The 141,092-nt window shown below is 35.7% G+C and overlaps 9 protein-coding genes across 14 annotated transcripts in view; 2 read left to right on the top strand and 7 right to left on the bottom strand.

Moving 5' to 3' along the window:
* The window catches only part of LOC128680778 (uncharacterized), a 7,979-nt gene extending 2,791 nt beyond the window's left edge, over positions 1–5,188 (bottom strand). Inside the window, exon 1 of the mRNA XM_053764183.2 lies at positions 4,754–5,188. Coding sequence (XP_053620158.1) covers positions 4,754–4,785 — 32 coding nt within the window. The 5' untranslated portion in view covers positions 4,786–5,188. The remainder of the gene's footprint in view (positions 1–4,753) is intronic.
* LOC128680779 (uncharacterized) lies at positions 3,587–4,636 on the bottom strand. The gene has a single exon (XM_053764184.2). It carries the CDS (start codon positions 4,604–4,606, stop codon positions 3,587–3,589), a length of 1,020 nt encoding a protein of 339 aa, XP_053620159.1. The 5' UTR covers positions 4,607–4,636.
* A 6,103-nt stretch (positions 5,189–11,291) lies between the features above and the next one.
* LOC128680906 (clotting factor B-like) lies at positions 11,292–28,171 on the bottom strand. 2 transcript variants are annotated; one of them, XM_053764387.2, is made up of 6 exons: positions 27,597–28,171; positions 17,153–17,279; positions 14,196–14,305; positions 13,349–13,504; positions 12,137–12,254; positions 11,292–11,498 (listed from the first exon to the last, which is right to left on the bottom strand). In XM_053764387.2, exons 1-6 carry the CDS (start codon positions 28,092–28,094, stop codon positions 11,323–11,325), a joined length of 1,185 nt encoding a protein of 394 aa, XP_053620362.1. In that variant the 5' UTR covers positions 28,095–28,171; the 3' UTR covers positions 11,292–11,322. The 2 variants fall into 2 exon arrangements, with proteins under 2 accessions (XP_053620362.1, XP_053620360.1); XM_053764385.1 differs by lacking the exon at positions 27,597–28,171 and adding an exon at positions 25,664–26,546.
* A 4,611-nt stretch (positions 28,172–32,782) lies between these two features.
* LOC128680870 (uncharacterized) lies at positions 32,783–41,036 on the top strand. Its single transcript, XM_053764337.1, has 3 exons — positions 32,783–32,929; positions 38,504–38,638; positions 40,046–41,036. Exons 1-3 carry the CDS (start codon positions 32,909–32,911, stop codon positions 40,571–40,573), a joined length of 684 nt encoding a protein of 227 aa, XP_053620312.1. The 5' UTR covers positions 32,783–32,908; the 3' UTR covers positions 40,574–41,036.
* On the bottom strand, positions 41,029–50,933 carry LOC128680869 (nose resistant to fluoxetine protein 6-like). The gene is made up of 14 exons (XM_053764336.2): positions 50,684–50,933; positions 49,203–49,379; positions 47,862–48,088; positions 46,971–47,176; positions 46,385–46,467; positions 45,938–46,119; positions 45,284–45,429; positions 44,813–44,978; positions 44,068–44,261; positions 43,196–43,349; positions 42,393–42,573; positions 41,929–42,071; positions 41,585–41,694; positions 41,029–41,178 (listed from the first exon to the last, which is right to left on the bottom strand). Exons 1-14 carry the CDS (start codon positions 50,718–50,720, stop codon positions 41,115–41,117), a joined length of 2,070 nt encoding a protein of 689 aa, XP_053620311.1. The 5' UTR covers positions 50,721–50,933; the 3' UTR covers positions 41,029–41,114.
* Positions 50,934–52,790: 1,857 nt separating this feature from the next.
* On the bottom strand, positions 52,791–73,983 carry Cpsf160 (Cleavage and polyadenylation specificity factor 160). Its single transcript, XM_053764034.2, has 29 exons — positions 73,609–73,983; positions 72,720–72,940; positions 72,153–72,323; positions 71,721–71,884; positions 71,074–71,213; positions 70,423–70,533; positions 69,822–70,003; positions 69,275–69,422; positions 68,498–68,697; positions 68,147–68,345; positions 65,577–65,692; positions 65,266–65,404; positions 64,740–64,882; positions 64,107–64,223; positions 63,585–63,728; positions 63,004–63,195; positions 62,373–62,558; positions 61,018–61,171; positions 60,372–60,550; positions 59,677–59,891; positions 58,941–59,087; positions 58,453–58,525; positions 58,103–58,255; positions 57,343–57,537; positions 56,836–56,950; positions 55,408–55,512; positions 54,528–54,657; positions 53,816–53,924; positions 52,791–52,906 (listed from the first exon to the last, which is right to left on the bottom strand). The coding sequence occupies exons 1-29, from the start codon at positions 73,769–73,771 to the stop codon at positions 52,826–52,828; spliced, it is 4,392 nt and encodes a 1,463-aa protein (XP_053620009.1). The 5' UTR covers positions 73,772–73,983; the 3' UTR covers positions 52,791–52,825.
* Positions 73,984–74,426: 443 nt separating this feature from the next.
* On the bottom strand, positions 74,427–78,631 carry galla-1. 2 transcript variants are annotated; one of them, XM_053764036.2, is made up of 3 exons: positions 78,370–78,631; positions 78,027–78,290; positions 74,427–76,723 (listed from the first exon to the last, which is right to left on the bottom strand). In XM_053764036.2, the coding sequence occupies exons 1-3, from the start codon at positions 78,512–78,514 to the stop codon at positions 76,626–76,628; spliced, it is 507 nt and encodes a 168-aa protein (XP_053620011.1). In that variant the 5' UTR covers positions 78,515–78,631; the 3' UTR covers positions 74,427–76,625. The 2 variants fall into 2 exon arrangements, with proteins under 2 accessions (XP_053620011.1, XP_053620010.1); XM_053764035.1 differs by lacking the exon at positions 78,370–78,631 and having other exon boundaries at positions 78,027–78,167.
* Positions 78,632–79,650: 1,019 nt separating this feature from the next.
* Positions 79,651–82,281, bottom strand: RpS11 (Ribosomal protein S11). Of its 3 annotated transcripts, none has more exons than XM_053764321.1 (4): positions 82,128–82,281; positions 81,249–81,365; positions 80,100–80,305; positions 79,651–79,798 (listed from the first exon to the last, which is right to left on the bottom strand). In XM_053764321.1, the coding sequence occupies exons 1-4, from the start codon at positions 82,137–82,139 to the stop codon at positions 79,675–79,677; spliced, it is 459 nt and encodes a 152-aa protein (XP_053620296.1). In that variant the 5' UTR covers positions 82,140–82,281; the 3' UTR covers positions 79,651–79,674. The 3 variants fall into 3 exon arrangements, with proteins under 3 accessions (XP_053620296.1, XP_053620295.1, XP_053620294.1); XM_053764320.1 differs by lacking the exon at positions 81,249–81,365 and adding an exon at positions 81,412–81,540 and having other exon boundaries at positions 82,128–82,272; XM_053764319.1 differs by lacking the exons at positions 81,249–81,365; positions 82,128–82,281 and adding exons at positions 81,412–81,540; positions 81,948–81,989.
* An 855-nt stretch (positions 82,282–83,136) lies between these two features.
* ssp3 (short spindle 3) lies at positions 83,137–135,592 on the top strand. 2 transcript variants are annotated; one of them, XM_053764093.2, is made up of 22 exons: positions 83,137–83,459; positions 85,589–85,743; positions 85,955–88,684; positions 89,536–89,631; positions 89,980–90,064; positions 90,351–90,529; positions 91,502–91,591; positions 91,962–92,120; positions 92,490–92,660; positions 93,126–93,281; positions 93,823–93,971; positions 94,496–94,847; positions 95,752–95,850; positions 96,659–96,768; positions 97,634–97,754; positions 103,006–103,181; positions 119,461–119,578; positions 119,861–120,052; positions 126,531–126,639; positions 127,423–127,523; positions 130,240–130,401; positions 132,482–135,592. In XM_053764093.2, the coding sequence occupies exons 1-22, from the start codon at positions 83,375–83,377 to the stop codon at positions 132,575–132,577; spliced, it is 5,691 nt and encodes a 1,896-aa protein (XP_053620068.1). In that variant the 5' UTR covers positions 83,137–83,374; the 3' UTR covers positions 132,578–135,592. The 2 variants fall into 2 exon arrangements, with proteins under 2 accessions (XP_053620068.1, XP_053620067.1); XM_053764092.2 differs by having other exon boundaries at positions 95,752–95,862.
* The last annotated feature ends 5,500 nt before the right edge of the window (positions 135,593–141,092 follow it).

Below are 141,092 nucleotides of genomic sequence, written 5' to 3'. Positions count from 1 at the left end.
GTGAAGTTGGTGCCTTGGTCAGTGAGTATATGTTTAGGAATTCCGAATAATGAAATGAAATGGAGCAGGCATTCGCAGGATTCTTCTGCAGTAGTACTACGAAGAGGATATGCTAGCGAGAATTTCGTAAGATCGTCTTGCATAGTTAGAATGAATTTAAGTTTGGCTGTTCCGGATTCAGGTAAAGGACCTACAATATCAATGGACAATCTTTCGAATGGTGACGTAGAAGTGGAAGTTATTATCATGGGAGCTCTGTTTGTTTTGCGTAAGGCTTTGTTTATTTGACAGGATGTACAGTTTTTTACGTAGTTTTCTATGTCACTTCGCATGTTTTTCCAATAATATCTATCATTTATACGGTTTAGCATTCTAGAAGATCCTAAGTGTCCGGCGATAGGGATGTCATGGTTCTCTTTTAAAATTTTAGGAATTTCATTTAAAGAAGGATATATGATATCATTATGATATATATGGATTTTAATATTGGTTCCGTCAAAAAGATAGCTGAGAATATTATAGATTTTTACGAAGGAGTGTCTATCGAAGGGATTCCTAAAATCTGCTATGCTAACTTCGTTTATAGTAGGGTATGTCATTATAATCTCGTCCCGCACATATTTTATGGATTTAAATATATCCGGGTAGGACAAGTCGTCAAAATGGTGAACTTTTGTGAATGAGAAAAGGTAAGTCTTATTTCTAATAGTGAGAGGTAGAGAGGTAAATAATGACCTTTCATGTTTTAAGAAATTACTCCGATCGGGTTCTGAACAACTATTAATGATTTCCTGAATGTAAGGCATAGACTCATCCAAGTCTATGGAGGTAGGTATAATAATGAGGTTTTGTGTGGTTTTAAGTAGATTTTCATTATGTTCTATAATAAGAGTGTCGTGTACATTTTTGGATGCTTTTAGGAAAGTATTATAGGTTTCATCTGATCCGAACTGTATAGATGAAGTTTCAGGTGTAGTCTGGTTAGAAGAAGGTGAATCTTCGGGTATTAAAGGTGGAGTTTCAGGTGCAGTTCGATCAGAAAGTAAGTTTTCAGGTACTAGAGGAGGACTTTCAGGTGCAGACTGGACAGAAGAAGGTAAGATTTCGAGGTTTTCTTGATTTGATGAAAGTTGTGGTTCTGGTTGTTTTCCAGGAGATTCATTGTCTAACATATCATTCAAATAATCTAGTAATTCGTTATTTATTTCAGGATCAGCTAGATCGGCTTCTAGGCTGGAAGGAGATATTAGAAGGTTTTGTAGGTCATCGTCAGGAATTTCATCATTATTAGGGTTCAGGTTGGTATGATTTTTTGGATAGATAGGATTGACAGGATATCGAGAGAGGGCATCAGCAGCTGAATTTAGTTTACCTTTGCGATATATTATGTCGTAGTCATATTCCTCTAATTTTAATCTCCATCTTTGGAGTTTACTACTTGGATCTTTATGATTAAATAGCCATTTCAAGGGTCTGTGGTCTGTGACGATGATAAATTTATACCCATATATATAAGGGCGGAATGTCTTACATCCATATATTATGGCTAACAGCTCTTTTTCGGTTGTGCTGTAGTTGGATTCACTCTTATTGAGTGTGCGTGAGGCAAAAGCTATAGGTTGGTCCTTTCCCACAGGTCCTTGAGAGAGTACAGCGCCGACGGCATGATTAGATGCGTCACAGGTAAGAATAAAAGGTTTGGTAAAATCTGGGTATATCAGGAGAGGTGCAGAGGTAAGTTCTTCCTTGAGTGTGTCAAAAGCAAGTTGTTGCTGATTTTCCCACTTAAAGGGTACATCCTTCTTTAAAAGATTAGTAAGAGCTTTTGCCTTTTTAGAGAAATCGGGGATGAAACGACGATAGTAGGAAACTAGGCCAAGAAACGATTTCACGTCCTTGGGATTATTTGGAATTGGAAAAGAAGTTACGGCTTTATGGACTTCGGGGAATCTGTAGGATTTTGTGTGTATGGGATTGTCGGTAGTTGTTTTGATTTCGTGCTTGAGAGCGTTGGTATGAGTTAGGATCTCTCCTGGGAGATGAAATATATCAGAAAAGTCGGAACATAATTGTAGAAGATTGTCCTTTTCTTCTTTATTAAGATGAAAAGTGCGGACTTGTTTTAACACTTCTTGTGTTCTTTTGAAACTATTAGTAGTAAGATTTATACGATTTATGCATTCATTTGAATGTCCTGACAGGACTTTGGGATTAAAGGGATCGAGTTTTAAGTTTAGGTTGGATTCGACAGTTACGGGTTCTTCGGATGTATTAGCAATGGATATATTTATTCTATTATTTTCTTTTACATGGACTATACAATTAGCTACTAGTAAAGTTTCAGAAAGTTTCTGATCGAGGACTAATCCTTCTTTTACCTCAGGATTTGATACAGAGCATTCGATAATAGTTTCCGTTCTAGGAGGTATTATATAGGCAGGCTCATGAAAGTGTAGTCTAATGGATGTGTTTCTAATGTAAAGGATATTGTTATTATAATTTATGTTACAATTGTGTGCATTAAGGAAATCTGAGCCCATTATTCCATCGTAGGGTAAGTCAGGTATATCAGTTACATGGAATTTATGGGATATGTCGAATTTAGGAAGTTGCAGTTTTAGCAAAAAGTGACCTTGAGTGCAGACAGGGTTATCAGTTGGGTCTATACCCTTTAACTGAATTATGTCTTTTGTGAGTTTGGGATGTTTCATAATGCAAGAATGTTTCAATAGACTTACAGATGATCCTGAGTCTACTAGCAGAGATAATGGGATATCAGAGACAGAGGACTTTATTAGAACATGAGGTAATAAGGTTTTAGATGGAATATTTGAAATATTATAAACTTTGGGTTTTGAAGGATCTAGAGAACTAGTAGTTTTAAGTTGTACGGATGCAGCGGATTCAGAGGATTTAGTAGATTTGGATAAGTCAACTTTGGATTGTTGCATGGATGCGGTGGATACAGAGGATCTAGTAGGCTTGGGCAAATCAACCTTGAGTTGTTGCATGGATACAGTGGATACAGAGGATCTAGTAGATTTAGGCAGATCAACCTTGGGTTGTTGCATGGATACAGTGGATACAGAGGATCTAGTAGGCTTGGTCAAATCAACCTTGAGTTGTTGCATGAATACAGTGGATACAGAGGATTTAGTAGATTTAAGCATATCAACCTTGGGTTGTTGCATGGATACAGTGGATACAGAGGATCTAGTAGGCTTGGGCAAATCAACCTTGAGTTGTTGCATGGATACAGTGGATACAGAGGATCTAGTAGATTTAGGCAGATCAACCTTGGGTTGTTGCATGGATACAGTGGATACAGAGGATTTAGTAGATTTAAGCAGATCAACCTTGGGTTGCTGCATAGATACAGTGGATACAGAGGATTTAGTAGATTTAAGCAGATCAACCTTGGGTTGCTGCATAGATACAGTGGATACAGAGGATTTAGTAGATTTGGGCAGATCAACCTTGGGTTGCTGCATAGATACAGTGGATACAGAGGATTTAGTAGATGAATTATAATTGATAGTGCCGGTTTTAAAATTATATAATCCCGCACGACACTGGGACGAGATGTCTACTCGTTTTTTTGATTAGAGTCTACGGTGTCATAACCGCCCTCAGGATTGGTAAGAAAATCATCGTTAGTTTCCGAAGTTTCATCGGAGATGAAATGAACACGGGGTTGCCTTGTATAGTTTTGATCAGGATTTTTGAAGCGATTATTATTAAATTCCCTTTTTCGGCATTGTTCTATAGTATGACCTGGATTTTTGCAATATCGGCAGACAAGGATGGAATTATTATTATTAGGACGAGGAGTAATAGGATTGTTTTTGAATGAAGATGGATTTTGGTTACGACGTATAAACTGACGAGATTGTTGATTGCTAGACGGGGCTGAGTGTTTAGATAAAGATTGTTGGATTCTTTCTTCAGAAATTGCAATATTAATTGCTTCGTTTAAAGTTTTAACGGATTTACTCCTAACAAAATTAGATATTCGAGGCGTTAGCCCCATTTGGAAATGATGGAGGGCTAATTCCTCCATCGCGGCACTACGTCCAATCATTTCTCTACTTTTATGGCCGTGTGAGATGGAAATTTCGGTAAGTAAATGAGATAAGCAAGTCTCTATTCTTAAAGCATACTGACTGACAGTTTCAGTGACTTGTTGTTTGCATTCCTGTAATTCGGTGAGGAGATGAGCGTAATGTTTCCTCTCGCTGAACTGCGTTTTGAGGAACTCTTTAAGCTGATGCCAATTAGTAAATTCTTTAATGGAACAGGCGGTCTCTGCTTTGCCTTGTAACTGACAGAGTATGTATTTAAAGAGAATATCTTTTTGTGTGTCCGAGGCTATTTCATAAGCATTATTACAATTTACTAAAAATGAATTTAACTTTTCTCTACAACCATCAAATGGCTTTATAAATTTAAGCAAAGTGGATAATTCAATTTCGGATTTGGGAATTACAGCCGCTTTCTTTTTACTAGATCTAGTGGAGGGGCCTGGATGTAATTGGCCCTGGGTATCTTCCTCTGTGTCTGTGACAGAGATTTCGGGTTTCGGGCTGGTTGAACGACCTTCGGCCATTTTAAATGAGTAACAAAATGTGAATATAAAAGAATAATAATAATAATAAAATTATACAATTATGACAAGAATTCGTTTGTTAAAAAAAAAACACGAGTACAGAGTAGCAATGACCAATAGAATAAGTATGAATAAAAGGTCACTCACAGGAATGCAGGAAACGTGATAAGGGCGAGCATGTCGCTGGTCGCGTAGACACAACAAAATACAGGCACGGCGTGACGTCGTCGATACGGTGAAATCTCGATGTCGATAGGAGGTGCGCTTAGATCTGGATACAGTGATGAGGATACCGTGTATGTGATAATGAATCACTAGTTGTCGCTTCAATGGTATACCGGTCACAGCGTCAATATCGCGTGACAGTGGGTAACCTGGCAGGTGGTTTGAGGCCGGTTGGAGCACGTTGAATATCGGCGATGCCCAACAATGGGCCCCAGGTGGACTGCTTTCTTGAAGACGACGACTATGAGGGCCGAAGCAGAACTCGAAGTTGAACACAAACACATACACGCGTGAATTTATATACTTGAATTTTACGTGAAAGAGGCGAACCGGGGATTTTATTTTTCTAAATCCCTTTACCGTTGCCACCAAATGTTATACGGTGTTGAGGAAATAGGTTTTTAAAAAAAAGAATTAATTGATTTGAGGCAACCGTCTAGCATGGAAAGGAGCTCGATTTCGACTGACTGAAAGGAATGGACTAGCGACTAACGTCGCAACCGAATCTGCTGATGCAGCAGTCTGTGAGTGATGTAAGCACTAAAGGGTGCATATGTATAGTATAACAGTCCGCTATATTTTACTGGAGATATTCATCTAGCCAACGCCTTGCATATTAATACGGTTCTCAATGTGTATACAGTTTTGTAACACTGGATGTGACTTCAAACTTCTAGAACATGTTGAAGAAAATCATTTTTGCCACATGCATTATTGTTGTCAGATAGATCTTGTTGCATGCGGTGACAAAAAAATCATGTCCGTTGAGTTCCCTCTTTGGGAGTCGATACTAGACACATCATCAATCTTATGAAAACCGGCGATATAGAAAAAAAATCAACTTTTTAGGACAAGCGGTTTAACTTGCAAGATAAACATCAGGACAGGTGAAACTGAATAAAAAAAAACTTATAAAACAAAGCGGAAATTTATATGTTCATTGTTTGTACAAGTGCCAGATAGACTAACTGGCATACCTACTAAGTAAATTTCAAGCAATTTGGTTTACTGCATATATGCATCTACCTAGATAGGTAGATGCATATCAGTAACCGATATACAACTGAGAAAACCGCATCAAATTCTGTCCAGTATTTTTTATGTTTTGCTCGAACAAACATTAACGCGAACTTACAGTTTTGTTTGTATGTACCTATAGAGTATAGATATACTCTTATATAGAGATATAGAGTATAGACTTTCTCAGTTGTATATCGGTTGGTCTAACTTAAAATCGCGATATATTTATTATTTAGAACCCGAGATATCGACAATAATAAGTTATGCGCGCACGCAACAATAATATTACTTGTACACTAAGCAAATATAGGCACAGTGCAATATTATATTTGAAGTTTCCAAAAAGTTGGCATGGTACTATCGACTGATGATTGAAGAGAAACAAGTGCGATAATAGGCATCGTGCCACAAAATCATATGAAAGACGGATAAATAACTATATGATGCCCGGGGCTTTGCTCCCCTGGGAGCATTTTCCCATCATCCCGTAAGAATTTTGAGATAAAATATAGCCTATAACAATCTTGGACAATGTCCCTTTTCAATTGTGAAAGAATTTTTGAAATCGGTTCGGTAGTTTCGTAGATTACCTGCCTCAAACATACAAACTCACAAACGCTTACCTCTTTATAATAATAGTATAGATAGTATAGATTAGAGGCTTCTTTGTAATAGTTTCTTGCCATTTCCATTCTCTCTACATCAACACTCAGGATATTGGTTGTGAGATAATTTATTGCAGGCTTCCAGTATTTTCGCTTTTCCTTCACTCTTCATGATTGGTTTATGAAAAATACCGGTTAAAGTATTGTTGAATACGATATATGCAATTTTCTATTTGGCGAAATATTTTCAACAGTCTGCTTTACCCGGAGCGTTCTAGGTGACCGACAAAAGTGATTATGCGGCGCGACGCAGCGCAGCAATCATTTTGTGTGTTAGGTTAGAGGTTGTCATTCATACTTTCATATCCATGCTGCCATAAATTGACAAGCAAATTATCGATAAATAATTAAATTATCCAAAAATACTGGCTTGATGTCGCTTCTCGACAGTGGAAAAGAAAAACAGAAAATCGGAGCCTAGGCTCCGACATTTTATCATGGATTTAATAAGTACTTTGTACAGAGTACCTACTAATTCCATGCATTTTATAGCTTAAAAAACCGAGAAATTAGTTCCGACGTAAAACGTCAATTTCATAATGGACCGTGTCTAACTATAAAACCAGTAGTACTACCTATGTTATCGGCCGTTACTAATATACAACTCACATAATATACCGAAGATAATATTCTGCTGTAGAACGACCTTCACATAGAATTCTCGATTTTTACATAACTGCCAAGAAAGGATTATGTGTTTTGCATGTCTTGTATGTATGTAATATTCTTTATTAACTTACTGGCGGCCCGTCCCGGCTTCACTCGCATAAAAACATTATATACTTTCTTACCTTACCTGTTACCTGTTCTTACCTTACCTGTTTTACCTTCCTTATAAATAACACTACGTATTGGTGAAAACCGCATGAAAATCCGTGACAGACGCGGCAGAAAATTACGAAAAACCCTTTTCAGTCGACACTGATACGGAGATTTAGTTTTTTATATATATAATTTTTTGTTCTCAATGAATGATTAGACATTTAAACTTATTCCAGTGCGTTTTAAAAGCTTTGTACTCTGTTTACACATTTCCGTTCCGTCTCCATACTTTGTACTAAACTATGTACTTTTTTTTTGCATATTATATACTTTATGCATAATTCAAGACCCTCTTTACTCGAAGTCGGTTAATAAGAACATCAGGTCAGACCAATTAGTAAACAGACAAAATAAACAATTTGAACAAACTGTATTAATATTCAACACAAGAATTTGCACAATAAATAATCCTTACTTCAGACAATATTGACTTAAGAAATGGTTGAGTTCGATACAAGTGTTTGCGCGCATTTGTTAGTTAGGTAATGTTATACTCGTAGGACCTTGAGGTTCCCTCTATTTGGTTGAGCTTCGCCATTGCTGACGTCAACTCGTGAACGTGTAGTGCCCGGGGGAACTGGTCTGCTTGATTCTTTATTTTATTTGGTGTTTATGTCAAGTTATATCGCGTTTTATATCAAGAACAAACATAAACAAATTTTTTAAAAATATTGTTTTGGCTTTTATAAGTACAGTCAATATCAACCTACCAAAATTCATTGCAAACTCGCCGTTATTACCGCGCCATAGAAGTTAATGCAGGGTAAATTAATGTTGACTATACATACCATCCCATAATTGTTTTACTTTAATATCTCCTATATACAGTTACAGCCCACTTAGTTTTTTCGATTTTATTATCTGTATAGATAAGTAGATATGTATTTTCTGACTAGAATCCAAAAGTGAACATAAACAAATGACAGACTTACTTCCAAAGTTGCAGGAAGATGCAGTATATTCCACTTAATCACCATATAACTTAACTGCAACATGTCCCTTGATGTTCATTAAAGATTCACAGCGCACTGTTAATTAGCAAGCTGTTGCTTTAAGAGGCTATTAATCAGGATTTGCAATTAAACGTAAAGTATTTTGTTAGAAAACAATAGAATTTGTAATAATTAATGTGTGTTAGCATGAGAATAAGATAATAAAAGGCTTTTTGGTAAGAAGGATGGGATATGAACCATCCGTCGGTTCCGTAAAAACTAACTACCCGTGTACCAAATCCCACGGCTATAAAAGCCTATTTTTCTGTCTATCACACTTTCATGGCTAAACTACTGGGCCGATTTTGATGATTGATAAATTTCATCTAAATTAATCGATTCATTAACTAATTATCCGAGGTCAAACTGGTTACCACGTGTGGAGCAATATATTACTTCGCCCATATACATATATCATCTTTTCTGTGGAGCCACTTATAAAACATTATAATTACGTCGACGTGTTTCCGATGGTACCGAAATTTTGGAGCGCTGGGAATTTGCCCCTATTTCGGGAGATTTTGTGTTGAAATTAATTTATTCACAAACTGATCAATGTTGGACTAAGCCGCACAAGAATTTAATCTAAACTTTGTATCCATCCAACACATTCCAAGACTTAGTGCTTAATTGCATGTTAGCTGCTAATCACAAAGTAAATTGATGCTATACGAGAGAGTCCCGGATCTGGGTGTCACAACTTCACACGACGGCAGATTAGTGAACATCAGCACATAAACGCAAAAATATCTCGAAAAGTACTAGGCCAATTAAGACAAAATTTGGCAGGAAGGTAGATTGTGACTAAGAGACGTCCGGTACGAAAAGATTTTTGAAAATTCCATCCCCAAGTGGTTAAACTCGGCAAGAGCGAAGGTAAGAGTGAATAAACATATTTTGAACTTGCGCGTAACACCCTAGTTCTAGCATCTTTACTTAATTTAATCAGGTTAGATTTGTAGACAAACGCAGTCAAATTTTTAATTTTAAAAAATCTATTCAATTTAATCTGTCACTGTAGGCTTATCTATTTATTTAAACTTTATTGCACAAAATACAGTTTTTTAAAGTACAATACGTGTACTTAATACTAAAAGTATTATCTAACATGAGTTCCTACTTATCCTACTATATTATTAACTGCAGGGACACAGCCCTTCCTTATGGATGGATAAGTAGTATGGGTCATGACCCACCACGTGCCCAATGCGGATTGGCTGCAAATACAACCGGTACCAACGGCTTAACGGCAACGGCCTTCCAAAGCTCGGAGGAGCTCAAGTTATTTTTTGGTCACCCATCCAATAACCGACCATTGTGAGAGTGACTTAACCACGCCATTGAGCTTCGCGGCTAGTGGCGGCTAGTAAGTAGGCACTATAATTTATTTGTCTTATCAAGCGTTGTCCCAGCCACTGCCGCCATATATCTAGCCTATTACAAAGATCATAGCTATTAGCCTGTTGTAATAATATGTGATATATTTCCCTATATATTCTTCTTTATTACTTGTCATTATTAATAGTTGACTTACTCGATCGATGTCTCTCATACATTTTGATAAAAATTGTAATAGAATTGGTATGTGTCTCCTTTATATATATTGTTTATTTATTAAAGTCAGATGTTAATTCTTACAATGTGTGCCACTACGAGACCTAAATATAAACCTGAAGTAGTTTTTTTACAAAGTCTCTAATTATATCGTACCGTTATTTTTAAGGTAAAGGTATACATACTGCAAAGTTCCAACAAACAAGTAATCTATCAACACGAAGCCCAAACTGCTATAACTCCAGAAAACTGCAATTTGGGACACGCGGTTATGGTTATATTATTCATAAGGTAGGTATTTGTTATCAACATATTTTTGTATTTGAGACGTATGGTTCCGCCCTAAAATAGGATCATATCCCTTTTTTCTACTACCAACAGGCATGTGGCCCGACTGATGGTAAGTGGTCACCGCAGACTATGGATCAAGCCTGCAACACCAGGGGTGTCACGCGCGTTGACGACTTTGTGACCTAGAGTATTTTGCCACAGTATTCAAACTAGTAGCGGTGGTGGTGTAATGGTTAAGACGCCCGCCTGTGGAGCGAACGCACCAGGTTCGAATCCTACTCGTGTCACTTGGGTTTGTATACTAATCTGGCTCATGTATAGTAGTTTTAATCGACCACCACTTGCTTCCGGTGAAGGAAAACATCGTGAGGAAACCTGCACACTGGTTGATTCTAATAAACTTGTGTGTGACATGAAGAAGGCAATGGCAAACCACTCCATTAATAATGCCAAGAAAGTTCATTCCACGACCATACTCACGACCCTCAACCATGAGGAATACGACTATGAAGAGAGATTCAATACTTTATTGCATCCACAAATTTGATAGTCAAAAGATTTTAAAAAATTCACAAATTAAAACATTATTTTAAGATGGCCAGGTGCAAATATCTTATTCCGCAAATTACTAAAATCCAAAACAAGGGACAACACTAGTGTGCATTAGAATGTGCTGCAACTCAGGGTGAGTTGCACCAGTCAACTTTGACGTTGACTTCAAATAAATTTAATTAATATCGCACCAACATTTTCCTTATAGCCTTATGGCTCCAATCTGTGACTCCGATGTTCTTCAGGCAAATCGAGTAGGCAATCGATAACGCAAAGTGGAGCGAATTAATTGGACTCGATTCATTATTTTATTCGCTCAAAACTCCTTTATTTGCTGAGCATTTAATTTTCAAATAAAATTCGGTTTTAGCAAAAATTTTACGTCTACAATGTATGACTAATCGATATAAGTATACTTAGTCTTTTTTAACTTTCTTATTGAGTGTGTTATTGCTAATATTGGTGTTAGATTTGCATACGCACTAGTGAACTAAACTATCCACCAGTGTGCAGGTTTCCTCACAATGTCTTCCTTTACCGAAAGCAAAGAATGAAAAAACACAATTAATTAACAAAGTCTTAAAATTTTTATTTTTTAAGATGTAATACTAACAATCCAATCCTTATATTTCAACAAATCAGTGTAAGTAACGTCGCGGTTCAAACATATGCCTCGTTGTTCGGGGTCGCCGGTTCGAATTCCGCGCAGGTACCATCTGTCTGCCTGTCTGACCACGTGCAGACCTCCGTAACTTGGACATAGTGCTACATCTGTCAAGAATTAAGAAAACGTTATTTAAGCTTACGTTATTTACTTCATAAATGAGTACCTATAATATTTTTAACGGTGTGGGAACATTTTTACTAGCTGTTGCGCGCTCCTCCGCCCACCTATGTTTGACCTTAGGTCATCCACTATATCTATTCCTAATTTCATCAAGTTAAGACTAACGGTATGGCCGTATATGTACGAAAGCGGCTCCGACGCTCAACGGCCATGGAAGTTACCTGGACAAGGCTCAGATGAGAGATAGGATAGAAATATGAACTAGGTGTAAGTAGGTGAGAATTAACAATTCCACTACCTTATGGCTGATTAAGTATTTCAGTGACCTACGAGAATAAACCGTAGAAAAAGATAGCATTTTTTACTTCTAAAGGTGGGTTGCACCGTCAACTTTGACGTTTACTTTAACCTGCACCGAAAAACGTAAAGTACGCCACTTTGTCTAAATATCAGCGGCGCGCACGATAAAATCAACGTAAAAGTTGACGGTGCCACTAACGCTAATTTTTTGGAGAAAGTCGTAAAATATTGTGTGTATGTTATAATATTGCAAGCTAATAATTATAATATTATTATTATAAAAATAATTCCAGAAAGAATATTGAAAAATAAATGCCATTACCATTGCTGTAGGTAGCGCAGAAAGTATTTTCAGAACTCGAATTAATGGTACACTTTCTGCTTGCTTCTTTATCGAAAACAATTTGAGTCAATTCTCCCGTGAAACCCCAAGCTGTTGTCTGAAAAAAATATGAAAAAAATCACACAACACACTAAGAATATAATTATACTAACACAAATAACAAAGAACACTATTTACCATAAAATTACATTGTATTAAACTGAAAACTATCTATATTAAAATAAACTTTTATTTAGTTTACTGTCCTTGTTAGAAATATTGCTATTTCACAAATATACACGTATATACGGTCAGTGTTCGATATATTCGAGTAACAGTTTATTTCGAAAGCGCCTTAGAAAAAGAACTGAGCAACATTTCTTTGAACTAAATGAACATTTCTTATTTGTTGCCTTTGAAGTTCGAACATACGATCCGAATACCAATATTATTTTCTGATAATAATAGGTATACTTATATAAAAATAAGTGTAATGAAAATATAAATCTTGAGGATAAGTTTCCAGCTTTTAATAAACATTTTATATAATATATTATAATAATCGTTATTCCTTAATGAGGATTGTTTTTTCACAATAGTAAGGTTGTAATATTAATTTAATGTTTTCGAAGTCAGTCGTAAAACCACAGACTTTGAATGAAGATTGGACTCCTTTACGCAGGGACAGGACGAGAGGAAGAGACAAAGGAGGACCAGTTGTGAAATCATAGCCAAGTCTTTAAAATTAAAAGGATATTTTTTACGCGAACCCTGGACTTTGGGGCATCACAGCTCCAAATGTAGCAGGGCACACACAAATGTGAGAAAGAGACTATCCAGTTTCTTCTCGTGTAGTTCTCACACCCATTATTTGTAGTACCTATGCGCGAAACGACAGGTATGACGAAGTCTACTACAATTTTCTTTGTTTACAACAAGCTGTTGCCCGCGGCTTCGCCCTCGTTAATTTCCCACGGGAACAGTTATTTTTCCGGTATGAAAGGTACCCTATGTCATTCTCCATACTTCCAGCTGGAAGTATGGAGAATGACATAGGGTACCTGAAATTTACATATAGCTATATGTAAATTTCAAGAACATTGTAAAGTAGATAGAGCGTGAAGAGGTAACAAACAAATTTACTTTCGCATTTCTAATTTTAGTTAGGAAGTTTGAATTAGGATTAGAATTAGGATAAGTACAGACACTTACGGCTTCGTTTTCTACGTCAGAAATATCTCCAATAATATCAGCTGGTTGAATAGCTCCGTTGAAGCTGGTGGCTCCATCCAACTCCAATGCTGTCAAGTCGTTCTTGGCCCCCTCGTCGCGAATTGTGAAATTTTCATGGGTTTTTATGCTCTTCACCTGAAAATATATTTCAAAGTTGGTCATTACTAAAATCATTATGAATTATACTATACACCTCAACCTTCTTCAGGAATCACTAATAGGTGAAAACCAAAACAAATACGCTAGTTATTGAGTTGATTACGTTGATACAGACAGACTCTTTTTATAAAGGACAAGGATTCAGATATTGTGTGTGTGGTTCCGCCCTAGAATAAGACTGCTTCGTATCCTCCGTGGATGTCGTACGAAGCAACTAAGGGCAACATAGCCAAAACAGTTGATAATCAATTATAGCATTCCCAAGGAGGGTTGACGTCAGGTTGGCAGCCGGTTGTAAAATCACAGCTGAATCTTCAAAATTTCACGGTTATATATATACAATGGCGTAATTTACGCGTGATGTGTGCTCTTATCGCGATATGAGCACACATAAAATTTGTTTTATTTAGTTGAAAAGCAATGTTGTGTTAAAAGTGATAGTATGTAGGTACCAATACTTAGATGAACTAAATCGACAAAATGCGTAAGCGACATTTCCACGCTTCAAAAAATACATAATATTTTCACCGAATCCCGTGGAAGAAATTGGATTTCGGAGTACCATAATATTTGGTAAAATACGTGAATACGTCATATAATTATATTGTATCAACATAACCATCATATCATATGATTTGCAAATAAAAGGTTGGTATGGTCATAGAACCTTGTGCACTTTCTCGTCTTCTCCCACGGCGTGAAGAGACTTCTTTCCGAGTACAATCAGAATATTGTCCGGGTTTACTGTTACATTATTTATTTTGATGCACCGTCCAGCTGAAAAAAACATAAGCATAGTTAAAATATATAGATATAATGTGTAACAAGATTTTATTTAGCAAGATTTTATTTTTATTTTACCACGGTTCAGTCCGCAGATAAAATGTCTTGTGTGTTTTTCATACAAACATTCAACAACTAACATACATACAAGTCAAATTAAATAAAAGCTTTAAAAATAAAATTAGGCGGTAAAGCCTAACGGACAAGGTAGGTATGGATTTTGTTGCTCTGGACGCTCTCTCTCCCTCATCTGAGCGTTTTCCCGATTTCTTTCCAGCCGTTGAGCGTCGGAGCCCTGGTTATCTAGAATATTTAACTTAATTTCATTTTAATAACTTTATTTTAGGGCATTATTTAGCGAGTTTTACATGAACAATTTACAATTTACAAATGTACGTACCCTCCCGAACAAAGGTCATACAAAATTAACATAATCAGGTAACAAAAGCATTTATATTCCATTGGCCAATATCGGATGTATATAAAAATCGAAAAACTTTTTTTAAATTTGATTCGGCAATTACATAAAAACAGCTTTTTTTCTCTTAAAATTGAAATTATTTGAACCCCCGATCCCAAAGAAAATAGATCTAGGTTTAGATTTATGTAATTTAATTATTCGACTGTTATTTTGCCTACCTGATTAAGAAATATTACATTTTAATTTTATGAATTAAATTAGCTCCTAATTACCCGCCATGGCCTGTCCTAACTTACCTAAACTTCAGAGTGACTTACTAGTTTCACCACTTGTATGTATCCCCACATTGTCGAACCTACCGTTAATTACCAACTTATCTGAAACTTCGTTATTTGTTTTCGACAAACAAGAAGTTGATTGTTCCAACGTGTTCCAACTTGTCAAAAGTGCAACAATTTCGAACTAAGTAAGTACGTAGCTTGAGATGTAATTAATTTGATTGTGTTCGTTGGTAATTGGTGTTATGGATATCTGTAACACTAATAGCCAACTGCGAACGAATTACTAGACGTAGGGAGTCTAACTACCTACATGGTCAAATCAATGACTGCTACTATTATTACTTATATTGGAGCTACAGCTAGAGGATAAAAGAAATCAAAAGTGCCACTAGCCTAGGTATTAGTTTTTAAACAAACGGGATAGGTACATACGTTTAATAGAAAAACTATATTATTTTTAAGCAAGAATACAACACAAACTAATATAATAAGATTGTACTGATTTGAATATAATGAGATTTTGAATATAATGAGATTGTAAGATTGTACTGTATTATTCTCTAACGTATTTAAATTATAATAATTTTAAGGGTTCATTTAATCCGGAAAGTTAAATAAGTATTAAATTTGGATAAAACCGTAAATTCAGCAAAAATATCGGCTAACAACAAAATTAGCCGCTCGCTGCAAGAAACGTCGCGTCGGGAAAATAAAATGAAAATAAATCACGAAGTTCGCGCCTTTTGACGACATTTTACTTTTTAAAGCACCTCCTTGGATCCCAGCTTCTGTTCCGTACGTTTTCTTTTTCTTGTTTGTGGCGGAAATTCTTTCAGCCATAATTTTTTGGATTTATTATCTTAAACCACACTTTTTTTTTTACTTCGAATTCACAAACAAAATTATAAATACCTATTTAATAAAAATAGCGGGAATATTAATGACAAATTCCATTTTGAAACTCATACCGGAAAGATGATCAGAAATTGAAAATATCTAATTTATATTACGTTAATTTAGTACTATTTACTCTTTTATAAAGTAAACACTACATAATATATTTGAATTTAATTTTCTAGTAAATGATTTATACTATGGTTTGGCAATTAAATTAAAGTTGTCAGTATATTATCTACTACGATTCATACATCTGGAACTTACAACCTACACTTACTCTAACTCATAACTTGATTCATAATTTACACAAAAATAAGAATTTTTCACCGCTAAAAAGAGGGAACTAATATAAACTTTAGAGATTTTCATACACTCGGCTTTAAGATTAAGAAACTCAGCTCCACATTTTGCAGTAGTTTTTTTTAAGTTTTCTTATTCAGGATGTTATGAAAGTGAAAAATAACGCAAAGTTATATTTACTATTGTTTTTCCCCAAGCTTCTGTAAAATCATCTTTTTTTTACCTTTTTATAAAAAAAATTGCGATCGATACTCGATCGCGTTGGAACGAGAGTGGTTGAAGTAGAAAGGGGAGGCCTTTGCCCTGCAGTGGGACACAAAAAAATCCAGTTTCCACATATAAATATGTTTGTAAATTTTGCTTCAATACTTATCGTAAGATAAATATAAATTTTAATTTTCAAATGAAAATATAAATCTTATAAGTACTTATCTACTTTTATTTTAATATAAATGAGTAGATTATGCGGTAAAATTGTAAACATTTTAAAGGTATAATTTCCAAACAAATAATTGTCTTTGAACATACGTTCTTCGGGCAAAGTTGTTCGATTTTACGGACATTTTCAGATCAGCCTGTATGTTCCGTTACACACAAAGGTCTTTTGTTGGAGTTTTGACTCTCATACTAAATGTGTGGGGGTTATTAAAAAAGTTTCACGGCTATGGATGTGAGGGATTAATAGCCTACTGTCGAGATCAGCTACAGTTACTTGAATATACCTAATTTCCATTGTACCTACAGGTAGGATGTGACACAAGCTAGTGCATAGGTACTTATATACTATTATTGGCTACTTATTGATATTATTTTATATATTCAAAATTGTATTTATATTCTGTTTGTATTATAAACAAGATTTTCCTTGGCAATTTGCCGTCATAGCCAAATTTTGAAAATACAGTCAAAATAAGAAAGAGAGAAGAAAAAGAAGACACTTACCAGTAAGGACGAATCGATTGTTCAACAAGGCTCCATCGCAATAATATTCGAACTGATTATCTCTCGTTTCGTTTTTTATAAAAATCGTCGCGATCCACGGGAACACGGCCGTTGATATCCCATATTCCTGAAACAAATAAAAAGTATTTAATATCCAGTTGTGCTTTTGAATAAAAACACAACAATAAAGTGCCTTCCCCTTAACAGAGACATTAATAAAGGTGCTGATTGACACATTCTTATTAATTTACAAAACTAGGTAAAATTAAAAGAATGTTACCCATTAGCTTGTAAATGGTCTATTTGTACAATTTATTTGAATAAAAAACAAAACACTTAACAAAAGTTGTTCTTTGCCAGCGACCATACAGAGTAAACCGAATCATCAAAATTTTATGGTTGTTTTTTATATTAAATCTTATATTATTAGTAGGTATCCAGTTGTTCTTTACAAACCTATTTGTGTGATTTGTAAAAAAAAAACGATTGAAAAAAGGTTAATGTTTAGTTTTTTAATTACCTTTGGTTCGTTATACATATTATTGTTGACTAAATACCATACAACATTCTTGCGAAAACGGCTTGCATTTGAAATTCGAATTTGTTGATTGCCATTATGTTAAATGCTGATAAAGTATCAGAGAGCCTTTATGTAACATATCAATACGAACAACACAATAGCGTCGAACAGATAACGTGAAAATTGTTTTCACAAGTGTTAGATACGGCTGATGTGATTGGCCAGTTGGCCAATCACTTCAGGCAGATTTATCTAGCAGTCAGTTTTATCTGTCGGATTACAATATCATATTTTTTATCAGAATGTGGTGAAACAGGCCTTTAATATAGAATTCTGGCGCCTATGATTGAAAATTAACTTAAAAACTCGTCCTAAAACAATGTCCTAAACGAATTTTTCCAAAATTTTAATAAAGGCGAAAAATCACAAGTATGAAGGGCCCGAAATTACGCGAATACCTTTTATCACATTACCCCATTGTGGTGCTCATACAAAACGTATTTTTTAAGGATTCCCTCCATTTTTCACGCGCGCAGCGTTGAATTAAGAAATTAAAATCTCGGCGACAATTTTCTGTCATCTATGACAGAAAATTGTTCCTAAAGAGAATTATATGAAGCATCACGGTGAAGATACATACTAAAAATTTATAAGTTTCATTCGTTATTATTGAGAATTTCCGAGGGATTCTCCCGGATTCGGTCCCTGGTTAGGTCAATATGGAAAATCAGATTTTTTACATTGACCTGAGTCTTGGATGTTTATCTATAGGTACTTATATGTTACAAAATAAATTAGCATTAGTATCCCATAATACAAGTCTCGAACTTACTTTGTGGCTAACTCAATCTGTAATGTTGTACCCACTCACAAAAGTAGCATGTGTCTGTTTTTGCTAAAAAAAATATCTATACTTGTTTTACTAAAAATTTCAATATTTTGATGTACAATATGATTACAAACCATTACAAACCATTATTTTATAGTTTGTAAAATTTCAGTAAAAACAATTAAAAAATATGTATACATTTGAGTCTATATTTTCAGGATAATAGCTGCGTAATGATTTAAGTGATTTAATGATAGTCCTCCGTTGGGATTTTATACCTTACACAGTCATTCAAACTGAAAACCCTTTAAAGGGCACTTGAAGCTTGCGTTACCCGGTGTCAATACTTTATTTTTAACTAGCGGCCCGTCCCGGCTTCGCTTGGTAAAAACCATAATTTATACACATAAACCTTCCTAACGAATCACACTATATATTGGTGAAAACCGTACAAAAATCCAACCGGTAGTTTTGAGTTTATCGCGTTTATACAGACAGACGTGGCAGGACTTCTTTTATACGCAATTCAAAAACATTTGTTTGTCTGTCTACACATTTGATTGTAGTTCGTATGTAACGAAAATAAAAGCGTACTCTATCGTAGAAAAACACGTTTTTTTCTCATAATTACCGAGCCTTGAATAAGATCGTGAGTACGTCATTATCACAGTCACGAAGCAACATGTTGTCCTCGGATATGGCATCTGTCAAGAGTATTAAATTGATTGATGTAACTGATACCTGGGATTAACACATAGAATACTTTTTATCCCGAAAATGCGCGATTCCCGTAGGATTTGGTCAAGAAGTCTGATAGTCAATGGCGCTTATAAAGTAGATGGCGCAACTGTGCTTCAAGACGTAAGTTTTTTTTATAATTACGCAAGTAACACCGCGATGTACAGCTAGTTTACGATATAAATCAATTTAGCCGCGTTTGTACAGAGCGTCGTGAATAATAATAATCGGAGCCTTAATTGGGGCCACATTTAGAATTCAAATCGCATAGTTCATAGAATACAAGATTTCCTTCTCTGCTTCGGTCGTATTTTCCTTCCCTTGAGCATTTATACCCGACCCAACCTATTTAATTCGAAATAATATAGTAAATAGAAGAGCTGTAGCGATCTACATAGTATAAAACATAGTCGCTTCCCGCTGTCTGTGTGTCCCTATGATATACTTATAACCTACAAAATACGGCACAGATTAAAAAAACTTGTTAATTGAGAATAAACTCTTGAAAAACATAAGAACAGTTTTGTTCTTTAATTACATTTAACAAAAAAAAATTATATAATATAGGTACTGATGTATAAAGTGCCACATCAATTGAATGTCTTGATCATGATTTGTGCTCCTAGTACAGTGGTGTCTTTGTGTGAGTGATGGATATCTTGCGTGCAGCCCATGAGCCGGACGCAAGAAAAACGTGCTCTTTATCTACAACACAATACCATTTTTTGGAATCTATCGTTTTTGAAAATTTATTTTTCTCTTTTCGAGTGAGTCATTACTAACACTGGTGTCAGATTTTATTTAGGTCACCTAAAGGCACCTGACATGACTTTTACGACTATGTACGGACATTTAATGGCAACCGCAATGACTGCGGCAACTCTTCATTATTTTAGCTCAGCTCTGGATTCTGCTAGACCTATGTAAACTGTTCGGTTGTTGAAATTAATTGGGAGACGTATACCTCCCCCTATGAGACCATTTCTGCTCCATTCAGCATAGATTTACAAAGTACACATGCGCGCTTCTGTTTACTGCAGCATAAATTTACAAAGTATGTTCGCATAAGTTCAAGTAAGTAAGTAAGCGCGCTTCTGTTTACTGCAATTACTTGCATAAGTAAATTTACCAAAAATAATGAGACGAAAATATTTTGGAATTGACCGGGAATTGACACACTCCTGTCTCTGTCAAACGGACTGTCGATACCATGCTAGTAGGGCCGAATTAATGCATCTCTTACATAGGGCCGAATTATTGCATGTTTCACCTTAACATACAGTATTTTTAACCCCCGACGCAAAATAGGTCTTAACCATACTTTCAACATAACTCATTGTTACAAGCAAGAATTTATGTTTTTTGCAAATTATTACATAACACACGTGAGAATAATTATCATTATTATAATTGTACCGAAACATCAATTATAATTATAAATATCAGTTACCCCAATACCAAATGTCACAAAATATGGCCCAGCCGTTTGAGCGTAAAGAAGTAACAAACATACTCACAAACTTTCGCCTTTTGAGGAAACGAACATTGAGATTATTATAATAAAAAATTGAAAAGCTTTGAGATTCAGTGGTGAAGTTGTAAACGAAAACACGCGTGTAAAAAATTGCCATGTTCCGCCCTCATTCGTCATGGTCCAATGGAAAATTGTTTTTGGAGCACTTCTGAATCGCTTTTCCCGTATTTTCTACGGGAATGATTGATTTGAATTCTCAGCGGCTGCCCACGCCACGCTTTACACACAGCGGCAAAGTTCGGTCAATAGAATTGAGCCAATGTACCTAAGAGTCGAACATTAAAGGTATTTCATTTAAAATCGAAGTGCACGCGTTTTAAATTCCCGGATTGCGACTGCGCTTCGAAACTGATTCGCTTTGAGGAATACCTCGCACAAATTACTTGGTAATATAAATAAATACAAAGAACACACTACTCCTTTACATTTATATCTGTATGAAGAAGGAAGTATATATGTAAAAAAAGTAATTAGTAAATGTGTAACTATTTTGATTTACCTTTATTTAATTGACTTGTTATTAAAAAATAATAATATAGGTACATTAAGGACAATAATTAATATATTTAGTTCAAAACCCAAGTTCAAATATAGATAACTTTTAAAAAATGTTCAGCAACCAGAAATGGTGTGTGAAAGTTTGTATGAAAAACGCACCCGATACAATATGCTGGGCGAAGCTGGGGAAAAGCGAGTTTCAGGTAATTTTATGTGTCGACCGTCGTACAGGTCTACCGTGTGTCACTGATCAGAATACATATAATAGAAACCTATTGTATTTGGCGAGGCTACCGGGCATGCCATTCATATTTAAACACCGAACCCGTTGCATTACTCTCTTCCTTTTTACTTTTATTTTGTTGTGTTTAAGAATTTTGTAATAGAATAGAAAAGAATTTATTGCATACACACCCAAGAAACATTTTTCAAACTGAAATTTTTAACATAAGAGCACTGGAGTGTGCGCGCAATAGGTAAAGGCTCAGTGTTACGATGAATGAAATGCCCAGGCTTTATCAGCTTCAGCCCTCATCTTCTGTGACGACATGTATATATCTATGTATAATGTTTACAACATATTTGCTCATAAAGGGTATTTTACCAATTTCAATATCATATTGTATCTCATTACGGCACTTGTGCGTTATTGTGATGTAAAAAGTACAAGTTTTTTTTAAATAAAGTAAAACGTAGTTTTACCCAAATGTCCAGCTAAGCTGACTGGTATGTCCGGCTATTGTTAGGTTTGACCTGGCAACCCAAGTCTGTGGTAAGCACAGTTTCATAATCATCGTTAGAAAAGTTTTAACTAAACTCACAGCGTTATGAGGTCAATTACCTTTTGAAATTCCCGACTTGACAAAAGCTTGGAAGTACTATAGCATTTTGTAAGCTCAGATTATGTAAAGTCTGATCTTAGACCCGCGCATAGAATTTGGAGATTTTAAGTTACATAGAAGCTCCATTGTCATGCCTAGTCGGTCTATGTCACTGAAATGTGTCTAAGTTAAACACCATTTAATGTAAAATGCAACATTGATGATTTCCACTGCAATGAAATTACGACATAAGTTTATTTTTGTTTGTATATCAATCATGCAACATCACTAATCTTTATTAATCTTGCATACTAAATGTGTTTAATGGTGATTTCAACTGGAATCTGCTCACTCTCTACACAATTTCCTCCATACAATTTCTCTAAACCTGTGTAAAATTTGAATTAGGAACATATAGTTTGTTTTTTTAATATTATTTTGATTTTCGAACACTATTTTTTTATTTGTTTTATTAGTTTAACTTCTATTCGAACTGGTGGCGACCGGTACTGAAAGAGTGATACCATTTCTATATGGTTTTTCAAATTTCTGTGCACCCGCCCTTAGAATCTGGGGTTAATTATTTGTTTTAGAAGTTTGAGAGAATGTTAACTTCATATTAGACCTCCGCGATTATCCCGCCCTATTGCATAGACATTGGTTTGTTTAGATCGAATGACTTTGCATGAGTCAGATTGGTATACAAACTGATAAGCATGAGTAGGATTCGAACGTGGGACCTTTCATTTTTATGGTACGTATACTTTGTATGCATCTTTTAAATGTGTTGAATAATGCTCTAAACAAATACTATCGGCGGGAACCTGTAATGGGTTATTGTAATCCAGTGTTTTTGTCTAGTATTAAAGCATATATAATGCTGTCGGTTCTCCTTGAAAATATATAAATAAAAAATAATAACACTTGCGTGGCAAACCTACAATATACCAGAAACTATTGAAACACTTCCTCCAATCCAACTTCAGACTGTCACAATCACAACTCAATTGCCATTGTTTTAACTAATTAGATGATGCTAATTATAAAAAAAATGACGACACTTATTGAAATATAATGTTATAATTATAGTGAAACCATAAGATGTGTCTCCTCGACCTGCCTACATTGCCTACATAGTATTTGTATGTTTGCAACCTAATGTGAGTTATTTTAAAAAGTTTTTTTTTTAATTTTTACCATTATTTATATTTGTATAAGTGTATATTTACAATATACACATATATATCACACGCTGTTACGAAAATAGAAAAATATAAGACCGCCGATTCTCGTGAACTCCGATTCTCCAAACGTGTCCTTCGATATTTGCGCCTCATGGCTCTGTCTATCCCGCAATGTATATAGAGTCCGCCGAACTTTGCCAGACTCTTTATACATTGCTGGTTTTTCATTGCGGTAAATAAAAGCCATTCATTCACATCGACATCCGTGCGAATTGTGATTGTGTGTATTCGGCATAATAACAAGTTAATAATTCTTTTTAAAAATATCACCGTTATCGCGATCACATTAAAAATCATGACTTTTGAATGCCATCATCATATGGCAATAAAAATATTTAACCACATTCCAAATGATATAAAAAATATAAAAAACCACACATATTAAATAATCATTTCAAAATTTTTCCTTTGGACAAATGCTATTACAGTATCGCAGAGTTCTTTGAAGATCAAATCGACCGGTGATAACTTCAGACTCTCCTTCATCTTATTAATTTTAATCATTTTAACCATTTTAATTATTTTATTAATCTAATTATTTTAATCATTTAATGCATGACAATTAACAAACAATTTTAAATATTTAAGTAAATGGCATCTAGCTGCCCCAATGTTTGCTGCGCCCTTGCATTATTATCTAAGTAACATCTAACATTTCCACTTGTGACATTGCAATAAATGAATCTGAATCATTTTAATATCATCTACATTCAATATCTCCTTATATAATTATGTATGTGTTATGTTAATTTTCACATTTCTACTTTTGATTTACTTCATAGAATTTATCTAGATATGTATATTCACAACAATAACAAAATATGCATATTATATTTTGAATATCAATTTACATGAAAACCAAAATTTCTAGTAGATAGCATCTAATCACTCATCAAAGTATGTAATATGGAAATTTTGACAAAAATATGTTGATAACTCATAACTCATACGAAAAGTAATATAGCACATGTATAGTAGTTGTTATTGTATGTATAGTAGTTGTTATAGATCATCTATATGCGATTAGTCCGCCTTCAATTATTTAATTTTTTTGTGTATTTCTCCCTTGTGTTAATCTATACTATTATTATAAATAGGTAAGCGTTTGGGAGTTTGTATGTTTGAGGCGAGTAATCTCCGAATTTACCAAACCGATTTCAAAAATAATTTCACCATTAGAAAGGTACATTATCCAAGATTGCTATAGGCTATAATTTATTTCAAAATTCCCATGGGAGCGAAGCCGCAATATCTAGTAAATAATATTTGTATAGTACTGTATCCAAACTTGTCGGACGCCGTAGCATTGCAGCTAGAAACTGCAATTAAAACAAATAAATACAATTGAAATCGCACGCGGGAGAAAAGATAACATTATAATTACACAAACCACCATTATCTTGTTTATAATTTGACATGGGAGCCTCCGTGAATGCGGAAATAATTATATTGCAGTTATTATATACTAGATTTTTGTTTAAATACTAACTTTCATTTTTAGGAATGTGTGAAAGTTGAAAAAAAGCACATACTTCTTTCTTTTCGAGTGTGATATTGCTGACATTGGTATCAGTTTTTGAAGTATTAATATTATACAGATATTCAAGTCACCTAAAGGCATCTGACATGACTTTTACTACTACCTACCGATGTCTAATGGCAAGTGGTCGTGGCACTAGTAAACCTAAGTTTTCAACCGGTGTGCAGGTTTCCTCGCCTTGTTTACCTTCACCAGAAGCATGAGATGGTCTATGAAAACTACTACGTATACATGGGTTAGATCGGTATATAAACTCCTGTGCTGCGATTAGGATTCGAACCTTCTTTCAACCACTGGACCACCACCGCTTCAATAACATATTTATGTGCCCAGATTCATTGTAAAGTCAAAGATATTCCCACTACAGAAAAGGTTTCTTCGTTCACTCAGGGACTACGACTTATTTAAACTATAATTCTATTCAAGCCAGGCTAGCTATTAAACTGATAGTCCTTATTGATTCTACCCCGAAATCGAAAAAGACGTGATATATTGACCACCCCACCAATCCGGTCTGAATCAAGAATCTGAAAAGTAATCTCGACAGATTACATTGATCACACCAATAAAGAACAATGTAAAGTTCTTATATCTGTGATTAATCACGATTTATTTTTATAATCCTTTCCGAAGCTTACAAAATGTAGACGCTATCCATAATCGTAAATCCAATTACATTTTGCCAGTCTTTGGTAGTCAATTACCTATGAATAATGCACCTATTTCTTGAAGTGAAATCAGAGAACTATCATAAATTAAAATTGATGTAATAAAAAAAATTACTTACGTCTTGACTTAAAATATTTGACAATTTCTCTCCTGTGGCAGGAAAATCAATGAGGTTATTTTCAATATCTTTTTCAGCATTTAAATTTTCTATATCAACTATTGATGGTTGCGTCGGCACAAAGTCCACACTTTCTACCGTAACATCTTTATATAAATCAATATAATCTATATTAGGATAATCTGTGTTATTATCCCCAATATCTACATAAATATCAGGCAATATCAAATTATCTTCGAAATTGTCAAATTTGACAGCCATATTATTAACCTGGTATATCAGATCTGTGGTCAAAAGGGTATCTTTTATATTTTCTGTACTTGTGAATAGGTCAATATTTTCGGTGTTTAAATCAGGAATATCAGTGGAAGTTGGCAGCGTAGCAAAAATCATTTGTTGTTCTGTAATTAATGTATTTTTAGTTTCTTGTGAATTGAAAGTTTTTGGTCCCTCTGTTGTATTTGGCTTTTCTGTTTTACCTGATTCAACGGGTTTATCAAAATCAAAAACTTTTATTAATACTTTAGTCTTGCCGTTCATGAATTCAGCGATTTTAGATCTTGATTCAAGAATATCACCCGTAACATTATCTTTAACTATACTCGATACTTGATTAAGAATTTTATCTAAATGCTTGTCACTAAAATCTTTGATTTCGTACAAATCTGTTTCATCTTTTTGACTGAAATCTTCATTAATCGTTGAGTTTCTGTATTTAGTCCCGAAGAATCCATGAATTAACTCACTCAAACACGTCAAATAATCACCACACTCTGTTTTAACTTCAACAAAAAACACTGCACAAATCAAAACAAACTTTAAATTCATTTTCATAATAAAACGTGAGGTCTAGTCTGCAAATCGTAAACAAATGCATGTTTATATTCTTTACAAGATACTAGGTAAGTTAATTAACGACATGTTTGAACCTTAACCTCCTGAAATACAGTTTAATTTCCTATACATACACTACCACAAAGCTTAAAAAGAATCTCTCAATCTGCCAAATCCTGTAATTCATTTCTATATGCTTTATTTGCATTATGCCAAGGTACAAATTGCTTTGCCATCTTTTATCTTTAAAGTTGTTATCCCATTCACCTTGACGCACCGACTTTGATGTATGAGCGATACTAATTTGCGTGAATAATAGACAATTTGATGAAAGCTTTGAGTTTTTGCAACACTTTTTAAAGCTTTTTTTAAAAGCATTGTATAAGCTAAGTTACAAGGTTGATTACAAATTATTTTAATGATTCGTTTTGAAATCGGTTATTAAAGTATAATTTTCAAAAGTAATTTTCAAGCGCTTTTTTTTTAACTTTTTAACTCTCGATTTTCATTCTATACTTCGGCATTAGTATTTTAAGATATAAACACTACGAATTATGTGGGTTAACAACTTGTCTTCAAATATCGTAAGAAGTCAGGTAAATGGATAAGATGTTTGCAAATAAATGAATTATGAAATTACTAGCTGCGTCCCGGGGCTTCGCTTGTGTGGGAATTTCGGTATAAAAAGTGTGTTGTACCCTATGTGTTATTCCAAGTTATATTCTACCCATGAACATGAACAAATATCATAACAATCGGTCCAGCAGATTTTGCGTGAAAGAGTAAGATCTCTACACACATATATATGTACATCCTCACAAACTTTCGCATTAATAATATTAGTAGGATTAGTAGGATAATGTGACCAGACATAGAGTATAAGTTTTTATAACCAACAACATTTTTACTTTTTTTTCTATTAGATACCTTAATGTTACTAAGTTTGTTGATAGACACATGTATATTTGGCTTATTTTTTGAAGGAAATTCATAATCTTGCCACATGGCCAAATTATGAATTTATATATTACGATAAAGTTAAGATTAAACGATAAAATTAAATATGTTCCGAAAAAATTAAAAAAAAAAATAAACTCACTTCGTTTAATCTCCCGTCTAAAATTTCAACATCTTTGAGATATTTAAAGGTCAGCTTGCTTTCGTCGATCAAATCTTTGATTAGCTTCGTTGGTTCTTCTACAAAGAAATAATCTACCAAAACACTTTTACTTGGCACTTCCATGTAATCGTTATTATCAATTTTAACACCCCTTTTCTCTTTTGTCGTTGGAAAATCAAACTCATCGAACAAAAATATCGAGTCTTCAGTATTCGTATCGAAGTCATCTATTGTAGTTCCATCTAAATCTGTCGTAGGATATATTTCCGTATAATCCACTTCAATGACTGTAAAATTTAGTTCCGAAAGCGTTGGTATCCTTTTTATAGTTATATTTGCATGCACGTAATTATATACATCAGGCCAGTATTTGGAACTATACAATAAACATGATAATATAAACAGCACAACGAAGAGTATCATCAAAATGAGTATTCTTATTATCAACTTCGCTAAATCAAGATTCAAACCCTTCATTTTGAACAACAGAGCTTGAAATTTAATAAGTTATTAGCAATATTGTCTGCAAGTTGTATTGATTTAAGCACCGACTCGATACTGAATTCTGATATCCTATGCCATGGGATTTGTATGGGACCATTTAGGATGCCAAACAAGGATCCAGATGGAGATCGATAAACAGTATACAATAGTGATGTTCGCCGTTTTTGTGTACGTGACGACAACAGGGTATTTGCAATCATAACATGCAAGTACATACTCGAATGTGTGATTGATTTATATACTCGTATTTATGACGATTTACGACTTTCTAGATAGAAAATCGAAGCTACAATGAATAATAATTTTAAAAACTTCCTCATTATTGCTAAAAAAATATATATTCCCAACCATTTCACAACGAAACGTGTCGTACAGAGACTAAACCTCTTTCCAGTCTTGTATAATAAATACTAGTTAAACCATTTGTATTTCTACTTTTCAATTCAACATATTATTTCCATTGTTCTCCAGCACATTTTAAAAGAATTCAGTCGTTCTTGATCATTTTAGCCATAGTATGTCGCCAAGACAATAAAGTAACATTTGTTGTAAGCTAATTTTTGTCTCAATAACAGATTGAATAAGCCCCAAGTAAGTTCGAGGATTGTGTGATACTTACTCAACGATAGATACCTATACATAATATATATATAATTATAAAATCAAAGTACATAAATATTAATAATAACAACTTACCTATAGGTGTATTATTTTTATATGAAAAAAAAACTACGAATAACGAAAAGTCGTAGAATAAAAGTTGCTTGTTTAGATGTATCCAAGTAGTCTTTAGGAGGTTTTGCGTTAGATACCAGTGACCCTATATAAGGAATTAGACAAAACTTTTTGACACCATATATAGTGTGATGTAGATATATTATAGCGCCTTCTTTATACTTAGTGCAACTTTGCTCAACAAACTCGTCAGTGACGCAGAGAGATGGTCAGAGAATTGTTAAAAATATGTATAAAGTAGATAACATTTTCTAAATCTATATGGATAAAATATATATATTTATGATTATTTATAGACTGCAACAGTGCAGGACATATAGATAAGCATATAAGTAAAAATAAATCCAATCATCATAAAAACTAAAATTTAGTAGGTAATATTTAAGGCAGCCGTCGAACGAAAATAGCCTTTTTACCAACAAATTACCTAGTTTTGACAACACTTCGATGTGTTATTTACCTACTATATAGCGTTTGAACGAGTCCAAAAACGTGTGATTTTATTTTTATCATATCTTTGAAAGCATTGTCATTATCATATTATTTTTTTCACTGCTGTGAATGGGCCTTCCAAATAGTCATCGAAACCAAAAACTTATCATCTAATCCTATTGGTTACCTCATTACTGGTTCACAAAAATTAGAAAATCATTATAGAAATGGCATTTGCAACCATTTGATGCTGGCTATCAACTACCAGCTAACAATTGAAAAAACACCATTCTTTTGTAGTTGCCACGTTCTTTCCTTACGCTAGAAAAACCTACAAGAAATTACGCTATTTACGCATTCGCGTCGATATACTTCACACAAAAATCCATGCTATCCTACTTTGATACTTCTATAATACTTACCTACTTCTTTTTATCGCGAACAGCGTGCGTAGTGCGACTTTGCTATTTACATCACACCATCGAGTCAATTCGCAATGAGACGCAGCTAACTTAACACAGCGCGCCATTGTGACGCAATGACAACCATAGCGGCATGTGATTGGTTCGCTGCGACTCACTTCGAGTCGACTCGATGGTGAGAAGTGAAGTGCGAACCCGCACTTCGTCCTCAATTCACCGAACTTTGCGAATTCGACATAGGTACTTGCTGGTTTTTCAATGTGGTAAACAGAAAGTCTCAAACTATGCAATATGCATGCATTCGGGTCGGCATCTGTCCCAGTTCTGCGATAGTGTGTTGTCGTCATTATACACACGGTTATATATAGGTACTGCAATCAACTTTTACGGAACGATTCCAATGCTAGTTCAATATAGGAACCCAAAATGAATCGCATTTATACTAAACATTCGAGTTAATTTTTAGGGTTTTGGTACGAATTTGCGATGCAGATCAGTTTAGCTCGCAAAGTATACGCCTTGCGAGTTACTATCATCCGATGGTAAGGGCATGGAAGGGCACGTCTCCCATTTTTGAACAGTCGAGTCCTGCATTTTCATCTTAGTTTCAAGTTATATATTATTTCATTAATGTTTAAGTATTTTAAATAGTCATTTTTGTAGTTATATAAAAATATTATTAATCGAATTGTGAATAAACAAAATTTTTAAATAATTCGTCTTTTTATGTTCTTGTCCTTTTTTTACTTGGGCAAGAAAGTTGACGAATTTACTGTCAAGTGTGTTATTCCATGATATTACTTCAGTAACCATAAACAATGCCACTTCCGCCGACTTGTCACATTGTTTATATACTTCCGTTCTATTATTATAAATTTAACTAGTTTATATATCGCACCATCCCATCTACTTGTACCTATATACATATTTGTAAATCATAAAAAGATAAAACGTACTTTAAGCTAAAGTACGTTTTGCTTCGTTCTGCGATTGGAATTTTAAATGAATTTTGAAAAGTGCGATAGAGATAATCATACCTTAAAGTATACTTTATCCTTTTAATGAATAACTTAGTTACTTGTCAGAGTCAAAACATAAACGGACAATACCCAATGACCCGGGGTGTCTACTATTCACAGTAACACACCTCTCTGAATACTTTTTTGAGTTAAAATAATCGGTAAATGTTCTGCATGACATAATTAGGTCAGGTTAGGTAAGAACATGTCAACAAACTTTAAGTATCTTGAGATATAAAAAAAAATCGGCGAAACGTGTTTTCGGTGAACAGTGTTTCTGATTGAGGTATCACACACCAATGGCCCACTCTAATCGTGGGTCCGGTGAAAACAAACACAGAAACTAGCATAACACACCCAAAACCGTAGATAAAGGATCACAAGCACAAATATTTGCCCGCGCTGAGAATCGAACCTAGGACCTCCATATAGCGGTCGGGCTGTCTCGTCGGTTTAAGGCAGAATCTGGATTGGATAGATTCGGCGCTAACAATCGTTTAGCCTCATACTCTATATTTTTAGATATAAATTGACACAGATACCATTATAAAATAGAATGCGAAACAATCACTAACCATGGTTCGTTACGTGATCTAACCAGACGGTAACAATTATAATGATCAAAGAAACAGATCTGTTGATTTATCAGTTAGTTCCGCTGAGAATTTCGAGTTAATAAGACTACTCCGGCTTATAATCCCGTGTATCGGAAATTTTGTCGAAATACAAAACTTAAACTTTTGGATAAAACCATAATAAATGTATAAACATAACACTCAAACCTTCAGGAACCACACTATCGATTGGTGAAAACAATACAAAAATCCCTCCGATAGTTTTTTAGTTTATGAACATACAGACAGATTAACGCGATAGAGTCCCCTCACTTTTTAAAGTAACGAAATTTGTTCCTCTGTAGTTTGTTTTTTAATTTAGGCCAACTCTCTTTCTAATATTATGAGCTTCCGGAAAGAAACCACAATTAGGTATTAGGTAAACCTATATTATCAACACGGTCACATGCATATTACTGATTTGTACGGTCAGTATAAAAAGAGATCTTAGTTACATAATAACGGAATGTGTGGTTACTTATTGCAGTAATTTAGATTTTGTGTTACACATTCTACTCATTAAGTACTTGCTAAGACAGGAAATGCAAAGACCTTTTTGTTTATAAGTACCTAGTACCAACAAAGGTTCTCTAAGTTGGCAGATTGTAAAGGTAACTTTACCTCATAGGTGTAAACGTGCCTACACAAAAAACCTATAATATAAATTACATTATAATGTTCTGTTCAGATTATCATCCTCTGAAAAATTTATTGACGTCAAAATGGCGGGACCAATTAATGATTTTTTCATAAATACCAACAAGTTTTGGTAGACGTTAGACAACAGGCACAATCATTATTGTGAGCCACCGCTATTTAAAAAACAAAAGAAGTCTTTGAATGCCATTCTATTTTCAAATGGAACAATATGAAGTATTTTTTCCAAACTGCATGTAAGAAGAAAGTAGCAATGATTATATAAAATATTATCACAGACAATCTTTTATTTTATTTTATCTGTTCGTAATAAGATTTTACCGATAATAATTCAAGACTCCACATGTTTTTTTCTTCTTCTTAGCTTGTCGGTCTACTCGGCTATATGTATTTGTGAGGACCAATACAATGCCACCGAAACAGCACTTTCTGTGGCGTTCTACAGGTCCTATACAATAGTGAAGCATGAGACGATTCAATCTAAACTGGTTTTGTATTTTCAATACATAAGTTCATTCAATTACGTTACATTGAAAAAAAAAGTTTTAAAATACCGGAACCAATCTCAAATGTATCAGATTATGAAATAACATACACTGCTGTGTCAAATGACTCTATACTAGATTGTGACGTAAAAAAGACGGTAATGTATCAGGTACATTAAAAAGTAAATCTACCTTTACTTTTCAAATAGATAGCGAATCTGTGATATAACATTACCAGTTTAAACTAAACTACAATAAAGAAGTACTTTAGGTTACTGAAGTGTCACCTTACAGTGGTGGTTTATATGGAGCAAAAATAAAAAATGGCGCCCGTAAAGATTTTGTTTTGCCTGTCACTTTAGTATAAAATGGCGGTGAGAATTATGACATCACGACTTGTGCAAACGTACGGGACCCAGCAACATGTGCTCAGTCAAATCATATGTGAGTTTTTGTGTTATTTATTTTGTTTAGTGTTTTGTGCAGTGGCCGACCAACATCTACTTATCAATTAGGAAAAGTTAAGTTATTTGTGACAAGAAAATTCGAGATTTTCGGTAAACAGTGTTCATTGGAAATAACATTTCTCAAATGTATAAATTATACATTATCGCTTCTATTCCTTTTTCGCCGCCCGCCAAGGATTGCGCTGTACAAATGTAGTTTAACTCATTATATAAAAATGAAACATACTTAAGTACCTATATATACGTAAATGGACTCATTTTTTTTAATGTGAAAATTAAACAATACAATTGTCTATTTGACTGAGTTAAAAATAATACGCATAAAGGTCTTTAAATAAATCAAACACGATGTAATTGAATGTCACTTTAATTCATAGCGATTTGATATTTTTTACTGATTAAAGTACTTATACATATTATTATACTTTTTAACTCCAAAACATATTATGGAGCTTATATGATATTAACGTTGATTTTATAGCTAAAAAATATCCTATTATAATTGAATCAAAACAAAAAAAAAAGTAAATGACGTTTAATTAATAAAACTGACCATTTAAAGTGACATTAAAATTTTAGTTATTGAAGTACCTGTACGCAATTTATTTTTTCCACTCAGTCAAACAGGTAGCCAATTTCATAATTAGTATTAGATAGTAATTAATTAGTTACAAGTACCTTACCTATAACTAATTAATTACTATCGATGTTACATGTCTCATTTACCCCACCATTTAAGCCACCTAGTTTGAAGTATGATCATCATATGATCATCTTTCCCGTAAATTAAATTTGCCAATAAATATTACTCTTTTGAAAAAAAAAACGTCATTGTTCTAAAAATTATTGCCTATGTTTTGCCAAGTGTTTCTAACCGCATAATTTTCACGGCAGAGCTCATAATAAAATAACAATTTAGCGGACTATTTCGCAATAAATAAACTTAACGAGACAATGCATCAAGGATATCCTGGAGACACAAGCTGTACAGAGCTTTATGACGCTGAAAACATACGAACTATGAATTCATGCTGGCGAATCGGCACAATTTAATTAATTCCTCTAAAATTGAAATATTGTCAGTTCCGTTTTACAATAGAATATTATGTGAAATCTAATAGAAATGCTTGTCATAAATCTAATTCAATTTATAGACTGATCATATAAGTCAAGTTTACACTTATTACCTAGCATGTGAAGGTGCATTTGCACCATAGCAAATGCCTTTTCTATTCTACTGTACTGAAGAAAAGTCTCAAGAAAATTGACGGATTGTAATGACAGCGCGACCGCAGCGGTCGAAACGCTCTGCGAACCAACCCTGGAGGCGGAAAGAAGCGCAACCCACGCGTTCAAAATTTTGTCCTGTGTGTTACACATAGTGTAGTGCAGTGGGTTGCAGCTAAAATGCACAGGGTAAACTCTTCGCTTTTATTTATTGATGCAATTATGGCCTCCCCATGAATCAGGGTTAAATCTTTTGTAGCAGAAAACTGCTATTTATTACATTTCTGAATATATTTGAAATAAATAAGGCGTAGGTATTTATGATATTTGTGGCAACTTTTTAATGAGACAATTCTAAATGGCTTGTCTTTGAGGTAGGAGAAAGAAACAATTTTTGTAGAAGTGAATTTAAAAAAACACAGAAGTTTTTTTACGTTTAAATATAGCTAACCCGCGGCAGGGTAGCAATGTAAATCGGCGTTTGACCTCAATAAATCAGTCTATTTCTGAGTCAAAAGATCGTAGATTGGATTTTATAGAAAATAAGTTCTTACTTAGGTACTTGCAAACGAAGCTCTAAAAATAATATTCCACTTTCATAATAACATCAATTTATTGCCTTGCCTGCAGTTTCTCATACTATACTTAATATTAACATATTTTCATATTAGAATTTCGTTCTTTAACCTTGAAAGAGAAATGGATTCCACGTGACGAAAAAAAAGATCTCATACTGTCACCTCACGGCAGTGATGTAACGCACCGCTCACATTTTTTTAATAAAACGCTCCACCGATTCTTCCGGTCTATTTAAAAAGACTTCTATGCCTGTTATTTTTAACAAATAAACATTTTGCATACCTAAGTATTTACAACGACTGGTTTTGCATAACTGTAATTACAAAAAATAGGCCTAAACTCCTACCGAGACTTCTTTTAAATATCTCATGTCCGAGTCTATTTAATAAATAACTATCGTTTCCTAAAGTTACCATTGGTTTAATAACCTAAAAAATTCTTTTTTTTTTCATAAAAATCTGACTTTTCGGACTAAAATTTCTTTTTCGTTTGCTATTTTCCTTGTACAACATTTATCTATTTTTAAAAAAGATACAGTATGGTTCGCGCCAATATTTTTTGTGCCATGCGGTGACCGGTAACCATAATATTAGCGTCAAATGAGAAGCGCTTCGTGCAAGTTACTGATAGCGGGTTATATTACGGGGTAACCAGAGTTTCAGGGGGATATTTCGAAGATTTTTGAGTATTTTTTTTGTGAATTTTGTTGGAAGTTTTTTCTTTCTTTCTTTATAAAGAAAGGGTGTTTCTTTATAAGAAGAAATAGGTAGGTAACCCTGTAAAACACAGTAACGTTGATTTGCATGTTTTTTATGGACATTCGTCGTTCGTTCGTTTACTTTTCCATGCAGTGGGACCACGAGTCACTAATCACATTTTTAATTATTTCTAAAAACCAAATAAGTTTACTTATGATACAATATTATGAAAAACAATATAACACGAAGATCCCTAAATACATAAGAAAAAAAAATCTAACTTGTTGGAAACTAGGTAGGGTAATTAAATAGCTAAAAATTAATAAAATTAAAAAGATAAAAATTCACACGATGTTTATGTATTTAAATAGGCTTGTTCTATAAACACCATAAGTGATCATAAAAATATATTTCTTCATAGTGAAATAACATTAATTATCTCCGTTTTGAACGTTCTCCCGATTCCTTTCTTCCCGGATTCGCAGATCATCATAATAGTACCCTATTTATTTGTTTACTAGCTGGCCGCGTACTTTAGAAATAAAATTACCCTATGTGTTAATCCAAGGTATCAGCTACCTCAATATCAAATTTTATTAAAATTTAACAAATAGACTCACAAACTTTCGCCTTTATAATATTAGTGGGCTTAAACTTTATTAATCCAAGTAAAAACATACTTATAAACACTTAATGCTAAAAACATTATCTCTTAGTTAACCATTAGGACATTATTTAATGCTAATATTTTTTTTTATTATAAATGATCGTCCAAAAGTAGTATTTAATATTTTCCCGTTAAATACCGACATACGACTTGTAGAATATTGTAATTGACTCGCCCACAGTACCACCGTAACGGTTTGGAGCGACGCCAAACCTGTGATATCGGCTCCCGGTCCTGTAATAAAACGTGGCCATTCCGGTAGTCTATATTTGGGGTCACCGTTAACACGGCAACCTATGTAATATTTCAAAAAACAGTAATGCTTTAATATTGAAGTATAAATAATATAATATTTAAAATCGAATAATAAGTAAGTAAATCGGCAAAAGTATTTTTTTTAATTTTTGAGTCGATAAACGATAAACATTAATCGAGTCGAGTCAATAAACATTAATGTACTACCTAAGCTACTCTCTCTCATTTGATTGATTTTCCCATTTAAAACGTAAAACGAAAACAAATCTCCAGTTATCAAGTACTTATGAAAATGTCCCATTTTAATTTCAACTCATAGTCACCCTGAAACAAGTAGCGTACATTTCCCGAGATACGGTGTAAAATAATATAATGATGAATAGCCGGTGTCCACGCGAGCAGAAATGTGTCAAGCGTGATCGTCGCTGTGCTTTATCTGAACCTAGGGCGCCCGAGATCCATTTTTCTTAACACAATCTACTGTCACTCGATATAAGATAATGTCGAGTTTTCAGAGTGAGGTCATTATGAAACAAAATGCGTTAAAATAGTGATAAAATAATTCCCTAGAGTTTAAGATGTTTTTGTTGCGGTTAAAAACTCAACTCTACTAGATGGATTTCGGTAAAATTTGGTACACGTTTAGAGTAATATCTTAAGAGCACACGGTAATAATATGTGGCGTTGGATAAAGTAACCTCATGGACGGTTTTTTTTGTACATGTGTTTTTATTTTCGATAGAAATATGCGTACTTAATTAAAAATCGGTTAAAGAACTTCACATACTCAGACCATTTAGATATTTATATTAGTCAAGTGGTTAAGCTTAGACTGTGATCTAAAGGTCCCAGATTCGAATCCTACTCGTGTCACATGAGTTTAAATACCAATCTGACTACTTATCTGATATGTATCTCAGTATTAGTATAAACCACCACCTGCTTCCGGTAAAAGAAAACATCGTGTGGAATCTTGCACACTGGTTGAGTTTAAGTTCACTAATGTGTATGCGATACTTGCCACGTTTACCTACATCAGGTGGTCGTAAAAGTAATGTCAGATGCCTCTGCGAGAATACGATCTGACACCAGTGTTAGTAATCTTCTTCATAGTTGTATTCTTCATGACTGAGGGTCGTGGTCATTACATGGAATGAAACACACGTAACAACTTTCTTGGCATTATTAATGGAGTGGTTTGCCATTGCCTTCTCCATTTCACACACAAGTTAATAATCAACAAGTGTGCAGGTTTCCTCACGATGTTTTTCCTTCACCGGAAGCAAGTGGTGGTCGATGAAAACTTACTATACATGAGTCAGATTGGTATACAAACTCATGTGGCACGAGTAGGATTCGAACCTGGGACCTTTCGATCCACAGGCGGGGGTCTTAACCATTACACCACCCCCGCTTCTTCATTTTCGGGTGTGTTAGTAATAACACACAAGATAAAGATTTCCATAGAGCCCAAAATCTCTTAGAATTACGATATAAGTAGCATATACAATATTTTACGAAAATTCAGAAAAGATCTAAGATACATATGAGGTGGTAGACATAGCTAATAATCACATGGATTATTTTGCTGAATACCTAGTAGAAAGTGTCAGGACAACGAAACTACATTTAGAATTCAGTTTTGGCAAATATCTATCATTTTCAGCGTTTGAAACTATGTCGAAGTAAAGTTAAACTCGTATATATCAAGTAATGGAAGTTACACTTTGAATTTTGAACTTGCTATCTTGGGAATCCAACAAGAGTACCTAGCAAGAGTTGTCTTCGGTGGTTTTGGTTTTCACTTGTAGCTTTATCTTTGCTGATTATATTGAAATTTTAACTGACTTTCGAATAAAGAAGTGCAATGTTTTCAGTTGAAAAACTTGAAATCAAAATATCGAGGTGATTCCGATTGTATCCTACCATAGATCATCAAAAAAAACATATTGGGATATCGACTGTGACGTAGGATTTTGACTCGTACGTACAACCATTTTTTCACCCACGCATTTAACAACACATTTTTATATGAAGCACCAAGATCAAAAGAAAAGTTGAGGAAGAAATTGTAGGAAGCCTACGTCACACAAAAGAGCTCATCTATCTATCAATTTGTTAACAGATCCTGAGTCTCCTCTTGGCCTCTGTGGCCGTAGCCAACCCAGTGAACCAACACCAGTGGTACATGATGCATTACAATCTGCAACCTGAACAATTGGCACAATCACAACAAAGTGACGGGCAACAAGATCAGCAGGTATTATATCTTTAATGTTAATAGTAGTTTAGGAAAACGCTAGCACAACCGTGAGAAAGAGACCGTTTGGATATAGCTAACTAATATACAAGTATAAGAACTAGCTTACGATAAGCCAACTAAGTAGTTGAACGTTGCAATCAACGATGCTAGTTCAATAATAATAGGCCTAGGCTTTCATGAACGGGCTAGCCTTCAGATTAAATGGCTGATTTAACCAAATGATTGCTACATAAATATACTCTTAAATAAACGAAATCTAGTTAAAAAGCCAACAAAATATTCGCGGCGAATTTGATTCTATATTTTTTTTTCTCACAGCTACGCTTATTTTACCACTCAACGACAATTGAATTACCGCCAAGCTGTTGAGGTGAAAAAAGTAAAAAGACAAAATGGCGCCGGCGCGCAACGCCCGTTGCGGTCTGATAGTTTTTATTTTTATTAGCTTTCGTTACAATATTGCAAGTTATTCAATGAGTTATGTAAAAGCGAAGTTTAGAAGTATGTGTCAGTGAGGCAATAGTAATTGTGTTTATCTCTCTTTCTCATCTTCGCGTGTTCCGGTTGCATTAGGGGCTATACGGCCCAAAGTCCGAAGCTTAAAAATTTTACCTCAAAATTTTAAAGATTTGGTTGCGACTTCACAAAGGGCCATCTAACTGGCGTAAACCCTCCTCGGGAATGCTATTGTGGCCTATCAGCTGGCAATTCTGTTTAGTATTAGTACTTTTTTCACATTATAAATTGGACCGCCTACTGAAACTTTACAAAGACTTATTATTCCACCACCCCTCTGATAATAAACAATGTACCGAACAGAAGTTACGGCCCGACACCTGGATTCACTCGCAATAAAATGAATTTCCGTCGCTGGCAACAACGTCGACGTTTTACGAGGCCTTGTATTTTCTGTTCGAGAAACTTCACGGTTTTATAAAATACTGTACTCATTTTGTTTTATTGTTTTTTCTAAATACATGCGATATCTTATGGGTGAACATAGTCGTGTCTGTACCCGCTATCCTATAATTAAACAAGCAACATATTTGAAGTCCCGTACTGGCCATCAAAATTACGTAATTGTCCAAAAGAACCAAATATCTCTGCAGGTTTAAGCGATTATACCACTGCAGTTTTTATTACTCGGTCGAATCGTTCCAGTACCTGAGTGAGCGACCGAGCTCCGCTAGAAAATAAGAACAACGGATTTTCCCAGCCATCGGGACTAGCTAGTTCGATGTTTGCCCACATAAGCACCTATTTCAAATATACTATGTAACATTTCTGTACACGTGCGAGTACATCTATTTAAAATATTGATAAAAGTATTAAGTCATTTCGTATACATCTAGTATAAACAACAATATTCAAAAATACATCATTGCAAAATGTTTGTTTTTTCAGTTGCAAGCAAGTGACTACTCAGGCCAGGACTATAGCAACGATCAGAGCGGGTTGTCAGGCCACGATTTCTCAGGACACGACTTCGGAGGCCACGACATCGGAGGCCACGACTTCGGAGGCCACAACTACGGAGGCCACGACTTCAAAGCCCAAGTGTACCCAGTCCATCAACACGTCCACGAGGAAACACCTGAACCAATTAAGCATTACAAAGAGGTTGTAGTCCCTCTGCCCAAGAATGTAGAGTTCAAAATCAACCAACCTGTTATCATACCTGTTCCGCATCCTGTTCCAATCCAAGTACCTGTTCCTAAGGCTGTCGTTATCCCTATTATCAAAGAAGTATCAATTCCTGTTGAGAAGTCTGTGCCGTATCCTGTGCATAAGACCGTCCATGTCCCAAAGATAAAAGAGGTTCCTTTTGAGGTGGTCAAACACGTAATAGTCCCAGTAGAAAAACCTATTCCATTCAAAGTACCCGTTTACGAAACTATCATTCACACAAAAAAAGGATCCCACAAAATCTAATCTAATTTGTAAATAAAGAGCGTCATAAAAATGCAACGTACCTGTATTATCAACATAAATTTTAATGACGTAAGGTCTGTCTAATGCTGGTTGTCCTTGGTCCAACTGTCATTTGAGTTGTCAAATTCAAATGACAATTGGACTTGAAGTTCCACTAGCGCAATCTAGTGAGGGAAAATACAGATAACCCTCATTGCAATAATATTATGCAATTTGTAAGCGTAATAACAGTTTTAGAAGATTGAAAAAAGGAAACAAGATCTTCCATAAACAATATACTCATACTTCCTCAATGTATTTAAGCTATTTTATTGTTACTTACTGGTGTTTGTTACCGTGTTGTTGTATATTTGTTATTTTATTTTTGTTACCTGTTGTGTGAATGTTGTGTGATGTTTAACTGTTGCTAATTTTATTTTAGGTTAAGTTGTAAATATGGCAATTAAAAAAACAACTTTCTTGATCAATTAGTTTTATTCATATTTCATTTTACAACAATATGGCAAACTCAACAAATTATTTCGTTTAGGTAGTTTTAGATTTACGACAATTTCTTCTGTCCATTGCAACTCACTCCATTAGACTTTATACTTTTAACACTCCATCTGGACAAAAATATATAAAAAAAAACATTATATACTTTTTGTTATTTAAAATAAGTACATTCATTTTGCCGTTTCATTCCGTTTTTGGCATGAATTTAATAAGTACTTCGTACAAAGTACCTACTAATTCCATGGTTTTTCAAAAATCAATCAATTTTTTCAAAGACCCTCCTTGTCTCTTGCCTGTACGGTAATTTAGTAAGGAGTGTCATTATGCATGTGACAAGTTGTTACACAAACTTGGAAGCCGATCCTGAGTGCACCATCAAGCATATCAGAGCAAATAAAATAAAAGCTGAATGAATTCATTGACTATAAAATAATCTTTGCTAGTAAAAAAAACTTTAGTAAGATCACATTCCATAAACTAAAATAATAAAAAGTTTGTAAAACGAATAATACTTACGTGTGATCCAGCAGCATATTGTTGATGTTGATGAGCGGAGCCTCCATTAGCAGCCACAAGGCGAGGCTCGCCGTCAAGCAGAACACCATGAGTCCTGCCCATGCCACGCTCTATGATAAAAAAAATAAAGGCATTTGAAATATGATGATGGAAACTTGTTAAAAATAAGTATGTTCTAAATAAAATAGATATATTTAAGATCATTATAATAATGATCTTAGTTATAATTCATAGACAGTAACAATGCAGCAGGATCATTATACGAACAATTAAAATTGGTTGAAAATTCCATGTAAAAAAAAAAAAAATTATAAAAATAAACTCAATCAGTCTTTGAAACTAACCATTGTAAACATATTCGGAGTGAGTGTAGTTCGTGTTGTGAAGTGGATGTAACGCAACATGGGTACGTGTGTGAGGTAGACCCCGTAGGTCAGTCTGCTGAGGGGCGCCAGGGGGCGCCACGAGAACAAGCGGGTCAGTAAAGCTGGAATACACATAGGTACAATAATTCATTAAATTCGCCATTATTACTGCAGGATAGAGGTCCACACAGTCAGAGATACAGATGTAGTATAGACCATACAACGAAAGAAGGTTCGTGGCAATATGAGGAACGATAGTTCCTCGTTTTATCAATTGAATAGATTTTTAGAAAACAATTTAATAGAGTCTATACTTTTGGTAGTAGATATTTCGTCTCTAATTATTAATGAAACTTGAATTGGAAAGTCGTATTACGGCCTTGCAAAGCCGAAACATGGTCCTTCGACCTGGATAATTCCTATTAAAACCTGTATAAACTAACGTAGTTCTCCGTACTCCGCAACGCCAATGACGAGACACACAGCGACGCCCCAGACGGCCCTATGGACTCCAGCGTAGATGGCGCCACCGACCGGCTCGTACTCCGAGTAGTAGTGGAAGCCGCACGCGCAGACCGCAAATGAGAGAATCGCGCTTAATATCAGTGCCAAATACGATGGTAACTAAAAGGTGAGAAAAAAAACACAACACTGAGGTTCCTTTTAAAATACCTTTTTATAAACTTAATATATATATATATATATATATATATATATATATATATATATATATATATATATATATATATATATATATATATAGCTTTTTGGACAACAACACTTTCTTTATAACGCGGTTTAAACTTTTCTCGCATATTATTCAATCTAAAGATAAATTACACTTTTTCACAGAATCGATTTTTTTAATTAGTTTTACACCAGTACAAAAGCGAGCGATCGAAGAGAGCGAGCGTTCCAAAAAAATACACGGCAAGTGAAATAAAATCTTTCGAATTTCATGCTTAAATACTATTATGGTTAAAAAATCATGCATAAGCTGTCACGCGTAATGGTTATCATTAGAATAAACACAAATATTCAATTTTAACGCCCTGCAAATGGATATGAATCTATGATAACTACATAAGGATATGAATGGGATCTATATTTTTATCACAAGCTTTTATTTAATTTCACATGCCAACAGCTTGTATCCGTCTGTCCTGCAAGGTGGGGCTGGCATCTCTACCCCGAACACAACCGTGGTTGGGACGATGAGAGAGAGTAGGCAAGTAATGTAACTCACCCTTCCTATAACCCTCCGATGATCTTTAGGCTTGTAAGTGTGTATGGTATAACCCATCGCCATGCCCACGACGAAGGGCCCGGCCCTGCAGTAGCTCGGTATGTACGTGTCCCACCACACAACGCCGTTGCGTTCGAGTAAACGCATCACTGACCTAAAACAATAAATAAAAGCATACTAAATATTCCAGTCATATTATACTGATGTGATAGTGTGATTTAGTACTAAATCAGTAGCTGCTGAGACACCACTTAGACTGTGTAAGCAAAACAGTTTGTACCACCTAAGCTGCCTTTTTATTGGTGCAGCACACACCTGCACTGTATAATATTTTATATATTTTATTAGGTATAAAATACATAAATTTTATACCTAATATTTTTCTTTTTTTATGTTTGTTAATTCTTTTTTTATGTTGTGCATGTGTGTGATTGTGGCAAAAATAAATGCATTATCTATCAATCTATGTAACACCATGTTTAAACTTAGATATGACTGTACGTAATTGAAGTCGAACAAAAAGGCGGGTGAAATTCTCGTGGGAAAAAAATACATTATAACCCGGTGGAAATAAATGTGTACTTCGATGGATGCAAATATCATTTAGTTAGACTCATTTTGATGAAATATTATCAAAAAACATAGAACAAACCCTGTCATATAATCATGCGAGGTTACTGGTGTTTGTTTGTTGTTGGCCTTTGTCTAGTAATATACCTAACTATAGCTTTAAATGTATTTATTATTAATTCTGTTAAGGCATGTCTAGAATATATATCATGTACACATTTCGACACAATGTATATTGTTTGGAAATAAACTAATTAACTGTTTCACAACCCCTGAACACCAAATTAATGAACAATACTCACTCAATTCCAGAAAACGGAATAGCTGGAAACTCATTGATGTATGTGATTAGCGCAGGAATAATCATGGACAATGCAAGAGACACAGCAAAAGCGATTTTCCCAGCAGTTTTATTTTTCTTGTACACGACATAAAGTATCGTAGCGAACACACACAGTTGGTAGTCGCATGGCACGTACCATGTTGAAAGGTTACACTGAAAATAAGTTATTTATTTAAAACTGTATTGCATAAAATTAACGCCTAATGGAGTCAATCATATTTATTATGATTTAACTGGTATAAGTTATTTTTAAAACTAGTTAATTGCATATATTTGGCCAAGGCCGCGGCCTGATTGTTCCGTCGAGCTCTGTTGCGACGATGTAACCCGTTGCCGCTCCGTTTTTTTACATAGATTTTGACATTGGACAGGTGGACGCACCGTACCAATTCTGGGTTCACATCACATCAACACACATCAACGCAATGGATGACGACGGAGCAATGGGCCAAGCCCACATTGGCCAGGTCCACATTGGCCAGGTCCACATTGGCCAGGTCCACATTGGCCAGGTCCACATTGGCCAGGTCCACATTGGCCAGGTCCACATTGGCCAGGTCCACATTGGCCAGGTCCACATTGGCCAGGTCCACATTGGCCAGGCCCTTCAAAACATACTCTGTTTTTACTTTGTATGACGAAATAAAATAAAATAAAAATTAAACCTATTTTTTTATATCGACGTAGGTATTAAAAAATCTTACCAATTTATCTATATTAGTGATATTTACAAACATAAAGAGGTTGATCCACCAGCTGTTGGCACACAGATTCTGTTCAATCTTTTCATAATGCCACAGTGGACCATTTCCGATCCGCCCCGACGTGGTCGCCATGTAGAACAAAATGGCGGCTAGAGGAGCTGCCAACCTGAAAATTATAAATATATGTCTGGGCCAAATCACAAAAGTTAGAGTCTTGCATGCCTAGGTTAAAATTGAGATGTGTATTTACGATTTAGATAAAGAAAAACTGTTTATAATGCAAAATAAATTATCATTCATTCACACACATATTCGTATGTAAAATAGCGTTTCTTATCTAATAATTATGTTATTGTTAACACTACTGGGTGCTACTTGCCACAAGATGCCTTTAGGCGACTTGGACTTCTCTGGTTTGTCTTTCTTAGTAATCGTGTTATGGGCATAATTACATATACTGCATGTATTCACCTTATATATCTTTTCCAGACAAACTTAATAGGATTCTGCCACTTATCACTCAAGATTCCCTTCGTGAATAGCACACCTGAGAGGGTCAGGAATACGTCCACCACCAGGTCCCCATGTGTGGAAGTATATCCTCCTTCATCCAGCATCTATAAAAAAATATCTATACAAGATAGGAGGCCATTGGATTTCCGTGCGTGAGATATAATTTTCGGGAAAAAGTTATTCTATGTTTTAAAAATTGTATTCAATTACAATCATGTGAAATAAACACCTTTTCGCCCTAGGTCTTATAGACAGCCCACTATGCAGAGCATGCATGGAGGCTGAGGAAACTGCAAGCCACCTCCTATTGGAGTGTTATGGCCTCGCATCAACAAGAGTTCCTGGGAAATCCAGGGACCATGAGCGAAGCCTGCCGTACACAATCGGTGGTGCTCCGCTTTCTGAAGGAGCTGGGCTGGCTTGAATGATCAGCAGCTCAGACTCCGCTCGCAGAAAGGTCCCAGACAAGAGGCCTAACTGCGGAAAACAGTCCTCGAGGGAAGTAAGGAATTACTTCCTTACTTCCCTCGAAGACTGTAACCGCGAGACAGCTCGTCACAGCCCCGAATGAAACTGGTAGCACGCAAATATGAGAGAGACCTTTATACTTACACGTTCCATCTCTGTTCCTTCGGTGGGGAAAACGATGAAAGTGAACATAGCATAATGTATATAGACTACCACGAAGCAAGCCACCAGTCTATAGAAGTTCATAGAGGTCACTTCGTCTTCACGGACCACAGTGAGACTCTCCATGTTTCGACTCAAGCAGAAGGAGCGAGCTAACTCGCTCACTAAAAAAAAACTATATTTAAAATACTTTAAAATATTTATTTATTTACCCACATATTCATAAAAAAAGTTAAAGCATACTTTGAACTTTCGAGTTACAATTTGTTTTGTCAGTATCGCACTTTACAATAATTGACGTTGACAGAACGAGATAAACGCGTCAACGCGCGTAAAACTTGAATAGAGATGTAAATTATATATTTTTCAAAATTTAAAGAATTATGATTGTTCTTTAATAATTATTATTACAAATAAAATGTTTCTTACCAAAAGTTCTATTCGTCACTTCACTATTTTTAACGTAATACGTACAAAATAACGTCGTCAGCAAGAGAAGCAGAATAAAATTGCTGAAAAAATATTTAAATAAATAAATAGGTACATAAGCAACCAGGGCTTCATGTCTCAATAGTATTTTTTTTTTGTATTACTATCTAAGTATGTGTATTGTATCGTCGTTAGCAGAATCAACTACGTTACTATTTTTCACGCTTTTACTATGAAGCCCTCCAGCTAACGTGGTCTTTGGTTTCTCTATCTGGTTCTGACTACCCCGTAAAGAATAGAGACGTCATAATACATGATAAGGTGCATTTACACCTAGCGAATAAGTACTCATTTTATGTTCACTCAGGCTTTCCACGGCTTTAATGGACCGCCTCGATCACGAAATATATCTATTAGGAAAATAGAGTATGATTAGAAGATGTCCGGTAAGAAAAGACTGTTGGAAAAGTTTCCAGCCTAAGGTACCAAATAGGGGTCATAAGTTTTACTTCAATATTTTACTTCGATCCATCCATCGCAAATTAACGCGTGCGAAGCCGCGGCCAAAAGTAAAAGATAAACTTACAAAAACAACATTGGCATTTCGAACGTCAATTCGTCAGCTCTGTGGCATTGTGATACGTTGAAAGTGGCAGAATCGCTCAGGGCTCCAAGATGGCTCGTCTGCAGCACGGACCTGGCGATCTTGGCCGTGGACGCAGGTCCGCAGACCTCTGGCACGCATACGCCCCACACCATCTTTGACAATAGCCGGCCATGTTTTGTTGGTTTCTGAAAAAATGCATTTATTTATGTATCGTAATTTTACGTAAGTAATGATGATACAAAATTCTAACCGCTTGAATTAGATTATGCTTTCTGTAATGGTTAAGTTTGGTATGTAAAGTAATACAGGTTGACTTAATGATACGAGAATCATATCTAAGATCAACCTTTGTAAAGATATATATATAATATACAGGATGAATGAATAATTTCAGATACTTAATTATGATTAACACATGATATTTTAAGTAAATTGTCTATCTCTCTTCCTTCATCTGAGCGTTTTCACGGTTACTTCCATCAGCCATAGAGTGTTAGACCCCACGATCCGCTTTCCTACTTATTCTTCTCCACTTCGGATGGTCTTCAACATTCTATCAAGTTAAGAATGGTGATAATTATGTTTATTCTCGGTGCCAAGTAAACACCGTGGCATTTTAGTAAATTCATATTTTGATGGTTGAGAAAGGTCTTCTTTGCGTATCGAGGCAAATCTGCAAACGGTCTACTGGATACTAATATTTTCTTGCCAGTTACTTACTTTGATGGATTAATCAAAAGCTGCCATCAAATCAGCCCGAGCACCTATAGGTGTTTGAATGGGCACTCAGACAGGCTAGCACATGAGCCTTCGATTGCGGGAAAAGCCAAGATTGAGTGTTTTAAGGGACTATTAATAAAAAGGTCTTACCTTGAGATAAACCTCAGTAGTAACGTCATGACCCAGCCTCATATAACCATATGGGCTCACGCTTGCTTCCGTTTCCGTCAAGGTCACGTGCATCAAGCAGTATTGGGTTTGGGGTACATCATGGTGGATCTCGAACCCACTGCTGGGATTCAAACATTCGTCGTAGTTGCCCAAATGAAACATCTGACCGTTTAGATGCCCCGCTGGTCGTGTGAAAGAGTCCAGAACTGAAAATAAGTTTTTGTTACACTAAAAGCTGAGAGGAGCTGCCTCCTGGCCACGACCAGCCCTGGCCTATATGGAAGTCGCTTAACAGATTGCGCAATCAGGTGGGCCGGTGCAAAGATAGTCTGTCCAGGTGGGTTGTGCTTAATAACTTCGAAAACACATGCAACTGCGGTGTCTCCCCGCAAACAATGACTCATCTGCAAGCCTACCATCAACTTTTACGATACGATTCTAATGCAACTCAGTTCAATTTAGGAACAAAATTAATCGTATTCATACAAAAAATTAAGTCGATGGTACGTGGGATACAGATCAGTTTAAAGCAAAGTGGATCGCGTTAAGAAATGATGGTAAGGCCCCTGTTCGTTTGTTCTGAGTGCCCAAATATCTACAGTGAGCCACCAATTAAACCATTAAAGTAGCTCATTCTCGGATGGCGTTATTTGGCCTGTTCTCGATGTCAAATGCCATCGACGCGCAAAGAAGAACACACTTGATCACACTAACAGCTAACCACACCTATTTGATTTATACAGTTGGTTATCGAACATCCCCTATGGTTATGTGGTATATAAGGAAGTATTAAGATAATATTTTTGAAAAAAAAACCTTTACACGAGCACAACTCGTGTACGTGTGTTAGTCGCGAGGTCTCATCTACTGTTCATAACACATTATTTCGATTTATATAATTATTTTCACTTAAATCTGATAATAGAATCTTGACGTGGTAGTGATCAAAAGGTCCCAAGAGGTAACAGGTGCTCGTGCCTATTATTATGTAATTACTGTGATTTACATGTAAAGTACATGTACACAAGATTATTAATGTGGTCGCTCCAAAACCCGATATGTATTGTAGCTTTTAAAAAATGCATTACAATTTAAAATTAGACGAAAAAAATAAATAAAGTCCCTGTCATTCTGTCAACAAACGCGATAAACGTAAAAATACTGATGGATGGATTTTTCTACGGTTTTCACCAATAGATAGTGAATATTCCTGATGAAGGTTTAGATGTACAATATACCCGAACGGATCCAGGCCGGGCCGCTAATTTAAAAGACATATTTTGTCTAACAGAATACAAAAATTAATAAAATCAATCTTACTCCAAACAGCCCACAGAGTGAAGTTGTCTGCATGGTCCATAATCTTCAGCATCGTATCCAGACATGGTCCTTCGTGTCCATCCCACTGTTGGGCTTTCAGTGCATCCGAAAGTACTTTAGTGTAAGTAATTTTGTAAGGGCGACTTTTGACGATTTCGGCCTTCACATCTCCTGCAACTAATGTTTTTGTATAGTAAATATTCCACTTATCTTTATTTGATAGATCAAATCAAATTAATTCAAGGTTGCCAGATCAGTTTTGATGTCTAATTTGTAACCGTTGTTTGTTATGGCCGTTATGCAATTTTTTTTTACTGTCTTAAACAGTTCTACATATATGTGTAGTTTGTTGATATTGCGCTAAGTATTTTAGGCATTCTTTGGCTATTGAAAAAAACTATGATTTCACAAAAGCTTGTATTTTTTAATTCCTGGACACCAAAGTGAAATCACTGGACACGGAACAAGACGCAAAAGTTCCCAAACAATCCCGAATTTGCTGACCATCTGGCAACCCTATTTGTGTTGCAGAATAGATAAAGCGTGAAGAGGTAACAAATAAACTTAAATATTACATAATATTTAGGATTAGAGGAATGCGGCGCGATTTTATTAATATAATATGCATATCAGAATACGCAACGGCGGATATGTCTGGCCATGGCCGTGCAGGCTGACGACGGTGACGAGGTCAGTTTCCTACACCTTTTTTTTTTAGCCCAAGCCTATTTCGACCCAAGGAGAATAGAGATGGAGCACGATATTATTTTTTACATATTTCGTCGAGTCTGCCTGTCTGTCTGTATGAACGCAATAAACTCAAATAGTAACGGACGGAATTTTATACATTTGTCACCAATGAATACTTGAATAGTGTGATTCTTAAGCAAGGTTTAGGTATTTTTATTATGGTTTTACCCGAGCAAGACCGGGGCGGGCTGCTACTTTATAATAAATTAAGAGAAGTAATTTTTTGGTGTGCATTTTAAAGTTTGGTAAGCAAAATATCTTCCTATCCTATTCCTTCCTAATCATTTGGCCAGCAAAATATTTGGTTGCCAATAATAAAATTCTTGTTCCGCATTCAATCATGATAATGGTCAACAATTTAAATATAAGCAGATCAGCAAAATAATTATTTGGTCAGCATAGTCCGACGGCAGCTCTGTGTGGTCGGGTTAGCCCCACGCAGTAAAAAAAACTAAATATAACAGACCCTTGTGCTGATTAGGTTAGGGAAAGCTTGTGACCTTCAACTTGTGTCAATAAAAACTGAGGAGTTCTCTTGTTGGGTGCCGATCCTGGGTTGATCCATATATTACGCAACAGGGTGTCTGTTGCGTGGAAAAGGAGCTACTGGTGGACTATGCTAACCAAATAATTATTTTGCTGTTAAAAATTATGTAAAATACAGACCAATTTAGATTATATTAACAATAATTATCAAAAACAAATACGATTACACAATACACTATACTCACCTAGGGTAAAAATCAATAAAACCCACATCACTTCCATTTTAATATTTAAATTAAATAATGTTTATTTTTAAATAAAACAATATTTGTTTTTTGTGAGAGAGGACAAGGTCCGCTGTATATTTATTCACTTTCAAGAATGAAGTAACCTTCTAATTAAATAAGTAATTTAATTTTCTATTAACCTCCAGTCTGATAGAGTCGTGGAACCATTAATGTTGTTCTCACAGCCACGATAGAAAATATCTTGGGGAAATACAATTGTCGTGGGGTACCGTTATAATATTTATAAAAATCATTACTAGCTGCACCCCGCGGTCTTACCCGCGTAATTATTTAAAAACTAGCTACGCCCCGGGACTTCGCTCCCGTGGGAATTTCGGGATAAAACGTACCCTATTTGTTATACCGAGCTATTCTATACGTGTACCCAATTTTAAAACAATCGGGGCAGTAAATTTTGAAAGAATAACAAACATACATATACACATGACATCCTTGAACTTTTGTATATATAATATTATGAAACAGGTTTATAATATTATAAAAAATATATTATAAAGTAGAATCTATATTGTAAAACATGTATTTCGTGATTTTTCTCAAAAATATTTTATTATCGTGTCACAGTTTTACTTATTTATTGCTTTACTAGTGACCCGCCCCGGTTTCGCACACGGGCGCAATATTATGCATGTTATATACATAGGTTTAAACCATAGGTATAAACTATAGGTATAAACCATAGGTATAAACTATAGGTATAAACCATAGGTATAAACTATAAGTATAAACCATAGGTATAAACTATAGGTATAAACCATAGGTATATACCACAGGTATATACCAACCTCTTAATTCATCTATTTTTAAAAACCCACATCAAAATCTGTTGTAGTTTTGAAGATCTAAGTATACATAATTACAGACTTTGTTTTTTTTGTAGTTTATATTTGACTACGGAACCGCACAAACTACGGAATTCACAGATAAAAAATCCCTTTACGCCCAGGACATTTAATTCACGGCTATTAAAAGGTGAAGTGAGTACATAATTACGTTTTTGTAATATATATAATGAGTGTTGCTGGACAATGGTTAGTCTTCTGCGACATAATTTCAACAAGAACAAGTAATTACTTAACAATTTATTTGAAAACAATAGACTATTAATCTCTATAGCCTTTAACATACATAATATTTAATAATAAAAAAACCTACTTATTCAATGAAAAAATTGAACCGGTGGTGGTCAAGTGGTAAGTCATGTCAGATGCCTTTAATAAAATCGGACACCAGTGTTAACAAACTCGAAAAGAAGAAAAAAAAGGCTGTGTGGCATTTTTCGTTATGTTTCTTTTTAAGCGAACTTATGTAAAATGTACAAATTATGTTAAAGTAGATTTTATTAGAAAAAGTATTGTTGTATTCTATTGGAGACATTTCCAAATGGTGGCCGGCAGAATCCTTGTGGTAAATTATGTCTATTTTCTATATATATATAAACCTCTTGCGTTACTGAGTGACTGACTGACTGACAGACAACTCACAGTCGAAAGTACTGGGCGTAGAAAGCTGAAATTTGGTGTGTAGGTTCCTAGGACGGTGTAGGGGAGCACTAAGAAGGCATTTCCTGAAATTCTAATTCTAATAATTTTTACTCATACGAAGTTGTGGGCAAAAGCTAGTATATTATATAATGCTTTATCTAGTGTAGCATAATCAACGTGATTTTTTTAGGTTAAGTTATAAATTAAAAGAAATCGATGAAAGTTTTATATAATTTTATATAATGCTAATGAGCCGTGATCACCATCTTCAAACTTAATTTAATGACAAAGTAAAAAGTCCTTCACACTCAAAATTAAAAAAAAACACTGGTGTGGATGCTCTGTGTGAGGGTAAGTCGTGATTTTTATTTATTTTCGAATGATTTTGTGATCAATTTCATCTATTCAGCTGTAGCTATTATTAGGCTTTTTAAAACCATTTTCGAATAGTTTATCAAATGTATGGAGTTATGCATAAAGCAATGAATTCACAGATTGTAATCTAATATTTCGTGTTGGTTTGTTGTACATTAAAAATTAATAAATAAAAAATCTTGACAAAATAGGTAATACTTTATTACTATATGTACAAACACTAAAAATGAGCCGTCAGTCTGTCTATCTCGTAGAGATCTGCTGTTATCTCTTCAACCTTGGTTCCGATCTTTTTGGCAATCTGAAAGAAAAAACATGTGTTTCAATTTAGCTCATTAAATTAGATACCTAATCAAAATATCCGAAAAATTTATCCTTACATATTATAAAACAAAGTCCTTTACCGCGTCTGTCTGTTCGCGATAAACTCAAAAACTACTGCACGGGTTTTCATGCGGTGTTCACCGATAGATAGAATGATTCCCATGTAAGATTCAGAGGTATAATTTATTATGTTTTTATCCGAGCGCAGCAGGGCCACTCGCGACTTCATTCATAACAAAAGTTGGTCCACATTAAATTCATATAGTGTGTGTATACTATCCGGTGAAGGAAAACATCGTGAGGAAACCTGCACACTAGTTGATTATTAACTTGTGTGTGAAATGGAGAAGGCAATGGCAAACCACTCCATTACTAATGCCAAGAAAGTAGTTGTGTGTGTTTAATTCCACGTAGTGATCACGACCCTCTGCCATGAGGAATACGACTCTGAAGAAGTGTATACTGTGTATATCCATACTAATATTAGAAAGAAAAAAAAGTGTTATTTATACGCATGTGCCAAATAAATATTATTTCTTTCTTAGAAGTGTATAAAGTACATATATTTTTGGTATGTTTGCAACGAGTAAAATACAAACCAAACACACAAATGCTAAAAATAAATAAATAAAGAATAATAAATAGGACAAATCACACAAATTGAGCTATCCCGAAAGTAAGTTCGAGGCTTGTGTTACGAGATACTAACTCAACGATACAATATTTTATAACATATACATATATAGATAAACTTCCAAGACCCGGGCCAATCGGAATAAGATCATTTTCCTTTATGACCTGACCCCGGGGATCGAACCCGGGACCTCTCGGTTCCGAGGTAGTCAAAAAGAAGAATATAAAACAAAACAGCAGAAAACAAACTGACGTCCAGCTTCTCGTGGTTGGGCATGGAGCCGTAGAGCGCCACGAGGTCCCCGTCCAGCACCCCCCGCGCCGGGCCTCCGCCCGCCGTCCTCCGCGCGCTCTTGTATGTCCTGCTCATATGTAGAACATGTATTACTTTATCATCCTACTATTTCATAGGCTATTTTTCAACTAAAATAGTCAAATCAAGTACAGTCAGCTGCACATCAAGTTACCCAGCGGCGAGTTTGCAATGATTTTCGGTAGGTTGATGTGCTGTTGACTGTACTCTTTTCTAATATCAAAAATATATATGAAACTTGTATGTCATAATATTTTTTTACGTCACAATTTTAGAGTTAAAAAAACCAGTCTTATAGAGTACGCGATAAAAAAATTACTGAGATTATATTATAAATGAAATTCACGCGGGCGATGCCGCGGGCAAAAGCTAGTTAACAAATATAAGTTACTAGACGTCGCCCAGGGCTTCGCTCCCGTGGGAATTTTGAGAAAAAATATAGCATATAGCAATCTTGAATAATGCACCTTTAAAATGGTGAAAGAATTTTTGAAATTGGGTGGGTAGTTACGGAGATTACCCACCTCAAAACATACAAACTCACAAACGCTTACCTCTTTATAATAATAGTATAGATGAGCGGACGCACGTAATAAACAAGTCCACATAAGCGTGAAAAAGGTGAACAGAAATGAGGAGACATAAAAGTTACCTGTAAGCGCGCGGGTTGAGCCCGGCCACGTGACAACAATAGTTGTTCATCACGTTCTGCAACATCAATAGTCGCCTGTACGTCTTCTCGCTTAGCGGCACCACGTAGCCCACGCCGCCGTCCAATGTCGCTGAGAAATAAATATATTTTTTATTGTATTATTTCATGTAATCACTACAATAGTATAAAACAAAGTCTATCTGTCCCTATGTATGCTTAGATCTTTAAAACTACGCAACGGATTTTGATGAGGGTTTTTTTAATAGATACTGTGATTCCTGAGGAAGTAGAAGTTTATGTACATTATTTACTATGGATTAACCCGAGCAAAGCCGGGACAGGCCGCTAATACAAAACAATTACGCATTATTGTAGTGTATCAAATCTATAAGTCTAAATCCAATGCTAATAATATAAATTCGAAAGTCCGCCTATCATGCTTCCACGGTTAAACCACTGGGCCGATTATGATGAATTTTGGAATAGATATAGTTATTGACTCGGGGCTAACATTGACTACCGCGGGCGCAGCCGCCGGTAACAGCTATTATTATATTGTGCATAATAAGTGTAATTGCGACGTTTACCTGTGATTTTTTTTACGACAGACAGACATATAATACTCATCTGTGGCGTGTGATTCCGCCCTAGAACAGGACCACTCCTTATCCTCCCGCGGGTGTCGTACGAGGCGACTAAGGGACACACAGCCTAGGCAGCTGATAGGCAATAGCTCCAGAAATGTTGAAATCAGGCAGGCATTAGTAAAATCATAACCGAATCTTAGAAAATGTTATAGCTTTTTTTTCACGTCCCGGTCTCGCGGCTCCACAACCCCGGAGAGATGAGAAAGAAAGAGAGAGATACATATAATACTCACTGAACATAGTGACGTGGCGGTTTTGCTGGTGCCTGGCGGCGATGCGGAACATTGCATGCACCTGCTGCCCCAGGTGGTAGTCGCACTTGCGGATCAAACGCTGACCTACACAACATCATTACAACTATGTAATTTGTTTATAATCATTATAACTATGTAATTTGTATATAATCATTATAACTATGTAATTTGTTTTATACTAATAAAACAAAGTTGCTTCCCGCTGTCTGTCCCTATGTATGATTATATCTTTAAAACTACGCAACGGATTTTGATGCGAGTTTTTTAATAAATTGAGTGATTCAAGAAGAAGGTTTTTATGTATAAAACATGCATAATATTGCATCCGTGCGAAGCCGGAGCGGCTCGATAGTTACAATATATATCAGGACAGAAATATAGCATGGTAGGTGGTTACTGTCACTATCTCATCTACGTACGTTGAACCTTAAACCTATTATACATAAAAAAGTTAAAAGCTGTTTTGTCTCATTCGGTCGATATCAAATATTGTATAGTGCAACAGGGATAAAACATGTTATTGACGTCCTTGGAGAAAAGGCCGCAGTGAAATTTGTTGGGCCGCTTCTTCTTCACCTGCGCTTTTGAAGTCGGCAGTAGACTTAGTTTAAGTACTTTTTTGACATCAATATGTGATGTATATCATCCTATATTGAATAAAGAATTTTGAATTTAAATTTGAATTCAATACGCAGCTGATAGGCAACAACAGCATTCCCAAGGACGGTTGACATCAGGCAGGCGGCCGCATGGAAAATCACAGCCGTATCTTTAAAATTGATTGATGTAAGATTATTATGATAATGTATAAAATCGGTCGTTGAATTGGTGACAAAAAATTTAGCTAATTCCTGATAAAGCAATCATTTAATCATTTTGGGTCATACACCTTACGGTTCCCTCTTTTTATGCATATAATTTTATGTCATAATCTAACATGACATATAAAAGTATGTAACTATTATTATGGTAAGTAAAAACTTACCATAATAATAGTTACACACAATATTAATTTGGCATAATGTTTGAGGCACAATTTTTTTACGTATACTTACGCATAACAATTTTTAAGCATATTATTCTAAAGCATATTGGCGGCTTATGGGTGGCCCGAGGGCAACCCCGCCGCACCCTAACCTACTGCTATACTATAGCTTTATGCGAATCAAAATAATGGTAAAAAACATTAGCCTAAATAATAATGCTTAATGAAAAGGTATGCCAAAAAACAAGTATGTCAGATGTAAACTTTTATTGTACGAAAAAAGCACATATAAATAAACGCTTATAAAGGCAAATATTATTATGTCAAAAAAATATGTGCCTAACTCGTTATGCTAAATTAAATTAGGATAAAGAATTTATGCGAAAAAACAGGGATCCCTAAAAGGTAGTGTGAACAAATACCTCCGTAGCTCTCCCTGGCCTGCGGCTGGTACATGAACTGCACGAGGTTGCCGTCCGCCTCGCTCACCAGGAACCCCAGGCTCGTGTTGTCCACCATGAACTCCATGTCGTACACCTGCAACGACAAACACATCATTTATCACCATTACATTTTTCTACAGTTAAATTTAAAAACACCAGACGTTGAGTTTTGGACACCATGGTTCACTTAGTCTAATGCTCAAAACGAATTAATTTTGTGGGGGATTAAAAAAAATGGGCGGCCCTTTTTTCATTTCTTTGGTATACCGGTTTTGGAATATTTTTTTTGGTATAATAGCAGAATTAATTTTTAGGTTAGGTTCGTTATGCTTCAGTTATGTGTAAGAACGTGTTCTTAAACATAACAATTTCAAGTCATACTAAACCATCACGACCCATGAAAACTGTAGGGGAAGTGCAGGTTAGCATTTTGACTTAAAACTCAAGACAGCGAACCGATGACAACAGAAGACAAGGCGGACAGACCATGGCGGCGCGGAAGTCCTTGGAGACGAGCGACAGCGTGCGGTGCGCGGGCTGGTAGCGCAGCAGCGACACTGACTTGTACACGTCCGCCACCAGCAGCAGCGTCTTCACCGCCAGCACGCGGTGCACGTAGATCTGCGTGTCGATGAATGCCACGCCCACCAGCTCCTTGTCCTTCAGCTGCCAGATGTAGATCTGGAAACGGCTCGAGAATTCATAAATAAGATCGATTCTAAAATATTCTCCAAATATATACGAGAAGAAATAAATAACAGATTAAAATGCTGCCAGATATAGATCTTGAATTTGGTTGAGAGTCCTAGCCAAACGCTCCATACCAAAAGACACGTAAAAGTGACGTCACAACTTTTATTGTATTTATTTACAACTTGCTAAAACGTTAACAGAAAAAGCTATATTTGTTCGACAGCTACATTAATAATACATAAATAAACCCGTGCGAAGCCGGGCCAGGTGGCTAATAAAATATAAATAAATTGTCGACCTCAGTGGTGGAGTGGTAAAGTGCTTGCCCTTGAATAGGTCCCGAATTCGATCCACGGTCGGGTCATGATGAAAAATAATATTTTTCTAATTGGCCCGGGTCTTGGATGTTTATCTATATATGTATATGTTATAAAATATAGTATCGTTGAGTTAGTATCCCATAACACAAGTCTCGAACTTACTTTGGGGCTAACTCAATCTGTGTGATTTGTCCTAATATATTTATTATTGATTGATTGATTGAAATATATACCTTCTGTCCCACGGCGGAGACGAGATAGCCCAGCACCTGCGTGAGCGCGGTGACGGGTCCCTTCTGCTCCTTGGCGTAGAGCTCCTTGAAGCGGTTCTTGGTCAGCGGCTGTCCGGGCTCCGGCACCACGTCTATGATGTCGTAGATTATTATCTGGAAACGGGGAAATGTGCTTACTGAAACAAAAAACTCTTCACAATTGCCACCTAAATAATATTCAATATTTTCCGAAAAAAGTTACATTTTTGCCACAAGCTTTTATTGTTGTCAAAAATTAGCTAATAGTTTGTAGCTTTGATAATTTTATTTAATTTAGAATATGACGTGAAAAGTGCATGTTTACTACTCACCCTTCCTCTTGAGGTTATATCTTCACTATAATTATAATTTGTTCCTAACGCTATGTACCCTCGGAGACCGGATCTGAAATAAATGAAAATCACTATAAATTAACAAAAATTGAAATATATGTTTTCACATTAATGATATGTAATATTAACACAGCTTAATGATATTCGTATTATTCATATATAGTTAGTTACATAGATAATTGTTCAACAACCTTATTAAGCCTATTTTACATTGAAGCAGAATATTTATTTATTTCACCAAATTTAACCTATCAAAAACTACGAAAAAAATCTAACACCACAGGTTAACCTTTTACATTATTTATGTATGCCATAATGCGCTATAATCTCATTCTCTTTCATCTGAACGTTTTCCCGGTTTTTTCTGTAGCCATTGAGCGTCGGAGCCCAAGATCCGGTTTCCTACTCATTCGTCTCCACTTCAGTTGTCCATCCCCGAGGACATGAGGCAGACAAGAAGGAGAGACCTGGTGCCCTCGTAGGACAAGGAGACGTTCTTGAGACAGGTGACGTGTTCCCACTCGTCCAGCTCAATGCGGGAGCCGGGGATCACCTCCCACGACACCGGCGAGAACAGCATCACCGAGAACCGCTCCACGTGAGGGTACGGGAACCTGCAAATTTACTATACATATAATTATAACTCCTTTGTGAATCGTGCAAGAAACAGTTTATCTAAAGAGAGAAAAGAAAAACATTTTTATTTTTCTATTGCTAAACCAAATATTGGTAAAGCTATACAAACAAATTTATTTGTTAGACGAATTAAAAAAATAACACCTACTTCCAATTTTCATTTCGCTACAACTTTTGATCGGCTCAACCGATTTTGATCAAACATATCTAATCGCGTAAAAATTAGCTATCAAATAAAAAAAAACCGAATCCAAACCGGTTCACCCGTTGATAAACTACGGTGCCACCTAATTTATTTTATAGTCTTTATGGAGACTGTACATTATACTAAAGCGGCGATTCCGAATGAAACTTAATATTTGTAAGCCTGTTATGGATTCTCTTCTCCATAGTCGTATTCCTCATGGCTGTGGGTCGCGGTCTTCACGTGGAATGAAACACACAACAACTTTCTTGGCATTATTAATATTGTTATATTATGTTGTAATCTGTTATGGATTGAGGAATTTATCACTATTTTTATAATAAGGTGGTCCTTCGAACCGGATATACTTCATGTATTCATACCTATCTCCTTTATTTTCAGTAGATTTCTCCTTATCTTCCCCGTTAAACTTGTAATAGGTCTGCGACGGGTTGCTAACAGAAGCGACGAGACAATAAGTCTTGGACTCCAGGTGGAATGTAACAAAATGCGGCGTCATTCGCAGTGGAACCTTGCGCACGGGCCACGGGGCGTCGTATGACAGGTGGGTAGGTAACGCTGAGATTCGAAGTTCGGACTGAAAAAGACAAAATAGTGAATTTAATTCGTTTTCGTCCTGAAAACGAGGGCCGTTTAAAAATAATCTTATAAATTTTTAAAATTCAGCTGTTACATTTCAACCGGCCGTTAGCCTGACATCAACCCCCTTGGTGATGCTGTTTTGCCGATTAGCTAAAGAATGTCGCGGATGTTTTTATCAGAGCATCTTCTCTTCACTAAAACAGATGTTGATGATTGCTATTAGCTGTCTAATTTATCTATATAAATCCTATACGAAAGTTGGTGAGGACGTATGTATGTTTGTTACTTTTTCACGCAAAATCTACTGGACGGATTGTTATGAAATTTGGTACACGGGTAGAATATAACCTGGAATAACACATAAGAGTATGTATGAGTACTTTTATCCCGAAATACCCACGGGAGCGAAGCCCTAGGGCGCAGCTAGCGATTTTATATATCTATCCAACAGTATACAGGATACACCTGAGATTACCTTAGCATTGAAGTAGAGGAAACCCTGGGGACAGTTGGTGTTGTTGAACGAAGCGAAGCTGGACACAGGCGCTTGTTCCGGAGCCAGCGGCTGCAATCGTAGCTCCCCTCTGCCGGCCAGCAGTAACATGTACGGCGTGCGGCCGCAGATAAATACGCCGTTGTAACCGCCTACGTTACCTGGAACATGGAAATTATTACAAGATTATAGTTATTGACAGTTACAGTAGATTGTAGGACAACAATGAAAACTGAAATTCTTAAAAGGTTACAAAATGTTATATAACACTTGATGGACAACAAATGTTCTATAACATTTCGTAACACGATGTGTGGGAGCACCTAAAGGGAAAAAATATATTTTTACAATTTGCAATGTGTGTATGTTACTATATTTGTTCGGGTGGATTTCTCTATTTTGAAGCATATGCGAATTTTTCGAAGTTCTGTTATATGCAGTTTATAACAAATATATATATTTAATTTTAGATGATTTTATATTTTATCTAGAACAGCAGAACTAACAGAAACTATAACAGCAGAACTGACCTAATAATTTTTAGGAATGTCTTGAAAACAAAAATAAAATGTTCAAGTAGAAACGAACGAGAGAGAGAGGGAGAAAGAAATATTCAATAAAAACTCACCAAAATACCGCAGTTGTCTTACGTTTTCTCTCAACGCGGCCGCTTCATAGCTGTCGCCGTCGTATGCCGGCGTCTCGCTCAGATAACCGAACGGAAACGACGTGTGGATCCGCGAGAAACGCATTTTCAGGTTACCACGAGGGTATTTGTAAGCCTGTGACAAAAGAACAAATTGTTTTATATCTATACTTTTTTATTAGCACTTAACTTCTTTTGTATACTTTTTGACTATATGTAGTTTACGTACTTTGTTATATAATTTTTAAAATCCAAACAGTAATGTTAAACCCTTAGTGCGTGTTCCCATTGCTCAGTCGTGCTCCGTTGCGACGACGCAGTAAGGTGTAGCTCCATCGTGCTCCGTTGTTTTGTGGATTGTTAACTAGATGGACTCGAATTCCTAGTTAGACCAAGTCGACCGCGCGGACGAATAAGTAGCAGCTGTCATGCCGCGTTCTTCAGTTTTGCCGTTAAGAGATATCAAACTTCCAAAAAGATAGTGTTACATTTCACATTTGAGTTAATTATTAACATAATATTTCTATTTTACAACATTTAAATTCATTTTAATTTACAGATTCTTTATGTGTGCAAGCATAAAATTTGTGGGATAACTATACTCGGAAAGCTTACGGCGCTCTCCGAGTCCAGTATAATAACGCATTTAGGGTGCTGCTGCGGCTGCCACGCTTCTGTAGTGCATCAGGGATGTTTTTTTTTATATATGTTGGCACAAAACTGTCTCATATTCGGATAAGAATGTAATATTATAGAATTTTGTAGACGCACGCTGCTCTTCTGCTACTGTATACAGTAGCAGCATGTGTCCACTTCATCTTTCATGAAAATTGACTATTAGCTTCCGTTTATCTTCTTCAGACTAGATACCATGTGGTGTATAAATTCAGAAACGTTTTGGTCGTTTCTTCGTATTGAATTGTCTGTAGAAGATTAAATTCTTCCGTTTTGTATCGTTGACACGCCACGACATAATCGTAGCGTGCCTTCGCAAAAATTTGACAATCATGCAAGAGGTGCTCTATTGTCTGAGGCGTGGTGTCATCACACCATCGGGGATGTTTGCCGAAGCAGGTGTAGTCTGCTTTTACGCAGCAATGCGTAAACTGTGCGCGCAGCAGCGTCCTGAATATGATGGCTGACAGGCTAGACTGTGACTATGTCAATCACTCATGTGCCATTTCAAGGGGAGTGGTGCAGGAATGGCCCCTTTAAAAACAACTATTTTGTGTCCCTACTAACATAGTTTCTAAGTACTACTAACACAATGAGTCCTGGTTACTTGAAATAAAAATTATTCATACATTCACGTATTTTAGTCAGAAGTACCAAATTACCTGGTATATCATGAGTTGGTCGTCGCAGCGCATCAACATGATCACTCTGCTAGCCTTGTGACCAACCCCCACCACCAACAACTCCTTCAGTTTGTCAACTTCAGAGTTGTGGATATCCTTCGACAGCTCTTCGTCGTCAACCGGGTTCGTTATTATGGGGACCGATTCTAAACTGTCCGCTAGGATCTGGAAGAATAAGTTACAATTATGAAATGATATATTTTTTATTTTAGGAAAGTTGATAACATAAGAAGTATAGTATAAGACGAATAAAGATGTCAGCGGTCCTAATGATATCTAGCTTAAAACTAACATTCATATTTTATTATCGAACCTGTTGATGTCTGATCTGTCAACTAAGTCACGATTTTCTTACAATACTATATAATTCAACATTTTACATAATAAATGCGTGTAAAGATCTAATTTTTTTAATGAAATGCCTGTATTTGAAGCTATTAACTTGGTTACCACCAAGTAAATGGCGCAGCTGTGACAATTAGTAGGCACATACATTTTTTAAATAACCAAGCAGGCAAACAGTCATACGGCCCACCACAGGTAGTCACTATAGCCTACAAACCTGCAACACTAGCAAAAAAAAACAAATTTTATTTATTTTTCTACTCACCCTATGGCCAGCACAGACGTCTCTGACCAGGAAACTAAGCTTCATTTCCGGCAACGAATACAGCTCCAGATTGCCGTTACTTCTCACCACAAACAGCCAATATGTGGGCTTCACTTCTGTTAGGTACTTCTTCCACCATCGTGACACGCGACGCGGCACACCCGGGTTTTTGGATTGTTCTGCTAACATTATCTGTAAAAAATATTACATAGGTTTATTACAATGCCAAAAATTGTGTATGATTGTGACTCATTAATGCAGATATGGTTGGAATTTGATAAATATTCAGACTATTTAAAACGAAAACCGGTTGGAAATACTATTGGCTTTTACTTTTACTCTTCCTCTCTCTTTCTTTCCCACTATTTCCCTCCCTCTCTTTCTCGATTTCTTCCTCAAGCGTGAAGCGTTGAATCCGGGGTCCGCTTACCTTTCTTTTTCTAGCATCCTCAGTTGACACGCATATCTTTGACGACATCAAGCCAGCACTTCATATTAACTAATTAATTAAAGAACATTTATCAATGGTAGAACGGTAAACGGACGGAACGGTAGAATGGTAAAACAATGCAAGTACTTACACTGGCCATAGACGCGGGGGTCATCTGATCGCCGCCATAGAGTAGCTCATCGTCGTCATTCAGTTCGTAAACGGCTCCCGGCTGGAAACCCTCGGCTTTTACGTTCTTCTTGCCTTTCATCTTGCCGGTGAACTCACCTTTAACCTACAATATATTAAATTAGTTTTAGTTCAAGTTATTTATCAATTATCGTCAAAGCAATTTGAATCCAAACTAAACCTAACTATAATATTATAAATGCGAAATTTCATTGTTACCTCTTCAGTCTTCATGTTTTATCTACTCAACCAATCTTCTTGAAATCATGCATACATGTAGTTTCAAGTAAGGAGAAGGATATAGGTTACCTTTTATCCCGGAAAAATAAATGTACCCTTGGAAAATCGTTCCTCAAAAAAGCTACAGACTACTATTATTTCGGAAAAATGACTTTTGAAAAGGAAACTTGGACTCGATTAAAAAAGAAAACTATAAATAATTTACACATCAAATCCTTCGTTATTCTTAGTCTAGTAATGTTACCTGAACATTTTCAATATCAGCAGAGGTAAAAAGCCCACTGAGGTCTCTGTAAGGGGTCGCTCGAACTAGCGGCGGACGCGACGACACCGATTGTCTTGTGGGCGCTAAACGAGCTGTCTGAAATACACAAATAACATTAATATTAATAGAAACATAGCCTAGGCAGATGAATGGCAATAGCATTCCCATGGAGCAACTACAGTCAAGTAGTATCAAGTGTCAAGTGAAGAAAACTGATTTTTAACGAACTGAATTTTTTCGATGTTGCAACACCAAATAGTAATGGTCAAGATTGGTTGATAAACACCAGTGTCGCCAGCCAAGAGGACACAGCGCCCTCGTTTATTTTCGTCGCTTTCTTGACAGACTGTACTAACTGAGAGAGAGAAAGAGAGAGTGTTCTTTCTTTTTTTTTATAATACTAGCAAATAAAAAATCCTATATACTTATGCGATAAATTATGATTCAGTCTTAGTTTTTATTTTATTGCCCGAAACTAGTGAGTTTCGATTACCATAGTGATGACACGGGTTTGTTACAATACATTAGATCGATAACACAGCACTTTGCACTTGTCGATAAAACAGCACTTTGGATGTTGACTGCGTGGATAAAACAGTTCTAGCAACTTACCATAGCATTGCCAGTGCCTCTAAACTCTCGTAGAGCTAACACAAGCACCCTTCCGCAAGTGGAAACAACGCAGAGATATGGATCTGCTGCGGCTGCATACATGGCGGTGAATTCTAACTGCATTGATTGGAGTTGGGCGCCATCTATAATATACATATATTTAATTGTTTATTGCAACAAAAACTACTTAAACCCATAAGTTTTTCGCACAAATCACAATAAGATATAGATATTAAAAAATAAAGATAAATTCTAATTAATGGGCGACACGGCCCGGTTTCGCACGGTTGAATAATCTTTTTTGTGTGTGCCTTCGTGCATAAATTAAATAACAATAAAAACTGCATCACATCAAATTTGTTTTATATACCATGTAATGATGATTTAATCCAATGTCATTTAAATGAAATTTAGCGTTGTTTGTTGACATCCCCAGTGTTGAAGTCGTTCATAAGCTGCGGTGACCCCTTACCATCACTCCGTATGAACTGTTTTCTGTTTGGAAGTATAAAAAAACCATACTCACTTTTAACAAGCCGGATGGTAGTAGTGGTGACTTGGACCATATATTTGTTGTTGCCGAGATTTCCCGCAAAAATGGTTGGCGCTGACGTCATAAATCCTGAATTGTCAACCTCGTTGATTTCTTGTCCGGTTTGGAGGACCTATAGTGGTAAAATAATATGTGTATTAATAAAATGGTTTTTATTTTCAGCGGTGTTAATGGAGGTGTGTGGTTTCACCCTAGAATGGGACACTCGATATTCTCCCATGGATGTCGTGTGAAGGGATCAACAATAGCATAGCTAGTGTATATGTGTATACTGAGACACGTACCATGGTGGAGTCCTCCTGCGACAGCAGCAGGTAGGCGTGCTCACCGTCCACGTCGCGCAGTGCGTCGCGCGCGGCCTCGCCCGCCTCGCCCATCACCGTCCACATGTCTATGCAGCCTGGGGGGAATGACGTCACGTGACGTGACGTGACGTGACGTGACGTGACGTGTTATGATTACGAGAGTACCTGTATCACAAGTTACATGACAAATAGTTCTTTGTGTAGTTTACCTTCCTTCTCCAAGTTCTTATCATTTAGTGAAACGGTTTTTAGATAATTGCAATGATGTCTTAGAAAAGTGTACTGACAGTGAAAAAGTTAATAGTAGATAAAAGTTAGTAAAAATCCTAAGCTTTGATCTTACATAAAAAGTAAACGCAAAGGTTCCGGCTCTTATCCTTTAACAATGATTGACGGGTCAGAATCAACGTCCAGCGAAGATCAAATTTGTGAAATGTTCGCATTTTTTTTTTTAGTAATGAGTCTTCACAAAACACAAAAGTTGAAAGTGACTCGAGGTTTTCAGATCTTAACCAAAGCTTACAACAAATTAGATTGGATCGTGACAGTTTTAAAAAAATGCGAAGTTTAAACTGTAGTAAAGGAGCCGGCCCGGATAACATTCCACCTATTTTCATTGTTTCTTGTGCTAAAGACTTGGTTGATCCCCTCCTCTTAATATATAATAAATCATTGAGTACTGGTGTATTCCCGATAGAATGGAAAACTGCCAAAGTTGTTCCCGTTTATAAATCTGGGGACGAAAACTGTATAAAGAATTATAGACCTATTTATATTCTCTCACACTTTGTTAAAATATTCGAAGCCCTAATTTGCCCTTATATTGTAAGTCACTTCAAACCACACCTTAGTCCTAGTCAGCATGTGTATACCCAAAATAGATCAACCGTAACAAATCTGATAGAATTTTTAGAAATTGTGTCGGAAACGACAGATGCTAATAAACAAGTGGACGTCATATATTCTGACTTCAGTAAAGCGTCTGACAGTGTGCCTCATGACATCCTGTTAAAAACGTTGTCTACATATGGCATATATGGTTTGCTGCTCAGTTGGATAGGTTCCTACTTACAAAAACGCTCTTTTTATGTGGTGGTTAATGGATATCAGTCGGGACAGCATAAATTTACTTCTGGTGTGCCTCAGTGGTCACACCTGGGCCCAATACTATTTGTTATATTTGTAAATAATATTCCTAGTTTGTTAGAGTACTCGGATTCATTTATGTACGCTGATGATTTGAAGTTTTGTCGAGTTATAAACTCAGCTGAAGATTCGAACAAGCTTCAAGCAGATAGTGATAAACTTGTATCTTAGTGCAATCAGAATAATATGAATTTAAATACTACTAAATGTTATCATGTCAAATTCTCGCGGAAAAAAACATTGTTGTCTGCTAATTACCGGATTGGTGATGACAAAATTCATGAACTGGAAGAAATAAAAGTTCTTGGAATAGTTTTCGATAAAAAATTAACATTTATTCCACACTACGATAATATTACAAAAAGAGCGTCTAAGGTGTTGGGTTTCGTTATACGTAATGCCAAAGATTTTCGTAACGTTAAAAACTTATACAACAACTTAGTGCGTAGCATATTGGAGTACGGAAGCGTTGTATGGAGACCTAATTTTTCAACTCATTACCTAAGAATAGAACGAATCCAAAAAAGGTTTATGTGGCACCTGGCTCACTCTACTAGTATCTCTAAACACACATTACCTTCATATAGAAAACGTCTGTCACATTTTAGAGTTGAATCTTTAACTAACCGTAGAACTCAATTGGATCTTACGTTTGCATGGAAAATGTTTAATAACTCATTAGACTGCCCCCAACTCTTAAGTAAATTTAAATTCCGAGTGCCATTATCACATCCGCGTAAAAGTATCGAACCACTTAATCCCTGTTTCCGTAGAACTAAATTTGGCGCAAATTCACCTGTGCCAAGACTTAGTAGACTAGTGAATGAATTGCGTAATCTAATAGATATTCAAACCTAAGCAAATTAATTAATATTTTTTGTATAAACTATTCTTCGTTAGCTTAAGCTACCCTAACTTGTTAAGATTATTGATGCAAGTTGTGTTTACCTGTAAGTATTTGTTACATTTAGTAAACTGCTTTGTGTAAAAATCTAAAATTAAGTATAGATGTAAACAAATGTTGGTAAACCTTAATAAATAAATAAAATAGTTCAATTGATTTAGAATCAAAACCGTACTAACTAAGCTTTCGCATAAGTGTTTAATGATCAACACAATCAAATGCTTTAGAAAGATAACAAAATAATCCGATAGCATCCTGCGAGTTCTCCCACGCGTTGTGAATTCGAGTGACAAGAGCCACTCCGCATCTGTTGTACTTTTCCCGGCAGTAAAGCCATAATTGATGGCTGTGTAAAAGATTATAGTCTTGAAATGATGTAGCATTATCAAATGCATCATTAAACAAAAATATGATGCCTAAAATCGTAAGAATTTAAATTTAAAATTAGTTACTGTAAGACCAATAATTAATGTACAAAACAATACTAAAGATAAGTTACCAGGCAAGTTATGAGCAGTAATGAGCTGAGGTCTAACAGTCCTCTGCAGCACGGTCAGGGCCCCATTCTTCCCGCGGCCGCTGCAAGCCACCAACTCCAGCACTGGTCCTTCGAGCCGGATGTGGTCTTCCGACAACAACTGTGGCTCCCCCATGGACACGTCGCCGATCGGACAGATGTTTAGGAGGGAGTCACACACCTGAATAAAAAGAAAGACCAAAAATCATCTTTAGATTAAGCTTCAAAATTTAAAGACTAATTTTTTAGCGCTCACCTCGGGCTTCGCGGGCCTAAATTATACACGAATATAAAAGAGAGAGAGAGATATCTATGTGACAAGAAAGAACATACCTCAAAGACATAGCTAGTGAGCTGTGTAGAAGTCCTAATATCCGAACCATAGACTTCCAGTTCGTCTTTATCACTAATCTCTATAACATTAGAGGCCACACAGTCGCTGATGGTATCGAGGCGACGTTTTTTAGCTGCGGGGTCAGATTCTTTCTGCGCTTGCGGCTCTTTGGCTTGCGACACTATTTCCCTGTTGCCATCTGGAAGTTGAGAACTTATTAATTATATATTAATTATTAATTATATATTAATTATTAAGTATATATTAATTATTAAGTATATATTAATTATTAAGTATATATTAATTATTAAGTATATATTAATTATTAATTATATATTAATTATTACTTATATACATAGTATAAAACAAATTCGTATCCCGCTTTCTTTCTGTCTGTCCCAATGTATGCTTTTAAATTACGCTAAATCTTTAAAATTACGCAGCGAATTGTGATGCGGATTTTTTAATCTATTTATTGTTTTATCGGGTAAAACAATAAATAGATTAAAAAAGCAAAGCCCATTCTATTTTAGAAGGGTCCACTAGTTTAGAATACACAATAGTGAGTAACATTTTAAAGAAATTAGAAATTAATGAAAAATTCATTGCTATATTTGAATTCATAGCCATATAAACTACCATTTCTGAAAGCTACAAACTACAATTTCTCTTTTCTTCGGCATTTTCTTTTCAGCACTGGTCGGCTGAAAAGAAAATTCCGAAGAAAAGAGATTTAAACAGATTTTCTCTATTCATTTAATATTTCTTAATCTTACCTGAATCGGATACAGTGAGATCCACAGTAGCTTCAAGCGGTTTATCCACAGAGAACAGCATTCTATTCTCCCTCTCTGTCACTCGCAGTAACAGAGAGTTACCGAGACGAGAGCCCAAAAATAGGAAGTCTTCTTCTATCACGCACATCTGAAAAATTTTATGGGATTTTTTTGTAATAGTATAAAATAAATAATTAAAATACGAATATAAACATATGTTATAAAATCGAAGTCGAATGTTTTTAAGTATGTTTGTTACATCTTCACGCTCAAACGGGACGGCCAATTTTTATTAATTTTGGTATTAGTGATAGCTGATACCTTTGATTAATACATAGGGTCCAAAAGGTCAAAGAGTCTGATAGTCAATGGGCGCTTTCTAGAGTAGATGGCGCTACTGAGCATAAAAACGTAAGTGTTTTTTTTTATAATTATGCAATGGTGATATATAAAGTTCTTACAAATTCGCTCAGAGAACATGCAAACAAGTCATCCGGCAATCTGGGAGATCTTCATGCAAACACAAAATATATTTGAAATAACTTACACAAGTGGTAAGTACAGAGGCCGCCGCCCGGTCTAAATGGAAGCTTCTGACGGTGCGCAGCGAGTCCGACAGCAGCGTGATGACGTACAGCTGCCCCCCCCTCAGGGACAACGCGAAACGACCTTCACCCAGCGGCGCCACACACGCGCCATCTAGCGTTATGCATACGCCTTCTTGGATACCTAAAATTATTTAACTGCTTAACCGGACGAAATATGGCGCAGTAAAGGTCGACGTAGCGACCAACTGCAAGTAGGCTTCGATAAAAAAAAACCTAAAATTGTTTGATTAAAAATTAAAAATCTTGATGCGCTGTGGCGTCGATGGCGTGTGTTTGTATGTTTGTTGTTCTTTCACTGAAATTTGGTACATGGGTAGAATATACATAGGGTACTTTTTATCCCGAAATTCCCACGGGAACAAAGCCCCAGGGCGCAACTAGTCTGATATATATTTTTTTATTTATAACTAGCGATCTGATCCGACTTCACAGGGGCTCATTTACATATGTATCATATAAAATTCATCAAAATTTTGTCTAGTATCACATATAAGAAGTTTCAGGCAAACGCGGAGGGCGACTATGTAACTATACACTTACGTAATGGGAAATTAGTGGTGTGTGTAGCTATACTGTTCAGGGAGACTCCGTACGGAGGCACAGACTGATTCAAATATATTAGAGAATTAACCGCCATTATCAAACAGCCACCTGCAAGGAGACAAACATTTTTGGTAACAAACTTATCAAATAACTTTGCAATGTATGTAAGTATATATGAGGCTAAATACAACTGTATATGTTTATAAATTTTGTATATATTACAACTAGATCCTTAAAAGTTTAGTAAAACCAGTCTTAATTGTAGTGTCCACTGTTGTAAAAAATACATAAAGGTATTTAATAACCAAACACTATAAACATTACTTTAATTGATTCAATTTCATTAATTGTGTAAATTACCTTTACAATTATTTTATTCTCATTAAAGTATATTAAGAATGTATTTGGACTTTTAAAAACGTGAAATCATTTTTGTATCTGATTCGACTGGTGGAAAGTAGCCAATTGGGACAGCAGTCATAATTATCGATCTATCGAGACCATTCCAGAATACAAGCAGGGGCAGTTTTTGAGGCGTGGGTTCGATTCCGGAATGTTTTCATTTCATTGTTACTATTTAAAAAAAATGAAAGTTTGTGTTTGACACAAAAATGTCAGTTTAGCAAACAAAGTAAGACAGTGCGTTACCCAGCGGACGGGGCACGGCGACGGCGTGCAGACAGTCGAAGGGCAGGCCGGCGGTGCACCAGATGACGGGGTGCACGCGCGCGCTCGTGTTCAGCGACACGCCCGCCATCGCGCACGTGTCGTTGCGGACCGCCGTGCGGCTGCCAGTGTGAACACAAAGTGTCTCTCCTTATGTACTATGCTCGCGTCTTTCAAACTACGCAACGGATTTTGATGCGAGTTTTTTTTTATAGATAGTGATTCAATAGGAAGGTTTAAGGTTTTATATACTAGCTTTTGTCCGCAGCTTCGCTCGCGTGAATTTCTCCGCAAAAGCACGGACGGACGGATACAAGCAATAGACAGATTTTTTTAGAGCGGATTGTTATGACATTTGATACACGGTTAGAGTATAACCTCGACATAGGGTACTTTTTATCCCGAAATTCCCACGGGAGCGAAGCCCCAAGATCAACTAGTTATACATATACTCAAGTCATAATCACCATTGTCACAATAACAAACTGTATGAAAAAAAACGAGTTATGCGGTCACACAAAAAACTGAATGTTCAATAAACCTTATTTCTTCATTTATAAACAGCAAAAAATCACAAAGTAAAATATTTGTGTGTAGGCTTATATCCACAAAAAAATCATTTCACATACCCAGCAAAAGTCCTGACGGGTTCATACAGCAGCAACAATGTCGGCTCATAATATCCATGCAGGAACTGTATGTCCAGTATGTTGTCTATCTTCTCGTCTAGGTCTTTGAGGATTATCACGTAGGATGCCAGTGTAGGCGCACGGGCTATCGGTTGAGCGGGTTGCTGGAATGTGGAATATGCACCCATGGCTCTTTTATTATGGAATATAAATTAATCGTCATTATTAAGGACTTTTCTATATGTTTCCTAGGTTTAGTAAATAGACAAAGCTCTACCAAAATTCCTATACAATATAAGATTATATACTTGTAAAGACTTACGTAATTATATACTCATCACACAGATTAATGTGTTTTGTGTGGACATTGTTGAATAGCTGGAGCCTGATTAAATAAATTGTTTTATGAAGCTTAAAATCATTAATACTTACATTTTTCTTACTATCCAAAGGTTTAGCTTCTAAAGGGTCTCCTTCCTCAGAAGTGATGTCTTTCCTAAACGGCAGAACGGCTAATTTCTTCCCATACAGCAACATAACGGCACACCGGAACTCCGGATCTACTCTGATCCAGGGTATGTGAGGATGTGTGGTCCAACCACCCTGAAGATAATATTATTTAGTTAGCATAATGATGGAAATGTTACAGTTTAAGGTGTTACTGTTTATTTCTGTAACATGTTAGAAACAGAAATGAAAGAAAGTTACAAAACATTATTTTTGGAATCTGCTTAATTACCTACTTTTGTGTAGTCATAATTATTGTAAAATCCTATAATAAGTACAATGGCATCACTTTTTTTATTGTTATCTCAAATCATCATCATAATAGATATCAGTGTTATATATTGCTAAAATACTTTTAAAAATATACTCATTTTGGTAACTCCTGGAGATGTAGTTATTTACTACAAAATCTTCATATACATATGTAATAAATAGAGCCTAATAAATTTTGATCATAGAATTTTATTAAATAGCATATTCTGTATCATTTACCTTCATGTCATCTTCTTCAAAATAATGCATACTTAAAGTTATGAGATTATTAGTCTGTGGATCGTACTGCAGCACAGACAACTTGGCTTCCTTGAAAGACACCAGAAGTAGGTCTCGACCGGTGCTGGGATATCGCACAGACGCCATAGACATCACATTGCCCCATAGTGTGTATGTTGCCAGACACTCTAGCTTCATTTTAGGTGGTATTGGCTGCCCAGCTAAAAAAATTACACATTTTAGTATTTTATTTTCTTATAGCCTTCAGTATGTTCTCCCATGATATGCCCCCCACATGACAAAAAACAATAGAAAAATCTCAGTTGAATCTTGCAATGTGACTTTCTGACTGTGGGCAGATATATTGTGAGATTTTTAAGGTGCAAGTTATTGGAACGGTAATAACTTTTTATTATTTTTGAAAATCAATAAGTTCTCTGTGTTTAGTTGTGTGTATGTGTTTTCTCAATGAAGATTACTGATGCTCTTTTCAGCTTAACCCTTGTGAATTTCTCTTGGGAACAATTTTTTTTTATGAAATATGCATAAACAAGGACTATTGGTAGTCATAGTAGCAGGGCAGTATACAGAGCTGTGGGGCAGAGATATACAATAATAATGGCATGTAATACTTACAAGGAGCATTTAATACAAGATAATGAGTAAGTAATAAGTTCCAGGAATAGAGGAAGACCTAAGAAGAAATGGATGGAGTGTGTCAAGGATAGTATGAACAGGAAAGGAGTATCAATGGATATGGCAAATGACAGAACAAAGTGGAAGGAACTCACATACTGTGCCGACCCCACATGAGTGGGATAAGATCAAGAAGAAGGAGTAAGTATTAAGTGAATAGTTTTATCAATGCATATAATAAATATCCGCTTACCGGCATTGACCTCTTTGGTGTGTCCTTCTGGGAGCAATCTGAAGACTTTAATGATGTTAGCGCCAGCGGTGACCAAGCATGTCTCGTCATTATTGAAAAAGCAACAGCTTACAGCGTGCTCAATACCGGTGGCCGGGTGCGTTTGCCGACAAATAGAAAACATTTCAGAAACTGCGTCTACCACTTATAGGTTATGTTTTGAAACTTATTAAGAACTATAACTAGAAATATAGTAATTACATTTCACGAGATTTCATGGTGTTTGGTTTATTATTGATGAAAACTAAATTAAACGATATAAATCAGAAAGAAGAATTAGAACAGCTTTGCAATTTGCAACGCAAATATTGACATCACACAACACACAATCACAGCGCCACAACCAAGCAAAACCTGATATCAATCAAAGTGACATTGACACAGATGACAGTTTATATATTTTTCTATATTCCTCTCTGGTTAGTGCTTACCAACAGAAGCAAAAAAAGACAGGGATGTTATTTATCATCGAAATCGTAAATATTTAGGAATCCTATGGATTATATAACATTTTTGGATGTTATGTTTTGTGTATGCGATGGATAAGAAAATATGCCGAAGGCACAAACTTGTTTCTGTGTCTCTGTAGTTCTTCTAATAAAATATTCTTAGTGGTAATTCTTGTACTAGTTTTATTATAGAACTCAGCCCTCATGAGGACTCAACCCTTTCTTCCCGCTTCTCATTGGGTCCTTCTCATGCACATTGGGTCATTTTGTAATATAAGCTTCCGTCTTAGTGAATTTCCGTGTTTTCATAAGTTACAATGAAACAAATAATTTATGAACCAAGAATGATTTATTTGTACCATCTACAAAATGATATAATAAAAATATTAAATAACTAAATTAAACTAGACATCAGTATATATTTTAAAACTGATCTGCTTTGTCATGACGAGTCAAACTAAATTGGACTTTATGTACCCAGTAGTCAGTGTCTAATTTAGTTTGACACACCAACATTATTCATCTCACATCGTTTACAGGCCACGAAATAATAAAAATACATATTCAAGGTATCTAAAAAATAATAAGGCATTCACTATATATAATTATTACATCTAAATCATGATAAAATTTCCATTGCATATTAAGAATGATACAACATAAATAAAGCCCAACAGATAATCTACCCTGGGGAACTTTTGTGGACCGCAGGAAAACAATCTATTTATTCAAAATGTCATCCTAATTTAGCTGAATAATGTTTGACAATAGGATGATCCTATACCCAAAACATACTACAATATTTCATTGCAATACAGTAATGAGTGACCAATTGCAATATTTCATTTTCATTTTTTTAATCAATGAATATTTTACACTTCCTGCTTGAATTAGAATCACAAAGTTCTTTAATATGGATAATACAAAGAAAGACACATTTATATACAGGTAGAATAATAAATAGTTTCATAAAATCAATGTTCAGTCCATAAATCACATTTATTTCAACCCAGAAGTGTTAGTACACTTACAACCACCAATTCATTCATTTGCCACAAAGCAGTATGTGTGTGGTTTAATGGGTAACTGTTTTAAGTTTACAGTCCCTTTAAGTTGTTAAACAAACAGTTCCATGGTTGCAAGTATAGGCCGGCCCCTTAAAAGTCACTATCCAACACCCAAATCCATTCGACAACAGTTCAGTCTTAAACCAGTCTATTTGAATCCCTTGTTCCCAATTAATTCCATTCTGCAGACCTACACATGTCAGCCAACAACTCCTCAAATTCCAAAACAGAACTCTCAAATAATTCGAGGTCTTTTGACAAATCCTCATTTGCCATCTCGATCTCCTCTTTGACAGATTCTGCACTTTTAGATTTAGAATGCTCTAAGCCTTCGGACAACTTCAAGTGAGGTGCATTGAAAAAGTCTTTGTAAAACTCTGCCAGCTCTCTTATTGGATGATTGTCGGCGAAAGGAAAGTGTAGCAGCTTTAAAGGTGGTTCATTTTCATTGCGAAACCCTGCAAATTTCTTTGGAGGTAGTTCTAAAGATGTTGGGCTTTTTGATATGATTGCTACGTCTAAGTCTTGAGTGCTTTTTGATTCCATTGGCATTTCTGCTTCTGGGCTCTTTGGTTGTATGATTATTGTGCATTTCGGTAATGGCATCTTTTCAAGGAAGTCACCAAATGTCTTGTCTACTAATGTTTCATCAACAAAAGCTGCTAAACGTAATGGTTTGTTCAAATCTATAGGTCTCACTGGTTTGGGGACTTTATCTTTCTGCTCCTTCTTCTTTTTAGACTCAAAAATAACATGTTTCGGACTTAATTCAAAATGGTCACTTTTTAACAACAATGTTTTGCTTTTTTCTGAGCGATTTGGTGATATGGAGAAGTTCGTTCGATAAGCTACAGAGAAACAGATGCCTCCTAGTGGTGTTTTTAACAATCCTGCTTGAATAGTCTTGACTGATTCCCCTAAAGCCTTAAGTTTTGGCTCACCATTGTAAACTCTATAGAAAATGGTAAAAGATTCTGTTCTCTGCTTCCTTGAAAGATGATATGCTGGAGTTATCCGTGTTATAGTGATTAATGACTTCAAAAGAATCCCCATTCTGAAGTATACTGTGTTCATAGCTTTAAGAGAAGTGTCAAACTGGGTCTCATCCAGTTCCAGAGTCCATAATTCCAGCACCATCTCGTCTCCGTCTTCAGTTTGTACAGATATTTCAACATGGAGCTGAGATCTAATAGTTTCCAACACTCTGTCTGAAGGTAAGGCATTCTTTGTTGCTTGATTGACTTCAGGAGAGTCAGGTATTTGAAGATTGAACCAGTCGCTATCTGAAGTAGCCAATTTAGTATTCGGCTCGATTTTTACTCCTTTCCTTGACTCCACAATGACTTGTACTCCTTTGTACGCAAGGAATTTAGTAAACTTAGTGAATTCATTTTTGTCATTTATGTTCGAGAAAGCGGCGTCCGGCGCCATTTTGGTTTACTGAACTTGTTTACTGTCACTCTTATTCTTCTTCAGCTATGCAGTTCTCCACTAGGTTTCTCAGATTGGGATTCTCCATCGCAGCTGCAATGCGTTCCTTGTCGTTGATCTGTTTGTTGACTGAAAAATATAATGTTTATTGAATAAGTCAAGAGTTCATAACACTTAAAAACCCAGCAGAATCTTTAGAATTATTCTGAAAATTATATGGGCACACCATATACAATGTATATATTTTTTGTTAATCTTTATAAATTATAAACATGTGTCATAATAAATTGTCAATTTGTGAATTGATATGGCCTATATATGAATGTCTGACATGAGCATTTTATTTGGAAAATCATGGTTTATATTAAACATCTGCTTTGACATCTGGTTTCAATCAATTGTTTGTTTGGAAACTGGATCAAACAATTGTTTATCTATTGTGTCTCTGTAAAGTGTAAAAACTAAAAGAAAAAATAAACATTCATGGCATTATTCCACCACTAACTTGTTGTATGTATATTAAAATAAACACAAACAAAACCTGTGACCCTTCAATGTAGAACACTGAAAACAAGGTGATCGCAGAACTGATAAAAAAATAAAATGCTATTTGCATCATTATTTGATAAGACAACTGTAGATAGGTATATAATGTAAATAAACAGTCTAGAGTTCCACAATCAATAATTTATTATGTAATTTTCCAGTTTTGTTTTGTTTCATGGTCTGTGTCTCATGACCATGAAACATTTGGTAGGGAACACAACATCAAACAAACCAAATCATTCAAAGACAACTGCCTGGGGATTGAATGGGTCCAAGTTCAAATCTTATTTGTGCCACATGAGTTTGTATACCAATCTGACTCATGTATAGTAGTTTTCATCGACCACCACTTGCTCTCAGTGAAGGAAAACATTGTAAGGAAACCTGCACACTAGTTTATTATTAACTTATGTGAAATGGAGGAGGCAATGGCAAACAACTCTATAGGTAATTACCTATACAACAACTTGGCATTATTAATAGGCATTGGCATTGGTCATTATGTGGAATGAAATTTCATTCCACATAATGACCAAGACCCTCAGCCATCTTTCATAGAATATTTTGAATAAGTGAATACTGACAGATAGATTTAATTGTAGATAGGAGGCCAAGGTCAATGAACTATGATAACATTTACAGTATGAACTATGATAGCTATCACTATGCTATATTTAGATAAATATTTTCACCTCAATATCTTTAGCCTTATTTTTATCTGGGTATAAGATTTTATTTTAACCTGCATAAAAATAAGCTTGATAGCTGCTAAGCTTGACATGATTGATTTTATTAAAAACTTTTTAAATGCCACTAGTTTCATAATGAAAATTAGGTTTTACATTATTAAAGTGCCTAAAATACAAAAAATTTTTTTTTAACTCACTTTCATCTTCCGTTGTGTGTGCACCTTTCTTGATATAAATATCCAATTTAACTGGGTGATGCAGCGACCTCTGGATTTTGATACGAATACACAACCCTATAAGCGTCGCCAGGGAACAATGGGGCACTGTAGGATTATATTCCACTCGCAATACTGGCACTTTGTCCGCAGTAGGCTCCTTGACAAAAATCCCTTCTTCGTAAACAACCTTCAGATCTTCAAGAGTACTAGGCTTTTCTGGGTCCCTTATCGTCCGCAAAAAGTCTAAAACATCACAGCACACATTATTTTACACGGAAATATACCCATCAGCCCAAAAAACACGAATTATATCAAAACAAACCATATATTGTCTCCTTCAAGTCATTTTCATCGTTGTATCCCAATTCTTGCAACGTTGCACTTTTGTCCATATAAGCTGGTTTAGCGAGTTCCACTGGTGACTTTGCAGAGTTATTTATTGACAATTTAGAAAAGAAAGATATCATATCGTTCGTCAAATAGTTCAATACCTACTTTGTAAATAACACGTTACGTGAGCTTCTGTGATAACAAGTCGGACATATTTGTTGTGTCAGTCACCTTATCTTCCTGATTCATACAGTGTTGCCATTGCGTTATTACCAACAGCAGAATAATATTAAAACCGTACCAAAACCAACAGACATTGACGGCAGGATGGATGGATAGTGAATGGTTGGCTAAAACCAAAGAAGTTGATAGCTTCTCGTCGCTTACTAGCTGGCGCCACTGGCATAGAGCAATAACTAGTGGCATAGAACAACACGGTACGGGTCTTCCATATTCCGGTACAATACGGAAGACCCGTGTTCACTAACCTGAAATACCTACCTACTACAAGTGTATTATATCAGGTCAGTGCCCGTGTTGCTCTAATGCTGGTGTGTGAGCATGACGCGGTCTATAGATTTTGAAAGGGACCCACGCGCGGGTCTCAGATAATATTGTTCTGTGGCGCGGGTCCACCTTATCTCTGGAACTAGGTACTCCGTACTTACTAACGTACGTACATTTGTTAGTTGAGTAGGTACTCCGTACATTTTACGTACGTACATTACATGTCATGGTTTTAGAGACCCCGCATTATTCAATTTGGATAGGTACCTATGCATTCTAGAAAAGTGCCCCATTTGCGAAGTGCTTATTTTGAGATGTGACCCATTTGAGAAATGCACATTCTGTGAAAATTACATTTTTGGGTTGGTGGTTGAGTGCCCCATGAATAAAGATCGGGAATTTGTTTGGATGTATTGTCTATCTCTCTCGTTTACATACACTAGCTCGTCTCCAGTTTTTTTTTTGTTGTCACATACAATCATGTAATTAGTAAGTGGAGTACATACTAGTTCCATGCATACAATAGTCCTTTTACCTAAAGGTGTAACTAGACCCACTAGTTTAAACCATAATAGTTTAAACCAACTAGCATTTAATTTCCATAGAAAGTACTGAAAACAGATTTTCTTCAGATAAGGACAAGAAAACTTTCGACACTTCCACTACGAAAGCAGTCCACTTTGTTTCTCACAATGGATAGTCGCATGCCATATTTAATTTGTGAAATAATTACAACGCATAACCAACTGTAAATAAAAGAATATAGTACTTATAAAGTAAGTTTATTACATTAGAACTTTTTGAAGGATTTCTTGGATCCCTTGCCCTTGGACACCTTCAGTACGTTGAACCTCACAGTCTTGGAGAGCGGCCGGCATTCACCAATTGTCACGATATCTCCGAGTTCCACGTCCCTGGAAGACAAGCAAATGATTCATGAATACAAATAAAAAAAAGATTTTTGTCACTGGCTGGCTTAGCTGGCTGGTAATATCAGAGTTTGGGTTAGGAAACACAATTTTCGTCAAGTTGTTATCGGAAGACCGTCGTGTGATTATCATCATTTAGGGTGCCTATTAGTTTGAGAAGATAGAATTATGCTGCAAGCCACACTAGATTGCAAATGCATAAAATCAAAACCAATGGTGTCCTGTTTGTTTGTATATAAAAATGTTCTAAAAAAATTCATATAACAAATAAATAGAAAAAAAATACCTGAAGCAAGGTGACAGATGCACAGACATATTTCTGTGTCGCTTCTCAAATCTGTTGTATTTAGGCAGGTAGTGGAGGTAGTCTCTCCTGATGACAATGGTGCGCTGCATCTTCATTTTCTGCACCACTCCTGTCAGGATGCGGCCACGGATTGAGACATTGCCAGTGAATGGGCATTTCTTGTCAATGTATGTGCCTTCAATAGCCTGGAGTAGAGAATATAGGATAATTAATGTCAGATTTACTTTTGAGTGTGCATGCATTGTTAGTGATCATTTCCCAATATAACCCCTTTAGTCCACATTCAACCATATTATATCATTTTTTCTCACATTTCTAACTGGTTAACCCTGCTGTTCATCAGTTATCATTATATAATCAAAACAAAGTCTGTCTGAATATACTTGTGTATGCTTGGATTATGTAGGGCTGTAATCAGTGTTTGGTTTAAAACACGATCATCATATGGTATTCAGAAGACCGTCGTGTGGATATCATCATTTTACAAGCCCAGGGACAATTATTTTCATTAATTTGCAATTTTAATCAAGTTTTCCATAAATATCTAATGTGCTAGTCGGAATTCTCATAATTATCTTTAGTAAATCATTATAGTAACATTAATTACACTAACATTCAAAATGAAATATGATAATACCTAAATATAATAACAACTATATATATATCTCATTGGATTTATGTCAATTTGCCAACACATTCCTTCCATGCACTAGGTGAATTAACTACTACTCCATACATTTACATTTCCTTGATAACTATCATGGCAAATCAACTATAACCCATTTCATTCATTATTTTAAACTTAAAAAATATTTTTAGTCACATTTCCTTCAGCATTGCTACTAAGTTAGTAAAATTTAATTGACTTATTATTGGACCATAACAGTACAAAACTAAAATCTTCCTTACCAACCTGATCACCAACAATGACATAATGACATGCAAACCTTACCTTTTAAATATGAAAGAATAAACTGCAAATCAATGAAATTTGTTACCACACTTATAACCCAGCACATTTAGAAGTTGTTGATGCAAATATATTTTTTAATGAAATATAAATTTGAAAAAGCGAGCCCATGACTGCACCATCACCAGCTCCCGACACCATAGAGAAACTGAAAATACCTCTCTGGGAGTCTTGAAACCTAGACCAACATTCTTTGAATGTCTCATGTCCTTCCTCTTCAACCCCCCTTTGCGGTTGAGGAACACCGTCGCCTGTTTCTGGAAAGCTTTCTCTGTCTACGAAAAAAAAACAAAATGTTAAAACTCCACTCCATGCAGTTACCTCTCGAGGAGTTTTGAACCCGAGTCCCACATCTTTGTGGTACCTCAGTGGTTTGCGGCTACGCTTCACACCAATTCCTTTCTTACGGTTCAAGAAAACAGTTGGTTGCTTTTGAAATGAACGTTCCGTCTGCAAGTTCAATAAAAATTAGTGAATTCTAACTACAACTTACAGCAAATTATTAATGAAAGGAAAAAGGATAGTATAGCTAGAAGTGAGAAAGTCTTATTTTCGTAAATTCTACAGAAGTATAAGAATAAACCATAAAACCCGTGCTCTCTGGTGATGGTGTGAAGGACATTCTACGCACCGGGAAATTTAGAGCGCCCGGGTTGGTAAATAAATATACTTCACTTCACACAGCTTTTTTTAGAATAATAAAATGAAAAGTAACCTAAAATCACATAATAACAGCATCAAGAAAGCTTTATCGTTAAATATAAATAAGATCTAATATAAATGGAAACTATATACAAAATAATAAATTTAACGAGCAGTCCCATGCTCTAATAGCATATAGTTTGTATCAAATAAACCTTTTCGAAGACATAACCCACGTGCATAAAATTAAACGGCACATTATCACTTTATATCACACTAATATAATTAGTACTTTATATGAAACATTGGGACACTTCAAAATGCTTGAATTGGTCCAATATTAGAGTTATTTTCTTAAATTTAACTATTATTTCTCGAAGAAAATCGGCACATACCTGGTCCGCCATCTTGCTTGACAACGAAAAGAATCAATCAAAGACAAGCAAGGATGTGTGGCATTTGTCAGCGACAGAAATGAAAGCTGTCATGTACATTTCCACCAATGAAATAGTATCTGCTTTGCCGTATAAAATTTCATTCTGCTCATTCATTGGCTCATTTAGTAACTGTCAAAATAAAAAATTGCCACTACTGTTGTTATAAGTAGAAGTGACTGTGATAAGGAAGAACTTTAAAAAGAAAATACAACGAGGGTATAAACTAAACCAACCGTATTGGAGCAGGATGGGCAAAATGGAGTCAAGTGACGGGTGTAACGTGTTACTCTAATATTCCCGTTAAATTAAAAGGAAAAATTTATAAGGCAGTTATCAGACTTGTCATGATGTATGGATCTCAATGTTGGGCGACGAAAGTGACGGATGAAAGGAAACTTCATGAAGAAATGGATGGAGTGTGTCAAGGATAGTATGAACAGGAAAGGAGTATCAATGGACATGGCAATTGGCAAATGACAGAACGAAATGGAAGGAACTTACATACTGTACCGACCCCACATAAGTGAGATAAGGTCAAAAAGAAGAAGAACAACGAGGGTATATTTTCTAGGAAAACATAATGCTTTTTATCGTCAGATTTTCATGAAAAGCAATATGTAATATTTTTTTTCACAACAATCTAAATATACCTATATGCTCTCCAATCAGTAGAATATAACTTCATTGTTCATATTGTAGTAATGTGCTGTTCATGAAAATCGAGAACGCACGGATGGTACCTATCTAATTTTTCAAAGAAGTACTTAAATATTTTTTAATTAACGGAACTAAGTACATTGTGTTAATAAAATAAAAGTTAATATAAATCAAATATAAATAGTAGTTCATGTTAAGTATAAATAGAAGTTATAGAGATGCTAAAGAACTTAGTTCATATATTTAGAATATCTCTATTTCAAAACTACTAAAACTTCGTACTAAATTAGTATTTCTATAATGGCAGCATTATCTTTTTACTGTCAAACGTGAATTGTTATGAAAATATCCATCAATTTATTTTTCGCATTTTAATTATTTTTATTGTAAAGTTTTTACTTATTTCTATTTTATTTAACTGCTACGGTATTTACTGCATATGATTATGTATGTTTAAGCCATCGCAGATGAACGCAAACGCGGAAGTGATGAGTTCATTTCTGCTCTTTTGTTTTATTGCGAAAACTCTTGTTTTTCGTTGATTTGAAATGGAAGAAGTTCGTCAGCTAGTGCAGGAGGAAGGAAGAGAGGCTAGGAACCTGGTTGCTTTCCATGTTTCAGTCGAGACGCCTGGTAAGCAAGCTTTTTTTTTTAATTTGTTAAATATTCTATTAGTTTCGTGGGCGTTAAGCTATATTGCCAAACCATAGGTTGTATAGATATAATTGACAGTTGTTAATTTGTATTTTACGGTTTAAATATTCATTTTCAAATTTAGTCATTAATTTTTCATTATTTCAGTTCTAATTGAGGATCTAATATGCCTGATAATGTTACATTTTTATGTGGGGTAGTTGTTACACTGCAACAATTTAAAATCTTTCTCTAAATAGTAACTTGTATAGGCTGGAGATAAGATTTAGTAGGCTGGAGCCTCTTTATGGGAATGTGGTGTGTTTTCTTCTGTTTACTATTTTATGGATTTGATGATTCATCAGTTAAATTTAAATTCTTTCATATTTGCTATATAGCATTACATGAGATTTAACTTGATTAATTTTGTAGTCACACAGGTTTTTAAATCCTTGATAGTACATAACAAAAGCACATATGGGAGATTTATAAGAAATATTCACATTATGTGGGATATCCCAATTTGAGTTAGAGTTCCTTCATGTTTCAGAGGGTATGTTATCTTGTTGGTTCTCACTGTATTTGTATTGTTCACCTACAACTTTGCACTGGCACCCATTTGGTTTTGTGTCCCATCCATCTTACCCATCTATAAGGAAAGCCAGAAATGGATATGATGATGAATGACTATTATTAAACTACATATATTTCAGGGAGTAACCTTAGGACATTGAAACAACAACATATGAAGTTGTATTGTTTTGTGATGATGTAGTTTCTCAAATAATCACACTACCTGCATACATGCACTAATTTTTATGATAGTCTTGTTAATATTAGGTCCTTACATATGAAATTGGCGTTTGGTATAGGAGGAACAAAAAGTCGAATATTTTTTAATATAATATATTTATTTAATCAAAGTAAGAACCATTATTATCTATGCAATTTTGCCATCACATAGGTAGTTCATTGAGCCCTTTACTAAAAACCATTTGGACGGGAATCAATAAAATCTTTGAAGGCGGTTTGGACTGCCCTATCTGAGTTGATTTTGATGGTAATCTGTTGGAGCAAGGTCCAGGGAGTACAGTGGATGTCATAGACATTCCAATTGAAGTTCCTCTAATTTGGTAGCCATCTGTTGTGCAGTGTGTGGTCTAGCGTTGTTGTGAAGCAGCAGTGGCGTGGAGCAATTGACCAGCCTCGGTTGTTTAGCAGCTAGCTTTTCCATCATAGTTTGCAATTGCTGACAATAGCCGCCGTCTGCCGTAATCATCTGGCCAGATTTATAAGTGTAATGAACGACACCGGCACTAGTCCACCAAACGCTTACAAGTAACTTTTTTTGGGTCAATTATCGCTTGGCAGGATTTGGCTGGCTGGCCAGGGTCCAGCCATTGCGATGAGCGTTTCCGATTATCGTAGAGATCCACTTTTCATCACAGGTAGTGATTTGATTTAAAAACCCTTCATTATTGTGCTGGTTAAGTAATGTAACGCAGCAATCGACATGCGTTTGCCGGTTTGCTTCACTCAATTCGTGAGGTCCCTTTCAAGTTCCTTAATCTTTTCAATTTGCTTCAAGTGGATTAAAATAGTTATATCACTAACACCGAAGCCTGAAGCTAACTCGGACATGGTTTGCGATGGATCCGCTTTCACAATAGCCTTCAATTCTTCATTATCAACTACAGTCTCCGGCCATCCACTGGGCTTGTTCTGCAGGTCGAAATTTCCAGAACGAAAACGTTGGAATCAAAAACGCACTGTGTTTTATTTTGCGATACGACCGCCTTACACATACCACCATACATAACCCTTCGAGCCGTTTCCGCAGCACTGGTGCCACGGTGGAACTCGTACTCGTAAATAACGCGATATTTCAAGTTTTCCATTTTGTAAACTGAGTGACGCCAACAGAAAAATCAAAAAACAAATGAATGACGGTTAACGAAACAAATACATGTGTAAATAGCTGTATAAATTTGAATTTGGAATTCCTAACCAAAGAGGAGAAATTTGTGATTAAAGTGGCCAGTACAACAAAACGCCAATTTCATATGTAATATATATTTAGTATTATGTGCAAAAGTAAAAAAAAATACAACTACAAATATGGTTTGCAGCGCGAATATCGCGCAAGCCCCCACGCGTGACCGGCATCTCGATCCGCCGCGGCGGCCCCCGGCCCGCCCGCCGCTCAGCCTCCGCCGGCCGCGACAAACGATCCGAGCTACGGGCTAGGTACTGGGCGCTACTGTTCGGAGATCTGCAGAGGGCTGTGAGTTTCTGTTGTTTTTCTTCTATTACTTATTTTTTTATTATTATTATTTAATCTTGGGAACGCCCGTGCGAGCACCAGACAGGTGATCAGTTATCGGTAAGCTGTTTACAAAATTTGGGAGGAATTTTCTGTGAGTTCTCTTAAACCTGTATGTCATCAGATACTATAGTTTATGTAGTATCTTTAAAATATAATTTTAACTCCTCAGATCGGCGAAATCTACAACACAGTCGAAGTCCATGAAAACTTAAATGAGTGCCAAGAAGTAATATTAGTTCTAGAGAATTATACCCGGGATTTTAAAGCTCTAGGAGAATGGTTTAGACTGAAATGGGAATACGACAACACGCCGCCGCCTCAGAGGCCGCAAAGCTTAGCTTGGGAAATCAGAAAAACAGATTTTGTCCGCCCAGAGTCCAGGAGAACATATTCCGTTAAAAGTTCTCCGTCAGTATCGGGCAAAAATAGCCCTTGTTTTTCGGGTCATAATACTCCAAGTGGCAAGAACAGCCCTAGTCTAACTGGTAAAGCTAGTCCTGGAAGTGGCAAAATTAGTCCAAGAATCTCTTCAGGACATTCCAGTACCAGTCCAAAAGCTAATATTGAGTTCTTTAGCAACAAAATTATACCATCAAAAGTTACTGCAAAGCCTGAGCCTATTCTTAAAGAGGGTTCCAGACTTTCTGATATAAAGGAGAAGGATTACAAGGATATTGTTCAAAGCAATGGCACTGCAGAAAAACTGGTAATTGATAACAACGAAGAAAAACTAGAATCCACTGTTCCTGTTGTTGAAATTGGTAAAGCAAAGGAGTGTTCAAATATTTCTCCTAAGCAAGTCGCAATCAACTCTCCGAAACATGCAAAAGCAGTGCCAGAAAATAAGGATATATTGATTAAAGAAACTGCTAGTAAGGCTCAGGAAATTATCGCCAAGTTAGATGCTATGGAAAATGAGTTTTTAGCCAAACATATTAAAGATAGCCAAGCCAAAAATGGTAATTTACTTAATCAAGAGAAAGAAGAAGTCGGAGTAAAACCTGAAATTGAGATTACTGAAAAAACAATTACAGACAATGACAACAAAGATGAAAAGAATGTGGTTGACGAAAAAGAAAGTGAAGTATCTACAGAATCCCCATCTAAATCGGAAGACAATTTTGCAGACATATCTAACGAAAGTTCAATAAAATCAATCGACGAAAAGATTGGGGTTGTAACTAACGAAACTAAAAAATTAAACTCCCCTGATCTATTAAAACAATCTTTTGAAAATGTTAGTCTGGACTCGAGTTCTAAAGCGAATGCAAACGTCCCAAACAATGAGGAGGTTACAGACAATTCAGAAAGGGTAACACAAACACCTGCAGCAGAGAATGGAAATAAAGATACGGAACAGAAATGTACCGAAAATATACAAAATAAGGACAGCTCCAAAGTTGTTTCCACATATGAATCTAATAAGAAAGTTGAAATAAAATCTGCTCCAGATTCAAAACCTCCTACAGACACTAAACTTGTAACCGACAATAAAACAACTTCAGATCCCAAACTCAGTGCCAGACCAGCGTACTCCCAAGCAGCTGCAAAACCGAAACCGGTAACTGCTAAAACTGAAGTTAAAACACCTACAAGGACAACACCTCTCACTAGGAGTAAAACAGTCGTGGAAATGAGACCCAATTTTGCTCCAAGAGCATCTCGGCCTTTCCCGAAAAGAAATCAGGTGAACCAAGCTAACAAATGCAGCTATCCTTTCAATGTCACTAGTCGAAGCAGCCTTTTTGATACTGCGCCAACTGCCGCCACAATAACCAAAGGCGCCATTGCACGAAAACCGCCAATCAAAAACATTCAAATGGCTGCTGGCGATAACAAACTTCAAAATAAAAACAACGACATAAAAAAACGACCACCAAGACCTACTTCCTTAAAAATAACAGATAAAGGTATTAAAAAAGATAATGTTATTGCAACGTTAGAAAAAATAAAAGATTGCGATGAATTTAGCAGCTCGGATACGATCGTCACCCAGATTGATATGTCACGCATCGAATCGAGCGAAAGTCTTAAAACATTAGTTCCCGAAGAGATGTTACAAGAAGTGGCCAATTCTATTGAAGTACTTAATGTGGATGGTAATAAGAATGATAATGACGGCTGGTTAACTGTGAAATCTCGGCGATTGAGTCGGGAATCTAAGAAACAGTCAAAATCTCATTGGGCAAATAGATTTCACCAACCTTCGGCAACTACAAGCTTGCCAACTTTGAACATGATCGAGTCTCCAAAACAGGAAACAAACCCAATAGTTAATTCCCCTAAACATGCCAAATTGGATCGCGCAAAATCAGAGCAGCCTCAATTAATTCCGAAACCAGAAAAAGTGGTAAAAGTATCAGTAAAAGTTAAGTCTGAGGCTAAAAATAAAAGTACAGAAATGATTCGGCAAAAATCTGATGTGACCGGATTAAGAACACGCTCTTCTAGAAACAAAGCCTTTACGAAAAGAGCAGAAAAAGTGAAAGATTTTTCAAAGGACAAAGAATCGTCAGATTTGACTAAAAATCGTTTGCATTCGTCATTAGAAAGTCTGACTATGGGTTTAGCCAGATCTCAGGAAAGTACGGAAGATGCTTTTGACTTTGACAAATGGAAGGCTGAATTTAAGTCTACTTTTAAGTATTTGGAGGAAGATGATCAGATGCCGAACCATAATGAGATATTGAAGGCGGCTGACCCGTTGGAGATGTCAGAGATAGCGGAAATGACGTCACAGATAGAGGAGAATGAGAAGAAGATCAGTTGGGCGTTGGATTTCCAGTCTGAGGTGGACCAGAGGAAGCTTTGTGAAGAGGAAGACCTCCTGAACAGACAGATAATGGAGCTACAGCAAGTTTCAGACATAGATTTGGATACGGAAACTGATGACACTGAGGTAATTTATTTATATATTTTTTATTTCATTCTGTAGTTTTATACAGTTTTGAATAAAGAAAAGTCACTTTCTATTTGCCCTATATTTCGTGCTAGCGGCCCATTTTGGCTTCGTTCGAGTAAAAACATACAATAAATTATACACCTAAACCTTCCTCAGAAATCACACTATCTATTGGTGAAAACCACATGAAAATCGATGCAGTAGTTTTTGAGTTTATCGCGAACAGACAGACAGACGCTGCAGAGGACTTTATTTTATAATACTTATGTAAGGATAAGATTTAATTGGTGTGACTTAATATGGCTGATGTATCCTGTTTCTTTATCCGAGTCTATGGAGAAAACATATCGCCTACCTGACCAATGTCACATATACACACGGATATAGTAGGCAGGCGGTGAACCGCCAGCTCTTTCAATGGCTCAAGCCAAAATTCACGATCGTTCCCGCTCGTTAACCTCAGTTTTGACCGGTGACGAGTGGGAATTTTAGTAAAATAGTTGAAGGTGTCAAGCGGGAAACGGTGGTGCTAACTGGGAATAAAAATGTCTTTGGCGGTGGTAATTATCTTCAAAGGTATGTATTTAACACTCGAAACATTACAAAATTTATATTTTTGTAAATTACAGCCGAGCCTTATTGGCCTAAATATGAAGTAACACCACTTTATAAGCACGTGTACTTCCAATACAATTATGTAAAGATATAGCTTTATAATGTTTCCTAAGTGAAATTCCTATTCACAAGATTATTCACAATTTAAAGTTCCCACTCGTCACCGGGTTGGTCAAAAATTGGTGACGAGCGGGAACGACCGCGTATCATTGTATATATAATGCATTTTACAGACTGATGCGGAAATCCTCTGCGAAGACACCAGTCTTCCGAGGTCATGCACTTCTCCAGATCGCCTGGGCGCCTTAGCTGCTAGCCTTGAGGACCAGGTAACTAGTGTTGCTTTTTTGTCTATCCGTATAAATATTATTCACACAGATTGAGTTGGAGCCAAAGTAAGTTTGATACTTGTATTATGGGATACTAACTCAACGACACAAAATTCTATAACATATACATTAAATAAACATCCAAGACCCAGGTCAGTTAGAAAAAGATCATTTTCCCATTACCATTTCTCATATGACACGAGTATGATTTGAACCTGGGACCTTTCGATCCATAAGCGGGTGTCTTAACCACTGGACGACCACCGCTTCGTAAATGTTCCGGTGTCAGATTTTATTCAAGTGTAAACCTAAAGGCATCTGACATGAGTTTTATTTGGGTTGTTTTAGTACGAAACGGCCCTAGCTGGAATGTCGTGGGCGGAACGTGTGGACACTTTGGTAGTACTTGAAGCGTTGGTCGCCAGGGATCCTGGTAAGTCCATATTATTACTTTACAATCCTTGTCCTTACATGATATAAAAAGAAGACCCCCTGTCTCGTTTGTATGTCTGTACGCGATAAACTCATAAGCTACCGGATGAATTTTTGTAATCACAGCCGAATTATCTAAATTTCAATGGTTTTCTTATTACGCTGACCCCGGCCTTATTGACTTCACAACCCCGAACGCAATCGGGAAAATGCAGAGATTTTTTATGTTGTAAAATATAAACAAATTAATTATAATCGGTTTATCGATTTTATGATAAATCTCTTAGGTCGAGCCCAGCAACTGCACGCAAAACTATCGCAAGGCATCAAACGCCGCGGCAGCTTCCAGGACGCGCTGCGTAGGCTGCAAGCCAAGCAAGCTAGGGCGGAGCGACAGCGGAGGGAGTATCAAACTGAACGGGCCAAGAAGATACATCTGCTGCTGGCCAGGGTTGAAGAGGTCAAGGTCAGTGTATCTCTATAATCAGTCTCAACAATATCCGATCAACTCTCCTTAGATATACATGGACAAATCACGCAGATTGAGAGTCCCAAAGTAAGTTCGAGGCTTGTGTTATGGGATACTAACTCAACGTATATTCTATAACATATACATATATAGATAAACATCCAAGACCTGGGCCAATCAGAAAAAGATCATTTTCCATTTTGACTTGACCACGGGTTGAACTTGGGATCAAAATTCAAAATCATTCAATTTAGGATGATATACATCACTTATTGACGTCAAAAAATTACTTAAACTAAGTCTACTGCCGACTTCCAAAGCGCAGGTGAAGAAGCGGCGCCACAAACTTCACCGCAGCCTTTTCTCTAAGGACGTCAATTAACAAATATAGGTCTTATTTATTCATAATTAAGAGGAAGAATTTAGGAAGAATAGTGAGTGAGGTACTTCTTGAGACAAACGTACGACGAACAGATGTGCGGTTAATTGTGCGAAAAATTCTTACGTTTGATTCACTGCTAGTCGAAATCGAGTTGGTCAGGTATTAGGACCATTACTACGGAGGTCCTCGACTTATCGTCTAGTCGTCCTTGGGAACGTTATTGTTACATATAGACGACCTCGGTGGCGCAGTGGTAAAGTGCTTGCTTCTGAACCGTGAGGTCCTGGGTTCGATTCCCGGTCGGGTCATGATGGGAAATGATTTTTTTCTGATTGGCTCGCGGGTTTTGGATATTTATGTATATATATATTTGTTATAAAATATAGTATCGTTGAGTTAGTATCCCATAACACAAGTTTCGAACTTACGTTGGGGCTAGTTCAATCTGTGTGATTTGTCCTTATATATTTCTTTATATCAGCTGCCAAGGTTCTGTCTTGCGGGAGATTAGTGGTCCTTGATTCTAGGGCGCAATCGCACGCCACAAACCGCTATATATAGACATTTAATATAAAACATTTTTGTAGGTGGCTAAAAATCAGCTGATCGAAGAGAAAAGGTTGCGAATGGAGCGGAGACTACAGAAGGCGACAGAAAACAGAGATCAACGTCTGAAGGTTTGTGATTATTTGTTTCTGTGAGTATACTTTCAGTCCAGTTCTAGAGGAAGAGAATATTTGAAATTATGCAAAATGAATCTTGTATCCATAAAGTGCAAAGTTCATTTATCTTGTCACTAATATAATATTTTTGTAATCTATATTATTATTATAAAGAGGTAAGCGTTTGTTAGTTTGTATGTTTGAGGCGGGTAATTTCCGAAAGTACCGAACCGATTTCAAAAATTATTTTACCATTAGAAAGTTATATCCAAGATATGCTATATGCTATATTTTATCTCAAAATTCCCACGGGAGCGAAGCCCCGCACACCATATAGTATGCAATAAAGAGTTAAAAATACATTTTCACATTCCTTATTTTACAGGACATAGTCCGGAAAGCTCATGACGAAGAAGAAAAGCTTCGAGAGATAGCTTTCATCAAACAATTGGAAGCTGAGAATCGAAGGCACGACTTTTTGGCGCAGTGCCGCTTGCACACCACACGGCTGAGGCAAGTTAGGAGGGATAGGCTTATGAAGTTGGTGAGTTGATCGATTTTGTACTTTATGTTTGAGAGTATTCTTAACGCCTGAAACACAGGGTGATTTATTTACACCCTAGTTCAGGCGCCTTATTTATTTGTGATCCTTTTATTTATATGTTTATTTCTGTTAATTGTTATTCTTTAAGAATTGAATAAAGAATGAACCTTATGTCTATATAGACATAGACACTTATTTACCGGAAATTTGCGTTATAGCATGAAAGGTACATAATGAGTAGATCTGTTTGTTCGGTCCAGCGGTTTAGCAGTGAAAACGGATCAGACAGACATACAGACTTTCGGAAGTATGGATTATGTAACAACCTCATTTATTTATTTATACCATGACGTCAATATATTTTATCAGGAACAAAAGGCAGCTAGAGAAGCGGCAGTGGGCGCTCGAAGGCAAGCTCTAGAGGCTGCCAGAAAGCTACATGTTGAGAATCTGTTGGAGAAGAGAAAGGAGAGAGACGCTAGAGTGGAAGAGTTGAAGGAACAGAAGAAACAGGAGAGAGATGACGCCGCCAGGGAGAAGGTATGTTTTGTTATATATTTATTTTTTTTTAAATCAAGCTACTATTTGCGTAGACCGACAAATTAGCTGTCAGTATTATCTTTTTTTAATTAGCCTATTGTGTCCCACTGCTGGGCCAAGGCCTCCCCTTTCTGCCGATTTCCCGAGTATTATCATTAATATTACTGTCCCAAAATATATCTAGCTCGTCCGTGCTTCGGAAGCCGCAATGGACCCACGTTGAGGGTCATGGCCTATACCCCTTATCCGTCCATAAAAAGGCGCTTGCCTCAGCAGTGGGGAAGTTAAAATGGCTGTCTTTGATCACGAATTTTAATTGTTATATCCAGGCGAAAGGCGTAAAGTATTGATCACAAATTTTATTTGTTGTATCCAGACGGAAGGCGTATTGATCATGAATTTTAATCGTTGTATCCAGGCGGAAGGCGTAAAGTATTGATCACGAATTTTAATTGTTGTATCCAGGCGGAAGGCGTAAAGTCGCGTCTATCAGCGTTAGCGGCCGCCGCGGAGCTGGAGGCGGACGCATTGCGCTCTCGGATCCGGGACAAGCAGGACGCCAGCCAGCAGAGGCTGGAGTCCAGGCTGCAGGCCATCAGGGAGAAGGCTACCAGGCAGCCGGTAATTATTTGTGTGGGAAAAATCTATGTGAATAGCGTTTCCTTACTTGTCAGCATCACTATACTAACGAGTGAGGTTGTAAATAATTAAAAAATAATTATAAAATTTTTAAATATAAAAATAAAATAAAAAAAAATATTTTTCAAGAAATAATAAATTTTAATAAATATAAAATTTATAAAACTTGATATTTAAAAATAATTATATTGTTTGTTATACTGTCTGTTACGCTTTTTAACTATATTTATTTAATGCGATTAAGTCTGGATTCGAGCAACAATCGAACTCACGCCCTATCCCTATAAAATTTCTTGCATCTGATTCAGTTTTGAATTTAAAAAAAATACCATAAATATTGAAATTTGCCTAGACATTGTGGACATGGTGATCCAGGACTTTACATCAATCATGTCAGATGCCTTTAGGCGACTTGTATAAAAATCTGTCTCTGGTGCTAGTTATAACACACTCTGAAAGAAAGAAAATCTACTAGATTAGATTTATATTATGTATGCTTATAAAGACATATTTTAATCCTCAGACCACATCAGAAAGCCAAGACCAAGCTACGAAAGAGGAGAAGGAGTTAGCAGAGGAAGCAGAGAGAATAGAGTTGGAGCGGAAAGAGAGGGAGAAACAGAAGGCTATCAAACGGAAGGCGAGAAAGGTCAAGCAGAAGTTGTTAGCTAAGTATGTTTCTTTTTCTTTGTTTAACTTTTAAAAGAAATGGAAGGAAACCGTGCAAGGTATGTGAATGGACAATAATATGTTTTCAACACTTGTTCCAAATTTTACGGGCGAATGTTACATTAGACTTTTACATAACATGTCTCGACCATTATGTATTGAAAAACGTTATGACACGCGCGTGCGGTTGTTACGGAAGATTTTTGCGCAACGCGAAGTGGAGCGCAGTACTAAAGCCGCTTTGCATGTTTGTTTTATAATGTACCCTGTTCTTAGTTGCAACATGTTATTTTATCATAATTCTAACTTAACTAATATTATAGATGCGATGGTAAGTTTATTTGTTTGTTACCTCTTAAAGTTTTATCTACATCGAATCTTCTTGAAATTTCACATACGTACGTCTCCGTACTCTTAAGAAGATTGACATCGGTTATGTGGTAGATAATTCACGTGGACCAAAAACTTCTAGATGATAATTTTATTACAGTTTTTGGACTTTAAATTATGAGAAACAATTGTTACAGCGGCAACGACACACCAGTGATTGAAGACGACGCCATTCTATCGATCGGAACATTCACATCGTCGAATAAAATGCACAAACTATTGCACACACTAACAAACATAATAACACCGTTACTGTACGAGGAGCCGAAAAAACAGAAAACTAAAAAATATTCCGGCGACGCAGATGAAAAGAGCAATTGCGAAGTGGATGAGTTAAAAAAAGTGAATGGCGATGCGAATGACGAGTTCAATAATAATACTGAGACGGAAATCGTTGTGGAGAATCATGATAAGAAGAAAAAGAAGAAGGACAAACCAAAGTTGAATAAAACTAGTTCGGTGTGCAGTTCTTTGAGCGATATGAGTAAGGTGAGTGTATGAATTGAATCGAAATTAAAATATATGGAGTTAGCTTCGTGACCAGCAGGATTTAAAAAACTCAGGAATTTCTTTTGTTGTTTTATACTGCGATACAAACTAAGACGAAGAGAGGGAATTACAGGCACAATTAGCTTATATATAGAATTAAGAATAGCTGGCGCCATCTAGGAATTAATTAATTAACCAATTGTAATATCCGTTGGTTTAATATAGATAATCGATATTTATTTTCTCATTGTAATCTGTGCAAACTAAAGTCACTAGATGACGCTAGTGTGTTAATATATATGGTGGCGTGTGGTCCCGCCCTAGAATAGGATCACTTCATATATTCCCGTGGATGTTTTACGACGAAGGGACACTAGCCTTGGCAGTTAGGCAACAATAGCATTCCCAATGATGGTTGACGTCAGGCAGCTTGTAAAATCAGAGTCAAATCTTAAAAAAATAATGGTAATATTTTATGCGAACTCTTTGAGGTGTCACAGCTCCGAATGAAACGGGGAACAGGCGAAGATGACAGAGAGAGAGAGAGAGATAGAGGGTGACATACAGTAAAACAGATAGAGATATATTAAATGTATTTTGATATATTAGATCTATTAAATATTTGCACCAAACATTTTCAATCTTAAAATAATTTTAAGTTTCATAACTTCAATCCTAACTTCCTAATATTATAAATGCGAAAGTAAGTTTGTTACCTCTTCTTTGTTCTATATCTATTCAACCAATCTTCTTGAAATTTTGCATACATGTAGTTTATAGTATGGAGAAGGACATAGATCTTCGTCCCGAAAAAATAACTATTCCCGTGGGAAATTAACGCGGGTGAGGCCGCGGGCGTAGGCTAGTATTAAATAACAGTGAATTAATAAAGCAAATTGAACAGGGAAGTGCCAAAAGCGAAAAGAAGAAAGAGGTCATTGACACTGCGTTCCTGGAGCGGCAACTGAATGAGTTACATCGGATGGTTGACAAGTTTGACAGGGTAAGGAACATGGCGAGTATTTTGTTTTTTAATCTCACTAATATAATATTTTTTAATTGAATAAACAGCGGCCCGTCCCTTCTTTATGTGGATCTATTTTCTTTATCTTTATTTTTACAATACATAGCGTAATCACCTGAGAAAGACTTAGGTGCTAAATCTTCCTCAGAAATCACGCTATGTATTGTCGAAAACCGTTCTGTACTTTCGCGACAGGGGTGGACTTCTATTTATAATATGTGATTATTTTCGTTTATGTTTATTTGGAATCGAAATTAAAATATAGATTGCGCCAGCTGCTTCGCCTCCCGCGCTGTTTGTAAAAGTAAATCAAGGGAAAGGGCTCATTTCATATCGAATGTGTCCTTACTGACACTGGTATCAGATTTTATTCAAACCTGCCTCCATCTATTGTATCCGTGTATAGTGTGACACACATACATGCTCACAACTTTCGCATTTATAATATTAGTAGGATAAATTAAAATGAATACTAGAAAGATCCAATATACACTGGCGGACTGGCGGTCCATGTAGGGATCTATTACTGTCAATTTAGTAATGTATTTCTGATACGCATTTCTATATCTTGCACTAGCGGCCCGGGCCGGCTCCGCTCGGGTAAAACCTTAACCTCGGTTGAATTATACACCTTAACACACTATTTATTTAAAAAACCCGTATCAAAATCCGTTCTGTAGTTTTAAAGATCTAATACATAGGAACGGGACAGCGACTTTGTTTTTGAGCGAAACGAAATGACGAATTGTGTAGTCTTCTCTGTCTACAATATGAACGTGTGTTTCAGTTCCAATCGGAGAAGCTGACCTCGCAAAAGATGCAAATACTCCGCGTGTTGGGACACCTCATAGAAATAGCAGCCGAGAGGGAACACCTCGCATCCCAGCTCAGTGCTAAGTATGTACTTAAATTTATTTATTTATTAAATCCTACTATATAATATTATGGTGGTGGTGTAAGAAGCGGTAGTGTTGTAATGGTTAAGACGAAGCCTGTGGATCGAAAGGTCCCAGGTTCGAATCCTACTCGTGCCACATGAGTTTGTATACAAATCTGACTCATATATAGTAGTTTTCATCATCCACCACTTGCTTCCAGTGAAGGAAAACATCGTGAGGAAAAGTGCACACTGGTTGATTACTATTAACTTGTGTGTTAAATGGAGAAGGCAATGGCAAACCACTTCATTAATAATGCCAAGAAAGTTGTTGTGTGTGTTTCATTTCACGTAATAACCACGACCCTCAGCCATGAGGAATACGACTATGAAGAAGATATAATATTATAAACTAGCGGCCAGTCCCGGCTTCGTTCGGATAAAAACAATAAATTATACATCTAAACCTTCCTCAAGAGTCACGTTGTATACTGGTGAAATCCGGCATTTTTGAGATTCTCGCAAACAGACAGACAGACGCGGCAGAGAACTTTGTTTTATAATATGTATTTATTAATTCCACAAAACACACTAGGTTTTTATTTCATTATTTTCTTTTGGAAGTGGTTTAAATGTTTGTTTGGTTTTCTAAAATTATTTTGCGAAAAATTCGAAAAGCGTTTTTTGCGCATATACCTATATATTTTTGTAATTTGGTTTGTCAACAATTGTTACAATAATGATACATCAACAACCTACATAATTTTAAAAAGCTAAATGCACAACCTCTTACTGACCAAACACTACATGCACATTATTAAAGTACAAAAAAATCTCGATCGATCAATCTCAAACTATATCAAAAACTGTATGTTTTGTCCATAGATTACTAACGACAACGGTGTTGATGATATCGCGTATCGTGTCTGCGTGTCGACTGAGCGCTTCATACTTCGTGAGCACCAACACTTGTGTGCGCTGCGTGAAGCTGCTGTGTCTCAGACTGGTCAGTGCGTCTGTCTGTTACTCGCGATCAATAAGTAGCTATAGTGATAATATAGTGACTGATAATATAGTGTATCGTGTGGTCTGAGCGCCATACTTCGTGAGCACTTCGAGGTTCTCAGAGCGTTTCGACAGTTTTACTGATTTATAATTTGGAATAACCTCCAAAGATAAAAATATTTTATTAGTTACTATTGTTTTCGAGGTTTGTTTTTGAGTTGAACAGCGACATCTATGTTGTAAATCAGTAACTATAAACAACAGAGTTGTGCTTTTTCAGTTAGACAAAAATAGGTTTTATTTTGACATTGAAACAATAGATGTCGTTAATAGTTAGAACAAGTAAATGGAGAAGAAATAAATCAATATTTTAATACTAACTTAGGTGATGAAACAGAAATTAATGTATTTTTGAAAATCTTCTTCCTTGTCTGTTCCCATTACTTGGAGTCTGCCCTTCTCGATCGCCGGTTGATTAATTTATTTTTGAATATTTAAGGGCAAAATGGATTTCGACAGTATATTACATATAAAATTATTTCTATTTATATATTGACAAACAAAGCATGTTTCTTTTTTTTGTAAGTAAGTCTCTGTCGAGGGCAGTTTATTGTAATACATATAAAAGGCATAAGTCTTTGCCCAGCAGTGGGAGACATCAATAGGCTAATACAAAAGTATATTGTTTATCCCACTGATACTGCAAATTCGAGTTTCTAATTTATTCTACAAAATTTCCAGAAGTTTTATTTTTCATTCTAACTTCGCCAATAAAGTCTTTTACGACCACTATACACAATAACCATAGAGAAAAGAGTTGTAGTAGGTAGATACTGTGTATTAGCTAAAAAGGGGTCTTCCAAGCCATTTGTTTTGATGTCCGCGCTTCAATCATCAGTCAGGTTTGTGTCACTGTCTGAAATTACTACTGTGTTAGTAGTTTGGGGCTAGCCAAAATGCTAGTAGTATGTAGCCTTTTCAGAGAAATATAAGCAGTATTATAATTCTAAAAATTTGACGTGTCTGTAAAGGCCTAATTTCTGAATAAATTGCGCAAAACTTTCTGTCTGTAATCGTCTCGTGTTCCCGATTGCATTGTCGTTGATCGTTGCGTCTGATATTGGTATCATTTCAACCCATTAGGTATTCTAATGAAATGACACCAATATTAGACGTACGAGTATCTCTGATCTATGCAAAGAACTTTTATATTGGGCAATCGTATTTTAGTTTGTACATTAATATGTTTCTTTATCATTTGTTAATAATGGCCATTTGAACAAAAATAAGTTTAACGCTTGGGGTATCTATTAGAAACTTATATATTAAAAACTTAGGTATATATTAAAAACTTATTTTTGTCTAACCACATTTCGCTTGAATACATAAACGGAAAAACATACATAATAAAACATAGGACGATGGAATAAAAATATGCTGTTACTAAATGCTGCCCGGGGCTTCGCTCACTTGGGCATTTTGAGATAAAATATATATATAATCTTGGATAATGTACCAACCTAATGGTGAAATAATTTCTCTGATTATTTAATGACTCTTTATTATAATAGTACCTATAGATAATATAGATGACAAGAAGAGCTAAAAATATACTTTTAGAAAGGCTGCTGTCGCGCTTTCTAAGGCCACATCAAATAAATTCGGATTAAGGAGAGTGTAGTAAAAGTTTTCCTCCTTAGCAAAGACGGGGTTGTGTATGTTTTCCGAGTGGTTACTCTGGCTCATTCTGTAGCTAAAGGTTAACGAAATTACATTGTTTTTACTTTTATAATGTTTAATGAAATAAAAAATTTCAAAGACGAAAGATTAAATTGAGTGTAGAAAGTTGTGGGTTTTAGACTCTGTTGGTTATTTTCTCCACCTTTAACCGTCGAAGCTCAGGATTTTTGGATAATGTTTTATTTCTGAGATATAACTTAACTTAGGGCAGGCTAAGTTCAGTTTTACCTATTTCCTCGGTTTCACTGTGATCCAGTAGAATACCTAAAATGGAAAATGAATGTGAGTGCTGGTAACTACAGAAAAAAAATAGTAAAAGAAAGTGTTCCTCTATTACGAACATTCCTAGAATACTAGAATGAAGAAAAAACAGAAGGCTATATATAAATTTACGGCTACCATTATCGCTGTAATACTATTACTATTCTAATATTATCCTTTATGTGTACGGGCAACCCTGTGACGTCACGTCGCTGAGCGTCGCTTCGCGTTAATGCATTAGGCGCGTTTACACGACCAATCGTACTTGATCGTTACCACTAAACCGCTACGTATTTTGGTTTGGCTTTGGTTTGGTTTGGTTTGAAATGCGAACCCGCACTTCACCCACTATGCATAAAATTAAACAAGTAAATAAACGTTTAAATAATTACAAAAAAAGAGAAAAAACCGCGGATGACACCGCGGGATGTAGCTAAATGAATATACCTCTATAGTGTGTTGTTCTATTACCGTTATATTTTTGATAACTCCTTTTTATGAACCTATATTTTGAAAGCTCTTTTTAGAATGATGATGATTTGGGCCGCATATATTTATGTGGAAGTAGAAAAGGATATACCTGTGTGAAAAAAGTATAATAAAAAACAATATAATGAAACATTGTAATCTGCAATCGCGCCGCCGTCTTTATCGCATAAAATCAGTATTGGCAGTAAACATCGGAATTTTAATTCTTTGGAAATGAAAAGAGATTCGCCATTGTCGTTTATTGAAACGTATCGGTGTTAATTGTAGCTTATCTCTGACGCGATCTGCCGATTCGATGTGCTGGGGTACTGGGACACAGAGGAGAAATGTGCGGAGATAAAGCTTGAAATATAACTCAAATTAATGATAAAGCGAGGTACTCGGACACGGGATACATTTGGGATTCTAAGAGCATCTACACTTCACAAGTAATCAATCAGACCACCTTGCTTTTAGTGGCATAATACATATGGTTTTACTTAAATATCGTTCGTATCTTAGGATATCTCATTCAAAATAAATTAATACATACGAAATTATTTTCGTAGCTTGGGCTCTGTAACAAACTTACTCTGAGTCACATCTTACCTTCCGTAAATCCAGTGGTTTATGGCGGCCCGAAACTGATAACATCGGTGGACCGGATTCGGCGCCGGTGGCGGCGCCGGCGCGTGTTCGTCACTATGCCCTGATGAGTCAAAATAATTCCAACACTATTTCTGTTTTAGTGTTAAAATTAATAGGTAGAAGAAATAGTGAACATGGAATTTTAATGGTATACAATCATTTCATTAGGTAATGAAACGTTTTTATATCATGATATACTATTATATCATTTTACTAGCGGTTCGTTCCGGCTTCGCTCGGGTATTATGGTTTCAACCATAATAAAAAAAGTTCTATGTTACTATATTGCTCCGAAAGGTTTCGTCTATATCGGTGCTAAATTTCAGCAAAATCGGTCCAAGCGTTTTGAGTTTATTCATTACAAACAAAAATACATTTTTTTTCTCTTTTTATTATTAGTATAGAGAGTATGGATTTAACTTTTTTGTCATCATTATCAAGTGAATACATAACAAAAAGTGTCGTTGTTCACGGTGGTTTATAATTATGAATGAATACATTATATGGCTATATTTTTGGCTATTTTTATGTATGTACAAATGATTAACAATATTTTTTTATTTCATTAACACGCATATATCGTCTCTGAATATTTTTTGTTATCATCTGCGAATTATCTTTGTTTGGTAACAGCTTTATGTTGATATTTAAATTTTTAACCTAAATACCTAAACCTTTTCATATACAAAATAAAATAAAGGAATAATGTTCTGTTCCCAAAACAGTCGCAAATCGCAATCTCGAAAAAAACCGAAACACGTTTTATATTTTGTTGAAATATCCACAATCTGCATACAAATTATTTTTTATCAAATAAAAATCCGGTAAATTGGAAACTTAAAGTATCGTGTCGGTGCTTCATAAGGAGATAATGTTTTTTAAATCTTTTTTTTCGAAATATTCGAGAATTTGTACGTAACAGTTAGCTAATTAGAGTTAATTTTATAAATTTTGATTGGTGTAATAAGACGACTAATAAAAAGTTATTGGAGTAATTGAGTTTTATGTCGTACAGTAGCTGGCGATTGCGCGTTCAAAAACTATCCTTCCTTTATTGATGCTCATTTGAGAGGTTTACTTTGTCATGATCACTAATTAATATTTTTTAGGATTAATAAATACTTACGTACATTCTTGTCAGAGTTACAAACAATACCTAAATACAATAGTTTTTTTAATGTTTAAATAATAAAAGTAAGAAGCTTATGAATTCTTGAAACAATGTATTTTCCCTTCGATTCTGGAGATAATATAAACAATTGAACAATAATAGGATCGCAATCCGATCGGGATCAATTGGCAGTCAAGTTACTGGTACAATTCGAACGAGGCATCACATTAATGGCTGGCGTTCCACAGGCACAGATGATATATAGCTAGTATAGTCAGTTATGCGAGTGGCTAATGGAACAGTGCGACTGGGATGTGTTAGTAATTTTAGGTGAGCATTATTTCGGGTTAATATGCTCACCTAAAATTCGGGAGTCTTTGAACTTGTAATGAAAATTTGTATGTAAATTTGATCACCGATTCTAGTTGCTTCCGACTAGATTTCTCGTATAGTTTACCAATTTTAAACAATATGCCTCTCTCTGATTTTAATTTATTACATAACAATTAAATAACATGACAAAGGATGATAGACAACAATAGCTTTCCCATGGAGGGTTGACGTCAGGCAGGCGGTTGTCACATTCGTATATTAAAAGAATTGTTTTTTACCCCAACCCAGGACTTCAGCACGAAGAAACGAAACGATGATTGGTTGAGTAGAAAGCTTGAAGAGGTAACAAACTTCTACGCATTTATAATATCTTTATTGGTACGATAAAGATATTTCATATTGTATGGTGCCTAGAATTAATAAATAAATGAATATATTAGGACAAATCACACAGATTGAGCTAGCCCCAAAGTTCGAGGCTTGTGTTATGGGATACTAACTCAACGATAATATATTTTATAACAAATATATAGACAAACATCCAAGCCCCGGGCCAATCAAAAAAAGATCATTTTCCATCATGACCCGACCCGGGACCAGTCAATCGGTTCAGTGGCAAGAACTTTACCAATGCATCCCCGAGGTCGTCTTTAATTCGATAATAATTGAGAATTGGTAATATTGTCGCCAGGAAAAGGATCTTCACGCCGACCAACGTGAGATGGAGCTCTCCCGTCAGCTGTGTGACTGTCTGTCCGTCGCTCTGGACTCCGTGCTGTGCTGCTCACGGCTGTACGACGATAGAAGACCAAGCGAGGACGCTGATGCGCTCTCTGCACTAAGGAATCGTGCGCACACGCTTATAAGGTTAGTGGGTTTAGGGACTTATTTATTATTTACCTTTATTTATTACTAGCTTTTGACGGCGGCTTCGCTCGCGTTAATTTTCCAGGATGAAAGATACCCTATGCCATTCTCTATACTTCAAACTACATGTATGCAAAATTTCAAGAACTTTAGTTGGGTAAATAGAGCGTGAAGAGGTAACAAACAAACTTACTTTCGCATTTATAATATTAGTTAGGATTATGGTTTTTAAACTTAGTTTTTTCTTAGTTAAGTTTTACTATGCTAACAAACTTACCATGTCTTTTTATGATTTTCACGAATATTAATCAAAATAGGCTATAGGAAACCACTTTAGTGGTTATTAATTGTATTACTGTAGAATGTACTAGACCGTTACGGCTTCGCCCGAGTAAAACCATTATAAATTATATACATAAACCTTCCTCAGGAATCACACTATCTATTTAAAAAACCCGCATCAAAAAACGTTGCGTAATTTTAAAGATCTAAGCATACATAGGGACAGAAAGCGAGAAGCTACTTTGTTTTGTACGTTATGTAGTGATACGTTTGACCTAATATTTATTTTAATAGACAAACAACTCAACAGTAAGTACTGTGAAGATTGTTTATATATATTCGTAAAATAAACGCATTGTACGTTTAATAGGGTATAGTTACCATCAAGTCAAATCAAATAAAAAATAAATAAAAAGAGCCTTTAACTTTAACATATAACTTTCATCGAAACTTAAAATGTCTACACCGACATATTTATTTACGCCGTGAATGCATGTGATGCGCCGAACGACTGAAGTGCGCATTACTGCAGTGTGCAAACATTGACACAGTTGGCCGTTGCAGATCTCTTGTATTGTAACGTTATACGAAACAAGAGTACCGCCATGCTCCACCCTGCCTGTTTTTGATGGATTTTTGGGATAGTTTTATCGATATTTCCACTCTCTCTCTCTCTTTCTCTCATTTATCTGAATGCATTCGGGGCTGTGTAGCCGCGAACCCGGTGTCTTAAAAGATAAACCTTAAAATTTTGAAGATTCGTCTGTGATCTTAAAACCATCTGTCTGCCTTAAAACCATCTGACAATCCTCCTTGGGAATGCTTTTATAGTATGTTACCTGCCAAGTCTCGTACTATATCCACGGGAGATATAGATATAGTGTCATAGTGTGTGTATGCCGTATAGCGCCCTTGCGTGTAAGCATTCCCCTCTTCCACCCGCAAAAATAGGCAAAAATATTTGATTAGAAAGGTTTTCAAAATCCAGTCCCCGGAAAATCTTTATCTTTTTTTTATCTAAGGCTTACTCGAAACAATAACAGTCGCCATTCATTGATCACATTCAAAGGAAGTCACGGTTCACAATTAGTCCCGACATTTTGACGACCTCTGTGGCCTAATGGTAAACACGCACACACTGCTACACTTGGAGGTCCCGGGTTCGATGGAAAATCTTTTTCTATATAATATATGTATGTGTTATAGAATATACTCGTAGTATCGTTGAATTAGTATCCCATAACACAAGTTTCAAACTTACTTTTGGGGCTAACTCAATCTGTGTGTCCGTATATATTTATTTATATTTTTATTTATTTATTCAAAGCAAGTCACGGTTCACAACTAGTGCGACCTTAAATTTACGGTGTTCGTACCGTCATGCCTTATTTAGTTAGCGGTGATGTAATTTGTGTAATGCACTCGCGCCTCCCCCGGGGAGGGTAGGGCTAAAAAATGGGGTTTGTGACTCCAACTCTGGTTAAGGGTGGCATTTATAGTATAGTTGTCTATATTTTTTTAGTGTTATTTTGTGTTTATTTTTAATCTAACTTGTTGAGATTAAACTACTTGATCTCAAAAAAAGAAATTCAACCAATGCCACCATACAGTTTAACGAAGCCTTCGAGCTTCGCAACTCGTCTCTGTCTACCTCGTAAGGGATAAGGATGTGACTACGACTTACGTTAGCCAAAAAAAAACATGTTTGTTTGACAGCTAACCTTACAGCGACCTTCATTATTGCGTTTATGCTAATGAATTTTTTTTAAATGGTCTTTCTAATTTTTGTATAATGATCCAGCATTGTTAGTCTTATTATCACAATGATAGAAATATCTATTTTATCTAGAACATACTTACATATTTTTTTTAATTTTCTGACCTTGTCATCCACTTATTGACATCCTCTGCCGTCTTCATACTGATTTCAAGGTATAAAGCGAATTAAAGAAAACATAGGTGAAATCGCCATATGCCCCGACAATAAACAAAGCGAGTCAACAAAACGCAGCGCATAATCGCGCACGACAAATCGCGCCGACAATTCAATCGCAATCACTCGGTCTGTCATTCATTCATTCATATAGTTATCCCGGTCTTTGTCGTTTTGAACCTCTTGACAGGTGTGGGGGGCGGCTTCCGTATTAATTGGTGATGATTTCGAGTCAATTTTTATTTGATTTCTATGGTTAAAAAAGAAAAGATTTGACATTTTTATTTGAAGCAAAAAGTGCCATTAACAGATTTCATTTTTATTGATCACTCGAGCTCCCTAAAATTTTGAAATCTGTGTGCGCATTGAACCTCTTTTCTGGAAAATTTCTAGCATTAGCACCTGAAAAATTACAAAAAGATTGTCCCCTCAAGATTTTTGGTAAGAAAAATAAATGAGGCTGTTGATGATGGTACGAGTCTAATCACATTAATTACAAATTACACATATTGTAATATAATTTTCGAACTATATCAATATGTGCCATTTTTACAAAATTCGTGTTAACAATATGGTCCATATTTTTAATACCACTTGCGTCGTTTAGCAATTCATTGCTAAATCTAGCTCGATATCATTAAGAGTTAATAGAAACTCCGATTAAATCGATGATCGCGCTTAATCTAGCGAGTATCGATGTCGCGACCCCACTTCACCCTCGCATAGAGTAGTGATGGCGACAGAGTGAAACAAGGTTCTGTTATGATAAGAAATAGATTTTATTTAAATCGACACATTTGAGAGGTTATAAAAATAACTTTTTTTTTGTTCTTTTAATATCGATCAACCATGGACTTTTAGCGGATCTATTATTAATAATACGACAAAATAATTATTTTCAAGAATAACAAGAAAATACGGTTAAAAATTATTGACAGTTGTATCATGTTTGTCTTTAATTAAATACCATTAAGTGACAGGTAACTTAGCGACCTTAAGCGCAAGTTTTTTTTAGTAAATATAACATCGTACTAGTTTTTTATACTAGTACGAATTACGAATTTAATTATTATAACTCTGTACACAGCCTACTCTACGTTTACGAGGGGAAGTTGGGGCACAACGAACACTCACATATGGCCACAATGGGACAGTGTCCCGCGTCACATGTCCCCGCTCTTGGAGTGTTTTGACGAAAGTGCACGCCTGACGAACCAATGAAGTTAATTGAAATGATTAAAGGACCAAGTTGTTCCATTTTTGAATTCACTTTGTCGATGACTTCGTTTTGTTTAGTGCAGTCGGTGCGTAATTTAAGGGTACTATGTAATTTTAATGATTGAATTAAGTTATGTTTTTTATAGGAACCGATATCACAATGCCTGATTCTTTGATGCTTGATTTTTTTTGTGCTATTTGTGCATTTGGACATCTATACAAAATCGTGTCTGATCTGTCAAGATGCTAATCTGTCTTTCATATGAAAATGAAGGAAAATTTCAGAATCTTACTTATAATTAAAATTTACTTCGTTCACCTCTCAGTATTCGAGCAATCATTCCATCGCAATCGTATCGAGTGCCATCGAGCCGTACTCGATTCTAATTAAACACTCGATGCTCAACTCGTTCGCTCCCAATGTTCGATAATGCTATTATGTACTCAATTCTTAGTGTTTCATTGATATCGAGTGTTTGAACGCATTTGATTGATATTTGATTGATATGTAATTGATATATAAGTGGGAGAGAAAAGTGTGGGTCTAATTAGAAGTACAATCTTTAGTATTTCTTCTAAATATATGTTGTAAATTCTTATAAATATATGTTGTAAAGCTCTAAAAACGCTTTATAAAAAAAATATTATAGATTTTTTCAAAATTTTTGCCTAATATATACAAACATACATAGGTATGTTTGTTATTGTTTAAGATTTTAGAAAAAGAAGACAAATATAAGTTTGAGTTTTCAACAGAAAAAAATGACATTAAAACTTTTGTATGGGGTCGGCGCATATATGTACGTATCTCAACTCAATATCAAATAGAAGATATTTTAAAATATCGTGCTGACCTTACGACATCGAAATAGAAAAATATACGTCATTAAAACGCCCATACACGCTTCTCCAATATTAAAATGAAGCTAAAACCTCTGATTGAAAAGCCAATCGCCATAATACCAGAAGCTAGTAATTAGACAGCGTGTCGCCCACTCATTGTGGATTAAAAAGCTGAGCTCTCAATTCTGACGCCCCTTGGGTGGTTGCAGTGACAGCGATTTCATAAGCGGAGCGATTTTTCATCAACAAACAGTTCCCAATAGCCCATTCTTTTTCTTGTGTTTTTACTCCCAAAACGATGACAGATGGTAGAAAACACACAAGGAGGCCAAGTTTGTTCTCTCTTGCATACGCTCGATGTCGACATAGCTTTTTGCCAATTTATCTCTCTTTCTCTCTCTCTCATCCTCGCGTGGTTGCATTCACGGCGTCGCACCGCTCAAGGTCAGCGTAAAAAATAAACCATAAACATTTACAAGTCACTTGTCTTCTAAATGTCCGACATCCACGTGAGTATACGCAGTTCATCACGTCTCATCAATTTATCTACAAAATGTTAAAAGTAAAGCAAAATATTTCAGCACGCGCTAACTTGTTGTGTCTACGAGTATTGAAGGCAGAAATAAATCTATAAATAAATCGTACCAGAAAACTATTTTATGAAAGAGGATAATAGAAAGATATTCCATTTAAAAAATTTGCCGTGAAAGCGTGACAGACAGTAAAACAGACAGAAGTATATTAGTATGGAGGTATTTTTTTCTTTATTTGAGTTACAATGTTTTTATATGAAAAACACAAGCACCACCAACAAAAACCTGTATAGGTTTATACGTGGTAAAGCGAGTCACTACTCATGTATGGATGTTACATTGTTTATTGCTATTTGACTATATTAAAATAGTACTGGAGCCCCAACTTTACCTTCATAATGTGAAGAGGACATTTTTAATTTATCACGACTGACGGGGGTCCTCCGATTATTTCATATTCAGAGCAAATATTTATTTTTTATTAGTGTCCGATGTCCGTACTCTGCTCGCCGAACGTTCTGTAATTCTGTTTGACTTTGTTATTTATGTACACATGTCGGAAATTAAGTATGTCTTTGTCAAGAATTTATATTTATAGACCAATCGGCTGGCATCAGTGACCCGTATCCGTGTGTGCTTACCATCAGATTACCCGTATGCTCGTTTGTCCACTACTTATAGGAAATCATCTCTCATATTCGCATATTCTCTGTTGCATCTGTGACGTTACAAACAAAGTCACCTAGCTTGGCTATATATCCTGTAGTCGTCTCCACTATCCTTGTAGTGGTCATATTCTAGGACTGCACGAAACCACAAGGTTGGTGATTTTGGCCCCAAGTTTTGTGCTACTTTCAATCAACATGAATAGTATATATTAGGAAAAATGATTGCTTAGCGTTAAAGTTACCTAAAGAAATGGTGCCACACTGAAATATTTATATTGCCATAAAGTTGAAAAATAAAAAGTGGCTTAAGAAAAACGAATAAAAAGTTGAATGAAAATTAAGACGTATTAAATGAAAGAACAACATTGAATCTATTGAAATATAATATAATTATTATGAATTTATAACACCCACCCAGTAAACTTGAATGAAATGAACAATTGTCCAAATATCTAATTTCATTTTAATATACAACAAAACATTAATGTATTCAAAACAAACAAGATACATCCCGTGCATTATCAGATGATCACTACGTCCAAAAACTGACATGACTTCTATTCACATAACCATAAGATTTCAAATCAAATTTGTTTTACACATGTGTGATATGAAAATAAGTTTGTTCATAGTCCTTAATCCAAAAGCGACAAGTTTGAAATTGATGTTGTTTATAGACGTGATAATGGTGAAAATCGTAGGGTTGCCATCACCTGCTAGTTCGTATTAAATCGAGCGCGCGTCATTGACAAAACACAAATTGAATGTAACCCCCCGCTTTAGGGAGTGACCCCCTTCGAAACCATTAAATAAATATGGTTCGTAAGATTGAGTTAGAACTTTTTATAGAGTAATGAGAAATGACAGTTTTTTTAGTTTTGAAATTTTCTAATGTCTAGAACTACAGATACAGAACTCTACAGTTTTTTTAAACCAAAAATGTATTGCTAAAATTAATTAAACAATTATAAACAATGTTCCTTTTGGAATCGTGATAGATATGGTCAGATATGAAGTGAAACAAATTGCTTATTTAATTCATTTCGAGCTATCTAGTGTCTATAAACTATCAATCAAATTAGTCAGTTTGTAAATATCTTTGCAATTCCAAATTATTTATCGACCACAGAAATATGCCACTAATACATCTAGATAAACTTGCATTATAAAAGATTTAGACTTCAATACAACGTAGAATTTCAACAAGAAAATCGACTTAAATAGAATAAATAATAATAATAATCTAGTTGATTCTATTTTTAATATTATATTTATTTAATTCAGCAGGCACAAAAGCACATGTTGACAAAATATAGTGATTCAATGTCTTCCACTTGATTACCTGCGCAGCGAACATTTGTGATTGAATTAGTTATATCACTGGACAATAGTACTCGCGCCTGGTGTGCCAAATTAAATCAAAACGCCCTTCGATAGCTGTCGACTACAATAATTTGTACTACTCCAATAAGCATTTTGTTTAGCTTTTTTCGTTTCGCTAGTGTATTTATAATATTTACCTGTAGATCGAAAGGGCCCAGGTTCGAATCGTACTCATAACATATGAATTTGTATACCAATTTGACTCATGTATAGTAGTTTTCATCGACCATCACTTGCGTCCGGTGAAGAAAAAGGTCATCTGCACATTGCACATCGTAAGGAAATCTGCACATTGGTTGATTATATGTGTGAAATGGAGAAGGCAATATTAATAGTGCCAAGAATAGTGTGTGTTTCTTTTCCACATAATGACCACAACCCTCAGCCTTGAAGAAATACGACTATGAAGAGACTATGTATTTATTTTATAAGATACTGTTGCATAAGCTAATTGTTCAATATTTACTTTTACATTTTTCAAGTTCAAAATCTAAATATATAATATACAAGTTTTTTTGGTTCATTTTGTCATAGGTGTTCCCCTAGGGAGGTACCTCGGCCCGTTTCTTTGTGACCTACTTTTACTTTCACATCAATAAATATAGAAATTCACACATGACGTCCATGTCGCGTGCCGTGGCGGTTTCCATGTATCCTCATGAGTCCTCACTTCGATTCCGCGAATTCCCCCGTGTCGCTATATCATAGCCACGTGGCTTCGAAATTTTGGGACATTAAATTCTTTTAACAGCGATTAAGACCTGCATTGTTTGTGCAATAAAGTTTATTTTTGCGTGGCAGCTATCTTTGAATTATTTAATTTACACAGACCTAATAAGTTTTATTATAATGTAGTAAGGTTCATATTTCGAATAGATTAGAAATTTCGGTTAGCTAAAATTTTATTTAGCATTGGCACGTGGCATATAATGATTGGTAATTATTTTTGTTTGTCTAATTTCATTTGTGTGTGTAGATCCCGATTGGATAATGCGATATCTTCACGCTTATCCAACAAAGGGGCTGAACAAATTACTTCTATCATAATATCTGTCTTTTGAAGAAAACAATGTTTACCGTATACATTTAGACTCTGATCTTAAAATGTAAAAAATTAGAACCCTTGCAAGATAAGTTTGTTGTTTTATTTTGATTATGTAATATGTGGAGTAGAAAAAAATACAAGTCAAAGTTATTTATTTGATAAAGAAATGTTAAAAAAGTTTATTGCAAATTTTAGTTTACACAGAAGCACACTCAAAGCTTTGCATTATTCACGACTTACTTTAAGCTACCATTATAAATGCTGGAAATAATAATTACCTTGTAGAGTCATCGTAAAATTACCGTTACACCCGCCTCAAATGTGGTTTCGGTGTAATCTCAGGGGAGGATCGGTGCCCGACCCGTCTGTCCGTCTGTCTGTCACTGTGAAAGTGATATAGATGGGGTGAAAGTTTACGTCAGATGGCACGCTTTTTGCGCTGTCTATTCATGTGATTGAAGTTTTTGTTCTTATACTATATATATCCAGTGAAATGTTTTTGTCTGATACTTACATAGGTTTCCGGTTTCTTTGCATCCCATATGTATTAAAATGTGTGATTTTAAAAAATATGTTATGAAATATGAATTGTTTTTTATATTCATTATTTCATTCAGTTTTGATTACTAAGCTAATCTTTGCAGAACATTTCTTCAGTAGCAATATTTATATTCTAAATAAAGTAAAAATAAAATCTCTAAATAACATGTTACTCAAAAACCCAATCACGTCTCGCAGTTACGACCAATAAAATCGTCACCACTACTTCGTAAAGTGTAGCGGACCTAACACAGCGCCCTGCGGTGCGCCCCGCTGCGTTGTTATGCATTGTGCCTCCTGTGACCGTAATTATGGGCACTGAGATCTTTATTTATCACTGCGAGAGGTCTCGGCTACTGAAGAGTTTGTTTTGAATAGAAATGTAAGCTTGGTTTGATCGAATGTGATGGTTTAATTTGCCAATGCCTTTATGTTTTATTTTTTTTAATGTATGTTCGTAAAGGAGAAGTCCGTTTTGTTTTGATATCTACTGCTGGTCTTTCTTCTATGAATGATGATTTTCTTAAACTTTTAGTATCTTGCTATTTCTACTGCTTGAGAGAAATTTGATTACCTGTCTCTGGTGTAATACTTTTGTTCACAAAAGTAAAGTCACAATCTAGACTCCAAAATATCATGCTTTATTTTCTATCTATAAGATTTATTTGACACGTGTTATTTTAATAACATTAACAGTATTTTTTTTCACACTAACGCAAGCTCAATCGCACTCCCATTTAATTACTTATTCAAATGAAAATGCACGAGTTGATTAATTTTATTCAAACTAATCTGGCGATCGCTTGTTGCGTTGCACAAGTTCTACTAAGTTCCGAGGGGTCCTAACTATGTTTATTATTCATTTTATTCTTTCTACCTACTTGGCAGTACTTTATTTGATTGGCAATTTGTTATTGTTATTTTTGAACCCTAAGCCGATATGTTTTAAAATAATGTGTTTTCTATTTTACATGTGGCTATACTAATTCGGAAATGGAAAAAAAATATGGCATTTATTCATGGTCTAAATACATAAAATTAAACAAGATAAACGAGTATCTTGACAATAAGCCAGCAAGTATTATTTATGTATTTTTGCTTTTTTTATGGGTAATAAGGATATATGGTATTGTAATAATATTAGATTTTATTTTATTGAATCACAGGCCTGCTATTTAGGAACTAGTGTCTGAACAAACATTAGAATCTCTAGCACTCGAGGGTACAAATCTGACGTTAAGTGCCGTGGGAGACCACAGGTGTTAGGTAGGTCCGTGAGAGATCAGCCACTTGTTAAGCTAAATTAGGGGCGAAATTCTGATTCGAGCATTGTGATTCAGTGTTGATGTGTTAAATATGGCCGTGGTGTTGAATGTGTATAGAGGTTTAACGAATATTACAATCGACACGAGTTCGGTGAAATGATCAATTTCTAGCTAAAGTATATTCGGATATATAAAATCTAGCACGTATAAAAAGTCTTGTCGACCAAAGACTATCGAAATTAAGTATATTAACTAGTAAAATAAATTTATTGCCTGGTTCCTTGCTTGCACACGCAAGTCGTGAGATTTCTGTGATTTAATAACAGAAAGTATTGTTACATCCAATAACACAATTTAGCCTACACAATGTTGTAATCGGATAACGTTAGCTATAAAACTTGTTGATTTTTTGCGAATAATCGAAACGGACAATCGAATACGGTACGATACGTCGAAACAAACGATTATCGGGAGCCGTCTGTAAGTATTTGCGACGTTAGGGCAAGGGGGAAATGGAATGAGATGGATGCATATGATGAAATATGCGTTAAAGTGGGACGGAGATATATACGATTTTGTAGTGGCGTTTCTGCGACAGATTGGCGTGCACATGTCGAGTTGCGATGCTCTTTTGCTTGTTTTGCGATAGGGACGCGATTTGTCGATAGATCATATACAGACTGCGGCTTAAATTTTTTTCGTGTGACTTCTTCTTTTGCATGTGACTTCTTTCGGGAATATTGTGTGTATATGTTATTACTAATACATTTCATTTAAGTCCAATTCGAACTCCGACAAATTGGACGAAAATCTTGTTGAATCAAATTATTTTTGACTGCAAGAAAATAGAATAATACCAAACAATTTACTATTATTCTTTCTCTTGTTGTAGCTAAAACAATAAAAGGAATCACAATATTAGAGATAAAAAAAACTGTGGCTTACTTGACACAGTAGGTATATTTTGAATGTAGGTAATTGTTGTAAGTTGTTCCTTTATCGATAAACACAATGGCCATAACTAGCGAAGCTTTCAAGGGTCCCCTCGCACTTGTTTGTGCTATTTAATTTCATTTATCAGCGCATTACTTACCGAGAGAGAATTACTTACTGGATTACCCATACCCAGCCCTGAGGCCCTGCAGTATATGCCTTTAAAGTATTTTTTCCAAGCTTACGTCTACTCTGATTACCTTCAATAAGAATTGGCGTTGCTTGCTTCTGTGAGTCATGATTATGATAAATTAGTCACACCGTGAGTTAATTATTTTTGTAATCAACAAATTTTGATTTTTAAAATTTTATTTGTTTCTTTTTTTACCCGGTTTTACCCCGTTACACCTGTTACGCCTTCTCGCTTTCCCACCTACCCTTCCTTCTCCGTGCTCGTAAATATGTGTATGCTAAATTTAAAAAATATTGGTGGAGTACAGAAAGTTTAGGGGGAAGCTGGAGCAAACAAATAAACAACACTAGCGATAACAACATTAAAAAAAAAATCTTTTATGTATTAGCGAAAACTAAAAAACGCAACAAATATTGCTACTTTCAGGTAAAAGATTATATTACAAAGGTTTTTCATTATAAAACGTAGTCACAATTTACTTCATAGATTTTGTTGTAAGTTGCTGTTTTTTCGCACCTGTGTATATCAAAAACCTGTAATGAATACGCTTGGGTATAACCAAATTTCATCAAAATCATTATTTTTTGAGTTTATTCATTACAAACAAAATACAAATCTTTTCTCTTTATAATATTAATATGAATAGTATGAAAATAATATATATATATATATATATATATATATATATATATATATATATATATATATATATATATATATATATATATATATGTATATATATATATATATATATATATATATATATATGGCATTATGGAACTGGATAATATAGGTACTTACTTCAATTGGAACCTAAAACGAACCTTATTAATAATTTTTCTTTGACCTTTTTTATAGGTACATACTAGTGATATATTTTTTTAGAATTAATAAAATGTTTTCTTAATTTATTCTGTTTAAAAATATCTCCACGCCCTCTGCGCATTAAATATTTGAACAACTCCATTAAAAACGAGCGGTACCCCTATTATAATAATCCTTTGGCGACAACCCTAAAAGAGTAACGAATGAATTTTGCATATGCGTGGTCTTGCAATAGAGATTTGTGACGTCACGCACAGTTTGCGTTTATGACGTCATTAGTATTAATTTTATCGTGGTCACACCTGCTGCATATTTTATTTGGGATTATCGCAAATTAATCGAATGATTTATGGCTAAATCTGTCGATTGTACTGTTGACTTGGTTTATACATGTATCAATTAAGCGTAGCGCAGGACATCTAAATAGTAGTTGCTTGTACGGCCACGTCTTACGTATACCGAAATTGAACTGCATTGGAATCGTTCCGTAAAAGTTGATGGTAGGCTCGCTGTTCATGCCGTCCCCCCAAAGAGACTCAATGGAGCCCCGGATCAACATTGATTCCTAAAAATTGTGATATTGTATTATCTATGTCATTAAAACCAAGAAGCATGTTACGAACACGTCCTTAGGTCCGAAAATACCTTATTTCATAAAAATAAATAAAAAAAACATTATTAATTGTACTCGTATTATTAGTTTAAAAAAACATAATTAATAAAATCTTTGACATTGATATTGAAGAATCACAAATAAACTATACAAGCCATAGTATTACGTTTGAAAGTTAAACGACAATGTTTCCTTTGATATCCACTTTCTTCAATTAAAATAAATCCAGTTAGGAATTAACGTGCCTCACACACTTAAAATGCCACCACAGTTTTAGAGATTGACCAGTTTATCTTGACATCTCGTTGCTTTTGATTTTATAAATCGCTACGGATCCCACGATCATAAAAAAAGAAGGTCATAATTATATCTCGGCAGTGGTCGTTCTGAAACTACAGTAGTCTTAACTTTTTGAAAAATTACTATATACAATTTTCAAAGCACTTTTTAAACGTAAATAGATATTATTATCTACGTAGAAAAAAACATAGATATTATTATCTACCTACTTTTTTTTACCTTAGTATATTTCTACTTTTTTTTTACCTTAGTATATATAAATATACTAAGGTAAAAAAAAGTAGGTCATAATTATAAATCATCAAATCAGTATTCTCATGAAAAGGCAATAAATTAACATCAATCTTTGTGAGGCCACTTTACAATGGACGTTTCAACCTCTCTCTCATATGCGAGTCGACAGACGGGCAGCTAATGTCACGGCATATATCACGGTGTAAAGGCGCCGAAACGTGGCCACTCGTTTATCTTACTGAAATTAACGAAAACATTTTAAACGCACTATAAATTGTTTGGAAAGTGCTCGCTTTCGGTGTTGCCAGATGCGGCTTTTGAATTATCATACGAAGTTTTTTATTTTAGTGCCGTGTTTGAAGCGGTGGTGGTGCAATGGTTAAGTTGCTCGCCTGTGAACCTAAAGGCCCCAGGTTCGAATCGTACTCGTGCCACATGAATTTGTATACCAATCTGACTCGTGTATATTAGTTTTCATAGACCACAATTTGCTTCTGGTGAAGGAAAACATCGCGAGAAAACCTACTCTCTGCATGGTTGATTTATCAACTTGAAGAAAGCAATGGCAAATCACTCCATTAATAGTGCTAAGAAAGTCGTTGTGTGTGTTTTATTCCACTTAATGACGTCGACCCTCAACTTTTCACGGATTAAACACTGGACCGATTTTTATGAAAATTTTAACATATATACTTTGAATAGACAATGGTAGGTTACTGCGGGCGGAGATGTGGGCAATAGCTAGTGGCTAATGAAATGAAAAATAAATACACCGTAAATAAATAAGGATATGAAATAAAAATAAACATATGGTGTATGTATTAGCATTTAATATATACAGATTGATAACGTGGGTTATAGTGATGCGTGGTCACCAATAGTATAGGTCTTCCTCTTTTTGACTGTATATTTACATAACTTAGTAGTTATTTATTTTTGTTGAGACTACAAAAAACTGAAGAAAATATTTCCTTTCTAAAAATCATAACAGTACTGGCAACATTACTAGATGCTCGAGCGCCATTCGCCGCAGCTTCTAATGGAAGCGTTTGAATTTAGAACGACACTGCCGCCTGTATACAGGATGTTAACTGAACAGTCATATTGACTTTTGAAATTATACTTATTATGAGCGAAATTATGCACATTTTTAAATTTAAATTAGAGTTCTAATCATTTAATCAACGATATATAGATTAATTTTATATCTAGTTTTGATTGCCAGTTTGAGTGCCAGTAGTCAAATAGTATGTAAATAATACATCACTCTCTGTCACTCTCATTTCGAATTAATTCTGCTATCACAGGAGTCAAGTTATATTTTACAAAGTATAATTGACAAAACGTACGATGGGTATTTATTTAATTCTATTTGTCTTCCAGCTTCATGGTTTTTCGTACTTTTTAATGTACATTGTACAAGATTCGAATGCAATTTATTTTAAGTATATTTTTTTACTTGACAAGTTCAAAATTATTTATTCCACTAAGGATGATATACGTATAAACCAAGTCTACTTCAGACTTCTAAAGCGCAGGTGAAAACGAAGCGGCGTAACAAATTTCACCGCAGACTTTTCTTCAAATACGTCAATTGATAAATATGGGTTTATAATTATATTAAAACTAAGTGGACAAATGACAGATGTAGGGTAGTTTGTTATAGAAATAAATAAGTATGTTTAGAAAATTACCAGTTAATAATAATTTTCGCTGTAATTCGAGATTAATTAAAATGTTTTCCTTCTAGAGCACCTCAAACTTTGCGTCTGGAAGTTTGATAGTTTGGAGGAATCGGTGCAATTCGAATTGGTTTGCTGATCGGCATAACTCGAGCCTGCAACTCCAAACACTTTCAACATAAATAAATATTTGAACTCAATAAAACGCCCATAATTTCTCAAATCAAATACTGTCTTATCCCCGACTTTGTACTTTTAAAGATACCAGATTACCCATGCCATATAAGGCAAGATTTATTCATAGCCCAGACACAATGATTCGTCCGACTTACAACGACCTTTAGAGGCAAGGAATATTTAAGATTAGGTTATCTCAACCCGTCACTGCCCCACAAGGAGGTTTAACGTATTACCACCAGAGCACAAACTACAAATTACGTCTTAAAAACTCTTAATTCAAAAGAATAGGGCTTAAATTACTTGTGTTGATAGATTGATGTTATGTTTGTTAAGATATACGTTATGCGTGAATGACCAATCGGAGGACAGTAATCCAAATTCCAATTTTGAATTCTTGACGTTCCGTCGGCGCCATGTTGTTCGTTTATTTTTCGAAGTGGCCGGATAAGCTTTGTTCTTTTGCTTGAAATGGTGGGTCTAAATTGCTCATTTTCGTGTTTATTACGTCCGTATCTCTGGAAGAAAAACGATGGCTCATTAGTTCGTATAGAATGTTTTCTTGTGGTTTAATTTTTTTGTAGTTGTCTGGTTTTATCTGCGGTCTTTGCAAATGATTGTTGATAAATTTAAGTCTATCCGCGATTTAAAAGGATGTGACTACTATCAAGTTTTTGTGTTGAATATTCAAGTTTATACTTTTGATCAGTAATAAAAAAAGATATTTTTCATTTTGGAAGAGTCAATCACAGTCAATCTCTTCCAATAGCTTCCGCCAACAACGGATTACAGAGCAGATTAGATCTGCAGCGAATTTCAGCGAACTCCGCTGCAAACTGCCGGATTTTCCTCAAATATTTGCCCCGGTTATAATTGGTTCCGCCCCGGTGGGCCCGGATTGTTATTAATTCGCTTTTAAAAAATCGTTACAGGAATTTTAAAATATATGCGAATATCTCAAGAATCCGCTTTTAAAAAATCGTTACAGGAATTTTAAAATATATGCGAATATCTCAAGAATCCTGTTTATATCCAACACAGCATACCGCAATAAGGTATATTGTAGTGCCAATCACCCAGTAGAAAGAACAGTACTTATTTCCGGGATGAAAGGTACCAAAAGGTAAAGGATGAAAGGTATGACTATCTCTATATATTTTCTAAATATCGAGAAGATTGCTATAGTAGAGGTGAAGTGATACCAAACCCATTTTCATATTAACTGGTATAGGATAAAAATAGCACAAAATTACACATAAAAATAGCAAAAATGTCGGCTTACCTAGATGTCTATGTTTTTGAATTAAACATTTATGGTAGCCGACGTGTGTTGTGTTGTTTCTCCAAAGTAAACAACCGATGTTTGTTTTTCATCGGATTTGACTTAAAGGGCTAAACCCACAGCGGTTTGCATGTTGTGAAAGTGAAATATAAAAGTTGTTCTTTTTATAAAATGTAAATACATAATGTAAATTAAATACATATATTTACATTATATAAAAAAGAAACACTTTTATTTTGATTCGACAGATGCGTTCGTATTTCATTACTGCGCCGCCTCTACATGGCAACCCTACCAGATTCAAATAGTAAGCGTATATCCTTGTTGCAGTTACCTCTGCCTGTCCGGCTGTATAACGCGTGCAGAGAAGGCCGGGGAGGCGCGGGAGAGCGTGCAGACGTTGCTGACTGTGTGTGCGCAGCTGTGCCATCCCTGTAAAGTTGATGCTGTGAGTTAGTTGTACACTTTTGTGTATTTAAAAATGCACTTTGCCTTGTACAAGGTTTTATATTTCCTAAAAAAAGTTTAGATGGAATAAGATCAATTAAAGAATTGGGCGGTACTACAAATTATGACTGGCATTTCTTCGCATAAGCTCCCTTGACTATGACCTGCAAGGCACCCGCACCCTGCACGGGACACGTGTCCCGTGATTTTGTCCTACCTGATTGACTTTTTGATTTGTAGTTGTATGTTCTCATATTAGAACGCTAATATTTTTTATGTCCAGGGCTCAGAACGGCAATCAGCGACGCAGTCCCTCCGGTGCGCGCTCGGCACTAGCCTGTGCGGTTCGCGAGCAGAATTCTGCGGGTTGTTCGCGCGCGGCGCCGAACTCAGCCAGAGCGGGATGTTCGTGCGCGCCGCCAGGACCGCGCATTTGTTGCGGGCGCTCGCTGAGCTGGACCATCAGTTGGTGCAGGTCAGTGTTACACGTGGTTCCGCCCTAGAATGGGACCACTCTATATCGAGTATGGCGACTAAAGACACATGCAGGTAAACCAGAAAGCATTCTCTGGGCTCCGACGATCTATTGCAGTGATTTTTCCAAAAAAAATATCCAAAATGCAATAATTATATTCCATCACTGCGTAGTATTCGGAACCCCTGACCACTATGCCTCCCCCCCCCCCCTCACTCCCTCTAGAGTATTTCTTACAAACCAAACAGGGCCCGTCATATTTGCACCTCCTTCATTAAATGGAGTATCTCCTCTTGTTTGAACTGCAAACAAATGCGCATTCGGTGCATAAGTGTAGATCGTTGAAATGGATGCGGCATGGACGATAGGCTCAAAATTCGCTTTGGCCACGTGGTCCGACTTGCTTTGTCCTACCGATCGGACGACATGAACTTTTATGCATCAACATGATCTTTTTAGCGTTGGATAACACCTAACCATTATTAAGTGCCAACCAAGCTTTGAAAATTATTGCTCAAATTTAATTAGTTATGACATCCACGAAATAATAGATAAAGTGCAAAGAGGTAACAAACAAACTCACTGTGACATCATACAAAATAGTTAGGTGAGGTAAGATTAAAAAATATGCCATGTAAAATTATATCTGAAATACTGTATTGCTGAACAAACACAAAAAATACAAATACCATATCTCCCTCTCATTACCACTTCTTACTCCTAACATTATAAGTCTCAGTTGCATCTGATCTGTTTGTTTGTCCGTCCGTCACGCAGGGTCTTTGTTTTACGGTGTTCAGTCGTCAAACGAACCTGGACCCGAGGTGAATTCCAGTAGCCGACATTTGTTTACTTAATGCTCAAATAGGCCCTGCCGCTTGAAATAAATGAATAATTAGTAAATATGTTATAAATAATAGGTAAAAATTAGAAATTATCATCATATTATATAATCATATTATATAATTATATATGAAAATATAAAAAAATACTAGAACACCAGGTCTCTATTTCAGGAGTCAATGACTCATCAGTGGCCATTTCTAGTGCGATTTTGCGATTTGATATCAACTGGCCAAACATTTCGCAGTGTGATGTAGCGAACCAATCACATTGCGGTGTGTATGACGTCGCGTCACAATGCCATATTGTAATGGATTCGTTGTTTACCGAAAATTTTTAATATTCGGTACCGAATTATATCTCGTGAAATCACTTAACATTGTATTTGCTTTAGTAATATACGACATCGAACTTTATCTTTTGTGATGTTGAAATGAAACCTAGCTATCAAGATCTTCAACAATGTTATTCAGAATGTAATTGATAAATATTATCAAAACTACACAAGACCATATTTATTTAAGTATCATCCCTACAATTCAATATTTAAAACCAACACGGCTACAGCCAATTAGAATGCTACAACTGGGGGAGACGCCACGTGACCGCGCAATTCTCAAGCGGATTCGCTACTTTAACACCTGTATCTTTCTAACGTATACCAAATGATATAGCGCCATCTCTGTTCCACTATTTGTCTTGGAGATACTCGTGTTCTCTTGTTTCAATGTATTTGCCGAAACGGAAAATTAGAAACTTGCGTTCTGTTGATTCAATAGTTCCCATTTAATGTTGTATGCGTTTTGTTATTGTATTTGTATTTAGAGAAATGTTACGGTAAACAATACAATGCCATGTCTAGGTCAGTAAGTACCTACTGATTCATATATGAATCCGGTTAATATCGAATGAAATGGCAACTCTTTTTCTCTCATCTTCACCTGAGTGTTTTCCTGATGTTTTCCGCCGACCTAGAGTGTTGGAGCCCAGGGTCAGCTTTCCTACTTTTTCTTCGCCAATTCTCACACGGTCTCGGGTATCTTTAGTTATCAGACAGAGAGGTAAATCGGCACGCATATCAACTTTGACGACATACATGCCAGCAGCTCTTGGGTTTGCTCCTTCTGCTACGACCAGGCGGAAGATGCACAGCCAAACATTTGTTCTCTACATATTTTGCTAGTGTAAGCAAGGTGTGGCCATTCCAGCGAAGGCGGCACCCTTGTACTTTGCTTGCAATTGACATAATGAAATTATAGTAACTTACATACTGTACCGATCCTGTGTAAACAGTATAAGGTTGGCACTGGCAGTCAAGCCCTCATGGCATAAGTCCACCTAATGTTGTTACTTTTTAAGTTGTTCAAATAGATAAAAAAGGCCATGAAGAAGGAATTCGAGTTTATTTGAAATGGTCTTCTGAAGCACAAAGAGCTATTCGAAGCTATATAGAAAAAAGAGCTATATAGAAGCTCATCACTAGCCATTTTAATGTCTCCAGTGTTGGAGGACTAGCCTTCTTTACGGACGGATAAGCGTGGCGATTGAAATTTTATTCCTGTATGTCTATTCCATATATATGCTAAATTTCGTCACAATACAATTATTTCCTATAAAATAGTATAGAAGTATAAAATAGTATAACATAGTGCTTTCCGTATTTAAAACTCAAATAAAGGAAGAAAATAAATAAGATTGAATTAGAGGCTAACTTCTAGCTCTATTTTATTAACCTTTTCTACACCAACCGATAGCCTACTATCACAAATGCTAAACGAAATGTACACTCGACGCCAGAAAAACGTAACACCGGGTCGGATACGCAAACAGAACTGTCGGCGTAATATATTTGTTGTGCTGTACAAACAAGTGGGTTTGAAAGGTTCATTCAGTGAGCGGAGCCGGGGGAAATGACTTGTTTGTGTTGGTTTTCTATGGGTTCGAAATATTTCTTATTTCTTTTCTTTGGTGGAAAAATAATGATACTCAAGAAGTTAAATAAAGGTATATATTGAATTTAGTATAGTTTTATATATCCTGTTACCTATAATAGGTGAAACTGTAGTCAGCATGAACAATTATTATGTGAAGTTTGGTTGAATAGGCCCTAGATTAGATAAATGAAACCCGACCCATGTTTCACTCAACTCGTGAATGGGTGCTGCCAGGGGAAACAGGTCGCTCGATCTCTTTTATTGGCCTGTCACTTACGTCAACTGTTTAGTCACTTGAAATAGAACGAACAACATATGATCCAGTTGCATGAAAAACAATAAAACAATTGAAAATACTCACTTCAATAACCTTGTTAGCCCATCCCGCAACAGTTTACCTGTCCGACTGTATAATATTGATTCAATTTGCAGTTCCGACTTGTTAGAACTTGGCTATGTGTATCGATCGTGTCTGTGTTTGTCTATTTCATTAATGACTATGTATCCATATACTCGTGTTTGTATTATGACAAGATAATTGATCAGACAAATTATTTGATATTAACTCATGATTATGGTGGACTTTTTGTATGAGTCCAACGTCAGAGCGATCTAGGGACACATATATAGATGAATTACTTATTGAGCCATTTATAGAATTGACATAAGTTAGATATTCAAATAAATGAGCACAAGGCGGGATTATCGGATATGCAATCTCTGACTGTTTGTTAGGTCCAATCTTATTAAATAGAAACAAAAGAGCATACAGCACCCTGAATCGCAGGTCAATAATGCTTTAGAACTGTTTCAGTAGTTTTAGGAAACACCAAAATCAATTTTAATAAAATATTAGGTATTTAATAGTAGAGTACGAATTAATTACAATATTTATTGTCCCTTTCATAATACATGCAAAACCATTTGTGATTTTTAAGTACGCGTAATTTAATATTAAACTGTTTTATTTTTATTTATTTTTAATTTTTAATTTACCTTAATTTTTTTCTGTTTTATTTTCTTTGTCTGCCTGTTATTTTCATACAGTCGCACTTCGGTGACCGCGTGACGGGGTTGTATCAGAATGTGACGTCACCGGTGATTTGTTGAGATTCACCCTCCTGACCGGAACTGGTCGAGTGGAGAGTAATTTATGTACTTACTACCAATATGGAACTCTATGCGACGGCACTAGCTGCGAATTTACAATGATTTTAGATAGCTCGATGTGCTGTTGACTGTACACCCTTTTATTACCGAAATTGCGAAGGTCTTCGCTTTATATAAATTGCAATAGCAATCGGCCTGTGATCGAAAGGGCCCAGGTTTTAATCCTACTCGTGCCACATCAGTTTGTATATCAATCTGACTCAATGTTTTCATAGATCACCACTAGCTTCCGGTGAAGGTAAACATCGTGAGGACACCTGCACACTGGTTGACAGTTCATGTTTGTTGGTGTATGCGTCTACTTGCTACTAGATGTCGTCTTAAAAGTCATGTTTAGGCGACTTGAATAAGATCTGACACCAGTGTAAGCATTAACACACTAGAATAGAATAAGGAAAGAAAATAACTGCCGTTGTGATTATTACATTGTCATCTGCAGCCCTCCGTGACCCACTGCTGGGTATAGACCTCATTTCGTCTACGTCAACCATCTCTGTCCTGGGCCTGGGCCATACTAGGTAACATAGACACTTCCAAATGTAGCTATTCATCTTTATTCTATTACGTCATTATTTACACCAAACAAAAGTAAGCCAATAACCGACCGCGGCCATATTTGCTCATCCCTGATTCCCCACTCCCGCGGGACGCACTTTGAAGTCTATACTCGATAATTACCAGGACCGCCGGGACCCGGGTTCGAGTCCTGGCAAACACAATTATGACTGTATTACGCAGATGTGACTGTATGATTGATTGTTTGTTTATGGGTGTAATTGAGGTTTGCAGGGTTTGTGGTAAGCGTGTAATGAGGACATTTTCAAATCTAATAATTGTGTTGCTTATTTTTTTATTATTACGTATTGACTTTTCTCATAACTTCCGTATCTATAAATGTGCTAAACTTGTCAGTTTACAATTTTTTTTGTATGATATCATTGAAGGTACGTGCGCGTTAATACTTATATAATAATACTTATGCCACGATTTTGCCAAAATCTTCGTATAAAATATTATAGTTTTCCATTGAACAATGTATGTCACTAGTCACAGTTAAATCGTCGAAAACGGTGGCCACTAAATTCCTTTTAGTCTACTGTTATTACGTTGTATTATAGAAAATTATAATACTTTCTACAAAAAATATTTATCTAGTGTGGCATAAATAAACTGATAAAAGAAAATGTTTCATTATCGTTTAGAAAAAAGAAATTAATTATAATGTATGGTAGTTAGTGTGCGAGGAGAAAGCGCTTTAAGTAATCCACTGGTGATCTATCCCAAAATATCAAAATTGTCTCTCAGAGGCGGCAATCCATTAGCCCGTTGGAATCGTATCGATTACCGACTCGGGGACGCGCCATTAACGGCTGTGCCGGTGGGGAAACTCGAGATCTGTATTGTTCACCGTTTTTAGCCAAACATGTATTTATTTGTCAGTTTTCATGTCTTGTATATCATTTCTTCTTCGCCTTACGATTACATATGGAATCTATATGTTAATTGGAATGATTACGAATGGCATATGTCACAATAATTACATCGAAAACAAGACCTATTTGCGTTGTTATAAAGATTAGATTTCCACAATTTCTGCGTGCCAATACTTGAAAGTTCCTACAAATTTGGTACTTTATTTCTAGCCCGCAAACTGTGGTGTCATTGACAAGAAGAAATAGCTACAAATGATACACCCAATTTTAGAAACGGCTTTGCTCCTTCGTGATCATTCTAGTTTAGTATTATAAATTCTGCGTTGACACACCTCCATGTCAATGTCAGAACTATATAATGTAAAACGCCGGAGTGGCCTCGGAGCAGTGAGACCGCGCTCTAATGCAGAATACTAGCCACATTACCCTCTCGAATATCTGTACAAATTGGCGTTGATGCAACACAGCGTAACGGAACAATGAGGCCGGTCTAAAAGAATAACCAACATAGCCCTCCTGAAATCTGTACACATCGGCCCTTTTCCCTAACAGCGTGAGGTCACGCAAGTAACCTCAGATTCGGTTACGAAGTTGCAGATTGAGTTGGCCGCTGGTCTCGCATCCCTGAGGAAATTGAGTTTGCTGCCTAGTTGGCTGGCTGTGATTTGGAGGGTTTTTAGTGAGGTCCGAGGGCTCACAGTTTTTGACATGGGATTGCATTAGATCACTATGCGTGATACAGTACATGGGGAAAATAAAACTCTTTTATTATGTCGGTTTAAAGTGACTCCTAAATCGCTTACTAAGATTAGTAAGCAATTTAGTACAATCTATTTTGTGTTTGCAACTATACTATACAGTACTCTATTGCATATAAAGCAAAACATACAGTTACAGACTTGAAAATTACATTCTATGCGCAAAATTCAGCTTTATCGCGCGCGAGCAATTTTTTCTGGTAGAGGATATAGACGAACGGTGCTGACAGCCGAATCTTCAAAATGAAATGCTGGCCCTGGGCTTGAGATTAAGACAGGAACATGTGAAGTTGAGAGAGATATTTAATCTTTATATTAACTAATAATTATATTGTCGCAGGAGGCATTCGGTGAAGGCGGGTGGCCGCTGGAGTTCCGTGCGGCCGTGGCGAGATTGCTGTCTCAACACGCGCCCAGCGACAAAGAGGCGCCCAGGTCCACTGCCCTACGTAAGTGTCAAGTTTTTTACAATGATACAATTTAATTATTGTCTAATGATGTGGTTTAATTAATATAATTATTGTCGTTAAGAGAGATCACACTGAAATCAAACCCGTGGAGAGAACCGTTGAGGTGTCCTCTCTTTGGGAATCTCTGAACCGAAAGGTCCCGAGTTCGATCCCCGGTCGGGTCATAATGGAAAATGATCTTTTTCTGAATGGCCCGGGTCTTGGATGTTTATCTATATATGTATTTGTTATAAAAATATAGTATCCCATAACACAAATCTCGAACTTACTTTGGGACTAGCTCATTCTGTGTGATTTGTCCTAATATATTTATTTATCCTGGCTGCATCTTTAGTTCATGCTTATCATATAACGCGTTATCTTCGGAACCTGTTGATTTAACAACGACAATGTTGGTTTACAGTTTATATTTGATCTACGAATCTGTTACTCTGTCGAACGTTAAAGAAATAGTGGTGTGATCGAGGTTTAATTGCGATCTACAGAAAAAAATATAAATTATAGAGGAGGTACATTATCATTGTATTGCATGCCAGTGAATGAGCATCCTAATGTTGTTTTGCGTCACTTGTTAGAAAGTAAGCAGCGACCCGCTAATCCTACGCAACTACAGACTTTTATATAAAATTCATGTATTTGTATCCTCACACCAACAAATGTAATTATTAAGTGTTTTCTCTATACGTTTGTTTACATTTCAGTAAATTTGAGAAAATAAAGTTATATAATCACATTAACGAAAATAAACCGTTTCCCACATAGGTTTGAGCAACCAGCGGCTGGACCAGACGCTGTCGGAGACTATGGTGCTGGATCTCATGGTACTGGTCGGGTTCGTCATCGTCAACAACCCACAGATGCAGGTTTGTCAATCCGTTTCTCATTTTTTGGCCCTGTCTTACCACTTTCTAAAATATCATATTTTAATCTGACAGATAAACTAACCTAGATAAATCTGCCTGATGTTATTGGAAAGTTAGCTCTACGCAATATTTGTAAAATATTTTAAATGTTGTCTGTTCGATATGTTACATCTGATACTTTTTCAGCAAGCGATGAAACGGGCCCTTAATCTCTTATCTTTATGTTTAAAATTGAGGTCAAACATACACAAATCACTCTTTCATCTTGGCGTGTTCTTATTTGCATTCGGGGCTGTGATGCTGCGAAGCACGGTATCAGCGTAAATATAAACCTTTGCCATTTTGAACTCACTCAAATCTATAAGTATTAATAAAAATATACCTCGACAATCTTTAATAGAAAAAAATCTGAAAGCATTTTTGGAGAAGTTTAAATATAAAATGAATTAGTTTTCCGACTCAATGTTTTTTTTATCTTTTTCGTTATTAAAGTCTTCTATTCATCGAAACTCCATATATGTACCTGAAATTCTAGGTCTTATCTTTCAGATCGTTAAATTCATCGTCATTATTATGATTAATGATAATTAAAATGCCAATATCGTAGTCCACTTCGACATAATTGCACTTAAAGGCATGGTATTAATAATAATGTTCAAGGAAACAACGTTTGCATCGTTATTTCTCCTCATTTGTACCTATTGTTATTAAATAGGTAAAGTATAAAAGTAAAGCTGATTGCAGTATTTTTTGAAATAGAGAATTTAATTGCATTAAATGCAATTTCATGCATTTAGTCGCACAAAGTCAACTATATCAAAATGTCGTTTGTATCAAAATTAGCACAGTATCAAAATGGTCACTTTTAAATGTCGCATTATCCAGAATGACCACTGCACCAAATTATTAGTTGACACTTACCAAAAATGGCTTATTCTAATATTTATGAATTTTCAGCTGTATTTCAACACATTATTTTTGTATTGAAATACCTTTAAAAATCCTTACCAAAGATATTTTATAGACAATTTCATAAATAATAGTAAATTATTGTCTTAGGTCATCGCAGAATGTAGAAATATAGATTTAAGATTAGTTAATTTCGTGTACATCCGTTTTTTAGACCTGACATGAATGCCAATACGAATATGAGTAAATTTACCACTTAAGTCTAGCCAAAGATAAGCACGAAACGCCTAGGTCTAGTCTACTATCGAAAACTAGCTGAACCTAGGTCTGGCCGACAAGGTTAAACCTAGGTTTAACCAAACTTAAGCAGGCTACACCTAATTGACCAATTGGGACCAGCTACACCTAGCCGCACGTCGGGGTTTAGCTGTAACATGTATATGTCGCTCCAGTGGGAATTTTGGAATAAAAAGTACCCTATGTGTTATTTCATATTGTATTCTACCCCTGTACCAAATTTCATAACGATACGTTCTGTAGATACACACATACATCCTCACATACTTTCGCATCTGTCATAGATGTTTATTAGTAGGTTTCACCAGCTTTCTCTCCCTTCCCTCGCTAGTTTACATCGATGTCTTGACCGTTTCATTCCCATGCGGGCTGCACCTGTGTTCTGTCCACGTGTGAACTCAATTAGACGGGTGCAGTTTTATTTATTGTATGTTTACTCTGTTCTCTAGTCTAGACGGTTATTTTGCCGGTGAAGTACAAAGCTACATAGTCATTATATATTATAAAACAAAGTAGCTCCCCGCTGTCTGTCTGTCTGTCCGTGATATTTGAAACTACGCAATTTTTGATGCGGCCGCTCCATATCCTCCGGTGGATGTCGTAGCAGCTGATAAGCAACATTATTATCTATATGGAATGTTGACGTCAGTCAGGCAGACGCAGACATCTAGTGATCAAAATTGTTTTCGTAAATCCAATGGAAAATTTAAAATTAACGGTAAAAGGAATAAAAATATTTTTTTAAGTAATACAATTAGCTATTGCTGCTTATCAATCAATTAGGTACCTATAAAAAACAATTTGCTAATAAAATATAGGAAGCTACAAAATTCCCTTCCTTCCCACGGGCACAGGTGTCTTCGAGAACGAAATGACCATCAAGTAGAATATTTATGTAGTCGCGCGATTAGCACATGGCACCTTTGGTGTGCTCTTTTAAAGGGGAGTGGGATGATAGCCCACTTACACGCTGTAATATACAGTTACTGTCTAGGCTATGTCTATTGGTGTTGTAGGCTGTTATTTTTATGACCTAGGTTTGTAAGACCTGGTTTTAATTACGTATTTTAATCAGCATAGTCTTTTACTGCAATCGAATAATAAATAAAAAGAAAGTACAAGTGTTATTCGTTTTTTGTATTCGACTTTAGTAAATCAGCATTGTGATGTCAGGCAGGTGACCAGTCATATAATGAGAGCCAAAACTTTGAAATTGTAAGGTTAATTTTTTAAGGCGAACCTCGGCCGGGCTTCGGATGCCGCTGCTGTGAATGCAACCGGGAACACGTGATTAGAGTCCGCATTGTGACAGTGTATACTGCATTTGAAAATTCACGTGAACATATATGTTTTGTTAGTTATTAATCTATGCTAAATTGTAGAATAGAGTTTACAAATAAAATTGTGAATAAAAATACCAAATAATATAATACTGAAACTGTAATCGACTTTGCTGTCGGTAATCACACTTGAGTATTTTCATTGACGTTAGTTTTTTTTTTTGGCATAGGAGACCATTTGCGACGGCTGGAGTGTCATCAAAACTCTATGCACGTTGCCAGCCAACTGGTTGGTGTCCAAGACACACAGCCACGCGCTGTTGCCGACGCTCATAGCGTTGTGTGACAGGCCATCAGTCGCCGACGCTATAGCCTGTGAACTTAGCGTACAGGTAAAAGGAATAGGAATATATTTTTAAGTAATACTACCACTGGAATCATCTATTAATGCTTATTAATCAATTAGGTATAAAAAAACACTTTGCTAATGAAATGTAGGAAGCTACAAAATTCCCTTTCTTCCCACGGGCACAGGTGTCTTCGAGAACGAAATGACCATCAAGTAGAATATTTATGTAGTCGCGCTATTAGCACATGCGACGTTTGATGTGCTCTTTTAAAGCATTCAAGGTTACGTACATTGCCGTTATTATGTCTACATGTTGAGTCCCATTACACTGATCAAATTTTCGTATGGGAGCAACCCCGGAATCGCGAAAACATTCAGCTGTTCCAATCAAAATCTGATACCTTGAGGGGTTTCGGGGTTGAACGATGAATATTCTACATTATAGAGGTTGCTAGCAAACATGATTTAGTATTTGACCCTCTCATAAAATAGCTAAAAGTATACCTTAAGGTAAAATATGTTATGTCTCGTTCTGTCAATATAATACAATACAATACTCTTTATTACACCAAAAGCGAAATTAACAAAGTCAATGTCAAAGTTTCAAGTGCCATAGTGACAAAACATACTTTAACTTAAAGTAAAGTATATAAGAGGTGAGAATCCAATTAGTTGTCGAGAAATTGCACATAATTGATTACTGAAACTCAAGCAAGGGAAATACTTACCAACGTCCCATCTCTAACTTTATTTACCGTCCCTCCAAACCAGCTGATTTAGTGCCAAAACTCAAGTTAACTACGCTACTAAGCTAAAAACAGCTGAGACTCGTGTAATATTCACGATCGCAAATTGCTTTGTGTTCTGACAAGACTTTGTTTGAAGGTGGAAGTTTTAGGTAGCTGACTTTTTGTATAGTTTCAAACATTTTGGTCTTGGAGACATTAAAAAAACGTGATAGAAAACTTCTTGCGCTTTTAAAATTAAATATTTAGCTTCTTATTTATTTATGTACATGTACTACTTAACATATAATGTACTCATAAATATACACAAACATAAACTTTAAACAATTAGATAATTAAACACAAAGGCACTAGGTATTTAAAAAGGTATTTGAAAAGCATCACTTTCCTTGTCATCTTTTAGGAAGCAAGTAAAGTCTCATTATAACAGTCTCCTTTAATCTATTATATATTTATTCATTGTTCTATAATAACAACATTTACGCTTGTCTGTATGTAAATATATATTTCTCCTATATCTTTTTATTTCAATATTTAATTTTTTGTCTATTTATTTAATACTGTTAAGTTTACTGCACCCTCTTAGTCTACTTGTGTCTCTTTCCATCCAAAGGTTGTCTGGAAGAAATTGCATTAGCGATAAGTCCGCCTTTGCACTCATTATGTCTGAATATCTTGTTGTAACTTATAACTCCTTTGTGAATGATGCAGTAAGAGTCTATCTCTATCTATCTATATTTCAGTAAACTGAGGCGTTGATGTGTAATAAAGAGAGAATACCATTATAATTGTTCATATTCAGAATTATGCCTTCGAGTAGAATGCTATGGTGATTACTTACCATCAGGTGGACCGCATGGCTATTTGCCTGCTTTTTTCTAATCATTATTTCTAATCACAAGTTAAAAATAAAATTTTCACAGCTCTGAAAATTTTGTTACTAGACCGGGAATCCCTGGGAGGAAAGTCTCAAAAGACAAACTATAATGTCACTTTCAGTAACTAACAACAACTATAATACCTGTGTCCTTTGACGACCTCTGTAGCCTACGTCAGTCATCACGCTGGAAAATTATCTTTTTCGTATTGACCTAGGTCTTATGTTTTTACTGTATATGTTATAAAATATAGTCTCTCTCTCTCTCACACACAATCTTCTGAGCGTATTTCCTCAGTCATTGAACGATGGAGCCTAGAGTCCGCTTTCCTACTTTTTCATCTCCACTTCGCACGGTCGTCGACATCCCTAGTTGTCGGACCATTATAAAAGTGTATAGTATCTTTGATTAGTAGCCCATAATACATGTTTCGAATTTTAGGGCCAACTCAATCTGTGTGATTTGTCAATGTAAGATATTTTTATTTATCTATCTATAGATGTTGGACGAATACCTGGAGAGCCCCGAAGCTCAGAAAGTGAAACTGATTCAGGTGATAAAGCAAGGCCGCGCCAAGAAGACGGACAAGGTGTGAGCGGTGAGTTGGAGACGGGCCTAATTTAGGGAGCTGTGGTTTTCTTACTTCATGTGATTTTGGCGAACTTTTTCAACAAGATGTGAACGGTGTATCCAATGTTTCGACTTAGGGAGCGGTGGTTTTCTGTTTAATTTATACTATTTGTAGCAAACCTTACGAGTGTGATATAGTCACTGCGTGACAAAACCTCTTTTCGGCCTGCAATAACAAATATGATTATCGGTGGTTTTCTGTTTAATACTATTTGTAGCAAACCTTACGAGTGTGATATAGTCACTGCGTGACAAAACCTCTTTTCGACCTGCAATAACAAATATGATTATTTTTCGAGTGAAATCAAGAATCGGGGGAATCAGGAACAGGGAAATCAATACTGTGAATCAAAACTGATCCGTGAATCCGGCTGTAAGACCAGCATTTTATACATCATTGTGTCACGATCGAATGGAAAATCATATATAGATTATATAAAATGCAATATACTTTCAAGAAATAAACGATTAAAAGTATATTATGCGCCTAAATGATTAACATAAACGGAAACCACAGCTCATACCACGAATTTATAAAATTCGGAATTGTAAACAAGTTACTTCGGAAATTTTGTAGAGATGAAGACATAAACACATAGGTAAACTGAATGTACTCGTATGCAAAAAAAATCTGTGTTAAATGTTGTCCAAGGTCCTGCCAGCTTAGTACATAATATAAATTCTGTAGTAGGAAATATTTTTTGGTAAATATTTTAATCTGAAAGATGTCTTGCAAAATATAATTTTCGCAAAAATGTTCGTCCATGGAAATGACAGTTTATTGGCTGTCAAGTTGTACTACTAAATTAATTATGAAAAAAATATTAATGTTTGTTGTTTCAAAAATAGTACTTATTATTTTACTATATACTCGAAATGGTACTGGCAAGACCAGCATAGTATTATTATTATATTTAAAAATATTGTTCTATACTGTTCCCATTATCGTTGTCCTCCGACTCCAAATATAATAAATCGGTGTTTACTGACGTACTTTTTGATGACACTATACCTATTTTTCTATGGACCTAGTCTCGATTATATATAAAAAATATTTACATTTTTCCAACTGAAATTCGAAAACTTGAAATCTTTATATTTTTGTATAGTTACTTAAAAAATAACTTATTTATTTTGAAACTCTAAAATCAATTCGAGTTTTCAAATGACAGTGCTTTGTACTCTTCGTTTTGTTAAATGTGTTTTCGTTAATTTTTGGGGTTAGAAAAACGGAAACGAACCGTTGTCAGGGATTAGAGTAAAAAGTAGTTTAAAATTTAAAATTAATTGACTGAAATTCTCCCATTAATTGAGGAGATTTTGCCCGCTGAATATGACACTTTATTTCTAATGTCGATTTAAATACTTCAGACTGAGAAAGGACTGAAGGATCCAAGTGTTAAAGTTAGATTCAGTCGTGCAGTGCTTTAGGGTGGGTTGCACCATCAACTTTGACTTTAACCTACGCAGAAAAACGCAAAGTACGCCATTTTGTCTAAATGCCAGCGGTGCGACGGCTAAAGTCAATGTCAAATTTGACGGTGCAACTCACCCTTAGAAGTTTAGAAACAATCAGGAAATTGTACTAAAACTCTTAATATTTCACAAAAAATCTCAAGTGTTGTTGTTAGATTTTTTAAATAATGAAAACCACATATTAATCGGCTGTCAAAAAGTGTTATTTTTTACAGCGGTGCTTAATGTAGAATTAAAAATAACTATATTGAAGGTACGTAGACAAGGTATTAGGGTGTGACCTAAGCGTGTCTTGAGGGACACGTTTAGATTCGGACGGGATCATCAAAATTTTAGTCTTATACACTTAGGATTGCTGTGATAATGAGGGAATAGAGGATAATGCGTTGAAACTTTTGTATCAATTATGGTAGGTGAAAGGATGGAAAAGAACATGACGTAGAAGTCGAAAAATGATACCTATTTGATTGGAATATTAAAATAAATAAAAAGTATAATAAGAAAGATAAAGTTTGTGGGAGGTATGCATGAGTTACCATTTTTCGACTACACATTTAGGAATTGTGTCGATTCTGTCCTTTTTAAACTGTGCTTGAAATTAAGGATGAGACGACCACGCGCAGTCAATGGCTTAAGTCCGTTCCGTGAGTTTTCTCCTTTCTGTATTTTTAGTTGTGATAAATTTCTGTTACTAAAACTGTGATTTATATTTATAATCCTGTCACTTGGTGGACTATCCACGGAAGTGATATTTCTTAAACCTGCTATGATAAGAAATAAAGACAAAAATGCTTTTACTCCGAGTATTAAGTTCGATTATTGAAAACCGATACGCTAATGTCGTCTTGTATAGAAATACATAATTTATTTTAGTTAATATATATTTTTATTTTTAGTGACTAACATAAAAACTGTCAATCGATGTACACACTACACAGTGTCAAATAAGTATCATTAATTTTACTATGAGACGACTAGCAAAGGTGGTCTTAAGATATACACCATAAATATAAAATGCCTGCTGACATTATGAAAAATAAAATCAAGATTAAATTCTTAAGCAAAAAAATAATAATCCATAAATAATTTTCAAAATTAGTCTTTTCAATCAACCTCGTAAACAGAATTTAAATACTTAAGTCAGTACTTATTCTAACTATATTGCAGCGATTGATTGCATACTAAACTAAATGACAAATACTCCACCGAAAGGGGCTTAGCGCTTCAATAAGAAGATATGACATCTAGTCACTTCAGTCTGTGTATCCAGAATATTACTTTAGAGCTTTATTTGTTCTTCTAACATGTACAATATACTCATGTGTGTAGGAAGTCACTTCCGTGGACATTACATCTAAATTACATTTAATATATTGTAGTTTGATTTAGTTGTAGTACGGAGTCGACTTCTATTTATCTGTGATTACTTTATTAGTTAATAATCTTCTCATGTAACTTTCATTGTGTATTTTTGTGTAAGTGGCGAATAATAATTGTGTAACAGCATTTATTTTGTTTTATTGTAAATTCCCAACACCAATGTCTTGTATAAATAATAATTTGAAATAGTTATTATTAATAAAAAATAATTTTAAATAGTTATCAATAATTTGAATGATTTGGGAGTATTAAATTAGTGTAATTATCTAAAAGTAATCGTAATATATAAATTTGTAAAATATATAAATTGAAAATCTGATAAATTTAATTTCAATTTGACTGAGTTAGCAGTATGTAAAATAATTAATCAAAAATCCTCATATAGAAATTTGACTATTTGAAAATTATCCACCACATCGAACGGGGAAATAAGACACATAAAGATATGACTGTTATAAATAGTCAATTCATATCTGGAGTTTAAAATAGGCGGGAAAATTGCTCTCATTCATACAGAGCACTCAGGCATACACTTTGATCGGACAAATTTACGGAGCGCCTTTAAGTGGCGCGGGAGTTATGTTACGAGGATGGCGTCGCGGACACAGGGTGAGTGTTATTTACAATCAGTTTTTTTTTATTTGCTTAGCTAGTTAAGTTTATCTATAAAGAGTTTTGTTACTGCTATAATTTTTTTTCATATTATTTTCATGTCACCCATTTCTTGTAATTCTTCAGCTCCTCTATTATTAATATTCAGTTTTTTAAGGTGATTTCAATGATAGATTTATTAATTTTTTAATGATAATTGGAAATAAAATGTATTAACGGATACATCGATTCTCTACCAAACTGTGTGATTGTTGATAAACTGCATCCACCACGTCAACTTCACAAATTACTCCTTGCGATTACGGCGACTGCAAAGTCGTTGAAACGTCAGCTACATTAAATGTACAACTTTTGTAAAAAAAATGCTAAATAAATAACACCCTGTGGACACCGGAATCGAACTACGACCATCGGAACTGCTCCCAGACAGACAAACATAAACGCGAATGTCGCATGCCGCGCTAATAGCTTTCTTTTGTGCTCCGTTTTATGGGACCCTCCGCTGATGCCTTGCTAGTCATGGAGATTTGGGCTCGATACGAAAGATGAAAGGTCTCAAATCTTGTAAGAAAAATGTACGTAGTGCGACTTTGAGTCGATTGAGTCGATTCGCAGTGAGACGCACCTAACCAATCACAATCCGCCATTGTGACGCAACGACAACCATACAATCTGATGCACGCAATGTGATTGGCGCGCTGCGTCTCACTACGAATCGTCTCTATAGTGTACTCGCCTTCCGTACATTTTGACTGACGAAACCTTTGATATGGAGCAGAGAGGACATTAAACAGAGAACGTATCATCGTATGTCAAACGAGAATATTTTTTGTCAAATAGAAAGAAAAGAAAGAAATCATTTATTCGGCAAACACATAATTTTATGTGTTTGCCGAATAAATGATTCCAAACATTAACACTTAAAGGTAAAGTACAAAAGAGTATCGAATACAATATGTAAGCCGAAATGGCGACCAGCTCAGCATGGTGTCATGATATCGAGCCATGGCGCTGATTTTCAGCTGGAAAATAAAGTCTTCTAAAACGGAGATGCATTTTATAGAAAAACTCGCAGATATAAAAACATTATATCTGTGGAAACACTAAAACGATTGAACACTTTCGTGGACGCTCGATGAGACACAAAAAAAGTTTAATTGTTACGACTGCTATTAGCAGTCGTATCGCTTATTTTAAACACGCACTTTAAAATGTCTGTAGAGATTTTATAAAATAATTGTAATAGTTTTTAATTTAAAAAAACCGTTAGCGTTGTTTAGACGACATCACTTTACGTTGGCACAAAACGACCGAAAGTTATATAAAAAATGTTATTATGTACTCCTCAAAAATTGTAAAACCATTAAATTTTCGTACGCATTAAGGCATTAAGCACACATCAGTGGTCTACAATAGAAAGTAGGAAGAAGGCGAAAACGCGCGTCGACTCGGAAAAACATTTCCGATGGATCTGAACCCCGATTATGGATTAGTCTATGCATCAATGGTTCTGGTGATTCCTCACTGTTTCGGATTTTAATCGCGACTTATTATTTTTATCCGACTTTAAAAATGTATGTGTTCAATTTATCTAACCTCATCAGATATAAGACGAGATTTTTTTTTCGTCGTTTGGTAGCTACAGTTGAGAGAAAAATATTAAATTTCTGTAAATTTGGTACTTGTTTCTTTTGTTATAACAAAGTTTATGATTAGGAAATGTTAATAAAATAAAAAGTCCTTAGATTTACTCCCTTTAGTTGACGATATTGTTTAACTTAATTTCAGTTTATTAAGTTTCTATATAAGATCGTTTAATTCAGAAATGTAAATGTTACATTTCAATTGCTTTTATAATAGGCTTTGCTCTCATGGTTCTAGAATAGAAGTAGAGTACTTAATATAAATCGTTTTTTTTTTGAAAGCTTAAATCTATCTTTACAATTTTAGTTTTTTTAGTTTTAATAGTGTGTGCATGTGGGTATTGTGGATTTATTCGTGTCCGTGTGTCGTGTTCGATTCACAGTAATAACTTGTGTGTCTCACAGAATCCAGGCTCCACGTTATTATTTCCCATTTATTATTATATATTATTAATAATTTCACACTAATAAGAATATATGCAAGTCCCAGCCCCACGACCTTTGCACCAGAAACGGAACCCTGAACCATTTGCGGTGTTGCAGATCGTGACTCGACTACTGTGCGGTAAGGGTGTGGCCACATTCTGCAACTACACATTATTTCATTTCTTGCAAGTCTTTTTTTACCGTTTTACCGTGGCCTAACCTCCGTCGATAGACAATTCAGAAATTGTATGGAAATTCGAAGTACGTCGACTATGGAAAAAATCAGAGCACATAGGACCGCGCTACTACAACGCAACGGAACAATGCAGTTGGCTCTTTGTTAGAAACTGCATTTATGTGTAGAAATTATGAAAATATTAAGACAGAGATTTGTCACGTCTCTCATCTGGCCGTTTTCTCGGTTCCTTCCTCAGCCGTTAAGCGTCGGAGCCCAGGGTCCGTTTTACTACTTCGTATGATCTTCGGTATCCATTCATTTTCAGCCCATTGGCACGCATATACTCCTTGACGATATCGTGCCAGCAATTTTTGGAATTGTCTCTTCTGCCAGGATTAGGTAGAAACAGCATGGCTATTTCTGCCTGGTTCTGGCAATTCACAAGACAGGTTTATTCCTTATTTATTTGGCTTTTAGCAGAATAAATCTTACTCTCTCACTCTCATATCTCAGATATTATCACGATTATTTTTACAATCCAAAAATTAGGCTATTAGGTTTTCCTGAAGGCTTTTGGCATCGACTAGATTTTTCCTAGTGAGCATCCACCCTTGTAGACATGTTGTAGGTGTGTACACGCCTTTATACCGGCGGTAATGGGCGCGTGCGCCGCAGTAAAAAACAGTACGTCAATCCAGCGCTAATGGAGAATAGAGAAATACATAGAGAAGACTACGTATCCTCGTCTAATAATTTTTGTACAAAGTCGAAATAGAAAAATATAATAGTAGGTAACTTACGATCCTTGTTTAATTATCAATGTTGTTATTTAAAATTTTGTAACGGTGGTGGATGAAAATCAATAAACGTTTAATTATTATTAACTATCGGCCCGCCCGTCTTCGCACGGGTGCAATATTATGCATGTTGTATACATATAAAACTTGCTCTTTAATTACTCTATCTTTTAAAAAACCTATATCAATATCCGTTGAGTAATTTTGAAGATCTAAGCATACATAGACTGTTTTATACCATGTGTAATGTGAAAATAAGTCCAGAAATGCTATATATTTTACATTGAAAAAAAAAGTCCTTTAACAATATTTACTACTAGTTTATGGAATATTAAATTTCCAGAGTTGAAGTTTGCAACAGCGATCTTATAAGCAATGTGGTTGTTGTCATTAGTTTGGTCATCTTTCTAATTGTCTACTTTTTAAATGAACATTGAAAGGAAAATTGTAAACTATTATTTACATTTGGTCTTAATAGGTTAAAAAATTGGCAAGTTTGATCCTTGGAAATAGAGGCTCCACTGCTTTTTTGTTCTGCAGACGCCACAGGCTCGTGACGTGTCCTTGTTTGGATGGCGCTATGCATAATGCTTAATTAACTAAAAAATTAACTAAAAAACTATAATTCAATTCAAGAAAAACTTGATTATTTACTAGCGGCCCGTACCGGCTTCGTTCGGGCAAAACCATAATGAATAAAGTAGTCTATGTTACTCCTGGACATTTCTATCTCTATGTCAAATTTCATCAAAATCGGTCTAGTACTTTTTGAGTTTATTCGTTACAAACAGAAATACAAATCTTTTCTCATAATATTATATTAATTTTAATTATTATGTTATAGTAAAATACTATGGATCTATTTTGAGCCATCGTGTGGACCAACCATGTCGACGATCGTGCGAAGTGAATACGAAAAGTAGGTAAGCGGACCTTGGGCTCCGACGCCCAACGGCCGAAGAAGCCCAGGAACTGGAAAAACGCTCCGACGAGACAGAGAGATGTGTCCCACTTCTGGGCAAACGCCTAACATATATAACTTAAACTTACCTTTACATTATTTAAGTTAATGTATTGGTAACAAATTATTTTTTTCGAGTTTAAACGAAGAAGGTCTCAAGATAGCGGTAACTAAATGAAGATAGTGAGGCCAGTGTGATGGGAACCTTTAAACCGGATACTATCCAGGGTAATTTTTAACAAAGTTTTCATTTTTATTAAATCACTTGTACTAAAATAGCTATAACGCTTGAATCTATTCTGCATGCGACATCCATCGGCGGCTAAAAGCTTTCGAACTGTCGAACACGCACATATCCACGTATATTTTTAGGCCGGGACCGGACCGGCAGGGACCGGCAGGGTGACGTGGGAATCGCTCGCCTGTTATGGTCTGCTCTGGGACTGGTGGGAAGTTTGGGAATAGGCTATTTTCGAACTAGTCAAATCACATATTTTTTCGTAATGTCAAAAACTACAATTTCTGTGGTGTTTGTATGACAAGAGACATCCCGTGACGTCACTATTTTTTAGAGTCAAAAAGCATTTCTAATAGACTTTGATCAGAACAAAAAGAATTTACCTAGGTATATCGCGTAAGTAATAAAATTGACAAAAGTGACATTTAATTATCACGTTTTGATATCTTTATGCATTTCATTTTTTATACATTCAATCAAATAGACAATTAAATATGATGTCTGGTGAGGCCGAAGAATAAAAAGGCATTTTATATTAATATACTAAACAAAAATTATTGAGTCAAAAACTCAGATTAATTACAATTTTTTGGAAGATTTTGTCGAAAAGGCAACCATTTCAGCATGTTGCTGTGGCAGAAGCCACAGTGTTGATCTTCAGCTGGCACTATGGCACACATATAATTTTGAAAATCAGGCTTTAGGGCATAATTTGTGCAGGAAGGCAATTTTCTACACGTAACCGAATACATACAGTAGGACCACGAGT

Source organism: Plodia interpunctella, chromosome 25 (genome assembly GCF_027563975.2).
Source record: "Plodia interpunctella isolate USDA-ARS_2022_Savannah chromosome 25, ilPloInte3.2, whole genome shotgun sequence".
NCBI lineage: Eukaryota > Metazoa > Arthropoda > Insecta > Lepidoptera > Pyralidae > Plodia > Plodia interpunctella.
This window is presented reverse-complemented; position numbering and strand designations above follow the sequence as displayed.

What these genes read in the sequence shown, in the direction of transcription:
- ssp3 (XM_053764092.2), top strand. Translation starts at nt 83,375, where the DNA reads ATGGAAGAAGTTCGTCAGCTAGTGCAGGAGGAAGGAAGAGAGGCTAGG. An exon ending in CTGCTAGCCTTGAGGACCAG is followed by an intron (nt 89,632 to 89,979) that starts GTAACTAGTGTT and finishes GGGTTGTTTTAG; the next exon opens with TACGAAACGGCCCTAGCTGG. An exon ending in ACAGAGATCAACGTCTGAAG is followed by an intron (nt 91,592 to 91,961) that starts GTTTGTGATTAT and finishes CTTATTTTACAG; the next exon opens with GACATAGTCCGGAAAGCTCA.
- galla-1 (XM_053764035.1), bottom strand. Translation starts at nt 76,594, where the DNA reads ATGGCGCCGGACGCCGCTTTCTCGAACATAAATGACAAAAATGAATTC.
- LOC128680870 (XM_053764337.1), top strand. Translation starts at nt 32,909, where the DNA reads ATGTGCTCAGTCAAATCATAT. An exon ending in TGTGCTCAGTCAAATCATAT is followed by an intron (nt 32,930 to 38,503) that starts GTGAGTTTTTGT and finishes ATTTGTTAACAG; the next exon opens with ATCCTGAGTCTCCTCTTGGC. An exon ending in ACGGGCAACAAGATCAGCAG is followed by an intron (nt 38,639 to 40,045) that starts GTATTATATCTT and finishes TTGTTTTTTCAG; the next exon opens with TTGCAAGCAAGTGACTACTC.
- RpS11 (XM_053764319.1), bottom strand. Translation starts at nt 81,974, where the DNA reads ATGCACGTGGGTTATGTCTTCGAAAAG. An exon ending in TGGGTTATGTCTTCGAAAAG is followed by an intron (nt 81,541 to 81,947) that starts GTTTATTTGATA and finishes TTGAACTTGCAG; the next exon opens with ACGGAACGTTCATTTCAAAA. An exon ending in GGTTCAAAACTCCTCGAGAG is followed by an intron (nt 80,306 to 81,411) that starts GTAACTGCATGG and finishes TCTCTACTCCAG; the next exon opens with GCTATTGAAGGCACATACAT.
- Cpsf160 (XM_053764034.2), bottom strand. Translation starts at nt 73,771, where the DNA reads ATGTTTTCTATTTGTCGGCAAACGCACCCGGCCACCGGTATTGAGCAC. An exon ending in CGCAGGAGGACTCCACCATG is followed by an intron (nt 65,405 to 65,576) that starts GTACGTGTCTCA and finishes TTACCACTATAG; the next exon opens with GTCCTCCAAACCGGACAAGA. An exon ending in CCGCCACGTCACTATGTTCA is followed by an intron (nt 54,658 to 55,407) that starts GTGAGTATTATA and finishes TTTATTTCTCAG; the next exon opens with CGACATTGGACGGCGGCGTG.
- LOC128680779 (XM_053764184.2), bottom strand. Translation starts at nt 4,606, where the DNA reads ATGGCCGAAGGTCGTTCAACCAGCCCGAAACCCGAAATCTCTGTCACA.
- LOC128680906 (XM_053764385.1), bottom strand. Translation starts at nt 26,497, where the DNA reads ATGAAAATGAATTTAAAGTTTGTTTTGATTTGTGCAGTGTTTTTTGTT. An exon ending in CAATCGATTCGTCCTTACTG is followed by an intron (nt 14,306 to 17,152) that starts GTAAGTGTCTTC and finishes TGTTTTTTTCAG; the next exon opens with CTGGACGGTGCATCAAAATA. An exon ending in AAGACGAGAAAGTGCACAAG is followed by an intron (nt 13,505 to 14,195) that starts GTTCTATGACCA and finishes ATATATTTTCAG; the next exon opens with GTGAAGAGCATAAAAACCCA.
- LOC128680869 (XM_053764336.2), bottom strand. Translation starts at nt 50,720, where the DNA reads ATGGAAGTGATGTGGGTTTTATTGATTTTTACCCTAG. An exon ending in TTTATTGATTTTTACCCTAG is followed by an intron (nt 49,380 to 50,683) that starts GTGAGTATAGTG and finishes CAAAAACATTAG; the next exon opens with TTGCAGGAGATGTGAAGGCC. An exon ending in CACTCTGTGGGCTGTTTGGA is followed by an intron (nt 48,089 to 49,202) that starts GTAAGATTGATT and finishes ACTTATTTTCAG; the next exon opens with TTCTGGACTCTTTCACACGA.